This window comes from Bactrocera tryoni, chromosome 2, assembly GCF_016617805.1.
Source record: "Bactrocera tryoni isolate S06 chromosome 2, CSIRO_BtryS06_freeze2, whole genome shotgun sequence".
Lineage (NCBI taxonomy): Eukaryota > Metazoa > Arthropoda > Insecta > Diptera > Tephritidae > Bactrocera > Bactrocera tryoni.
In genome coordinates this window covers 21,665,296-21,809,474 of record NC_052500.1, presented here as the reverse complement: position 1 = coordinate 21,809,474, position 144,179 = coordinate 21,665,296, and the positions used below count along the sequence as shown (strand labels likewise).

Genomic DNA, 144,179 nt, shown 5'->3' with positions numbered 1-144,179 from the left:
TCCAAAGTAATTAACCTGACACACAACAGATGCGCGCCTGCGCACACCAAACACTTATACACAAATTCATGAGTGTGTATGTGTGTGCCAGGCTTTGCATAGGGATGGCGGGGCTACCTTGCGTGTGAGTGATGCTACTAAATTTTATTAGAGGATATTTAGTTGACTTCGTACTTAATTTATCTCTCAGAAACATGCGCTAGCAACAACAACAACAACTACAAAAATTAATTTGTATTTCTGTTTGTTGAGAAACCAAATGATGACAGCTCAAATTAGCCGCCCGACCGACGGCGTACAAACAAAGTGACGGCTGTGCGCTCCACACACGGACTCCGTGGACCTCACACAGCTGACATCAAAATTGACCGTCGGCATGTTAGACTTGCATTTGTACCATACATGTATGTACATGGCAACGGCATAAGAGTAATAACAATTACAACAATAAAATCGAGGTTGCACATTAGCAACGGTGAGTGCCACACAACGGCAGCGCCGACAATAACACCGATAATAAAAAATAATTTAAGGGACGCCGCCAACGATTGAGCTAAATGGCCATGGAGGAGGAGGAGGACACAACGCTCAGCAGCGGAAGGGTGTTGTTTTATCGTTTTTTTTTTAATTTTTTCGTTGAGAGATCTTAAGTGTTGCTTCTGCCGCTGTCCGCACTTCCTCTTCCTTGTTCGCTGCATTTGGATTTTATTGCTTATCTTCAGCTTGAGCATTTGAAGAAGTCTACTTTTAGTCCATAGCCATAGCTGCTGGATTTAGAGCGTTGATGCACCAATTTGTAGCTCAGTATTTGATTATCCTCGAGACAGGAGTACAAGAGGCCGGCGCTTAGATCTGCCGTCGCACGCGAATCCTATATTAAATTCACTGCTTGAGTGTTGTTATAATTTTTGATGTTGTCGTTGTTGTTGTTGTTACACACACATTTTCTGTTGTTGTTGTTATGCATACATGTGGCTGCAATTGTTGTTGGGCTAGTGTTGTTGTTGTTGTAATTATTTTTGCTGTTAAAATGTGTTGTTGTTGTTGCTTTTACGGTTGTACTTCTTATTATTGTTGTAAAAGTTGTTGTTGTTGCTGCTCTCATATTAGTTGCTACCGCCAGCACCGTGATAATTATGCCCTCCATTGAAAGGTACCGCAGCGGCGGCACTTTAACTTCACACACACACGCACATACTTTAACCTCACACACACACGCACATACATGCAAGCAAAGTGCTGGGCTTTCTTCCTGCGCTACTTGCTTCACATTCATCGCTTTGCCTACCTGCCGCCTTGCCTGCCTCTCTGTCCGCACTTGCTGCGTCCCCACCTTCTCTTTCGTGTATCCTGTGTGGCGCTAGCTTGTTTTTAATTTATTAATTTGAGGTCGGCATTTTGTTTGTTGTTGTTAATTGCCTTTCGACATGCGTTATCCTTATCATGTTCATGTCACATGCTTGTGTGTGTGGCTGTGCGTTTAGTTGCAGGGCTACCACAGTAAAAAAGCATACAACCATGTTTACTCTCCACTGCCCCTGCTGTTGCGTAACACGCTTTGTCTAATGCTCGCACTCATGTACACACATATACACTAATGCACATGTGTATCTCCTTTTTTAATTTTTGTATTAGTTATTCCTGCCTTCCTTTTTTTGATGAGTAAATTAAACGTTTCATTTGTTGATGGCAGCAAATTAGAATATCAATTTATTACCCTATTCACTAATAGAAATTTTATTATCCAATTTTTGTACGGCATGTGTCTGTGTATGTCTCTGTATCCTTTTCTCAAACATTTACGGTTTAATTGTTGCGCAACATTGCGTCTGTCATTTGAAATTATTATGAGTGGCAGCTCTTCTTCAAAATTTTATTATAATGGCAAGAAGGAAGTGAAGCCTGGAGCAGGTGGAACAGATGTAGGAGAGTTATGCAAGAATGTTGTCAGAAATGGTTTTTATTGCTGCAAATATAAAAATATTATAAAAGGTGATCCATTTTTAAGTTTTCCATTTCTTTTTTTTTTTTTCTTCAGAAAAAACACAGAAATTTCAAATTTAATAGAAAATACTTATTCTCATTCGAAAGAAGATTCTTTGGCATTCATTTTTTGAAGATTATCTCTTTCAAATGTTGGCCGCGACTGCGCCTCAGATTGTCTATCCGTTGAGTCCATTTTTCAATGCCCCGTTCGGCCATTTGGACTGGTAACTGACAAATGACACGCGTGATGTTTTGCTCCAAGGCCTGAATCGATGCAGGATTGTCCGCACAGACTTTAGACTTAGCAAAAAGGCTAACAGCGGCCAATCTAACGTCCCAAAACGTAAAATATATTCATAAGTGTTCTCTAAAAAAATTCATTGATTGATGCGATGTGTGGGAAGTGGCGCCGTCTTGTAGAAACTAAATGTCGCCGAGATCTTTCAGTTTCAGGCAACAAATAGTCGGTTATCATGGCACTATAACGGTTGGTCCAGAAACCATATCAAACCGTCCTTTTTCTGGATGAAAACGCAGCATTTGAATTTTTTCAGGTTGCTCTTTGTCCCAAATGCTTACATATGTAAATGTTAATCATCATTATAATAGTATTAAGGTGTTTTTTTGAACTATTAATTTTTTCCAATTCCATCATGAAATTTCTTAGGAAATAGCCTAAAAAAATCCCTGAAAATATGAGCTCTTAATATTAACTTTAAGGACTGGACCAAGGCATGTAAAAATTTTTCATAGAAAATACAGGACAATCGTGATTTTTTATCCTTAAATTTCTATAGCTCAGATACATTTTATGGCATGCTTTGACTTTAGACACATATTTCTCAGAATTAGACACTCTACAAAAGTGCCCATTGCGATAAAGTCGAAACTCACACCGGCGAGGTAGTACGGGGCTCTAAACCTAACTTTTTCACGAAATTCGCATTTTTTTGTATATATTTCGTAAATGATCAGAGCTATAGAAAAAATGTACATGACAACACTTGTAGGAAATTTTATTTGCTACAAAAAAGATCCGAGGTCAAAATTGCCATCATTAATACTTCTCGAGATATTCGGCTTTTTAATTAAGGCTTTATAGAATTTTCATAGATTTGAGAATCCGGAAGGTCTGCAAAATACGCTTCAACAGCTGTTATGAACTCTTCATTTGATGAAAAACGCTTGCCAAGCATACATTTTTTGAGTTCTGGAAACAAATGGAAGTCGCTGGGGGCCAAATCTGGTGAATACGGTGGATGATACAACAATTCGAACTGTAATTCATGGATTTTAGCCATTGTCAAAATGCTCTTGTGACACAGTGCATTGTCCAGATGAAAAGGATTTTTTCTTCTGCAAACCTGGTTTTTTTCACGAATTTTTTCCTTCAACTGGTCCAAAAGGTTACAATAATATTCAGAATTAATTGTTTTACCAGTTTGCAAGTAATCCACAAACAAAATTCCTAACGCATCCCAAAAAACTGATGCCATAACCTTCTTGGTCGATTTCCGGACACGAACTCGTTTCGAAGCCGAATAAGCAGGTTCACACCACTCTTTCGCCAGATGCTTTGATTCAGGATTATGGTGATAGACCCAAGTCTCATCCACAGTGATGAATCGGCGCACAAAATCCACTTTATTCTTTTTAAAACGCTCTAAATATTGTTGAGAAAGTCGCATTCAAATATGTTTTTGTTCCATTGTTAGCGAATGTGACACCCATTGTGCGCACAGCTTCTTAAACCCAACATTTCACTTAAAATATGGCTCACACTGCCTAATGTGATGTGTACAGCCTCTACTAAATCTCTCTCAGTTAATCGACGATCTTACAAAACCATATCCCCGCCATGTATTTTGGCTATGATTTCTGGTGTTGATGCGCTGTTTGGACGTCCTTCTCGTGGATCGTCTTCAAGGCCTGTACGACCACATTTAAATTCAGCAATCCATATTTCTACTGTTCCAATTGTAGGTGAACAATCATTATACACTTTTAACATTCGTTTGTGATTTTTTGTTTGGTAGTACACCTTCCAAAAATAAGAATTTTATCACTGCACGACATTCAAATTTTTTCATTGTAAAAATATACTGTGACACGGCGACACTAAATGGCTTGTAAACAAATGAATTGACAGATTGAAAGAAAACTTCAACTCCGTCCATATGAAGATTGTTCCAACAAAACAAGAAAATTGTGGGCTAGTAGCAACGCCCTCTCTTATCGAACGACAAAACTTATTGAACGAAATTATTGAAAATAGAAAAATGCGCCACTGACTGAACCAAAAAAAAATTAATTTTCTAAAATCGTACTAAATGTGCGAAGAAGTCTTCAGAAATCATTACTCACAATTAATTTCTTTAAACATTATACAATTTTTAAATAATTGTCTACAAATATTTTAGTTAATGTTAATCAGTTCCGTGCTTGCAAAAACTGCAGAGACCCTGTACATACTTAATTAAGGGGGGAGCCTGATTTAAAAGCTTCAAAAATCGATCTTTTTTTGCTTAAATCTCTTCAAAAATAATCTAAGAATATTACCCCAAAGTTTTAGATGGGAATTTGAAATATTTTCGAAGCTCTAGCAGATGCAGATATACGAGCAATTGGACAGAAAGCGAAAACTTTCACGCGCGATTTCGCGGTTTTTCATTTTTAAGATTTTTCTTAATTGGCGGGCAGTATAGAAAAAAGCTAAACGTCGTATGGAATTGGGGCAAAGTTTATTGCCTTTGGCATTAAATTATCTTCTATTTAAACTGGTCTAGGTATTCTGGTCGAGAAGCATGAATTTCAATTTTTAAAGTGTCGTAAAAAAATGGCAATTATTATTTTTACTATCCATTTTTTATTAGTTATTTGTTAATTTTAGAAGAGTACAGAAAAAAATTAAAAACAAAAAAAAAGAAAAAATTTCAAAAATTATGAGCTGACGAAGTGGGGGGTCTCTAAAAAGTTCCACGTGACCATATCCATGATTTCAACCCTCCTAGTTATCTGAAACCAAAAAATAAAAAAAAATTATTAATCTAAAATAATGTCGCAATGGTCGGAACTACGGAAAAGTGGGAAAAAATTTTTTTACAAAATGGCGACTGCCTGAAAAAAAGTTTTTTTGGATCACTTTTTCGGACTATTTCGATTTTTTTAAAAATAATACAATTAAAAATTTGGGGATGGGGCTAGTTGCACCCATAGACAAGCCTATAAAGAAGGCTCTATAAAAATTTCAAGTAAATCGGTCCAGTAGAACCTGAGAAATCGTGGGTATCGTTCCGAAAAAGTCAATTTTGAGAAAAACGCGTTTAAAGTTTAGGAAACAATTCTAGTGAACACGCCGTCACAAAATCGGCGGTATCTCCGAAAATAAGTCGAATTTTGAAAAATCCTTCCAAGGTCATATTTTTGAAAGTCTAAACTTTCAAGATATGCAAAATAAATAAAACGATTTTTTCAAAATCCTAGACAAGAATACCCCCTTAAACTAAAGAAAACTAAATAAAGTCAAGTTTGAACATATTTTTAAAAAACATAAAGTAAAATTTTTTTGGTTAAAACCCCCTTTTTTCAGTTTTTAAAAAAATTCTAAAATTTTACACTTGTTTCGAAATTTTTTAGTTTAACTAGAAGATAAATTATTAAAAAATATTAATCTCTTTGAATTTTTTTGTTTCCGATAGAAATTGCGACCTGCATACTGCCCGCCGTCCGACAAATGCACATGCGAGATGCATCGGGGAAAATGCTTCTCAAAGGTAGAATATCAAAGATTTCGTATCCAAAAAATTTGTGAATGATGTTTAAATATATAACTATGAACACTAGAAATTTTGCTTTAATCACTTATTTCTTTCTTTCCCAAAAAAAATTCTCAAAAAAATCGATTTTTAATTAATTAATAATAGGTTGTCAAAAAAGTCTTGCAGTATTTTCGCTAGTTGGCGCTGAAAGCGCGTAGTTCTAGTTTTATTCGTCGCATCGGTTCATGCTATACCTTTTTGGAAAGCTCATTTCGCGCGCTAACAAGTGTTTCATTGATTGTCGTTTCTTTTAAGTCGTTCGTGAGTTATAGCGTCGCAAACATGGAGCAAAATAAAGAGAAAATACGGCATATTTTACAGTACTACTACTTTAAAGGCAAAAATGCATCTCAAGCCGCCAATAAAATTTGTGCAGTTTATGGACCCGATACAGTTTCCATTTCCACCGCACAACGATGGTTTCAACGTTTTCATTCTGGTGTAGAGGTGGTCGAAGATGCGCCACGCTCCGGAAGGCCTGTCGTCGAAAATTGCGATAAAATCGCTGAATTGGTCGAAAGAGACCGGCATAGTAGCAGCCGTAGCATCGGTCAAGAGCTGGGCATGATTCATCAAAAATTCATTTCAATTTCAATAAAAAAACAAATTCAATAAAAATACCGCAAGACTTTTTTGACAACCTAATATCTGTCTGTGATCCTATATCGTTCACAAATCTATGTACGTCAAAAATTATATGGAATTGCCAATAAGAAATTTTAACTTTTCGAAAATATGTCACCCTGTCACTAACCTCAAAAATTTAGGTTAAAGCAAATATTTTGATGCTATTTTGTCCCCCAGTAACAATTATCATTAAGCGATGTTTATTACAGCAAATAAACTCCATTGATTTATTAAATTTGGAGCCTAATTCAATTTCATATGATTTATTTCAATTATTGTGTGCACATTAAATTTAATTGTGGCAAACTGACTTTAATGTATTGCAATTAACCTGTAATTACCACCGGTGGGTTGCAGTGGATTTTTTTTTCAAATGCGCTCTGTGAGACTATACGCTCATGCACTGCTGAATATACTATTATAAATAAAAGTTGAGTTTAAGCTAATATATTTATAAAGTATATCAAGCATTATATGTATGTATGTAATATATATGTATATAAATTTGTTTTCTAAGCCGTAGTACATACATACATACATATAATATTCGTTTATCTTCCTCTTCCTTCCTCCGACTTTCTTTCTTTAGTAGTTAATTCATTTCCAAGGTATCAAGGGTGTACCTAGATACATATTTGCATATTTATGTATGTATGTATACTCCTAGCTATGTAAATTTACTCCCACATTTTGTTTGACATTTTATAGGCAGAAAAAAAACAAGCAATTATTACACAATGCTAACGAAAATTACAATTATTTGATTAATGTGCTTGTAGTATGTTTCGCCTTGCTTTTTAATTGTCGGAAATTTTCAGCTCATAACTTTCGCCATCCCTTTTCCACATTTTCATTTGCTGCGCTTCTATTTTATTACTGCTGTTTTGGGGGGCGGCCTATCGCTGCCGCCATCTCGATTTGTTGCATAAACCAGTTAATAACATTCTTCCGTTTAGGCCAATTTACCAGCACAAACAACGCACAGCGGAAAAGCTAAAAGAAAAAAATATGTCAACATTTGCAAGTAGATGAAAATCGTATCACATTACCAAATGTTATGTAAATTATGAGTAGCGAAGTTCAGGTTAGTGATAGCTTTAAGGTGAGAGCACACGTACGTTAATGTCTGCCAACTGAACTGACTGACTGTTGGCAGGGTCAAAGTAGCTACAGCAATATTATGATCACAGAATTGTATAAAACTTTTGTAAAATACGAGTCGAAAACCTCCTTAAATTTTTGCGATCCTCAAGAGCCGAGATGTTGTGGTTGTGAAATAACCGTTTCCTTATTTAGTATTATTATTATTTTCAGTTGATATTTTTTTAAGACTTTGGATTTTCTATAATCTCTGAGAAATCCTGAAATAATGATCTTTACCGAAACGATAATTTTTAAATGGATACAAATGAACTCGATTGTCGAGAATTATCGATCACTTTGATGATTTTATGAACTTTTGGAACACAGCTTTAAATGCTGCATTCGTCATATAATCAACCAATCACTTTGAAGAGCAATATTATACTATCGAACTGATAGAAATTATTATTTATTATTAACAATATTGTGTACTACAAATTAATTGACTACAAACACTCAAGATCTATTGACCCGAACCGGTCCACATAGACTGAGCGCCCAAACCAAATCGATAATTTTTTTTCCTACATCGCTACAATATATTTTTATGTGTGAAGTTTGGTATGTCGAGAGTTGCCCAAAACGTTTTTTCCCCTTCGAAACCAGAAAAGAGTCACAGGGAGTCAAATCTGGCAATTACTGTAGTTGAGCGATGACTCCTTTTTCGTGGTGGACCAAAAATCATGTGAGAATTGAACGGCGCGTTCAATGTTTATTATGTATGTGAACCAGTCCGGGTAAAATTTTACATTTATTTCACAATGGTAACATATGATAGCTCTTGAAGTGCTAGAGAGAAGTTTCTTCAAAGGAACCTTCAATAACTAATTTTTAAATCTTTTGAAGAGAAATTGTTCCTAACCTGCGGTACTGATTGTTTCCTGGTTGTTGTTGTTAAAATAATTCCGAATAACTTTAGAAAATGTAGTAAACTAGGCAGCCTTTTTCCAATTAATAATTCGGGTTATGTAGAAACGACTTCCATTAGTTTACCAAACTTTGAGATTTTAGCTTCTAACAGCAATGCACTATGAATTACTGGTACTATGCAGTACAAATTTTCGGTTATCATTGCTGTAACCTCATCGTTCAAATGAAGCCATTTTCAATATTCTATAAGTTTCTTACAATCAGATTTCATGACCAACCCTTGCCAAATAAAAAAGTTTTACCTACAAGGGCTTGAGATCGATCAGCCAGTTTATATGACAGTAGTCCGATCTGAACCATTTCTAAAGGGAAGCAACACCTTGGATAATACTCTGCCAAATTTTGCGAAGACACCCAAATTGCAAATACTTGAATTGAATTGGTCAGTTTGTATGGCAGCTATATGTTTTGGTTGTCCGATATTCTCAGTTCTGACCTGAATGAATGCTTCTTGTGTTGAGTAAGGCACGTTTGCAAAATCTTAGCTTGATATCTCAAAAACTGAGGAACTTCTTCTTCTTTATTGACGTAGACACCGCTTTCGCTGTTATAGCCAAGTTTACAACAGCGCGCCAGTCGTTCTTCCTTTTCACTGCTTGGCACCAATTGGAGATTTCAAGTGTAGCCTGGTTCTTCTCTACCTGGTCTTTCCATCCTCTGCTTCCCCCGGCGGGCACTGCGCCGAATACTCTTAGAGCTAGAGTACTTTCATCCATCATTAGTCAGCGTAGCTTTTTTTAATTCACCGAACTATGCTAATGTCGTATGTCTCGCACAGCTCATCGTTCCACTGACTGCGGTATTCATAATGGACCATACATCTTCCGCAGAATCTTTCTCTCGAAAACTCGTAACGTCGACTCATCAGATGTCATCGTCCATGCCTCTGCACCATATAGAAAGGCGGGAATAATAAGTGACTTATAGAGTTTGTCCTTTGAGAATACTTTACTTCTCAATTGCCTACTCAGTCCGATTATTTCGATATCCTCGGCGTATGCCAGCAATTGTATCCTCTTGGAAAATATTGTACCTTCTCTATTTAGCTCTGGAGCTCGAATTATTTTCCCCAGCAGTACACTGAACAAGTCGTACGATGGGGAGTCAACTTGTCTGAAGCCTCGTTTGTTATCGAACGACTCGGAGACCAAACGATCCTGACGGTACTTTTGGTATTGCTCAACGTCAGTTCACACAGCCGTATTAGTTCTGCGGTAATACCAAATTTAGACATAGCAGCATAGAAGAGGCAGCTATAGAGAGAGGACGAAGTGATGTGCAGAAGTTCACGCAAGTGAGGAAAGTTTTCTGAGCCATTCACTTGGGAGAGGCAAGAAACGATTCTTTTACATATGGCTCAAGCAGCTCATGAATTCCGGTCTTAGACCAAGTATTTTCTGTGTTTTTCATTTTGCCACTTTTTTGCTCAAAAGATTTTCAGGTCCAAAAACATTATTCATTCGATTCGTTACTCTCCAAGGTTCGCGAATAGCAAACTGTTACTATCTTTTATGCATTCACTAGTGATTACTGACTGACTCTGTACAACCTTTGTTAGCATTCGTGTTGTGCAGTGTCTAGCCAGCCTTAGCTTAGCGTTGATATCTTGACAGCAGCGTCGATAACCTCAGTATTTTTTTTCTTTTTTTTGTATTCTTTGTTACGACCGCTTTCTACTAACTACTTACTGCCACTATTAGTTTTTATCATTTCTCATTTTGTTTCGCTTTTGTTTGCAATTACGCGCACCGTTTGGGCACATTAGGTACCTCATTCCAACCGCTGTGCTCCCTCATCCGAACTACGTCAATGCGTGTGACACTGGTGACACCTTGCAGCGCCCTCCCACTATTTGTCAACCACATTAGTTTTATTTACTTGCCTACTGCTTCAACGTGTTTTATTTTTTCCATTTCATTCTTCTATTTTTGCTGCCGGAGAGCGCGCTGCCTACGCAAATGTGCACGCACCCGAATTAGAAATTTTCTCTAATCTCGTCCATTTCATCGCGCATTTGCAGTAACCTTAACTAATTGCGGGTAATTTAACAGTCAGATTACACAGATATCCATATCAAGCACATATGTATATGCATATAAATATATATGTATGTAGCTGTGTGTAATATATACCTACTCCCCGCCCTCCACTGAATTATGTACCGACATTTACACAACATAAATTATAAGCCTAAATAAGAAGGTACAAATTTAATTTACCCCTCGATTTGTGATTATTCCTATATTGTAGCTGGTATTGTATGTTAGTCAATTGCTTTGAGTCAAGGCGGCTCATAAATGTCACACGCATTTATTTTGTGACTGGTCGAAAGGTTACGGCTGAGGTGTGTGGCACTGTCAGTTATGAAGTCGCGCATAATTGATCTAATTAGAGATTTTTTTCGCGTTTGAATTATTTATGTGTGAATGGGCGAGAGTAATAAATTCTATAAGCTGCATACATATATATTTATTAATAAATATTAGAAAGCTTAAGATAATATGTAGCCTTCTTTGGAAGAGATTTTTAACCAGCAGAATTCGTCGCAATAAAGTTGGCCTTTGTTACTATCAATATTAGCTATCTTCTATTCGTCATTTATCTGTCCGCTTCTGCTCTTTGGTCAAAAGTACATGTTAAAAGCAACAACAAAGCTGTCGAGTAAAATTCGAGCCACAGAGTGTGTATAGTAGATATCTCATTAAGGGGTATAGGCACATTTTATATCAATCTAACTATTGTGAATGGCTCAAATGACAAATTAAAATATAAGTTTTTTATTTTCGTGTAATTAGAAAACGAAAGCATTAAAAGCAAGTAAAGTAATTTATAGAAAAAAAATATAAAGGGTTACAGCAACGTTTTTAACGTGAAAAATATCCTTCCTCTTCCTTCGCGTAGACAACGCTTATAGCATTGACAGACGGCAGCGTTAAACCAGATTAATTGCATTTTTCGGGATTAATTCAGGAGTTACCACAGCTAACTCCGTTGCTGAATCCAAAAATAACTCTCAAAATTTTAGGGAGTTTGTGAGATTTTCGTTGGCAACATTGTTAAAAATGGCCAATTTTCATCTATTGTGAATGAAATACAAGCAACCCTGACAGCTGTTTATCAAATTCTCAATATAATATCAAAAAAACTTCTATGTTATGATGCTGTTTTAAAAAAATTGTGTTGATATGTTTTTGTAATAAAAAATGGTTTGGTAAAAATTGGTCGGCTAACAACCGTAATGTTTATCTTCTATCAATTTTCATTGAAAATATTTTAAAAAGGACAATGAGCTGTTTATGAGAGTTTCAAACTCGCATAGCTGCCGTCTGTCACCTACAAATTTGGATCTGATTAAGTGCGCAGTAAACCGGATTAACGCTGCCTTCTGTCAAGGCTATTACGCGGATATAGTCAAGTTTACAACAGCACGCCATTCTTCCTTTTCACTGTTTGACGTCAACTGGAGATACCCAGTTTAGTCAGGTCCGTCTCTACCTAGTCTTTCCAACGGAATGGAGGTCTTTTCCTTCGCTTCTCTCGGCGGGTACTGCGTCGAATACTCTCAGAGTGGAGTGTTTTCAGCTATTCGGACGACATGACCTAGCCAGAGTGGCTGCTGTCTTCATGGTCGGGCAATGGAATGCCTGCTCCATCGTCATCGCTTAGGGAATCAGGTTCACCATTTCTTAGTGTTATGCTTCCTCTGCGATTCAGCAGGCTGGTGATGTGTTCCTTTCATAATTTCAGTAAGCACTGGACATCAGCCACTAGTCGGTGCGCTCCAAGCGCTCATAAAATACATTTTTGTTCATATCGTCCTTCTCTTCTTATCGGTGCAAATCAGCGATATTTTTAGAAACTTCGTTTTGATTCTGATTGTGGCTAGACGTTCATCCACCGGCGTGCGTGCCAAGACTTGGCTACGGAGTCTTTCTCTAATCACGAGTCCACACCGAATTTCGCGCTTCTTTATATGGTAGTAAATGCCACAAGAACCTACTCGTCTCAGTCTTTATACCATCCAGCGCTTTTCTTGGCCGGCGGTGATGTCAGCATTTACTCTTACGAGGAAAGCAACCAGCTGGACAGCGGCACCTTACCAATAAAGAACATATCAGGTGCGTGCGCTTAAGTCGTAATCCTGAATACATTTGCAGTGGTCGTCATCAAAAGGAATATCTGGTTACTTCTTTAAGTGGTCATTCTGTTATGAATCTCTATGTTTTTATGCCATGTGGTTTTCACGAAGAAATGAAAGGCTTACAATTTAATATTATGGACAAGAAATACTCTGTTCTAAAGATAAGGTTTGACATTATGTTTTAAAACTGATTACGGGAAAGTGAGCGCAGAGGCTGGTGTAAGCCAGCATCGTACCGCAAAATCTTCCATTAAGTGGATGGGCACTCCAATTGTCGCGCAAGATAGTGGATAGATTCTTTCGCATCTTTCTTGATAATCTGCTCCATAGCAGCAATGGCGTCTTGAGTGCGCTCTGTGCGGCATCTCCAAGAATGCGCTTTATCCACTAGAGTAAACGCAACGCGAAACCGTTCCATTGGTTCTCGAATTACCGACGACATAATTGACCGACCGAATATTAGACGCAGCTCGCGCTTCATTCCAATTGGTGGTTAGTAACATGCGAGGACTTCCTTGCATGTAGGTCAAAGGTCAGGATGTATTCTCGATAAGTTCGAATAGTATTAGTTGATATGTGTTCTTGTTAACAAAGAAATTCTGAAATTTTTGAAAAAAAATAAATTAAACTCGGCCATTTCCGGTGACACCTCGGAAAACAGATACGCCCGCGTTGGCAGGATAACTCCTTAGAGAATCATCTAAAATGAAAAATACGTCTTTTAGTTAAAACCTTAACTTAGACGAAGGGAAAAACTTGAAAATTTAATTTTTGGCAGACTTTTTTTTTACAAAAAATTGCGATTTCAGTGAAAATTTCGCGACATTTTTGTTTTTAAATAATTGTAAACAAAAAAATCCTTCCTTTAAGAATTGCATCACAAAACCCAGTGTAAAATTTAATGAAGATCGGTTGAATAGTTCTCGAGAAATTTACCCAACCGACTTCAGAAAGACAGCTACGAGAAAAACGCGTTTAAAGGCGGCGCCTAGCTGTAAGGCTGTATCTCCGAAACTTTTACTCGAATCAACTTGAAAACTTAGGACAATATTCTAGAGTCGTTTTAGAATATATTAAGACAATAAACAATAAAGATTTTTTAAAACCCGTAAACCCATGTAACCACTTAAGTTTCAGATTAGCCTTAGTACTTTCTTTTCGAAATAGAGGCTCAATGTCTACAACTACTCTAATACTAAGGGAATTCGAAAATAACTTGGCGGACGAAACAATAAGGATTTTCTTTGGTTTTCTTTCTCAATACCTAAAGTGTTCACTATTTGATCAACCTATTATACAGCATGACCTTCAGTTCCTCTAATTCACTTATTTCTAGAAGTTCTGCTTATCACTGAAAGCAGCACCATTTCAATGCAAGCTACAGTCATAATAAAATGTTCACCGACACCAACAAAAATAACTTTCCTTGAACATTTTACTCCGCACAACTCTAAGTAATAAATGAAAAGTAAAATTTTCTCTTAAAAAACAAAAGTGGATACTAAAAAATCGTTAAATTTTAATCGTTTTATTCGTAATTGCGCAATTAAATGTGTGCACTTTGTAACAATTTCCGCGACATCTGTCCATTTCCGTACCGGAAATTCAATTGTGAAGCGATAATATTGGTAATTATTACAAAAGGACGCGCGCGCATGCGCATGCCCCGTATAGATACATATGAAGATAATTTATAAAAATAACCACGTGTGTGTGTATGACTGCTTGTGTGTGGGGACTGTTGCGCGGCGTGTAAGGTGCTGCGAAATTGGCTTGTGCGCTTACGTAAAGGGCGATTTTGTTGACGTCCTCGTCGCCGGGACGCATGGCTTCATTGCACAATCGATCAGTTGGTGTGGCAGCAAATAGTGTTGGCATATGTGCACCACTCCACCGCTGTTGTGCACCTTGCGCGCTCAATGACCGATTGACTGACAGCACACAAGCTACGCGGCTGGACGCCTGCGCCAATGGATAACCTATTTATTACCTTTATTAAAGTTCATTGCTATTTTAGAGTTCAATGAAACCATTTTATTTGAATAGAACGTTTGTATGTGTGTCAAGAAATGAAAAATGTATTAAAAAATATAAACTTTATTTCTGAAAATTTTGTGACTCAGAGTATATTCGTTGAGTCGGATGACTCAGTTGAACAACTTGGCTTAAAAATTAATATAAATTTGAGTTCGGCACTACTCCTGGGTCCTATTGACAGCTAAGCCCCAGGGAGCATCTAAAATTTTTAGAGTTTTCATCACTCGCAGGCCACTCGTTTCAGAATCGACTTAAAGGTTGTACCGAAAATGTTATATAAAGTCACCTAGACAAAGTTAGGTAGCCTAAGAGTCGACCGATATTTACTAGTAAAATGTGAAATTTTGTACCGGTATGGTTATTGTTGTCCTGTTCCTGAAGTAATTTCGAAGCATGCTGCCGGGCTGACAGTCCTTGGCCGGTTAAAAATCCGGGTCCGTTTCGTTTACTTAGACCCAACTGACCTGGGAACTGGGTCCGATCTGGTCTTATATACCTGGGTAACCAATTGGTAACCGGATACTCAATCGTTAATTTATTCTTCTTCGCCGGATATACGCAGATTGCTTTTATATAAGAAGTATAAGAAATTTGAATCAATTTCCTTACAACTAAATCACTAAAGAAACTTTTAGAATACCTTTACTTTCTCCTTATTCTCCGCTGAACCAAAAAAGATCCACTAAGGTTATAAGAGAAAGATATAAATTATAATAAATATTATATTTGATGCAATTTATACCAGTTATTTTGTTCGTTTCACTATTCGCCAAGGAGCGGCAGTATCTTCAATCTCTAAATTGGTTATGACGAAATTTATTGGAATTTATGAAATTGCGGGTCAATATTTCATTATTTTCAATCTCATATCAAATATTGTAAATTTTGTGAAATTAATATTTACCATAAAGATCCCGAAAGTTTTCAGGATCCCGTAAAATTATTTAGCAGTCGCGAAATTTCGGGACTTAGAGCATGATTATGGTGTAATGTTTAATAAATATGTCAAATTTAATTTAAACTTTCATATAAAAAAATCCAGAAATTTTCGGGATCCCGTAAAATTATTTCTTAATCCCGAAATTCCATATCATATGTTGTAAATTTTACTAAGTTAATATTTCCTGAAAATATCGAAAGTTTTCATGATAAAATTATTTTCTTATTTATTATTATTCGCGAAATTTCGGGACTCAGAGTATGATTAGGATATAATGTTTAATGAAAGTTTTGATACTATGTCTAGCTAAATTTAAACTTGGATATAAAAAAAAATTCCGAAAAAGTTCGGGATCCCGTAAAATTACTTTTAATCCCGCAATTTCGGGATTTAGAGTCTGATGTTTAATACAAGTTTTTCCGTATAGTAAAATCTGAAAAGAAATACGGATTTAGTAGGCTTCAATAGGCATTTGGTAGTGAAGGAAAGTTTTCGGTATCCCGTAAAATAACTTTTTAATCATACAATTTCGGTATTTAAATTCTGATTAGTATGTAATTTTTAATAAAAGTTTTGCGTATATGTAGCATTCTGACAAGCGTCTACAGATTTAGTAGGCTTCAAGAGGCATTTGGTAATGAAGGAAAATAAAAAATAAAGAATTTTCCTGTATATACATATGTACATACATACATACATACATATGTATCTTATTTGGTAGAATTATAATTTTATGTAAATTTTAAGCTAAATGTATAAAATCCAATGCCGAAAACTTTCGGGATCCCGTAAACTATTTTCTAATTCTGAAAAATCGAGATTCAGAGTATGAAACTTTGATTCGATGTCAAAATTAATTTAAACTTAAAACTTAAATCCCGAAAAAATTTCGGGATCCCGTAAAATCATTTTTCAATCCCGAAATTTCGGTATTCAGTGTGCAATTAGAGTATAAAGCATAATAAGCGTTTTGGTGTTCGTATAGTAACAGCTGACAAGCAAAAACAAAATTCAAAAAAATATAGTGTTAAACTTTTGTATATAATATTTATGTACATACATATGTATGTATATGTATACACATATGTATGTCAAACCAGTCGTTGGGTGTAAAATATTTCAAAATTTATTTATTTTATTTTTTATTATTATTATCACTACTTTATTATTGTACTTTTTTGTCGTTCCCATGTTGATGAAGCGTGAAATTGCCTCACTTTAGCGCGGGGGTACAAGCGCATGTCGTTGAAGAAAAAAAGCGAAATGTAAAAATTAACAATTTTCTATTCGTAAGTCAACTGTTAGTGTAAATACTTTTATTTGAGCGCACTTGTTTATTTAAAATTGCATATTAACACCCCATTTATTAGGGCACAAAGCAGTCAGCCACACAACTTATTGTCAATAGACACACATATCTATGTACATACATATGTATATGTTTTGTATGCACTCGTAGGTATATATGTATATATGTATATATACAATATATATACTATATACATACATATATTGTGCTTAGGTTAGTGCTAATGCACACCACTTGCAATTGTTTGTTGTTGCTAGGCAAGGTTAAACTTCCGGTGCAAGGCGCCCTCCACCGCCAGTGAAGCATTAAAGCGTTGCACAACATTTTTAAAGAGTAAAAGTGATGAACGAAAATTATCGATTGACCAAATTTCAGTTTTTTCTAAAGGTTTTCAACCAGTTCGCACATTTCCTTCTTCTATCCCATTTTCATTTTAGTTACACTTCCTACCAAAATGCCTGTTGTCTGCTGCGCCAAATTGAATATTTTGTTGGTCATTCCAATTATAGTTACTCAAATGCTGTCATTCGTTAAATTGAGATTTAATTGAAATAAAGCGCAAATAAAGCGCCATCTTTAGCTGAAGTGAAGCGCCAACAGCTGGCGCTGCATATCCTTTGGCGCTTGGCATTTTGGCGTTGATCAATGGCTGCAAATGTTTCATTTAATCTGTGAGCGCGCCAAGGGGAGTCGTTCGATGTGCTCATATGCGCAAATGCGCTTGTACTCCTCCACATGTATGCACTAGTTCATACCCTGTAGGAAAAATTGCATTTAAAGTATTTTTTTATGGACTACCAAGTACCATATCAGAAATCGTCAAACGATTGTGTTATTATACTCACATTTTGTATATACTTAGTTATGAAGTAGTATAAAGCGTAAGAAATTCGTCATTAAGAATAGAATTCGTCGTTGAAGAATAGAAAAGATAAAATAACCCGTCTTCGCTTCATTGCTTCTCTGCTCTCTTGTTGGAGCTTTGCTCTCTCATAAAAAGTCTCACATCTTAAGCCAGCGACCAAATTAAGCTGATTTCTCGTGGATAGCTGATCATAAATCTATATATGCGGCGATTCTTCTTGTTTTGCTCCTTTATTCCAGACTGTTTGATTTATACCAGTTTCTTGTTTGAGTCGCCAATTTTCAAATCATATTAAATTGTCTCATTTGGCCAGCAATTTGTTGATAGAACAGAATACATTTGTTATTCTAAATTTATGTCACTTTTTCAGGTCATTTTATTTATACCAGTTGCTTGTTTGTGTCGCCTTTTTTCCAGTAAATTATTTCGTGGTGCGAGGAAAATTGTTTACAGGGCAGTTTATATATATTATTCTAAATCTCTTTTCTTATTGTAGCCTATTTGAATTATACCAGTTTATTATTCGATTTGCCATTTTCCAAAGTTTAGTAAATTCCCTCATATTGCTAGTAAATTGTTGATATATCAGAATGCATGTATTGTTCTATATCTCGCTATTTCAGTTAATTTCTATTTATACCAGTTACTTGTTTGATTCGCCATATTCCATTTCTCAAAGTTTAGTAAATTCGCTCATATTGCCAGTAAATTTTTGGTAGGTCAGAATACATTTCTTCTAAATATTTCTCGCTATTCAGTTCATTTTATTTATACCAGTTGCTTATTTGTTTCGCCTTTTTCCAATAAATTATCTTGTGGTGCTTTCAAAGTTGCTGACAGGCCAGATTTTATTTATTATTCTTAATTTATTTCCTTATTGTAGCATATTTGACTTTTACCCGTTTATTGTTCGATTTGCCAATTTATAATATTTTTAAAAAGCTCCCGGAACTAACAAAGGTGCTAATATTATTCCAAATCTTTTGCTTTTTTCTGGCATATCTGGTTTATACCAGTTGTTTGTTAAATTCGCCGCTTTCCAATATTTAGTAAAATTACTCGAAGAGCTATAAGCGTGACTTCTAAGACATTATATAAGAATTATACTAGTTGAATTTTCGACTTGCCACTATCTAATGTTTAGTAAATTAGCTCGTGGAGGTGGTAAACTCGTTGATATGTATGTCAAATATTGCATAATTAAAGTTTATTTGATTTATACCAGTTGTTTGTTCTATTCGCCACTGTATAATATTTTGAAAAATATCTTGTGAAGCTGGCAAGACGACATATCATATATACAATTGTTATATATTGCATTATCTAGTGTATTTGACTTATACCAGTTGCTTTTTCGTTTCACCACTTTCTAATATTTGATAAAATAGCTCGTACAATTGCTGATACGAACAATTATGTTTAAAGTTTCCAATTTATTGCAGCATTCTAGTCGATATTATTTATACCAGTTGATTGTTCGATTCGCTACTTTCTAATATTTCACAAAATAGCTTGTAGAGCTGGCTAGGTTGCTGTTACGACAGGTTATATACATATACAATTGTTATATATTGCATTATTCCAGTGTATTTGACTTATACCAGTTGCTGGTTCGATTCACCACTTTCTAATATTTCATAAAATAGCACGTAAAATTACTGATACGACCGACTATATTTATATATTCTAATATATTGCAGCATTCTATTCGATATGATTTATACCATTTGCTTGTTCGATTCCAATATTTTGTAAATTATCTCGTGAAAGAAAGGTTAGCAGGGTAAGAAATGTTTCGTAGTTAGTGACCGCTTTGTAGTACTTGTACTAAATACAGGCTACAAATTGCCGACATCGTACCACTCCTTAACTAGTCCGCCTTGTTTATCTTTCGTCGCCGGGTACGTCTACACATAATTATGTTTGTGTGTGTTGCACCACTTATGGCATCCTGTCGAATTTTCGGAATTTAAATTGGATTTGTATCTTTTCACTTTGCTCGCCGCTTTGCATTTCTCCTCACTTCGGCAACGCAATTCAATTGCAATTCAGCAAGCTCATTGGCTGCTGCACGTCTCATCACCTCTCGTATTGCGTCGCGCCGCATCTTCGCCATGGCGTTGATTATCAAAACGTTTCAGGCATTCGATTCGAATTGAATTTATTTATTTATTGGCGCTGTGTGCGCCTGCGCTGCGCTCCTTGATTTGCTCCGTAAGTTGTTTTTGTACATGCTTCGGCAGCAGCGTTGCATAATTTATGGCTGGCAAATGCCCGCCAGATGTTGGTTTATACAATTAGGATTATCGGCCATAAAGGCAATGGATTGTTTTTGTTTTTTGATTTGAAGTGAATCCATTTCTTGCTCGCAACTTGTTACCTCGTGTGACTGTTACTTTGCGGTCAGCTGAACTATATGAAAACAAGTAGGTGAGAAATGAATATTGAGGTGCCCAAATATATTTTCAAATGCAACTGGCGCATTATGCTTTTTAATCAAAATGTACTTATATACATATATCTATTCTAACAAGAAATTGCCTGGCCTCTAGAAGATAATTATTTCTACCTCCGAAGTAGTTTTTAACAGAAAAAAATATATTTTAATGAATATTTTCACCCTTTAACTCCTACTTAGATATGTATTTAGGACTGATCCGTACTTAAAAAATATCACTAAAATGAAGCTGATAGTAGAATCCAAGCTTTCTCTCTCTATCTCTCTCTCTCGCAAGAGAGTCGCAACGCTTATTAAAAATCCACGAAAAAAATTTGATTTTGTCAACTTTTTGCTTACTCCAACTCACACCAAATTCGCAATTATTTTATTTTAATCAATTTAGTTTGACAAAGATTAATGCTTTGAATTTTTAATAAATTTATAGTGATTCGTTAACACTTAAATCTTAATGAAGCGACATAACTTAAACATAATTTTAACAAGGCGACAGCGTAAACTAAGTAAATGCCAAACTTCACGCTCCAAAAATGGCAAATTGCTTAAGCATAAATCAAAATTTGCTGTTGTAGTCTAACGGTAACAACGAAGCTTTGCTTCATGTTGCTGAAATGTGCCAATGACAAATTAATTATTTTTTTCGCCACTAACAACCAGTGATTGTTTCTATTTATATGTATGTACATATGCACATATGTACATTAGATCGGGTCGATTAAAAATGAAAAAAATGCATATGGGAAATGATCTACAGATTATTCTGAACAATTTTGCCCAAGAGACAATGGGCCTAAACATATTTTCGAGTGGTACAAGCACGTACATATGTATATTAGATCGGGTCAATCAACAGGAAGTCAAAAAAATGAGTAAATCGTATATGGGTGAGATGATCCATTGTCCCTATTAGCAATAAACTGGGCGAGTCGGTTTTCATTAGCTTCTTTTGAGTTATATTTTTCACCATCAAAATCATTTGCCATAGATAGCATTAGGTAGTAATCATTTGATACCAGATCCAAACTACATATAAAGTCGATGCCTAAGACTATACCAATGATGTGTGTTGCCTTTCGTTGTCCTGGTGGAACACAATTCCTTTCCTATAGGCCGAAGCTGGCTACTTCCGTGCGTTTACCTAATTCAGACGGTCCAATTGTAACGAGTTTGGCCATAGGGCAGCAGCTCATAGTAGACAACTCCCTGCCAATGCCACCAAACCCATAGCAGAACTTGGATTTTTTTTGTTTAGTTCCTCAGCAACAGTCCTGACTCTTTGACGATCGAACTCCATTATATTTTCATCAACTGGCCTTCCAGAACGTGGCACATTTTTGTACAGTATCAGGATCATAAACACTATTTACATTTTCAGCCGCCTGGCCTTTTTTTCATCATTCAGAAATTATTTGAAATATGGCGCATCTTCTTTTTGCTGGTGTCGATCAAACACAAAATTGTCTGACAAGTTTTTTTAATAAGAAGTCTAAGCCTTCTGAAACCACATAGCGTAACTCGATTGCACTAGGCCCACTTTTGGATTTCTTTTTTCTAAACTTAATATAATATGTCAACATACATACATAGAACCATGAGATATTTACAATCCAACATAAGCTCAATTCGCCCAATCTAGTAACTGCAGGAGCTTTAAATTATTAATACTCTGATATCGCTGCATTCAACAATTCAGTACCAGAAAACGACATTTGCTGAAAGTCAGTTCTTAATTTTTCTTCTTTATTGGCGTAGACACTGCTTACGCGGCTATAGCCGTACTTTCGACAGAGCGCCTGTCGTTCTTCCTTTTTTCTGGCACCAATTAGAGATTTCAGATGTAGCCAGTTCCTGCTCCAACTGGTCTTTCCAACGGAGTGGAGGTCTTCCTCTTCATCTGCTTCCCCCGGCGGCTACTGCGTCGATTACTCTCAGAGCTTAGAGTGCTTTCATCCAATTGCCTGCTCAGTCGAAAGTAGCACCTGTTGGCAAGAGTTATTCTGTGCTAGATTTCAAGGCTGGCGTTGTTGTTGGTGTTAATGCTGATTCCAAGATAAACGAAATTATCTTCTACTTCGAAGTTATGACTGTCGACAGTGATGTAAGAGCCAAGTCGCAAGTGCGATAACTGTTTGTTTGGCAGGAGACATTTCTTCTTGCCCTCGTTCACTGCCAGATCCATTTGCCTCGCTTCCTTATCCAGCCTGGAGAAAGCAAAACTAACGGCGCAGTTGCTGAGGCCAATTATATCAATATCATCGGCGTACGCCAGCAGTTGTTCACTCTTGTAGAAGATTGTACCTTCTCTATTCAGTTTTGCAACTCGAATATTTTCGCCAAGAATAGATTGAAGAAGTCGCATGTTAGAGAGTCGCCCTGTCTGTAACCTCGTTTGGTATCAAACAGTTCGGAGAGGTCCTTCCCGAACCTGACGAAGTTTTTCGTATTGTTTTTGTTATTAATTACTAAAACTAAAAATTATTTATAATTAATCTGTCTATTGATTTGTCAGTTATTGCATTTTGTTATTGAGACAAAAATATGGAAAAAGGGATTTACACTATAATGAGTTATCGAACCATACTATAAATCTGATATCGAAAAGTTGGAAATTTGCCATTTGAAGGCAGTAATCTAGAATAATAAAATCAAGTTTTGTGAAAATTTTCTTTTTTTACTTACTTATCCTTCTTTCTTATTGAATGACGTCTTATATAATATATAGTGTTGTGAGCAAAAATTAGTAAGACTTTTTTAATATAAATTTCGCGCGAAAATCCATTCCTCGAATTATTTTCTATATTGGTATGACTGTCAGTGATATCTGTGCCAAATGTCACTTCAAAATAATCATATATCTTTAGTATACTCATACCACGTCAAAGCAGATTAAAAATAAAGGTTATGTTGACAGTTTTCTTCGATTATCGAGGTGTGAACCGGCCAAACTGTCAACAGGGAAAACTATTTGAGTGTTATGCGCCATTTGCACGAAGCTATTCGTAAAAAATTCCGGAATTATGTACCGACAACTCTTGGTTTTTGCACCACGTTAATGCACCGTCCCATATTGCATTGATTCTCCGTGAGTTTTTCGTCAAACTTTCGACCAATGTCGTGTCGCAAGCACCGTATTCGTCAGATTTAGCTCTGTGTGATTTTTGGTTATTCAGCCAACTCAAACAACCGCTCCGGGGAAACCGTTTTGTGTCAATTGAAGACATTAAACCAGAATCACTGCGCGGATATTCCGGAAGTTGATTTTAACAACTGTTTCGATTATTGGAAAAAAACTTTGGCACAAGTGTAACGTGGCCAAAGGCGTTTACTTTGAGGGGGACATCATAGATTTTGAAGAATAAAGTAAGAATTTTAAAATTATGGAAAATTTCTGCCATGCACATAGTAGTATTTATGTATATATCTTTCTTTCATACATCTATCTTATAAATATGTATGTATATGCATACATCTTTGCCTAAATTTTCTATTTATTTTTAATCACTGCGCCATTAGCCCCAATTGGTGGCACATTAATTTATGTACGTGCGAACCTCCACTTAGCCGCTAATCAAATTTATTGTTTCGCCCTCTGTGCGCGAAAACTTTATTCAATTAACCGCCATTCACTTGACGTGCCATTCAAGTGTTGGCGGAGCCATGCGACAGTAGAGCACGCAATAAGCAATAACAACAAAACCCAACAGACAGTTGCTATGTACAACAACCACAAGGTGAAGCGTTGCTTTCCTGCAAGCTTCGCGTGCAAAATAATTTAAAACAATCAAAAGTTAACACTAACACGACCTCAGCAGCAGCAGCGGCAGCACTCAACAAAACGCTCGAAGAGTTCAAATTAACGATTTTACATACATACACAGACACACTGTGAATGCAAGTGTGTGTGTTTGACGACATGCGCGCTCGCAGTCTGGCAAACGCCATCTTTTTGTAGCCGATTGCAAGTAAAATAAAGTCCCCAGAGCTTAGATTCACTCATTCATACATTCGCCAGACGACATATACTACAGCAACAACAACACATGCATACATACGCGCATATAAATTTATTTACACGCTGACAAGCCAACAATGTAAACAAAAACAATTTTACAACATAAGCGGCTTTTGTTGCTTTGTACTACATTCGGTAATTATCGTCGTAAAAAAGCGTGCCGGTTAAATAACCAACAATAACAACACAACTACACACAGTTAACAGTGCAGCAACGGCGCGCTCTCGCACTCACTCGCCTCTCGCTACTCATACTGTCGATAATATTTCACGCTTTATTGTTTCTTGCTGTTGACGGCCGTCAGCCGCCATTTCTCTCGTCGCCTGAGTGGACTTGGCTGTTGCTGTGCGCCAATTGGTGGTGTCTGCCATGTTGTCTCGCCACCACACAGAGCTAGTGAAGCGCTGCAGTTGAGTGCAGTAGGCGGAGTCAAGCGGTTGAGCAAAAATAGAGCATGAATTACAATGCTAGAAGAAAGTTGCTGATTGTGTGAAGCATACTTTATGAGTGCAACAACAATGCGTTGAACCTGTTCGTGACATGCACTGAACAGTGTTGCCAGAAGGTTGGATGGAGAAGCAATCGAAAATGCTTTTAACTCAACATCAAAAAGTGTTAAAATTACTAGGTATATATTTCTGCGGTAAATTTTCTCAACATATTCGAAAAACAGAGCAGTGAGAGAGATTGAGCCCTAAAGGATTAGATAGGTTTCTTCGCGTGAAAAACATCCTTTTTCAACAATTTTTTTCTCATTTAAAAAATGAAAGATTATATTACAACTTTTATTGTTGCATACACTGTTAGCAAAGAAATTCTGAAATTTTTTGAAAAAACTATTTTAAATTCGGCCATTGCGACGCCATTACGGTGACCCCTCGGAAAAAATATGCGCCCGTGTTGGCAGGATAACTACATACTTACAGGATCATCTAAAGTGTGTTTTAGTAAAAACCTTAACTTATAACTTGGACGAAGGAAAAAAAACTGAAAATTGTATTGTTGGCAGACATTTTTACAAAAAAAATGTAAATTTCAGTGAAAATTTCGCGACATTTTTTTTCAAATAGTTGTAACCGAAAAAAGCCTTCGTCCCACTCTTTAAGAATTGCATTTCTGTAAAATTTCACGAAAATCGGTTGAGTAGTTCTCGAGAAATCCTGCCAACTGACTTCAAAAATACAGTTTCGAGAAAAACGTGTTTAATTGTGTCTCCGAAATTATTACTCGGATCAACTTGAGAATGTAAGACAATATTCTAGAGATGTTTTAGAATTTCTTAAGACGACAGAAAAATCGATTATTGAAACCCGTAAACCCATGTAACCTCTTAACATAACAACGTTAGAAAATCTTATCTGTTGAACCTGTTTTATAAGGAAAGAGTCTTACTTATTTTAAACTCCTGAATTCCTCTTCGTTGATATATCGGATTGAAAAGAAATAAACCCAGTATTGTGAAAATGAATCTCACTTCTTAGTTCTTCACTTTCCTATAGAGATAAGACGGGACCCTGTGTCCATTATAATGATGATTGTGACTGGTGGAAGTCTTTCGATTTTACTAGTGATTCATGATCATTTTTTCTTCACAAGAATACCTTCAGGCGTCCAGACAAATACAATTTATTCTTGTATTCACTTTGAGTCCACAGTTCGCCAAAATAAGAAGTGTGTTCTAAATAAAAAAGGCCTTACATTCTGGTTTATATTAAAAGTCAGAAAGGTCGAAAAGTAAAAAAACTTAATGCCGATCTATCAATTGTTCTGATGAGATCTGTCATAAGTGATGACAATTTTACAGTTGAAAAACTTTTCCCTGATGGCTTTACTGGGTAGTGTCCAGCATAGAAAAACTAGTGCTGAGGTTGAATATGTCTCCCAAATATGTACTGTAACTATGTATGTATGTATGTGCGCTACTTCGGGAACTTTTAATATAAGCTTTCTTAAAGTAGGTATATAAGAAAGCTAATAATAAATAATTAAGAAATAATAATTTTTTAATCTATAAATTTTTGTGTCAAAAACAACAAAAAATCTACTAACAGAAAAATTTAAATTTGGCAACATCAGCCCATCGTCACAATCGGCGAGCATAGCCAATAATAACGAGTGCACACATTAACACATACAAACACCGAACGGCATTGCACACCTGTTCGCTATCAGCACATAAAATCAACAGATCGTTGACTATTCGTTAGCTCGTAACAGCAGCAAGATCGATTGGATCGTCGAATCAATGTATTGATCGCATGAGCGCTGCTCTCCAGCAACAAATAACACACATTTCAGAACAATAACAAACACACAACGCACTCGCTCCAACAACAGCAAGCCGACCAAGCATGACGAACAGTTTGTGTGAGTGGGAAGTCTAGACGCAAGCACCACCCACTTGACGCTGAAAATAAGAATATATAAATGAAAGACAATAAAACCGGTTTACCCGTGGTTTATTTTGTTATTGTTTTCCTCAAACACATACACACGCAGCAAACTCAACTGACAGCAAACGGCAGCACTGTGCAGACGCCTACTCACCTACTCGACTCACCTGGCCGGCTGTCGGCGCTGGACGCTGCCGCTAATTTGTGCTCGAGAGCAGTCGCTCGTGTTGGCGCTAAGTCGAGTAGTTCACTTGCGACATTGGCGCGGTGCGGTAGTGCATAAAGGAGCGTGTATTGTTTATTGAACGCGTGTGCTGATTTTTGCGTGAATTTGAAATTGATTTTCGAAAACAAAAACACATGTGGAAATACATTGAAATACTGTACGCGCTAGATCTTTCGAAGAGCCGGCATATACGTAGACTGTTCGTGTAGGCAAGTTGCCAATTTGCATTTGTGTTGATGCTGCCAGCTTTGCGCAGATCTCACGAAAGAATTTTGTGAAACCTTTTATTGAAACTGACAAGGTGAAAAGTGTTATGTTTTTCAAATTGTGACAAGCTATAAATCAATACACAAGAGAATTGCAAACAGCATATAAATTAAAAAAATATACATATTTACAGATATGAAAAATTTTAAAAAGTGCCTGAGTAACTAATTTAAATATTATGCAAAGTGTTGCGTGAGCCGTCGGTGTTTTTTCTAAAAAACTAAAATTTTCTTATAAACAGAAATACAAAATATAAATACATATACTTGTATGTACATATGTATATAAAGATAACGATTTTAACGGCAGTTATATAATTTAAGGTATGTTCGTAAAAAGTATAAAACGATTGTGTGTTTAAAAAATTAATTTATTAAAAAAAATATTTGCTTGAGAATTATGGCGAAAATTACGTTTGTTAAACATTGTGACAAAAATAACCTAATTCTAAAAAAAAACGCAAAATATTTAATATTTCAACAATATATATTTTGTTGCCTACAATGTAATCCCCAACAGATGTAATACACTTAAGCCAGTTTTTCCAGTCCTCGAAACACTTTTCATAACAAATTTTTGGAATGGCCTTTAGCTCCTTCAGCGAATTTTGTTTTATCTTTTCGATCTACCGAAAACGGTTTCCACATAAAAGCAGTTTCAGTTTGGGCAACAAGAAAAATATCACACGGAGTCCAATCTGGTGATACAGTGGTCGATCGAGGATATTCATTCCGTTTTTGGCTTTAAATTCGGTGAAAATCGTGCCTAAATGCTATGGCGCATTATCATTTTGTAAAATCCGTGAATTATTCTACCACAATTCTGGCCGTTTACGACGGATGTTCTGACGCAAACGCCTCAATGCCGTCAAATAGAACTTCCTGTTGATCGTCTGTCTCGCCGAAATAAAATCACGATACACAAAACCGGGGTTGTCGAAAAAACAGTTAGCATCAACTTGATTTTTGTGTGGTCTTGGTATGGGTTTTTTAGTTTCGGCTCGCTTTTTCCCTTCATTCCGATTATTTTTGACTTGTCTGTATGTCAAATTCATAACCCCATGTCTCCTCGGCAGTTATAATGCTACTCTTTTTGACAAAACATTCAGCTTTGTCGGGACGAGTCGATCAAGAACGCGTTTCATGCCCTAAATATCCACCAAAATCATTCGAACGGATTCGCGCGAGATGTCGAGCTCTCTTGCTATCTCTCTAACACTTGCCTGACGATTTTCAAGCACCATATCCTTTATCTTTTTAATATTTTCATCATTTGAAGAGGTCGAAGTACGTCCAGAAGGAGACATGTCTTCAACGATCTCTCGACCGCCTTTGAAGGCTTTGTACCACTCGTTTGCTTGCTTTTTTGTTAGAACTTGTTCAGTGTAAGCATTTTCCATCATTCGCAACGATTCCGCACACGAAATTTGGTTAGAAATACAAAATTTGAAGCTTTGCACATGTCCTTTTCTCCCGAAAATGTTGCTCATTTGTCGGAAGTGAAGAAGTCCCATTAAATTTTGTATGTGGAATCAGATTTCTGTTGCCGAAACGTTCAGAATGTTTCAAGTGGCCTTCGGTTATAATTATTTGTCGCGAGCAAGTATTTTTGATTGGTAAAAATTATTCAAAAAGGATCGAAAACGCGTTGAAGACGAACCACTTCCAGGACAACTTTCAACATCAACTGTTGATCAAACTGTCAATAAAATAAAGGAATTGGTGCTTGAGAATCGGCGATTAACAGCTAGAGATCTTACTGACATCGCTGGAATATCGGAAGGATCAGTGAAAAGCAACTCGTAAGATCATTTGGGCATAAGAAAAGTAAAAGCACGATCGGTTCCAAAATCATTAAATTTTTTTGAAAAACAACGTGGCGTTAATCTCTGTGTTTAATGCTTTCCGACTACCAGGATGTCATGAATCGTATTATTACTAGCGATGAGTATTGGATCTATGCTTACGTCCCGGATAAAGACGAGCAATCGGCCGAATATCGTGCTTAAGATGATCCGAAGCCGAAAAACCATATAAAAGCTCGTCAAAAATTAAGATTATTTTGTCAGTTTTCTTAAATTATCGAGGTGTGGCGCATTTCGAATTCTATACTTATACACTTGAGGGTCATTTGCGCGAAGCTATTCGTAAAAAGAGGCCGGAATTATGGGCCGTGAATCGTTTTGAGCATTGAAGGCTATTCCGCGAATTGACCTTTAACAACTGCTTCGAGGATTGGAAAAAACGTTGGTACAAGTGTATTGGTGCCAAGAGGATTACTTTAAGGGGGACGGCATAGATTTTGAAGACAGAATTTTAAAGTTATGAAGAAAGTCTCACTATTTTTTGCATATACAGTAGAGGCCCGCTAATCCGGATCAATTAAAACCGGGCCCCTGTCCGGAATATAAGGGAATCCGGATTATCAAAGACATATCAGAACTATGTATTATGAAAAAATATTTATAAATTTCTGTTTGTTTATTATAACAAATAATACACATGTTCCAAACTAAACAAAAAAAACTTAAACCAATAAAGCATAAAAGCATAAAGGCGAATGTAGTGAATAATAAACATATGATCCGGATTAGAGAATACGGATAGAAAATGTCGGTCCGGATTACAAGGGACATAATAGAAATTTTGAGTTTTTAACCCTGTCCGGATTACAGTGGAATCCGGATTAAGCCATGTCCGGATTAGCGGGCCTCTACTGTAGTAGTATGTCTGCAGTCCTGCTAAGGGACAACTCGGTCTCAATCTGAAAGATCATTGACTCATATTTAGAAGCATAAGTATTATATTAAAGTTTTAAGTCTTGCCAGAAACATCTAATTTTTACATACTATTTAACTTTACGTTTGAACATTCTAAAGTTAGCGGCATCGAAATTGATCGTCCATTTCATTATGCTCAGTAATAAATCGCTTTTAACCAACACCTACGGACTGAAGGTGAAACCGAGAATAAATAAATGTAAATTTGATTTAAAAAATATATACACTTATACATATACATATGTATATGCATATATGTATATACTAACACTCATGTGTATGTTGTTCATTAATTCCTTGGCTCCATTGTTGGATCAGCAAAACCAAAAATTTATTTGTTTAACTCAAAGTTAATTTCACTTTTATTGCTATTCACAGCTCGCATTTGCATCCAACAAAATGTGCTTGTTAAAATTTATTAGTATTTCTTGTTAATTTTCGCCGATCGCTTTTAATTTAAAATGCATTAAAACGAGTTCCCCTCCAAACGGACTGAAAATTTACTGTCGTTTTGTTGAAATTATGGCGGAATTCTTGAATGTGGCAAATAATTAAATTTATTACCTTAAGCAGGTAGCCGTCAATGTGCGAATGTTTTATGATTATTAAACAAAAATACAATTAATAATGTGAGCGTCTGTTTTTTCATATTTTATTGAAGAATATTATGGCATTTGTACATAATACTAATTGCTTTAATAGCACCACATTTTAAGTTATTCTAAAATCTTTCTTTTTTTATTGAAAAATTACTTCAGAGAAAGATCATACTCAATTCGCTCATACTCAATGCTCTCAATCTTGTGCAAAGCATCGCTCAGCCGTAAAATAAGTAGTTAACGAGTCATGATAAATGACTTTGAGCAAAAACTGGGTCAGCTAAGACAATTTCCAATAATCCATTTTCATTGTTTTGTCAACAACCCCATTCAGCATCCCTATTGGCTATTTAGTTTCCATTAACTTTTGCTATATAATGACTTAAGAAAACTGGATCGCCCGTAATATGTAGTAAGCTTCGCTCCTCTATATCAGATCTAAATTTAAAGGTCACATCTTTCATAAATTTTCTGGCACAACCAGTGATATCTTCAATCAAAGTAGATTTTATAATATTATATCCCTTCAAGGTTCGAGGTTCCCTACTTTTTTTTAAAGAAAAAACACAGAAGCTTCAAAAATAATGGGGAATGTTTATTATGATTCGAAAGAACGTTCTTTGAAATTTATTTTTTAAAGACTATCTCTTATGTTGGCCATGCCTACGTCTCAGATGCTTCATCCGTTGAGTGCAATTTTCGATGACACGTTGTATTCCGACCAGTAACTGGCGAATGACATGCGTAATATTGTGCTTCAAGGTCTGAATCAAAGCGGGATTGTCCGCATAGACTTCAGACTTTACATATCCCAACAGGAAAAAGTCTAGCGGTGTGATAACACACGATCTTGGTGGCCAATTGACCGGCCCAAAACGTGAAGTTATCTGCTCACCGAACTGTTCTCTCAAAAAGTTCATTGATTGATGCGATGTGTGGGAAGTGGCGCCAACTTGTTGAAACCAAATGTCGCCGAGATCACGAGCTTCAATTTCAGGCATCAAATAATCGGTTATCAAGGCACGATAACGGTCGCTATTGACGGTTAGGTTCTCACCGGCATCATTTTTTAAGAAATATAAACCGATGCTTCCACTGTTCCAAAAACCAGACCAAACCGTTGTTTTTTCTTTATGAAATTTCAGCTTTTGAATCTCTTCAGGCTGCTCCTCGTCCCAAATGCGGCAATTTTGCTTTTATACATACTCATTAAACCGTAAATGGCTCTCATCGTTCAACAAAATTTGGCTCGAAACGTCGGATATTCTTGGAACTTTTCAAGAGCCCTTAGAGTATAATCGCTTGAGAAGGTCGGTCGGCTTTAGTTCTTGTACAAACTGTTTTTTTTACGCTTTTAATTTAAGATCTCGACGTAAAAAGTGCCAAGTTGTTCCATACGTCAGTCCGAGTTGCTGCGAACGGCACTGAATCGACTCTCCACGGTCTTCGTGTACACGCTCACTCTCAGTGCGTACTGGACGTGTTCTATTCGGTGAAATGTTATTCAATAATTAATGCTGGGTCTCAAGATGGGTGATGGTTTTGCGAATAGTACACTCAGTAGGCCGATTATGTTGACCATAAGTTGAGCGAAGCGCGAATTTCTTTATAAAAGTCACATGCTATTGAAAAAGTATCTCTACTTGAGTCACCCATTAGTTACAATTTTGAACTTTACGAATTTAATTTACTTCACACACCCACCAACACATTTGAACATGATTTTAAATTAAAAAACAAAATCTCATAATATGTCAGATATTTATAACGAACGCTTATTGAATCGAAAAATTTATGTACAATAAATTAAGCAGCAAACTTTAATGCCGACGGCATTTGCGTTTTATACTTTGTGTCTACTTTAGGTGTCGCCTCTGCGCTTATTTATGAGTTTTTGTTGTTGTTTTTCTAAGCCACAACAGATAATACTTATATGTATGTGTGTTTCCTGTTACTTTCGGCCGTTATTGCCACCAAAACGTTCTAATTCTTATTAAGCTCACTTCATTTGCCACTTCCCTACGAAAACCTAAACTCTTTTCGGCTGGCACTTAATACGGTTTTAACTGATTCACATTAAATATTCAATTTAATTATGTCGTATTCAACTAATTTATGTTTGTATGCATAATTAATGGTGCGAGTGGCGACGACGGTAACGGCGGTGTTGGCGGTGATAGCAGCAGTACTGAAGGTGGTGTTTTCTTCAAGTCTGTTGAGGAGACTATTTTTTATCTTTATACCCTAAACAGTGTATATAATGTTTGCCACGAGGTTTTTAATATACAGAAAGAAAGGAAATTCTATGATGTGCATTTACCAATGATCGGCGAGACAAGCTGGATCGATTTAGCCATGTCTGACTGAATATACGCGAAATAGTCCCTTAGGTCTTGAGGCATCGATCTTAAATTTCCCACACGTCATTTTCTCCTTAAAAAGTTGCTCATTTGTCAAAACTGCCGATATCGGACCACTACAGCATATAGCTCTCATGCAAATTGACTGGTCAAATTCAAGTCCTTGTATGGCAAAATTTTTTATTTGATAAGATATCTTCACAAAATTTGGCAAGAATTATTATATAAGACAAGGCTACAATGTCCGTAGAAATTCTTTAGATCGGAACACTATAGCTTATAGCTGCCACAAAAATCGACCGGTCAAATACAAGTCCTTGTATGGAAAAAACTTTATTTGTTAAGATATCGTCATGAAATTCGGCACGAATAATTGTTCAAAGCAAAGCTACAATGTCTGTCAAAAATTCTTCAGATCGCACCATTATAGAATATAGCTGCCATACAAACCGAACGATCAAAATCCAGGCCTTGTATGGAAACATTTTTTATTTGATAAGATATCTTTCCGAAATATGGCACGGATGATTGTCTACTTTAACAGTATAATCTGCGCAGAAATTCTTCAGATCGCACCACTATAGCATATAGCTGCCATACAAACCGAACGATCAAAATCCAGGCCTTGTATGGAAAACTTGTTTATTTGATAAGATATCTTTCCGAAATTTGGCACAAATTATTATCTAATATAACGGAACAATTTCCGCGGAAATCATTCTGATCGGACCACTATAGCATATAGCTGCCATACAAACTAACCGAACAAAATACAAGCTCTTGTATAGAAACTGTTTTTTTGTAAAGGGTATCATAGCTACCGAAGTTAGCTTTGTTCTATTTTTTTTTTTAAATTTTTCCATTTTTTTAATTTTAGTATTTTTCTTTTATTTTTTGGTTCTTCTATCGCCACCAACAGAAACAGATCTAATCGAAATTGAGTTGTTAATTGCAAAAAAATTCTACATTTACGATTTATCAAATAGTTTGCTCCATGCTTGGCATAGAACAACCGCAATTAATTGCAAACTTCATTAATTTCATCGTTAATAGCTACAATACAACACTGTTGGCAGCATCTGCAATCGCGCAGTCGCACATCTGCAGAATTTCACATACTTACATACATGCATACATACATATGTGTGTGACTGCTAGCGGTTTTTGTAACATATGTCATAAGCTTCAAAAGGTAGCGAAAACACGAAAAAATTAATTAAGAAATGTCAAACATTCCGCGGTTGCCAAAGACAAGCATAATTTAATATGCATACATATGCACATAAACTTATATGTGTGTATATAATTGCTCAGGTGACAATTATAGCCATTAGGCTGCCTTAACTGTACACACTTGCGCCTACTTTGCTTACTCTCCGCTATTAACCGCACGCTTTAGACCCTCTCACATTCTTTCACTTTCTTTGTGCGTCTCTGCTTTCTCTATGTTCACCCAAATTTTAACAACATGCTCTACAATTCATAATTGATTGTTTCAGTAATTGAATTGAAGTCAATGTAAACTTGTTTCTTCATCGCTGCACATTATCTAGCGACAACGAGCAGCTCTTCGTTCATTGCCGTCTGCTAGGTCTTCCACCCGTGGGTTCTTATCAATCAGAAATACTGCTTGCACGATTTGTTCACCTTTCCATTTCGGCATGTAAAACGTTGTCTGCACAAATCTGATAATAAGTTTGTAACATTTTTTAATTTTCGGCGATTTTGATTTGCGCGCTTTCGGCAATCAAGCGTGAGAGAGATAAAGAGATATTTTTAAATTTTTTGTTCTAATTATGACAACAAAAAATCAGTTTTTAAAATTTAAATATTAAAAAAATAAAATTTTTAAATATTTCTCTAAACTAAATTTTAGTCAGCCACCCAAAAACAACAACAACTTGCTTCCCCACATACTCTCTCTCTTTAAGCATAAATCCAATTAATTATCAAAACTTGTCGACAGCCCAAAAATTATTAGCTGCCTTGTTGCTTACATGAACTACCTAACAACAACAACAATACGCACACCGACCCATACAAAAATTTAGACATTTTTCGGCAAAATTCTTTGATAGTTCTCAGCCTCGATCACAAGCGGTATTGCGCTCTATTAATATTGTGCTTGTTTGTTTGTATTTTGTTGTTTTTTGTTACAGTTTCCTTACAGTTGATAAAACGGAAATGTCGCGCAGACAACACAAATTATATTTGGCCTCTGTAAATAGTTTTTTTGTGGTCTCTAGACGTTTTTGATTTGATTATTTTTCAGATAAGTACCTACTGCAATCAAATGAAAGATGAAATCTACAAATTGGAGCAGAGAAATTCAAATTCAAATTGACATGGTTGCAAATTAAGCGGAAATTATGTTTCGACAACAGATCTTTGTTGTTGTTATACTTGTAAGAAATTGAAATAGTTACATGTATTATATATGGACGATTACAGTCCATATAGTGAGTGACGGAACTTCACCTCACAGTTTGATCCCACCATATGAATATGTTGAAACTTCACCTCACAATTTGGTCCCAAAAAATGAAAAATCGCTCGACAGAGAGGCCAACTTGAGAACCTATTGAAAATATGATACCAGTTTAGCACTTAGTTTGTGGACTTATCCAAAAAAAAGGTTGATAAGATAACAGTTTTTAAATCATTGAAGGACTTGATGTGTTCCACAGGGTCTCCCAAAGCATTAGTAAGGGAGTCATATAAAGAATTAACATTTATGCAATTCGTCATTATTTTTCCTTTATCTCAACACGTCCTTTTTGTGAGTGATATTCTGCCTTGATCGGCTAAAAACATTCAATCGCTGGGGTAATGCTCCAAAGCTTCCTTAGAATTATAATGTTGCTGCCATCTTGAGCATTTGAAGTCAATTTCAAGAGACCTTTATGGGATTTTACACAGTCGTGGTATATTTATAGTTCAAGCCAGTTGTCTGATATTGCTGCAGAATAGCTATAGGAAAAAGGTGTGGACTCTTGCCAAAGGTGTTGTTTAAGCTTTACAAAACCGTACTCAAGCCAATAATTTTTAATGATGAACTCGTCTGGTGGAGGGCGCTCGAAAAGGTACACTTGCTAAGAAGCTTGAACGTGTCCAAAGAGGGGATCTCATATGCACTGTGAACTAAACCAACAGTACCACTTACACATAGCATTTCGCGCAGGTTAGGTTAGGTTAGATGGTTTCCACCTCATCTTTTTCCATACAGCTTCTGCAAATGGCATCTGTTGGGACTCCCAGTCGTACTGGTGGACACTAATAAGGCAAAGGCTTGTTAAAAACCCCAAAACTGGGAAGAGGCTAGCCTTACTGAGATCAAAGAGATTACTAGATCTCTTGCGATGGATTTTGGGCCAAGAGACTTTTGTGATAGCTCATGCATCTATGGCGGAACCGCGCTGGCCAAGCTTCCGCTAAACTCAGCTATCTAGTAATAGAATACAGGAAGAAATGGGAGTTCTATAGCGCCTTTTCTTGCTAGCTTATCAGCTCTACAGTTTTCTGAATTACGTTGTGGCCTGAACATTGCTGCGAAGTTCGCTCTAAGGCTCCAGAAAGCCGGGCATATAGAGCGAAAGTTTTCTCTAAAGAGCTCTCCGTCAAGCTAAGCTTTAGGCTAGCGCACCATTGTTAAGTTTTACTGCACCTCGTACTGCTAGGAGGTGCAGCCTCCTTCAGGGAGATGAGCATTCACTCTGACAGCAGAGCGGCAATACTAGCGCTGACCTCGCTAACTGTGCGATCAAAACTAGTCAAGGACTGTTTGCCCTCAGTGGAAATATCATCAAGTTACTTCATCATCAAACTCGTTTGGGTGCCTGGTCATAGGGGAATCGCTGGGAACTGAAAAGTCGATGAAATAATCAGAGGGGGGCAACCTTCCCCTGCTCACTTTGGAATGAAAGCGAGTTAGATCTCCACTAACGTCTTGCAAGCTAGCAATGGACACTCTGTGTGCTTAGCAGCCGATTGTCAACGACCCGTTTTTGTACGTCCGAAGATCCTTTTAACCTAGAGTAGTCCAAATGAGTTCTCTGTTTTCAACGTCCTCATAACTTAATCTATTTTTCAAGACACGAAAACTATATCAGAATCCTGGTTCGCCATAAGTAGTAAACATATGGTCCCTCTGTGAAAGTTCCTCCTCTTATGTCTATCAAAAGTTTATTAGTAGCTTGAATTGACATATTTGGCATTAGTATTGATCTACTTACTTGGGTTTTTGGTTTTTATGTGATAGAAAGCTTAAAGAAAAAACTTGAAAATAGACATCCAGTAATTACTTGATGCATACCGGTTCCAAGTTTAGTTTTTCTGGACAATGTTCAATAGGCTTTTATGCGTTGAGATAAATAATCTCCACGGACGTTCATTGTGAAAGTTTTTTGTGAGAAGGCGAGCTGAAAATATCTTGACACTTTACCTTCGATTGCGCAGCTTACGGTACACTGACGTTTAAACATCGTGAATGTCGGGAATGAACTGGCTGATGAGCTCGCTCGCTCTGCAGTATTCACTTACATAAACGCATCAGAACATCCATACCATAAAAAAGCTGCTCCGCAAAGAGGAAGGAAGAAGAGAGAGGTATATGACGTCAGCAGGTTTAAATATGTAATCAACCTCCCTAGGGACAAATTGAGGCTAATTGTCGCATTCTACACTCGCCAATGTAAACTCAAGAATCAGTTACAGAACAGGGGTCTAGCTTCTTGCGCAAATTGCCGGTTCTGCAACAGGAAGCCTGAAACTCCATAACATTGACTGCATAGCAGTCTGAAGACATAGGATAAAGGCTCTTGGGTTCATGTTTCCAAATAGGGATCACATCGCCTCACTAACACCTAGCAGTATATTGGACTTTATCCATATGCTGGGGCTAGGTGAGTTTTTGTAATTTAGGAGGGGGCACAATAGACCTAAATTCGTGATGCAATCCTCGTCTATCTAATCTAATCGTATAAACGCTCAGTCGGTTGAATTGGCTGAAATTGAAACTAACCGCTGCAACGATTTTCTAATAGACTCCAAATGCAATGTCGATGCATGAGTATATCTCCCTCCATTTTAAACCGCCTGGGTGAGATCTCCACGATTGTTATTTCGAGAATTAGATCCAACCACAATTATGGTCAATTACAACCACTGCAGGACAGTCAAGTTCTACCTCTAGTGAAATATCCAGATTGAACTAGAAGTTAGTAACGTTACTTTAATAATGTAGTTACGAATCTAATCACTTAACGCTGAAACCTTCAAGCCATATCAATACGGCACTTAGTCACCACTTGTGTGTTTCCTGGCACTATCACCTAAGATCTTATCCCTTAAATTAATATTAGCACGAGCTAAGACACTTAACAAATATTATTACATTTATAACAAAAAGTAAATTTAATTAATTAAATAACGTGATCAATGGCAATAGATCGATATCGCATGCGACAAAAGGGTTACACAATTCGACTGTCAACGCTTATCGTTTATCAACTAAAACAATAACTACGACAATAGCAAGAGTTGAAGCACTAGCTTGGAAATATGAGGCAAATCAGTTTATTTTTCTGATATTTATTTTCGTTTATTTTTGTTATTTGAATTGGAGTTTCCCGCTGACATACTAAAAAAAGCTCCACGAGACTTCTAAATTAAAGAAGTGTTCTATAAAAACTACAACAAAGCAACATGCGTAGGAGCTTGTCACTGCGCTCGTCATATTTGACTGTCCAAATTGATTATGCGATTAATGAGAACGTTAAACAAAAATAAAAAGTGCACCAGTTGCTGATTATCGCATGCGATAAGCGACATTTAATTTTCCGTTTCAAAATAATTAATAAACAATTGAAAACATCACTTTGACAATGCATGATTTGCTGCAGTGCGGACATATGTACATACATATGTTTTCATACATACATATATATGTATCTCATGTATGTTCTGTGTGTGCACTTGCTCTTCAATGTGGAGTCACGTTCTAGTTATTTGCTTTAGTCATGAGATTAGTCAATTGATAACGTTTCTCAACTTTAATTTTAATCATTAGACTCCCTACTAATTATGCCACGAGTCTGTCATTAATCAGGTGATTCCTATATACGAATATGATGATCATACTCGAAACATGTCGGTTATAAAATCATTTAATTGGATAGAATTTAAAGAACTTCAATTATGATTTCTATGTATTGGTGCAAGTATATTGCCTGAGTTTCGCATTATGTCGAAATAGAAAAAGGTTATGTGTGTTGGTTGTCATGCCAATCTATTTTGCTTTAAATATTATATAAACTGATATCAAAGTTACTTATACAAATTTTTAGGTTTTTTACCATGTGTATGCTTGTGCGTGATGAGATTGCAAGACGTCATACACCCACACTTTTTCTCCACTAAAAGTAGTTTATAAAAGAAAATACTATATCGGTTAGGTTAATAAGGTAGGCCAATTAGCCACGCATAGACCAGCTTAGTGCTTTGCGATACCAGATGGAGTTCAGTCGCTAGGTACAAGAGGAATAGCCAACATGTGGGCCAATCAAAATCCGCGATCACCGGAAATTCCATCGAAACTGTGCGTGAATTCATTAAAAATCAGCCGAAATCATCATTGAAAATCATGAAAATGGAATTGAACATCTCCAAAACATCAATATATCACATTTTGACCGATAATTTGGGTTTACGAAAGGTGTGTGCACGATTTGTTCCACGCACAAATTGACTGACGACCAAAAATTGCTCAGAATCCAACATTCAAAGAACGAAGGACGACCGATCATTTGACCAAAAATCACATTTTAACTATTAACCACTCCCCGTATTCACCTCATATGGCACATTGGGACTTCTTCCTTTTCGAAAAAATGCATTTGACCATGAAAGAAAGCGTTATGCAGACGTAGAGGTCATTCAAAAGGCTTGTACCGGCATACTGGCGGCCATACCGGCCAACGAGCTAAAACACTCCTTCGACATGCTTTTGGACCGTGCAAAAAGCTGTATTGAAGCAAAAGAAGACCATTTTTTATTCAAAATTTATTTTGCCGCAAAACCCATTTGTTCTGTTTTTTTTAAAGACCTGTTTACTTTGGATCGCTCCTTGTAGTTTGCTTCTGTCAACACTTTCCACTGCCGCCTAGCTTCCCAAGACACTTCTGACCGATATGCGCTACGAAGTTACTGCCTTGATGGCTGCTTGGCTGTCTACGTAGATATTGACTTTGGAATTGCCTGCAGGCGCATTAAAAGCCAGCTCCGCGGCGTTCCCAAATGCAAAGACCTCAGCTTGAAATATACTGCAGTGGTCCTGCAACTTAAAAAATTGTCTTATACCAAACTCTGAGCAGTAAATTCCCGCACCAACTTCATCGTCCATTTTCGAACCATCCGTATAGATGTTAAGTACCTAATATTCATTTACGACAGCCATCTTTTTCTATGTCGGTGTTTGCCCAGCCGCCATTACCCACCGAGCTATGACCGAGGTTCTATAAATAAATTCTCCTGCATCCAGTAGTCGTGCCGGCGATTTTGAGGCGCAGTTTTCAGCGAAGAGGTCTCTAGGTGGTGGGTTTAGTACCAGTTCAAGAGCCGCCGTTGGAGTTGTTCTTAAAGTTCTCGTTATGCACAGTGCAGCGAGCCTCTGAACCCTTTCTATTGGCTTCCGGTGGATGGATTTCCGTACACCTGTACATCATTCTACTGCACTGTAGAGCAGAATTGTTCTAACAATACCTGTGTAGCACCAGTGCATGAAGGAGAGGCACCAGGTTATGCCGAACGTCTGCATACACGCACATAAAACATTGCTGGCTTTCCTCAATCTGCTTCTACGTAGTGCTTCCACAACAGCTTGCTGTCCAAGACTACCCCAAGGAACTTGGTGCGGTCCTTGAGAGAGAAGTGTGTCCCATTTATCGAAGGGAACCTCCATAGAGGAATTTTGTTCTTTCTTGTAAACACAATCCGTTTTCTTCGGGTTCAACCCCAGACCTGCTTGGGATGCCCAATTCTGGACTGTATTGAGAGTGGTGGTCATAATACTGCTAGTGGTCTGTGGACACCGTTATTAAGATGGCAATGTCGTCCGCATATGCCGCCATCTTAGGGGCCTTGCCTTTCAAGTTCCTTTGCAGCTTATTTACCAACAATATCCATAGAAGCTGCACTTCACCTTTCGAAGTACCTCTACAGACTTTCTTAGTCATTTAAGCGTCGTTCTATTCTGCTCTTATCGGTCTGTAGGTCAAAAGGCTTCTTTCTGATTCTTGTAGAGAAAGATCAACGCTTATTGACTCTATACTGTTCAGAATAGATTCCGTAGTAATGTTGTTGAACGCTCCAGAAATGTTCAGGAATGTTCCAAGAACGTATTCCTTATATTCAAGAGCCCTTTCGATATTAAATAGCAGTGTATGGAATGCAGTCTCTACTGATCTGCGCTTCGTATAAGCGTGCTGCGCTTGGACAAGCTTCTAGAAAGCACTGCGGCCTTACTGTGTGCGTCCAAGATTTTCTCTAGCGTTTACAGCAGGAAGGAGGTTAACCTTATAGGCATAAACTCTTTTGAGTAAGATGGGTTGTTTCTACATGCCTTCGGTATGAAAACCACCCTAACCTTTCTCCATGAGTGTGGCAATAGCTGAACTTCAAGCATCCCCTAAAAATCGCCTTTAGACATGGCACGAATAGACAGAGCGCATTCTATAGCATTGCTGGATTCAAGATAATGGTGTTGTAAATAGTACGCTCAATAGGCCGAAAAATCTCTTCTTGAAGTGAAAGTTATGTTTTAAGTTCAAATCCTTCCCAAATATTCTAGATCACCTTAGCTATCATTAACCCAGTAAAAAAATAAATTTCAGTTGCATTATATAATATCTTTCTGACTACTTATGTGCCCTGCCGTAGTCATACCATCCGCTAAGCCATTGTATAAGTATGTTTGCATGCCAACCATGACATCATCGAAAGTGCTATCAACAATCCAAAATAGAATATAATTTCCGAAAGTTACGGCTGTATGCTGATATCGAAGTTATTGTTGTATTAATTTGTTAGCTGACAGGTGAATTGCTGGTTTGGTTTTTTGATAATTTGAACGCGAGCTACTTCAACATTTAATTAAATAAACAAATTTATGTGATAAACTCAAATTACTATTCTCGTTTGATTGACATAATTTACTATTGTTATTATAGTTATGCTTTACAGTTATTTGTGTACATTTGTATTCGTGTTCTGATTTGTCATGAGGCACTTAAAAAAGTTCTATTTGTTTCAATTGCTTTCAATTTTGTTTAAGTTGGTCATAATTAGTTTTTATTAATTTCTGTGTAGATAAGTGGCACGATTGACGAAAGTGGCAAGTGACGAATTTCGTAATCCCTATTGATTTAATTGATAATTATTTAATTAAATGAACTGCGAAGTTTCCTGTTCCGTCATCACCTTACGCATGCCATTATTTAATATAGAACTGTGATATTGTGAAATTAGACTTATGACTGTTATACAACAGAACAGAATATGCATAATGGAATGCCCCATGAACGATGATAGCGATAGATAATATATAATAATAATTTATTGCTTAAACGCCTTCCCTTTTTTCTCCACTTATTCTTCCTTTTTATGGAAATACTTGCTCTCCTCCGTGGAAATAACACTATTCCAAAATTCTTGAGGTTTTAAAACATGTTATTTTTTTAAATACTTCCGAACTATATGTTTTCTTACAGACTGCTGGACTATCGTGTCCTGCTTTTTTCAACATTCTACGAACTTTCAATGCAGAACATACAACTCTTGAATACATTTACTCCACTACTAGTTTCAATTGAGCGAGCAAGTGGTTTTGATAAGATGGATCTACTTAAAATATTTATTTACCAATCTATGTGTCGATGAATAAGTTCATCCTATTGCCCTCAACAATTTACTTTCGATTCGCAACATCCCAATCTAGAAAGACCAGCTCTTATCAATTCTCTACCTGCCGAATAGGTTTCATTAGTGTTTTGGCTAGATTTAGTTCTAGTACTGCCTTTTTTTATTAGGTAGACCTCTATTTATCTGATTCAGAACATTTCTTAAATTGTTGATTGTTGTTGACTTTGTGAGGATGTAACGGTGACTAAAGAATGAATTATAAATCACCATCACTCGAAATGCGGTATTTTGCTTATTAACGTACCCAATCAACCTAAAGTGGCTTCATTGCTGAACAAAATTCATCTCATTTTGGACCTGTTCATCAAACCCCTTACGCCTTTGATGGTCGTTCGGCTTCACTTCTTGCCCGAGTTGGATCTTGTCAGCTCGTATACCAAGATCCTTCCGCATAGTATTCCATAAAGTAGATGGGCACAGCTCCCGTTGTTGACAAATTTGACGAATGGCGAATGTACCCATTTGGGTCTTCCAGAATAGTTTGCTTTACAGCGGAAATAGCGTCTTCGTTGCTCACGGTACGGCGTCTCTGAGCAAGCGCATTATCCACTAGAATAATTACAGTGCGAAACCGATCAGTGGTTACTCGAATTACTCATTCTGCTGGGTGATTATTTCGACGGAATCAAGTAGCAGTAGTCAAAAAGGTTAAAATTAAAAGTATTGCCTCATTGAAAACAAAACTAAAAACCGTTACACAAGTTTTAACAAAATTATACTATCCTAAAATGAATATTTTGATGGAACTTTTTGATGGAAATCAACAGACAGGAATGGAATTAAAAAAAATTAGATGTTCCCACTTTAGTCGACCAAAACATTTTCGTCCAATGACTATTCAAGATCTCATTGATTTTCCATTATCTGATGAAAATCAAGATGAGGCACATGAAATTGACGATCTTGACTTCTAATTTTTTTAATTCCATCCCTGTTCGTTGAATTTCAACAACCTTGCCCGGATACACTGTTTAATGTCCATAAGCAAAGATAACCAAATACTGATGGAAATGTTTTGGACTCCGAAGTTTTGAACTCCATTTTCAACCAACGATTTCTGCATTCCGAATCGTTGATTATTATCGAGATTACCTTGCTCAACATACTCACCAATACTGTGATTGGTGGTTAAACAAGTGGTGTTCACAACAAAAACTTGTTGTATTCCATGATACTGTTTCCCACCATCAGTGTAAATACGGGTTGTATCTGGATGAATCAATGTAATGCCACAAATCTGCCTTGCCTTTTCCATTCACTCGGAAAAAGTGGCAGATTTTGTCTTCCTTTGTCCGGTTAAACGGCCCAGATTGTACTTACGTTTTGTTCGAAACGTTTCGTCAATCTGTACGGCCTTCCCTTTTGTACCAAGACAAAACTCTGAATTGGAGCTTATAACTACCGCTACTTCCTTAAGGTAACTGTAGTAATGCACTATAGTTCCATGAGCATGGACAGTCATCACATTCACCTTCGTAATAAAACAAGTTATTGCCAAGAATTACTTAAGAGCGGGCTTATACCAAGGCGTCTTTCGCGCCTTTCTCTTTTGATGGTTTTAAATTGCATCTCAAACCCATCCTAACTTGAGATGGTTGTGGTCCTCGGCCCACATAGGATTCTTAAGAACGTTGCCTGCTTTTAGGATTCTATTACAAAAGCAAATTTTATCAAGTAAGAACGAAAGGACAGACCGAAGTTCTAGTAATAAGTCGGCATTTATACGAAAATAATTCCCTTGGTGTTGACTATTTTATTTCTTCGACAAATTATTGCCAAATTCCATTCTTCGCTGGGGTCACCTGTACATGCATATAAGTTTGTGCGAATGTAGGTATATATCGACCCCTGTGACTAAATTCATCATCACACATGTATTTCCGTTAAAAAAATCAGGCACCAATAAATTGAAATCCTTCTGGCAAAGTGTTTTGGGCTTCTTTCTGTTGAACTAACAACTGCTCCACTGCGTCAGCTAACAAAGAACAAACACAGCAACAACAGCACCATTAAAACATTTACAATTCAGTGATAAGCCTTGGCGCCAAAATATCCATAAACAAGCAAAATTCTGCCAAAGCAATTGCAAGAATTCGCAGAATGAAAATAAAGCAAAAATTTGCTAAAAACGAAATAAACAAAAACGAAACCGAAATGGAAAATAAAAGTCCAAAAAGACAGCATATTATTTCATTAATTTTACCAAACGTTGCAGCGCTAGCGGTGCCAGAGGCAAAGGTAGCGCAGCACTGGTCAGAAGTCAACAACGACAGTTGGTCGGCCGTTGGCGGCAACGAACGGAAACGAATGCTGTGCGTGAGTTATCCGCGAGGCGACTTGCATGAGTCCACCACTGCTGTAGTGGCGGCTTATCAGGGGCACAAAAAATATAAATGACCAACACGATGACAAAGGGCAAGCAACGATTTTTCAACACGGCAAAGAAACGAAGTAAAGAAAAAACAACAGCAACAACGACAGTAAATGCTGTTAAAAAACGTATCAAAAGAAAATGTAAATCGAAGCAGGTTCTCGTGGTAGTAGGGGCTACTGGTAGGGTGTAAGCAAGTTCTCATATCGGAACGAGAAGAGATCGTTAAGTCGGCGATATTTTGATACTTCTTTTACGGGCAACATATGACTCTTATGTATTCTTACAATAAAGGGAAGACGCTTTTTGCACAAAAATGTGGTTTCAGCCTTGTGTTCCGATCGGTTTTCTAGTTCCGTCGAAAAAGTTGTCTTTTAAAATTTTAAGATAAGCCGTTGAGTCTAGTTTCTGAAAGCACTCTTTTTTACCCTTGCACCATGTGCTTTGCTGTTTAATGAGGATTTCTTGATTCACACCTAAGAGTTTTGGCAATATAGAGAAACCAGTGCTCCAAGGAGTGTCGCTGTAATAACCCTCTTCTCTTTATCCCAATCCAAAGCTTTGAGCATTGATTTTTTTCTAGAGTTTACATTCCGGTTTTGAACAGAACTTAAGTTCTGTCTTAAACAAATGGCGTTTGGGGCCATGATATGTTCGACACAAAATCACCGGACTGTGGAAGTAAATCTTTTTTTTTGCTAAATTTGTTCACCTTTATGTTAACTCCGGGAAACTATTCATAGATCTATATTAAAATACTAGCCGTTCAAAGAAATTGTAATATCTTCGATGAAATCGCTAAGGAATGGCATAATACCCAGGGCCTGTCAGCATGCCGTGTGGTCTTCCAGGCTCTGTTTCATCATCATTTTGAGAACGAAACAGCTCGAAGGAGACCACCACTTCGCCCACTGCTTGTTGGTCATAAACTTGTCCTATGAAGAAAGCTTTGGCACTCTATTGGGATGCCAACGCCTTCGAAAACTGAACTTTAAAGCTTTATATCTCTTTGTTTGACCGTTCAACTCTCTCAGACGTGCAATACTGTGCTGCTCGGATCGCAAACTTTAAATTACTTGTGGATCTAATACTTCGAAACTGAGGTTCAGAAATTCCTTCATCTTCCGTTTTGTTCACCAAAACTTACCACTGACTTATCCATCCACTCCGTGTAGCCCCCATTCGTACCAAATTCTCACCGTGTTAACATACATAACTTTTATGAGTAATTTGTGTTTTGTTTTGAATGTGAACGCATAAGTTCTGCGCCAACACTGAGTGGTCAGCCACTGATGGAGACTTCGAAACACACTTTGTACCCGTGTACTTATACATGTGTGTTTGTATGTATGTCTGCGGCTACCCAGATGTTGCTGATGTTGGCGACAGTGTGGAACGCGCATCGAAGGCGACACAGTGTAGTCTGCTACTGATTACAAATGACGCGACACTGTGGAAGTGGCCGAATTGTATCAGAAATGAATCCATTAGGGTGGCATGTCCAATGCACTCACACACACACATAAATATTCGACATTTCAAACAAATGTGTACAATAACCAGAAAATTGTTGTACAAAAAGGTTATACGATAGTGGCCAAATTGAATTAAGATTGCAGCAAATGAGACGAATTCAAATAAAATAAGAACATAAAAAGCTCAATACGCCAAATCAATACGCGTAGAAGAGCGAAGACGCCATAAAAAGTATCTAAATGTAAATTAAGAAATGATTTATGGGTCGCAGAGTGAGAGCAAAGCAATACTTTGTTGCAAGATTATGTTGAAAAGGTGTAGAGACATGAGAAAAGTTTCATATTTTTATACAAGGTACTTATATGAAAGTAATTTGGCGAAAAACAGTCCTGCAATTGCAGCTTCCAAGTGTAGTGAGGCAGAAGCAGTAGTCTTACAATTATGGGTTAAAGGGATATAATCAGCTTAGAGCTACGGAACAAGTACTATAAAGCTTTCCAGATGCACTACTTGTTATTCGTCTGAAGAGTCGTAAAGTTAAAGAAGGGAGAGAAACTCTAATAATTAAAACTTTGAAGCTCATAGCTTACCTTGAAGTCTTTTAAGAAGCCTTCTGTTCCCTTTCCCTCACTAAATATTTTTGACTTATTTTCCGTAAAATTTTTTCTTACATTTCAGTGTCTTCAAAACTGTCAGTTTGAACCATGAATCTCAACAATAGACTTCGTCACTTTTTTAAACCCTAAAACTCGGCTTAGTATACCAACTTTTTCCTTATTGGCGTAGATATCGCTTACGCGGTTATAGCTGAGTTCACAACAGAGCGCCAGTCTTTCTTCCTTATCATTGTTTGGCTGCAATTGCAGCTTCCAAGTGTAGTGAGGTCCTTATTCACCTTATCTTTCTAACGGAGTGGAGGTCCTCCGGGTACTGCGTCGAATTCTTTCATCCATTTGGACGACATGACCCAGCTAGCATAGCCGCTGTTTCTTGATTCTCTGAACTATGTCAATTTCGTCGTATATCTCGTACAGCTCATCGTTCATCGAATGCGGTATTCGCTGTTGGCAATGCGTAAAGGACCATAAATCTTCCTCAGATCCTTTCTCGGTGTGTGTCGATCCCCTTTCATGGGTATTTTCCAAGGTTTGGCGCTTGGTAAATATCTGATCATTTGTTAATTTTCCAGGCCGAAAACCACACTGATAAGATTCACGGTGGGCTTTAATCGTTCACACAGTACGGTTGAGAGAACCTTATATGCCATGTTGAAAAGGCTTGTCATACGTAGGCGCAGATTGTGAAATCTCCCGTTTTGAGGATTGAGCAGAGGCCACTTAAATTCCAAAGCTCATAATATGTGATTTTACGGACTAATTTTATATCGTTAAATGAACCTTTTATTTATATTATATATTTAATAATTTAATTCTATCAAAGCTTCCCATCTTTGGTCCCAATTAATGGTGTTACGAAGCCTGCCTTTTACATTTCATGATTAGAGAACAAAACCTGATATTAATCATCGAAAATTGCCTTATTATTTTTCAAAATATTCTCCACTCCATTAAGATCTATACACTTTTGCATTATTCGGTTCCATGTCAGGATTATACTGCGGATGACTCGTCAAATTGATGTTTTGAGTGTTCAAAAATACAGTTGTTTCAGTCGTTATGTGAGAGCTCACTTGCCGTGATGAAGAGTGATCTGTCTTCGGTGGTTGGTGTTCTACGTTGTATTGGTAGTATGTTTGCGGCATGTCCATTTTTTCCAAAAGACTGGCAACCAATTGCTTGGTAGTGCTTCGTGAGCGAATAGCTTTTGTTAGACTCGGCTCATTTTGAAACACCTATAACACCAAACTCATCACGACTCATCACCCGTCACGTTGTCATAGACATGTTTCACAATATTAAAAATTTCTCTCGATCAATAGACATGACTCTTTTTTAAGCGATCAACAAATTGTGTAGGATCCCAGGTGAAAAATGATTGTCTACAATGAAATGTTCATGCAATATTGAATGTACTTGTATGCTGGTCCCACTAATGTCTATAGTTGTGTCAATCTTACGATAGATCACATGACTATACTGCAACATCAGTCTAGGCTTTTTTGAGCGATTGGCAAATTTTGTGAAATTCAACGTGAACAAATTTTTATTACAGTCAAATGTTCAGGAGACCTACATCCTAGTTTGAGTTCCCGATACCATCGATATACATTGGTTCTTGTTGGAGCTTCATCATCGAACATTTAATTAAGTTCATCGATGCCCTGTCGCTGAGATAATTCAGATGTAAAAAATAATCGCTCGAAAATTATTGCCTTTTCATAACATTTTTTTTGCCGAGTTGAATATTTCAAGTTACTGTTAACAGTACAAATAGCGGTCGTGTGTCAAAATGTTCTGAATATGTATAACAACAAAAGTTGTGAACTTTACGATAAAGTTGTGAGTTGCCCTATTGCAATACCAGGGTTGCCCAATCCTGAAAAATAAAGGCAATCTACCTATTATTGATGTGCAGATATTATATAGTTTTAAGGGCGAATCTCTTGAAAAAATAAGCATTGTATATTTTATTCTATACTTCGAAAACTTCTAATATTTGCTTATCAATAACAACATAATTTCATAAAACAGACAAATAAGTTTTTACTCAATCTCTCTCAATCAAATTACTTGATTCCTATACTCGTACAAGTTATACCTCTCTTTGTATACATAAAAACTCTTATGTTCGAACACTGTTATACTTATAACACCATATTTAGTTTTTTTGTTTCATTTTACGCCACCCAATAACGGTTTATGACACACCTACTTCTTTCGTCGTTTTCAAAATTAAATTCTGAAAATAAAGGTGTAAGACAATCGTATGTGTGTGCTAGTGTGAACTCATATACTCATTTATATACCAGTATTTATGTAATTTAGGCGCCACTTTGACATAACGAAAGCACGAGCACGAACGAAAGTTCGTAAATGATAACATTGAATTGAACTTTATTGCCTCACAGTGGGCTGAGTTGGTATTAATGTAGTCAAATATACAATTTAATGAAAATATAAACATAAATGAAGACATTGCATTTTAATTGTATTTTTTTCTCTTTACTTGTAGATTTCAAGTTCGTATGTACTGTAATTACAAAACAGAGTGTGTGTACTTATAAACCAGAATCACTAATTGGAAATTAAGGTAAGTGAATTGGTAATTTTTTTATAGTTAGATTGTCTTTTTAAATTGCACAGTTGATGTGAGTCCTTCGCTCGCTCATCTTTGCATAAGAAAAAAAAATTGAAAAAACTATTCGAGGCAGACTTAGGATTATACATAGTATATATCGAAATTATTAAAAGTTCAATTATTTATACACTTATTTCATTCATATTCAAGCGTTACTCAAGAGAGTGATACTTGTCATTATACATTTTTTGAAATATTTGGAGTAGGCTCGCCATCTAGTGACTTGATAATATACCCGAATATATCAGATAGGTTTTTAGCCAAATGTTCTTACAGTTTTCTTAGAATAAAGCTTAAAACGTACAAATCAAAAAATTATAATAGTAAATCGAAAGCTTGGCAAATATAGTGCTTCTTTTAAATGAAAATTTCGTCCAATAAATGAGTGACTTCGGTTTATAGATTTCACCGGTCACCAGTCGAATAAAAAATTTTATGAAATTGTGTACAGGATATATTAAGTTTGCCACAAAGTTTATGATACTCAGAAGGCACCTCGGAGATCCTACAAAATATACATATATGTAAATTATGACAAAAAAGTATCCGGAAATTGTAAATTTATTAATCAATATTTATTTTGTCGCCTTCAAAGCAATCTGCACCAGATGTTTTACGATTTTTCCAGACCTCAAAACACTTTTCATTAGCTCTTTTTTGGGATTTCCTTGAGCTCCTTCAGCGAGTTTTGTTTTCTCTCTTCGATCGACTGAAAACGGGATCCACGTAGTGGCAATTTCCGTTTGGAGAAAAAGAAAAAATCACACGGAGCCAAATCTGGTGAATACGGTAGTTGATCGATGGTATTCATTGCGTTTTGGCTTTAGATACAGTCACAATCGTGGCTCGATGCAATAGTGCATTATTATCGTGTAAAATCATGAATTGTTCTTCTACAATTCCGGCTATTTTCGATGGATGTTCTCACAAAAACGTCTCATTATGACCAAATAGAACTCGTATAGACCGTCCGTCCGTCCGGACCAATTAATGATGCACCGAACCGCGAATATCGAGAAAAGAACAATGAGTATCACCTTCATTTTTGCGCTGCTTTGCCGTGTTTTTTTTTGGTTTCGGCTAGTTTTTTTCCTTTAAATCCGATAATTGTTGACTTGTTTGCATGTCAAACGCATAAACCCATGTCTTATCGGCAGTTTTCATGCTTCATTCAAAAGCGTGGGATTCTTCATGAATGTGGAATCGGAATTCACACGATCAAATATATTCAAAGGGACCTGTTTACGGTATTCTTTTAGAAAAAAATTCAGTTTTATCGGGACGAGTCGAACAGACTAGCGAGAGATGTCGAACTCTCTTGTCATCCCTCTAGCACTTGCCTGACAATTTTCATGTACCATATCCTTTTTTAATATTTTTATCAGTTGAAGTGGTCGAAGGTCGTCCAGAACGAGGCATGTCTTCTACGATCTCTCTACCGTCTTTGAAGTCTTTGTACCACACGTAGGCTTGTGTTTTTTTATAAAACTGGCCCACCGTTGGCCTTTTCCAACATTCACAACGATTCGGCACACGAAATTCGGTTAAAAATACAAATACAAATTCTTTTTTCGATATTTTTATCCATTGTAAAAACCGCAACGTACTACCGAAGAGTACAGACTCAAGCAGCTGATGTAAACAAATTGGTTGACAGAATGCGTTCATATTTGGAATAGTAATTAAGGAAAGTCCCACCAATTCAGCAAAATACACGTTTTTGGAAAATCTATTACCTCGGGAATCTAATTACAATTTCCGGGTGATTTTTTGTCTAACATCAATGATCATCATGACGAGCTCAGCCGATTTTGCCATCTCGTCAGTCAGTCTGTGTATATATATGTATGTATGTATGTACGTCAACTAGCCCCTCTCAGATATTGATATGAAATTTCGCACCCGTTCTTTTCTCACAAAGAAGCTGCCCATTAGTTGGAACGGCCGAACTGCCATATATACTAAGTAAATGATCTGAATAAGGAGCAAGGAAAACTTCTTTCATTTGCCGAGGTAGCTTCAAGAAAATTGACTTGAGCTATTGTCTAAAGAAGTGATGCAATCTCAGAAGGAACTTTTGAAATGGTAAATTTTTTTGTAAAACAGTTTTTTTATATCCCTTATTACTGGAAAATTAAATTATATATATTTTGAACTTGAAATTTCCTTTTCGCCTTGGATTTTTACTCCACTTTATTAATTGTTATACCCTGAAGAGGGTATATTAAGTTTGTCACGAAGTTTGCGACACCCAGAAGGAAGCATCGGCGACCCTATAAAGTATATATATAAATGAATCAGTATGTTGAGGCGAGTCGATTTAGCCATGTCCGTCTGCCCGTCCGTCTGTCTGTATATATACGAACTAGTCCCTCAGTTTTTAAAATATCGTTTTGAAATTTTGCAAACGTCATTTTCTCTTCAAGAAGCTGCTCATTTGTCGGAACTGCTGATATCGGGCCACTATAATATACAGCTGCCATACAAACTGAACGATCGGAATCAAATGCTTGTATGGAAAACTTTCACATTTTATAAGATATATTCACAAAATTTGGTATATGTTATTTTCTAAGGCAACAATGTAATCTCCGAAGAAATTGATCAGATTGGTTCACTATAGCATATAGCTGCCATACAAACTGAACGATCGGAATCAAGTTCTTGTATGGACAACTTTCACATTTGACAAGATATATTCACGAAATTTGGTATATGTTATTTTCTAAGGCAACAATGTAATCTCCGAAGAAATTGATCAGATTGGTTCACTATAGCATATAGCTGCCATACAAACTGAACGATCGGAATCAAGTTCTTGTATGGACAACTTTCACATTTGACAAGATATATTCACGAAATTTGGTACATGTTATTTTCTAAGGCAACAATGTAATCTCCGAAAAAATTGTTCAGATCGGATTACTATAGCATATAGCTTCCATACAAACTGAACACATAGTTAGTAAAACAAATTCACCTGTGAAGGGTATATTAGCTTCGGTGCAGCCGAAGTTAACGTTTTTTCTTGTTTCCTTATAATTTTAAATATTTGATGGACTGCATATTTATTTAGCTTATATAATTTCATTAAAATTGTTTAACCTCTCTCACTGTGCAAACAACCAGTTAGCTCTCAAATTACGTACCCCAATACTCAAAAATGAGTCACTACCCCCATTCTAAACTAATTCTTACCGAACGCTAAAAACTTGCTCCAGAACGCAGTCAACACTCAGTATTTTGCGTATGTGTGTGTACGACCACAAGCTTGCATGTAAAATATAGTAGCAACAACAACAGCCAACTGCTAAAAGCAACAATAACAACCAAAACGGTTATAACATTAAAAGCAACAATAAGCACAACAACAATAGCAAAAGCGCATATACGCTGCGCTCATAAATTATTAATGGAGCGGCTTATCAGGCGGCTTAACTCCGGTACACCTATTAAACGTTGTGTCAAGTGAGTTAATAAAAAAATTATTATTATTAGTTGTGCGCTCAGGCGAGTGTAAAAGCTTGCCAGCATTGTTGTTGCTATATGTGGAAATTGTTTTTGTTGTTGTAAAAACATACTGTTGCAGTCGGTTGGTGAATATGGTTAATACTTTGTGCCTACGGCTGTATGCTGATGGCCGTTGTCGCCACACAAAGAAATTGTAAAACGGCAATTATTGTAATAAACAATACAACAATAGCAACAAAGCGTATGAAAATTGTTGGCGCATGTCGTTGGCGCTTGCTCGAGAACCCCCAGCGACGCTAAAGTCGTAAAATTGATAAGAATGTCTCGGCGGCGGACGTCTGTCGGCGGCGGCTGCTGCTACTGTTGTTGTTGCTGTTTTCACTTATCGCTTTATAAAAATTGGTGGAAGTGAAACAATTAAAACAAAAAAATTACCGTGACGTTTGGTGTTGCTGTCACTTGCGTTGGCCACCAATGACACGCCGGGAGAATCGCTTGAGGTCGTTCTCGCTCTCTCTCTTTCTTTGTCATTCACTCTTTCTTATTCTAATTTTTGTGATGAAAGGAGTTGTGTCGTTGATTGAATAATGTCATTTAGACGAGTTTTTTTTTTATTTTCAAGTAGATTTGTGGTGTCTTTGTTGTAGTATTTTGCATTTTTATGCTGCTATAAATTGGGGTCTTCATGGTGTTATCAATCATTTTGCTCTTCGCACTTTTATTGTACATTTTATTGCTGCTGTTTTGTTGTTATTTATGATCTGCTGTTGACTTGTAACTGCAGTTTTTGTTGTAATTTTACTATTAAGTGAGTGATTTACTAGAAGGTACACCTTGACTCACTCACTCACTGGGTGGGCAGCCGAAAAAAATTTTCTCATACCGATCTAAAGTTGTTCGGATTGACTAAATTTAAATATCGCTGAGCTAAGAAACCCGCAACTCACAGGAAATCATTCGCCTTGTGATCTTAACTCAACGCTTCAAACACAAAATCTTTGAATAAATGTGTTGGTAAGACACGACTCTAGTTTTGAGCTGTTTAGTCGATGAAATCGAAACCCATATTGTGGTATTCTTCTTTTCTTCTTCTTATTCTTCTGACTCTTTCTTCTGGCTTCTTCCTTCTTTTTGGTAGGACACAACTCTAGTTTTAAGCTGTCGTGAAGAAATCGAAATATCGTAGTATTCTTCTTCTTCTTATGACTCTTCCATTTTGACTATTTTCTTCTTTTTGGTGGGACACAATTCTAGTTTTGAACTGTTTAGTCGAAGAAATATCGTAGTCTTCTTCTTCTTATGGCTCTTCTCTTTTGGCTTTTTTCTTCTTTTTGTGCTTTTTAGTCGAAGAAATCGAAACCCATATCGTGGTCTTCTTTTACTCTTCTTCTGAGTCTCCCCTTTTGCCTTTTTTCTTCTTTTTGGCAGCAGCGCCAGCACTAGTAGCTGGATCAGAGGCAGCAGCGACAAATTTGCTAAGGTCCTCGATGGTAGCTGGCTTGATTAAACTTCACTTCGATTATCTGTTTCTCTAATTAATGCTTCAACTGCGTTTACCCGTCTGAAAATTAAGTTTTCTGGAGGTCTGCAAAATAGTTTGTGATCGTCTTCTCCAGGTATGTAGTCGGTGTAGGTGTGATCTATCATCATGAATCCCAGAAAGCGGTTGTTATTATATCAGCAGTCGATAGGTCTGTCTTAGTCTTCTTCGAGGCAGTATCTTCTCCAGGTAGTCGATATCCCAGAAAGCGGTACTCATTACCTCTCCAGTCGATGAGTTCAGATGACGCAAAAAGTTTACCGGTTTTGCACTTAAACACCGTCAAACACTGCGATTAAAAGTGGGCAAACACGGCACCCAGCGCAAAAACACCTTTTAAAGGGCCAATATTTCATAATATTTCGCGACTTTTTGAGAAGCCTACTATCATCGCTTTCTCCCGCACCGTCAGTCGATTGTCTGTCAGTACAATATGCAGAACTTTTACCACGTTATTTTCCATTGTAGCCGTTTTCCTAGCATCCAAGTACAACTCAAAAATCGAATCATTATCTAAAACGACGAGTTCGATTCGTCTGAAAGTTTGATAGTAGCCGTCTACGAGAATTTACAATACGAAAATGTCTTCTCGAATCCCTCTATATAGCTGAATTATACTTTATATCTATCTTTATATCCATTTCGAGGTACCCTAAATTTTTGAAGAAAAAACACAGTTGGGAATGGTTATTATTCTCAGATAGTCCATCCATTGAGTGCAATTTTCGATGATTCGTTCGAGCATTTCGACTAGTAACTGGCGAATGACACGTGTGATGTTTTGCTCTGAGGCCTGAATCAAAGCGGGATTGTCCGCGTAAACTTTAGACTTTACATATCCTCACAAGAAAAAGTTTAACGGCGTGATATCAGCGATCTTGGTGGCCAAACGTAAAATTACGAAATCTACTCACAGAAGTGTTCTCTCAATAAATCCATTATTTGATGCGTTGTGTGGGAAGTGGCGCCCTCTTTTTGAAACCAAATACCGTAATCGCAGGCTTCAATTTCAGGTATCAAATAGTCGGCATCATTTTTGAAGAAATATGTATCGATGATTCCTCTGGCCTATAATTCCTGGATGAATTGGTATCTCTTAAATGTCTTCAGGTTGCGGTTCGTCTCAAATACGGCAATATTTCTGATTGAGCCAGAAATGGGCCACATCGCTGAACAAAATTTGGCCCGAAAACGTCGAGTCTTCTTGGAACTTATCAAGAGCTCATATTTTAGGTACTAAAAAAAAGGTCGACATTTCTCCCTTCATTCAGTTACTATTTCTTCGACGTTTACGCTAAATTAATATTTTCTTAAAGTTGTTGATTCATATTAATTGCCAGTCATGTTTTACATTTATTTTATTACTTAATTATTTCCGCAAGTTCAAGCTGTTTTTTCATTCCTAATGTAAACAGACTGTCAGCGATTAAAGTCTAGCAATTAGTGTCTCAGCCGATGCTCTGATTGATTAGCATTTAATTAAATTAGTTCACATTTAGTTTAGAGTTGCAATTAATTCTGTGACAATTAAGAGACAATTAAGGCAATTTTCATAACTCGTTAATAAGCCATATTTCTATGATAATTCCAATATGCATATATACAAATTTGCACAGTACATACAGACCCTAAGATTATAAATACGAATTTAATTCAAATCAATCTCGATTAAAATGTTTTACCACTGTACTAAACTTATTACATTTGATTAACTCAGTAGAGTTTTCATAATAGTAGATTATTCTGAATATGAGGACACCTAATAATTTAATCACTTTTGGAATGGAAAGCTGTTCTTGTTCTATATTTTACGCCCAACTTTCAGGAAAAGATTTTGTAGAACACCCACTCCTTCTAATAACCTCGGCTATTCGTTTTAACTATTTTTCTTATAGTAAGGGGAAGCATCGAAAGTCGTAGTGCTGAACTTTAATCCGCTAAACCTAACCTACACACAACTCAAGACTCTCCCACAGAATCACCGGTTCATTATTACTTCGTGGGCGGCACATGACATTTAAGTCTCCTCTATTGTGCGGACTGGCGGACGCCCAATCTTTTGAAAAGTGTCAGTTTTGTCATTATAAAATCAGACGTTTCGCTAACGGCTTTCCATTTCTCAGTCGACTGAGAAGTTAGTTATTCCCTTGTAGTTGAAAAGCGAGGAGAAAGTTTTCTATATACTGGGTACACGTGTTGTTGTGGTAGCGGCAGAGTTTTGCCGAGTAGACAATCCTCAGCCAGATAAAATCCGGGTCTGTTCCGGTTACATACACCTGACTGTCGTGGAAACGACACTCTGTACACGTCGGACAGTTCGGACGAATGTCATTGTAGAATCTGTAAAGGTTCGTCTAGGCATGGATTCAAAAATGTGTTGAAGATAATCTTTATTAATTTCTTCATTCCACACAGTTTCTATGATTTTTCCCATTTCTTTTAGACTTTTTGGACGCTTTTCTCTTATCTTTTTGCCCATACAATGTCAGCATTTCGCAATTGGATTGAGTTCTGAACTGCTTCCTGACCACGTGAAAAGCTCAATTCCATAAAAATCTTTTGATTTGGCGTTTGCAATGAAGTATCGAAAAATTTATTTTAATATTTTTATGATTTAGTTACCGTTTTGGCTCTATGGCAGGAGTCTGAGTAATCCTGAAAACACCTTTTGAGTGTGTTCGAACAGCTGTTCAATTCTTGGCAAAACACCTTCTTACAAAATTGTAATACATTATTCGGATTCACGGATGCTTCAAAAATAATGAGCTGCCCAACACCAAACTTGGTTATAACCACCACACCATTTAATAGGTTACGGTGGGTAAAACACCTGTTTCCAAAAAACGCTATCAATTCCTACGAACTGTGGCATTTCTATTAGGTTCAAACAAATTAAATTTGCATTCGTCGGAAAAAATGTCTCCAGTCCGATACAGTCCAAGTTTTGTGTGATTTTGCCCCTTTCCAGCCGCTGTTTCTTCATTGGGCTAACGAGAAGTGTTTTTTTTTGTGGACGTCGCGCTCGTAATCCAAGATTAAATTTAAATTTATGAAAATAATATAAAATAAGAGATTGTAATTTAGAAGAATAAACCACTTAATCTCCAAAAAACAGTAGGAAAAACCTAAACAAGTTCTAAGTATGTATTCTTTACCTAACACCGAACGAGTTCGATGTCATACATATATGTATGTATGTATATACCATATAGCCCTTAGTTTAGAAGTTTGAGTCTTTCGTCTGACTTAGTAACTGATTAGAATTTGAATTACAATTTGACCCGGACTGTCAAAATAAGCTACTTGTAAGCCAATAGATTCATGCCAACGCCTAATACAATTTTCCTTACACTTGTAAGCTTTTACTGGAAAGGCACTAAGTGTATTCAGCGAATCTTAATTTTTTTAATCTGAGCGTATTTTTGGACAGCTTCGACACGAATAATACTGATGAAATGTCGTACTCTAAAAGATTCTAAAGATTCAGGACTTTTGGTGCGAGTCAAGCATTAATACGCTACATACCCAAAATATTAGCCAAAATGTGTTGAATGGATTCATAACAGATGTTGAGATCCTCTAATATCTCTCAGACTCCAACGTGAAGATTTTCGCTTTAACTTTAATTTTTGAGATATCGATCTGAAATTTAATTTCCTTTCTAGGAAGTTGCTCGTTCGTCGGAGCCATCGGTATCGAACCACTATAGCATTTAGCTGTCATAGAAACTGATCGATCAGAATCAAAAACTATACTATACTATAAAATATATTTTGGTTTTCTTGTTGTTTATTTGTTTTTTTTTTTCAAATTACGCACTTATTTGAGAACTTGGTTACGAATATTCTTCTACAGAACTTATATTTACTTAAATATAAAATCACTGTGTCGAATCGCAGTTATATTTATACCGATTGATATAAAGATATTACCAATCATTAAAAACATTCACTTAATTGCTGTGCAATCAATGAAAATATTTCCTCGAATGAGAAATGCTCAAATGTCTCTAATGACGCCAACATTCACAGCCGATCGGTGGGCTCAACGGACCAGTGTCACATTGAGCGACGCATTCTGTGAGCGCATTCGTGGAATGTACGAATGTATGAGCATTTATTTGTAGTGGTGTGTGTGTGTGCGCAGATAAATGCTGCCGTCGCCAACAAATGACAAATTGACAAATAATAAAAACAACAAATGAATCAACAGGCGTACAACAATAAATCAATAGCAAAGCAAATAAAAATCAATCGCCGCCTTCAATTGAGTGCTTAAATCCACAACAACAGAAAATCAAAGAAACAAACAAATGAACGAACGCGTGTTGGAGACACGAACTTGTCAACGCGTGGAGCAAGGTAAACAACACGAGAACACCAACAGCAGTGCAGGCAAATTTAAACGAACTATCAGCAATTACAACAACTGTCCGCTGCAACGCATGTAAAGTGTGACTAAAAAGGTTTAGCCTAATGTAAACCCATAAATACTGCGCTTGCGGCTGGACATGACGTGCGGGGAACGCACACAAGCACACGCACAGCGCGTGCGAGCGAGCCTGCGTGCTACCTCATTTGCGTTCGCGAACATTAACAAAATGCCGACGAAGTGCTTCTGTTTCGGCGCATCCATGCGCTCTAAAGTGCTGCTGACAGTGGAGCTCACTGTTTGGTTGGTGTTTGAGACCAGTGTTGTCGCTGAAAAATATGTTATTATGTAACCTATCTACATACATAAAGCCTTGGTACCTATAGATCGTGCGAAAACTAAATTGTCATTTATTCCCAAAAAATAGTTTAGATTTTTTCCTGAAACCGAAGATATCAATAGGTTTGAGCCTTATATCATCCTTCTTTCACGCAGTTTTCACCTAGCAAAATGATGCCACTAATACTCCTCTCGTTTTTATAAGCTTAAAATTTAAGCAGAGTTTATTTAGCACTTAATATCTGGATCTGGATTTGACATATCCATCGGATGAATATAGATTCGTGTATAATTTTTTTTACTTTCGCTGTTTGGCGCCAAATGAAAGTTTCAAGTGTAACTAGGTTCTTCTCCACCTAGTTTTTCCAACGGAATGGAGGTCTTCCCTTTTCTTTCTGAGTGGGTACTGCTTCTCCCGGTGGGTACTGCCGCGAATACTCTCAGAGCTGGAGTGTTTTCATCCATTCGGACGACATGACCTAGCCAGCGGAACCGCTGTCTCTTAATTCGCTGAACTATGTCAATGTCATCGTATACGTCGTACAGCTCGGACCATAAATCTTTCCCAGAACCTTTCTCTCGAAAACTCAAAAACTCGTAACGCCGACTCATCAGATGTTGTCGTCAGCCTCTGTACCATATAGCGAACGTAAACTTTGTGTTAGGTTAAGAGCTCGCTTCTAACAGCGATCTCATTTAGGCAGCTTGGAGCGCCGCTTTTCTGTGAATCTAAAACACTTTCTTTGATAAAGATCTTCACAAGTCGACAAAGTACTTTGAGCCTATCACAAATTTGTTGAGGCGGTCAATGTCAGCTTCTACCACAGTCGTGCAAAGGCTGGATAATGGTGTAGAAAGTGCCTAGATGTCTCTACATTATCTTGTTCCATACAATTTTGACAACTTGAATCCAACACGATTTTTAGCAGTACCACATGAATGTCTATTGGACGAAATCCAGTAAGAATTCCTACAGTTCAACAGATCTCCTGCATTTTACTCTAAGTCTTAAACTTCACAGTAGTTTAAGAACTGAGACTACTCGCTGATATTTCATTAAATCATTAGAGTATGCGGAGTGGAAAATAATTTTGTTGTTGTTATTATAACAGGTGCCTAATCCCTGTTATTATGGTAATGTTTAAATAAGTTGTCATGGTCGTAATCCAATGGTAGGCCCAGAAAACGTGTTGTTTCGACGGACTATTCTGGATAAGTAGGAGTTTAACCTGCCACAGTACCCACTACGAAGTTGCGCAAGGGTCACTCTCGTTTGACGCGCCAACTCGAGTTCTTCGTCTAGGAGATGGAGTCGGTGAAGGTGTTAATGGCTCCACTGTGAATGGCGGTAGTGCATGTCTGAAGTTTGTTGCTTCCGAAGTCTGGTCGGCGTATTGTTTTATGTTGCCCAGGTAGTTAATGCGGAACGATGCTCCTAGGAGGAGTTCATTATGCTCCTTAACTGCGAGCATACGGGCCACCCTATGTAGATGTTCGATGGGAGACATCAAGTGGCATCCTGTCGTAGTCCAGAGTGCAGTGTTCTGACATGTTTGCAGCTTACTCGTCTTCCTTTCACTGCATCCAGACCATATTGTTGCGGCGCAGTTAGGGACCGGTCGGCCGATTGCCTTATATGTTGGCAACAATGCTTATTTGTCTTTTCTGTTGCGGCTCTGTACTTTGGCAGTATTTGCGGTCGTGTGAGGAGTGAAGGAGCACAGGCTTTCAAAGGACACAGCTAAAATCTTAGAGTTATAGGGTGAGAATCTTAACGGCATTGACGGCAATATTAAGGTCAAGTCTATACTCCTATAAGTATTAAGAATCAGCACTTTGGATAACCAGAATAAAATTCAAAATTTATGGATTGAGTTGTCAATAGCTTCATAAACCAATGACTATTAGACTAATGAAAAAGGATATTAAAATAATAAGGTGTCCAAACATAAGCCCAAATAGGGACGCACGATTAGAAGTAAACTGAAAAAAAATGTGTTTAAACTTCAACAAAGTGGCAACACTTATTTAGATGCTTGAACAAGAAGCAGAATAATCTTCGTTGTTCGTAAGCCCATTACCTTACCATATTCCCCGATCCGTATTGGATCATCACTTCGCCGCTTAGTGTGCCCGCGAAGTTTAACAAATTTGCGCACTTCATATCGGCTGTCGGCCATGTATGTCCATCAACACCAATAAACAATAAACGCGAACACACACACATGCTTCGTGGCAATGTTGAGACGACGCGCGAGCAATGATCATAAAAACCGCAACAAGCAACAAATGAGCAAACACCCGAAAGCAACACGCCAAAGAAACCCGTTAAAGGAGCAGAGAAAAAAAAAAATTGTTGTGAGTCAGCGGCAAAGTAAGTGGAAGCCGCCAGTCGACGCTGCTGCAGTAAGGTTGAAAGCAAAGTGTAATGCAACAACAAGTGGATCGGAGTCAAAGGCAACGTAAACCTAACTGCGTTCGGTGCTGCTCAACACAGCAAATTAAACATTGATCCTTATCGACATGTCAGAAATGAGACTTGCGCAGCTACTCAACGACAGCAGCGTTGCAAAAGGTGTATCGACGAGCAGTGAGCTAAGAAGAAAATGCAATGATCGGTAGCTCAGCAGCCGGAACGTATGCTGGTAGCAATTGTTTGGTCGCAGGGCACAACCTGCAGCGCTGGCATAAAAACGCTTTCCTGCGTCCGCCTGATCACGGCAGTAAATGAGGCGTTGGCTTCGCTTGTTCTACGGTGTGTTTTACGGTGGCGCTGCAACATCACCTCAATTACAACGGTGCGCATCAGGCAACAGCGTTTAAAACACACACACATGCATCTGCGCATGCGCACATCACTCATCAATGAGCTAGTGCGGCAGCGCGAGGCACGTCAGCTTAGACGCATTGAGGCGAAATGCAAGTGCGCGTCAGCCATTTGGCAGGCGTTGAAGCTGTCGATGAATTAATGTGAGATGTTTAGATAAGCGGGGTTAATAAGCGCAGGATTTTGTAGGCTGGCAAGCGATAATAGCACTTAATTTGTTTGAGGTTACGTAGCTGATGCGGCGGGCCGTCAATAGCAAAGAGAGAAAAACTGAAACTGTAACAAAAAGCATTAGAGTTGTCTAAGCGCAGAACTTCCCTAGCATACAGCTTCATACTTTTACCTTTATTCCCGAGTATCGTTGCTCTGCTAGACGCCATCTTACGGCATCTAAATCAGGTTTGTTGTTGGCGACAAACATTATATGGCACTGGCGTCAGATGCCGCCATAAACAAGGAATTCCGTCGCTCATCCGAAGAACAAAGCAAGCATTCATTCTTAACCGGATTAACGCAGTAAACAGTCATTACTGACGGCTAAACTGGCCCAGCTTACACACATACACATACATACACGTACGTACAGACAAACACACATGCGTGCGCGACTATTTAATAATACGAACTTATCTAAAGCCCATTAACTCAGTCACTAATGGAGCTTATCGCAAAACGAAACAAGCAACCGGACACCACGGAGACATGTCCAACAACCTGAGAGTATGTCAATGAGATGGGCAAAAGAAGGCTGCTTGAACGGATGAGTAACGGAAAAACGACGAGAATGACGACGACGGCGCGTCGGACGTGCTTGGCGTAGGATGGATGGATGGACCGCAGCGCAGACAATTTAGTGACTAGTTTATGTGTAAACAAAGCGCGATTTGTGTAGGTTATAGTTGGAGAAAGAGCTAAGGGGTCGCGCTAGTAAAACAAAGTGCTTCAATCGAAGTTTTTTTTCAAGGCAATATACTGTAGGGAAGGTCAATAGGTCAATAATTTTTGTTTATATTTTGCATGCCTAATAATTGATGAGAAAAATTTTCTAATATTGGAAGACGACGATGTACCGGAATTCCCAAATCTTAATTCATTAGGAGACCATCCCACACTAATCCAATATGTCCGACTGCATATATCTAGTAAAACCCAATTAACGTCATAACAGTGCTAACAGAATGCCGCACAATTACAGAATGCCTCTTGTTGTCTCCTGATCGAATGCAGACTTCTCTCCAAGCAGTTTCGTATTTGAGGTGGAACCTTGTCCTAGCAGGACAAATAGATCATTCTTACAACGCAAGAAACACGTATTGGGATCTGTACTGCAGGAAGCTTCGATCAACTCTTTTGGTCGCGCCAGGTTGCGATCCAGTGCGCAGTCAGCTGTTGGTTCTTAACTGGACACTGTCTCATTGGCTTTCACGCGGTGTAGGTAGAGATTTTGGAGAACGCAATTTATCAAAGTTACAATAGGGAAGACGAGGTAGAAAAATGCGGACACTTTCTCCTCTAATATTCAGCTTTCGCCAGACTAGGGACTGAAGCATCTCATTTGCAGCACTTTTTAGAAACAAGGCAAATTGGCTGGAATTGTTATTTGCCGCCTCACTAAATGGTTGGCAGGTTCTAGGCGTCTCGGTCTTTTTGATCTATATGTAGTTCTGGACATCACAATTCGTAAACGTCTTTAGCTGTCCCAGTAGCATTATTCGTTTCCTCACTAGAAATCAGCTATTACATATCTAACCTTTATCGAAATTAAACAATTTACCGACCGAACTTCGGACTGCCTTTTGTAGGCATTAAAAAGCTTTAATATTTGAGCCATGAAGAGCCTTTTCGCAACTTAATATTTGATTAAACGTCAGCAATCTTCCTAAATATTTTCTCCATGGAAGGATCCTCGCATACCTCTAACGAGCTCTGAATACTCCCAGTAAATCCGGCTCATATAACTCCCTTTTCCTATGGTCTGATCTGGGCAAGACAGTAGGGTTCTGGACTTACATATGCTCAGAAAACTTCAATGATAGTTGACTTACCTTCCCCTGACAGAATACATCTGTATTCAATCAATCACATAGATCTAATATATCCAGGTTTATAAGAGGTATAATCGCTAGCAGTTCATTTAAAGAGACCTCCGTAAACACATAGTTTATGCCCGTCATTCGACAAGACTGGCAGTACGTACAATTTTTCCTATACCTAGAAAAACCTTCTTCATATCTTAAAAGTGGTTCAATTCTCGGCTAACTGTTTCCGATCTTTTAGTTAGCTAGGAAACTTATAGTTTCTCCTTATAAAAAGGAAACTTCCATAGTCTCTGTTATTAGCAGATAGATAGAAAACAGTTGAGGGTTTGCACTGCTACCTACGGTCTATGGTTGAAGCCCCACCTTAATGCATGGTTCCAGCCCCATCATCCTGGAAGTCGCCCCATAGCAGGCTAGTTCGTTGGCCAGCTCGTTTCCGGCTAACCTTTTATGCCCCGGCACCCAAATCAGGTGTACACGGTTGCAAACAAATAGGCGGTTCAGCCTTTCTGCACACTTTTCCACTAATAGCGATTTTATCTCATAAACTGAGATCGCTTTTAGTGCCACTTGACTATCGCTGAGTATAGCGATACGCTGGTTGCGGTAATTGCAATGGAGATTGAATTCTGACCAATGACTTGTAGCAAAGACTTCTGCTTGAAAAATGCTCAGAAAACAAACCATTGGTATGAATAGTTTGGTATGTGATGTGTCTTCCTCTAAGGCCTTCATTTGTTGTGCCAAAACCCTCTGCAGCCATGTGCAGTATGGCATGTTTCGCTGCCTATTCGATCAATAGTTGCAAGCGATGTGAGCTCCAATACGACTTCAAGTTGAGTAAGTGCACATTGCACCTAAGGCGCAGACTTTATTGATACGATCTCTATCTAAAGAATAGTTTAATGGCTACTGCCTTAAATGATTGGGCGATCAGGAAGACAAAATTATTACTTGCGTCTGTTTGTTGATCCATCAGTGCAGAGGTAAATAGCAACGACTCTGTTGGTGTTGATTAAACATTTAGCCCAACCTTCTCCACCCGAGGTTTTTCCTATACTTATGGCATACATCCATATAGCATATAAACTAAAAGCAATGCCTTCGAGCGAAGCTCTGCGCTCCGGCTCTCTGTCTCAGTAGTGGGTGTATTAACGTGTTGTTAACAAACTCCGAAACTAGATTGGACTTGTTTTACCACTGACCAACATTTCTTTAAGAAACTATAAGGTTGTTTTTCTATTTTCCTAATTCCTCTTTGTAATGCAGAATTTGTATTGTGCTTGTTTCAGCCAAGACATAACTCATTATTTTGTCTCTTTTGTTGTTGTGTTTCTTTCACCATTTCACAAAGTGCTAATTTTACTGCCATTTAATGCTAATAAATTAGCGCTAGACTTCATTGCGGTTTCGGCGGTTCGAGAAAAAATTGGCTCATTGGCATTAAGCAATTTGTAGTCAATTTTGAACAATGCGCGAATAAGTTCGCAGATTACTGTGAACGCCGACGAACGACTAAAAACGACTCTACAATGTTGTGAGTTACTGGAGCAGCTTCTATTGCAATATTTGTATTTTTGTTAGCAATATACCAAAATAGTCCTTTAATTCACATTAACAATGGGAAATAGACAGAGTACGAAGCTCAACTTAAACCTTCACTGTACTGTAGGTGCCCCACCCAGTTACAAAAAACTTCACTTCGAGCTAACACAAGGTTAGCTAATTCCGTATTAGGATATTAAGTCAGAATCATCTCAAAACTCGACGAAGGTCCTTTCGGCAAGAGGAGCTTGCAGCGAACTGAGTTCCTGCTCCTTGTGGTAATAGAATTAAGGCTCTGATCCGATTTCGTAGCTCACACTACTGTCGGTTGGGCTTCCATAAATATCCAGACTGGTGACCGGGACCGTAGAGGTAACAGGAAACAAACTTGGAGAATATGGTTAGGGTAGTAGAAAATCATTCCAAAATCCTGCAAAATCCCGACACTGATACACTAATAATCCCGAACTCTGCCGAGATTTCGCACACTCCCTCTTTTATTTAGTCCGCTGACGCCACTCTGGCGTTGAACAATACCAAATTTCGTGCGAAAACATTAGCACAAAGAAAAAACCGCAAAAGCTCCGTATTGAGCGTTATTTAGCAGTCATTCAACAATTAGTAAGTGACCGAGTTTCGCAGAAGTTCAAAAGGGAGCAACCGAGTGTGTGTGGTAAACAAAACGGCAAAGCACAAAAGAACTCTGCGCTGCTGTTCAGTAGCTGCTTGACGAATTGGTTATAATTGTGCTAATTAATAGGTGACGCCGGCGGAAGTGAAATTAGTACAAAATACCGCTTTGTAGAGTGTGGGTTGAGAAAGAGTTAGAAGCAGTTGCCGAAAACTTAAAAACAGAAAAAAGAAGCTAAAGAAAGCTAAACACTAAATCGAACCAGTTTTAGCTGGAAGAATTAGCAAAAAAATATATATTTTTTTATTATTATTTCGTTTACTATTCGGAAAAGTTTATTTAAATAAAGTCTTATGTTTGTATTACACAAGCAGGCCAGAATGATTTTTTTCTTACACAAATTAATTGTCGGTTTTACTTATCAAAGATTTTCTTCAATTTTGACACTTATTGCGGCAAACATCAGCCAAGGAACTTAGACCTTTGGAAACTCATGACTTCAAGACTAATGCGTTCTTTATGTATTCTCAAGATTGATGTTGGAACGATCTTTTCTTAAGTTCAAATAAATTAGTCAGAATTGGAATGAAAAGAGTTGAAAGATATTGCTTAATAGAAAAAATAATATATCTTCTTCTTTATTGGCGTGGACACCGATTCCGCGGTTTTAACTCAATTTACAACCCGCGCCAGTTGTTCTTCCTTTCACTGTTTGGCGTTAATGGGGGTTACAAGTGTAGCCAGGTCCTTCTCCACCTGGTACTTCCAACGAAATGGAGGTCGTTCTCTTCTCCTGCGAATAATGCGTAAAATAGGCTGACTTCCTAAACGTCTGGATACAATGTTTTTATGCCGTATGTATGTATGCACACTTGATACTTTGGGTTAAACTTTGTATAAATAAACTTTGCAACACTGTTGCGTTTAGGCACATCTCTAATGCGCAAAAATGGCCAAACAAAATATTTTAGTAGAAGAAATTTTGAATTTAATTGATGGTAAAAGACTTGTTGCATTATTTGCGCAGAAAAAAATAAAAAATATTTGGAAACCATAAATGGGATGCCAAATGACGTGTTTTATAGTCACTTCCGAATGCAAATCTCAACTTTCGAGGTAAGAAATTTTATTTCGTCCTTAGAGTTATATTATTATTACTATATTTTCCAGAAATTACACTGTATGCTCGAACCTTTATGGAGTAAGCTATCTACTGGACGTCCCCGAGGTTTGTTGAAGAAGTGTTTCTATATGACAAAAAGGAAACTCTCCAATCAGAGCAGCCTTCGCGAAATTAGTGATCGTTTCAATATTGGAATGGGAGCTTGTTACAGAGGCTTTATTCAATGCATACAAATTATATCTGCGCAGAAGCTGATTATTGCATTTCCAACGACTGAGCTGACCCAAAAGAGGGTTATGGAAGCTTTTGAGTCTTGCCGATCACATTTATTCCCTTATGTTTTGGGATGTATTCTTGGAACTCATATAAAAATTTTGCAGCCGACCAAGGATGGCATTAGTTACTACAATCGGAAGGGAACACATTCTGTTATAGTACAAGCAAAAATTTAAATCTGAAATTAATACTTCTCAAATAACGCATGTAATTATTTTAGGCTGTTGCTGATAGCAATATGCGATATCTCGACGTTTTTATAGGCTATCTCGGTCGGTGTCACGACGCAGCAGTGTGGTCAGCTAGCCCATTGAAGCGAGAAATTGTAAATGGTCTCATTTCATTTCCTCCAGAATGTCATTTGCTTGGTGATGCAGCGTATCCCTTAGAAACGTATTTAATGGTACCTTTTAAGGACAATGGGTTCCTATCTGAAGCCCAAACAACATACAATAACATTTTAAGTTCGACCAGAGTCTGTGTGGAACAAGCATTTGGTGTGCTAAAAAAAAAGTTCAGAATATTAAGTTTTTTAGAAGTTCACGAAATTAAATTGGCAAAGAATATTATTATTTCTTGTTTCGTACTTCATAACTATATATTGGAAGACGAACGAACTCCTGACGGGGTGATTATTGAAAACGTGCCCTACACCGAGATCAACACACTTCCAGCTGATGGAAACCAAAGAAGCGAAGCAAGAGCGAAAAGAGAAAGGCTGACTAATTTGGTATCAGCTTAGCTAAATAAATAATTTTCATTCAATTACATTTATGTATTAAATTATTTTAATTCATTAAATGAACACAGTTATTTTATTTGGTTATATTATGTATATATAAAAACTTGACTTCTCGCATTTTAGTAGGTCATAAAATAACTCCTTCTCATATGTAGATTCGTTTTGCAAAAAGTCTAAAATATTTCGAGAGCGTTTTCTTGACGGAGCGGCACCAATGTTCTCGCTGAACGAGGAATCTGCGGACTCTGCATTTTCGTTCGTTAAAGAATTAAAAATTGAACACATTGAAGAGTCTAGATTACTTTCCGGCACAGTTATATCGCTCCAAGACCCATACAATTTATCTAGTTCTTCGAAATATCCCCACGCCGTCGCAGCTTCGCCTGAGGTGTTGTTCCTCTTTTTGATGCGCTTGTAGGTCACCATGAAGTTGAAGAATTTCCGTGAAATGTCATAACGCGAGAAGGGAAATGCTAAGTCGGTGTCCTTAATTTGTTATTGAGAGTAAACGGTTTTTGCACTCGTGCGCCCACTTTTTATTGCTTTAAAAATGAGATTTCAACTTGTAATATTGTAAAAAAGTAAATAGTTTAAAAATTTGCTTACCTCTCTTCTTCGGTCGCCATTGTATTGAACAAATGCATCAACAATGCTAGTGATGCGCCGATTGCTTTTTTCTGCGCATTTATCGGGCAGGGTTGCCATTAGAAATACGATACATTTTCAAAGTTTGGGCAACTGCGTTTGGGAATGTTCTACATTGTTCGAATACAAAGCAAAATACGTTTAGGAAGTCAGCCATACTCTCCGTGCTGAAGTGTTTTCATTCATTCGAACGACATGACCTAGCCAGCGTAGCCGTCGACTGCGTTATTCACCGTTGCCATTACGTAAAGAACCATACATCCACCATACACCCGTACACTCCAAAGATCGACTCATCAGATGTTGTTATCATGCATGCCCCATATAGCAGGACGGGAATAATGAGGGATTTATAGAATTTGGTCTGTTGGCAAAAGTTATTCTTCGTTGGATTTCGAGGCTGATATTGTTGTTGGTGTTAGTACTGGTTCCAAGATAGACGAAATTATCTAACGTCAACAGTGACGAGGGAGTTAAGTCGCGAATGCGATGACTGTAATTTGATGACAGGAGATATTTCGTCGGCCCTCGTTCACTACCAGACGCTTCGCTTTCTTATTCAGTCTGCAGCTCGAATTACTCCAGAAGTAGATTGAAGAAGTCGCACTATGGGTAGTCGTCTCGTTTGGTATCGAACGACTCGGAGAAGTCCTTGCCAGTTTACATAGCCTTATTAGTTTTGCGGGAATACCAAATTCAGACAAAGCGGCATAAAAACTTTTTCGTGATCTCAAAAGTAGTGTCGATACTCTTTTCACGGGTCTTTTCCAAGATTTAGCGCATGGTGAATATCTGGTCAGTTGTTGATTTTCCAGGCTAAAGCTACACTGATAAAATCCAATCAGTTTGTTGACGGTGGTATTAGACCATTTAATTCCAATCGTCGGATATATTTTACAAAGAATATTCGAACTTCTTCATGGTCCCCATTGATTGGGGAATTGGGTTCGCCATCTTCTCGTGCGATGCTTTCACTACCGTTAGCAGGCTGGGGAAGTGGTCTCTGCAAAATTTCAGTATGCTCTGGGTATCATTCACTAGATCATCTCTGGGGATTCAATAAAAGTATGCTCCGGTTTTGACACTTTCTTTTAGTCGCCGCATCTTTTAGTAGAATTGTTGAGAATTACGAGCTGTCGGCCAGCTTGTCAAGCTCTTCGTACTGACACTTTCCGGCCCGTCTCTTTGTTTGTCTGCAAATGCGTTTTGCTTCCCTCTTCAGCTCTCGGTATATATCCCATCAGTCTGTTTTATTTCCACTGCGATAGGACACGACACGATCGGAACAAAGTATGGATATATTTTTTATTTGATACTTTCACGAAATGAGTCCGTGGAATAAATAATTGACATATAAAAAAAAAAAAATCAAGTGTAGAGTGTTGTTCATACCAACTTTTTCTAGTTTCGTTGCAAAGAACGTGAAAGTTTTTTTTTTTGTGCTGCTGAAATTGAAAAAGTTGTAATGAACTTAATTCATTCTGATTTAATCCGGTATAATATATTTTAAGCTGATTTAATCGAGAATAACTTAACTTATCTGATCGGATCCGATACTAATGGTCTTAATCTAATTAAGTTCTCATTGAATCTGAAATTGTTAGAGTTATGCAATAGCCAGCTTTTCAAAATTTTTTTGAAGTTAATGAGCGACCGCAGTCCAGTGTCTCTACGTCCCAACACCATTTAACCACATATGGTGTGGCAGCTTTGTCATTTCGTGCAACTTCCTTCATTTGTGGCAGAATTTGGTTTTTTTTTATTTTTTTTTTTATCATTATTCAATATATTTCACTTTCTTGTGTTTCATTGCGTTTGTCATTATTGTTGTTGTTGCTTATGCTTGGACGCAACAATTTCATTAAGCGCTGATTGATGTGCTTGCTGCTGCGGCCTGCTGTCCATTAAGCGTTTACATTGAGCGACGCGTCTCATCACATAACAAAAACAAAACAAACGAGGAAGGCGAAACTCAATGCAAGAGGGTTAAACAAAAACAACTACAAAAACATCGACAACAACAACTACAAGAACATCAACAGCAACAGCAGCCACAAAGACGCAGAGCAACAAATGACAATTGTACTACAGCGTTTGCGCGGCGCACGTACGCGCTCTCTCCTGTGTTGACATACCGTTGGCTCGCCGAATATGTCAGAATTGTCCAAATACCATGTTTAAATGGCAAATTAGTGCGCATGATTGATACCCCGCTGCAGCCGCGCCGCAACTACTTCACAACAGCGTCGCACAAGTCCATTTTGTCCACTCTCTGCGCTTGTCCGCTGTGTGTGCACGAGCAGACGGTGGATGGCTACAAAACGGTCTTGACTTGATGGGACTGTTGTGATTTCGTTGCTCAATTAAGCTGCTTGTCGAAACACTTGCACAAAGCGCGTCTGGCAGCCGCCGCGGCAGCTATGGAGGCGCATACTTTTGCTGGCCGCTGCATTGCAGCACGAAAATGCCAGTTGCCGCATTAAATGTGCGCGCGGCGCGGTGCGGTGTGCTTAGTGTCGCGTCTTTGATGCTTTGCGCAGCCGCAGCTGCCACATTGACGGCATAGCGCGCTGCGTTGTGCTGGCAGTTGAATGCACAGCAGCGCAAAGCCTTTGCTTTTGGTCGCCTTACCAGCCATCCACCTGTCGTCTGTCGTTCGTACTCGTATATGTGTGTATGTGTGGATGCAGTAACTCCGAGTAGCTATGTACGAAATGGCAACAGTTAATAACTCATCGTTAATATTTTTATTATGATGTTTTATGTCAGATTTATTATGTTAACAAATTCTTCGCATGCACAAGTGACAATTTCAATTTGGAAAATATTAAATTGTTGCGTACAAAGCATTTGGCGCACAAGCTGTTGCTGCTGTTGTTGATTTTTTTATTTGCTTTGTGTTGCGTGAATTTATGCAGTGTTGCCACAATTGGTTGCAACATCGAAAGTTGGTGTGCTCTAATGAAGAGAATTAATGCGTTTTTGACGTCACGACATTCACCATTTTGGTATCGGCTGTGGTGGTGTACATGCAACGGTGGCATTTTCGGTTGACTGCTCGATTTGTGGGCTTATTATGTTCAAACATTGAACTATTGAACGGAATTTAACTGATTAAATTTATTGCTTTTTGTTACGTCTGTATGTGAGGGGTATAAAGTGCTGATTGAGAAGATTGATTGATTTCAAGAATATATTTTTCACCAGTCTTATTACAAAGACACTCGATACTATTGATAACGAGGTTAGGCACTCTTTGTTTGACCAGCGCTGAACGCGCTGTTAATGAGTTCAAGGCTAGTATGGCCGCTCCGCTATCTGAGTAGATGGTCACTCCTCTGAAGGAGGCTCCACTCCGCAGCAATAAATCTACTTCTACCTTAATAGCTGCAACCTCGGCTTAAAAGACACCGTAATAGGCCAGGAAGTCTGGCCAATAGACTTGATCGCCGGTATATCCTGATAGGAGCCCCTTCTTTCGCTTTGGCTCATCCATGATCTAAGTGATCTGGCATCTTCTCAAACGGCTTTGTTGCCCAGTGTTCAGACACGTGTTCTTTTAGGAACTCAGACTCTTTGAGTCTGATGGCAAATTTCGGAGCCATAGCGTTAAGTGCAATGGTTGGAGAGAACCTGAGTGCATGACACATGTTGACGAACGCCGCCCGTTGAACGCTCTCGAGTTTCTTTGCAAATGTGGTGTTTTTAGAGCCCTTTATGTGGTATAAAGACTCAATAGAACCTAATGAATTTGGCTACGGTGTCGCAGAGACCTCACCTTTTGCAAATGGCTCCTTTACAGCAGTGCAAGGTAATCATTGCCTTTTTTGCGCTTTCTTCGATATTCTGCTTCTATGAAGGCTTTCTATTCAGGATGAGCTCTAGATATTTCGCTGTATCCGCTGGTGGCATGCAGATGTATCCCATTTGCGGCGGTGCTGCCAGGATCTTGTATCTTCTAGTGAGTAAAACCACCTCGGTTTTATTTGAGTTAATGGCGAGAACGTTTACGACTGCCCAATTTGTTACGACCCTGAGATAACCCTGCCTCAATTCATAAACGGTACTCAGGAACTTTCCTTTGACCATAAGTGCTCCGTCGTCTGCATAGACAATCACCCTACACTCACGATCTTCAAGTTTTTTAAGCAGGTCGTTAACGACCAGGATCCATAAAAGAGGAAAATGAACTCCAATTTGTGGGGTACCACTACTCAAATTTCGTTTCAATCACTCTGTTGAAAATGATGTGTTCGAGGTTTTATTCAACCGCAAGACCGTCCAGAGCAGCTACAACTGCTTCCTGCAGGACGTTATTGAAAGCTACCTCTATATTAAGCTATGCACTTTTATGTACAAGTTCATCAGTCTCTAAATTAAATTAAATTAAGTGAAACCAAAAGAATTAAGTTGAAAAAACTAAGTCAATAAAGCTAATTAAGCCTAACCAAAAACATAATTTATGTAAATATAGAAAAAATATTATTATGTAACCTTTTTAATAAAAGTAGCCATTTAAACAAAGTAGTAAGTCGAAAGCTTAAGTTTAACTATAGCTAAAAATTTACCTGAAATGAATTAACTAATTTGACAATTTAGTTCAGTTAATTTAATGCAAATTATTTTCAAACACTTTTTAAAAATTTAGATTGAAAGTGAGCATAAGTTGCTGATAGGAAAAAAAAATTTCAATCGGTTGCTTCTTAAAAGAAGAATTGTATTAATATTATTAGACACGATTTAAAGCAATTAATTTTAATTTTAATTAAATATTTTTTACTCAATTAAAATAAATTAAAATTAATTTAATTACATTTCAAAAATATTTAATTTTCTTTAATCTTATTTAAAAAAATTACGAAATTAACTGCATTAACTACATTGAATTGCATTAAATTTAGATTACAGAATAACATTAATTAAATGAAATTACTTAATTAAAATTAATTGAATTGGATTAGAAAACTATATAATTTCCTCAATCTTTAATTGAAAAAATTAACGAATTTAATTACTCAGAAGCATAAATTGTATTGAAGACAAGTTAAAATTCTAATTTTCATTAAAATGAAATAATGTTTACTTAATTAAAATTAATTTAATTACATTTCAAAAATACTTAATTTGCTCTAACTTTTTTTAAAGAAATTTACGAAATTGATCACATTAATTATATTGATTTGCACTAAATTTAAGTTACTTAATTAAACTACTTTCAAATTAATTCCCTTAAGTTAAAAATAAATTTAATTAAAATTAAAAAATACTTAATTTCCTCAAACATAATTTAAACAAATTTACGAAATTAATGATATTAATTATATTAATTAATTTGATTTAAATTAAAATTTCGAATTTTCCTAAAATTAAATAATTAATAACATTAATCGAATAATTATTACTTAATTAAGATACATTAGAATTAATTTCATTAAATTAGAAAAAAAATTAAAAAAATTAAGCAAATTAATGACATTAACAAATGAAATTAAATAAATTCAACTACAGTTACTAGTAGAGGGCATAACTGTTTAAATTCAGTTGCCACTTTTTACTGCCTGAAGGCTTACATGCAATGCGAAGGACTCACTGGAGAAGGAAGGTAAACACGTTGTGCCCACGAAACTCGCAGATACTCGTATGACCAATTTAATAAATACCGTATATCCGACAGACATACACACACACATTTTAATATGCAGTCCACTGCAAATTAAGTTGATTCCACGTCAAAAGTGAAAAGAAATGAAATTACAGAAAGGAAATAATAAAATTAATATAAAATAACTAAAGTCAAAAAGTAAAGAAAAAAGTATTTCAAAAACGCGTTTGGCCAGCACAAATTACCTTGCGGCTTCAAATTGTTGGCCTCAGTTGGAAGGTTTTTTTCTGCAACGAAAATTGCGAACGAAATTAAATAAAGAATTCAGGGAAGGAGCATGTGCATAACGGCAGACATACATACGCACAAATTTGTATATGTAGTCAAATAATATTTATATATCCTTTTGCCTGTATATGCACATGTACATATGTATGTATGTATTTTTGTATATACAAAAAGTATATATTTCTGATATGTTTTTAAAAAAAATTATAACTAATGAAGTAAATCGCCAAATCAGAGAAACAAATTACATACAAACATACACATTCATATAGTGAGTGTGTCTGTGCGGATGTGCAAACATATAAAAAGCCAATGCAATGCAATAAATTGCTCATTGGGCTGTTCAAATGGCACGACTGCTTTTTCTTCGCATCTCCCCACCGTGTGCTGGTTCGTTTTTACGGCGGTAATCACATAATTACTGCGCCTGCGCGTATTGAGGACGAGCGCTTCTTAAGTGATGAAGACTGCTAGGGCGGCGCAGGCGCATTAAATGACTCGGTATGATTTGAAATTGGCATGGAATGACATGAAATGGGCAAATGTTTGTTGGTTAAGCATAAATGTGCAGAAAGAGTGCTGCAGTGCAGGGTAGTATTGCTCTGCAGTGGGAACACAGTGTTGAGCAAAATATTTGCAAACCAAAAATGTAGTTGTGTTTGGGTGTTTCACTTGGGTATGTTAACCGTTTTCGTTATTTAATATTGATGCTAGCTTGATTTAAGGAGATTTTATTTAATTTAGTTTATAGTCACTGTGAGTTATTTTTATTTTTCCAAAAATATACTTCGTTAACTTTGGTCATATCGCTAACTGGATGACTTAAAAATCGAATCTGCTATTATCTTAGTTCTTCTGGCAATCCAAAGACATTCATTCACCAGTAATTTGTTCTATGTTCACAACAACTCTTTTCTTACAATAATTTTTTTTTTTTTTTGGTTCTACTTAACCTAGCATTTCGAAAATCCGAAAATGTATTTTCTTAAAGGGGTTACAAGGGTTTCAAAAAATCAAATTATTTTTTATTGTCTTATTAAATTCTACAGCACAATTGCCCTAAATTTTCAAGTTGATCCGAGTTATAGTTTCGGAGAAATGGCCTTAAGAACTTGCGCGCTCGAGGCTAGTTAGGTTAAGTGCGCCGTCTTTAAACGCGTTTTTCTTGAAAATGTGTTTCTGAAGTCGGTTGGCAAGATTTCCCGGGAACTACTCAACCGATCTTCATGAAATTTTACACATTTGAAAAAAAGAAATGTCGCGAAATTTTCTCTGAAATATATGTAAAAACATGATAAAAATCTAAAATTTTAAAATTTTCTTTCAAATCATTTTGTGAATTTTTTATGTCAAGCTAAGCATAGGTACTTTACTAACAAGTTTTATATATATTATGACTCCATTCTCTATTTTGTTTTTGATATCACGAATTCTAAGATACGTCTTCCCCAGTGGAAACTCTCTCGAAAAATGTCATATCGAAAACTGGCTCAGAAGCTGTCATTTTTTTATCCAAGTGTCAATCAAAAACTGGTTTATTTACTCTAATCTAAACTGAATAAAGCGAGAAGCTAAAGTTTGACTTAAAATTAAAGCGAGAAAGAAGAAAATCCAAATCAGATTTTTTTACTCCCCGAAGAATTTGTCGATGCAAGGTCACTAGTATACTGAATACTTACACCTTATGAACTAAACCACAGTTTCCAGCGATAAATTAGAAAAAGTGAAAGACGTCGTGAAACCATGATAAATCTACTACTACCAATCTAAGCCTGAATAGCCAACAGCTGCTACTTTGGGATCGGTAAGCAATTGAAAAGCAGATCCCTCTCTCGACAAGCAAAAATTACGTTCTAAAAGTCTCTTATTATTCCCGTCATTTTATATGGCGCAGAATCGTTAACGATGATGACCGAGACCGTTCCCACGACAATGGAATATATGTACGTAACGGGAACGGACCCGGAATTCTGGCGCTACAACAACAATAACAAGGACTGATATGAGAAAACACTTGCAGCATACGAGGGAACTGTCTTCAGAAAGGTCTTTGCGTTGGCGATGAGTACCGAAGAAAATGGAAACACGATCTACGGCGACTTGGTTATAGTTAAGCGCTTAAAAATCCAACGAAGGCCTTGCCGTACGCATGGAAGATGCTCCAGCGAAAGGCTGCTCCGAAACAATGAAAGCAAGGGCGTCCGGGTATCCAATAAAACAACCATGAACGTGACTTCGCAAATGATAGAGGCAACTAGTGCTATTTTTTTTCTTAACCCAGACCATACCACGATTGCAGTAACAAAAAAAAACACAACTCTAGACAGACCTGGTCATAATGAAGCGAGGTTAAATACGAAGAACTTACCCGTTCCCACGACAGTCGACGACAATCGGGTATACGTAACTGGAACGGACCCAGACTGTCAACCCAGCAGAATTCTTCCGCTACAACTACATCACAAACAACGAGGAACTAATCATGAATTTTAGTCCGATTTCTGAATCTGGTTTAAAGTTATGAAAAACCTGATGAGTGGAGTCCTGCCGATTACTTATGAGTTTGCAGCGAATCTCAGCAAGTACACTTACCACAAAAATTCACTTCCTGACTTTTCGAATAATATTTTGATTAGTTGTAGGGCTTCAGCCGTAATTTGTGCTCAAAACCCTAGTACTTTTGGATATAATATTTTCGGTATAGGCTTAATCTCTTCTGGAAAATTAACTTGATGCTCTATACTCTCAAAAATGATATTCAACCGAATATTTAGCTCCTAAAAACTGCCTTTTTTGTGTAACTCCCTCTACCTCTCTGGACGACTGGTGTCTTACATGAACACAATGATCCAAAATAGGCTTTAAAATGAAATTCGGTATTGATAGAAAACTGTCTCAACGACTGAAATCTATATTGCGATATCTCTCGAAATACATACATATATACATGTTTTCTATATGGCCCCAAAAATATATATAATGTGAGCTTCTAAAAAAGAGACAAATTTTTTCTACCAAAAATAAATCAATAATTATTTACGAACACTAATTATTTTAAACGAATTATAAAAACAAATCGACTGGCGCTTTCATAATTATTTTCCAAATGTATTTTGAACTCATAATTATTTTGTGCACGTCCTTAACGGGCAAATAATTTTTAATTACTACAAAATTAAATTCGTAGTAATTAAATCATTATTGCAGTAAAGTGCGCCATTTTAGTGCAATCAAAGGAAAACAATTCGCCTTTTATCTGCGCCGAGAGCTTTATTTTGCTTGCATTGTGCTCCCCCCCCTTCCACCACTGCTACGTTGCGAGCACGAAGCCGCGCCTTACCTTTAATTGATGGCATTCTCTCATGCAGCGTTGATTAAATTGTACACAGAACAATAAGAGCAGTGAAACGACAGCCACTGACAGTCGTAGAAAAGCCGTACATACACAACAGCAATAAAAACAATATAAGCATTACAAAAATTGCAACTATGATATCAACAATGAGGCAAGAATGCGGCAGCCATCGGTCGCCGCAAATGGAGAGGAGAGCATTGCCATTGTATATTTGACAGCCGCGTTGCTGTCGGTAGTATAAGCGCACAATCGCGAAAATCGTTTTGACGTTTGAGCGCTTCGCTTCAAAACACTTGCCGCCGCCATATTATTTTATAATTATTATTGTCAACAGCACAGCAAAGCGGTCGTAAAGCAGTCAAAGGCAGCACGACGACAGCAGGCGGCAAATTAACACGACATTAGCAAAGTGACACGAGTACTCACTGCAGCCACTTGTGTGAGGGAAGAGCGAGTGGAAATAAAAAGAGAACAAACAGTAGCTTCGATTGCACAGAACACCCTTCATAATTAAAAAAAGTTGTTCATAAGAAGATTTAAATTTAATATTTCAGTTTGTATGGCAGCTATATGCTATAATTGTCCGACATTGGCGGTTTCGACAAATGAACAGCTTATTAAAAAGAAAAACAGCTTGCCATATATCAGAACAAGATGTCAAAAAGTCGGGACGGTTCGCGCATATACAGGCGGTCGGACAGACAAACGGATATGGCTAAATCGGCTCAGCTCATCATGCAGGTTATTTATACTATATATGTATGTATTTTAGAGGGTATTCAACGTTTCCTTCTGGGTGTTACAACTATCTTTTAATATTTTCATATATCTAATTTGTTCAGGGTATAAAAATAAAACGCCCCAGCGAACCATACTTCCCTAAAGCGACAAATGCCAATGGTTCTGCAAATAAAAGGTCTGAGTCTTTATTGAAAGGAGTTTAGTTGTATATGTACCGTACTCACATTGCAACTGCAGTCAAAATTCGCTTGTTGAAAAAGTAATTAAAACATACTTGCAATAATCGACACCAAAATGTGAAATCTATTTTGTTTTTTTTTTTTACTCGTACTGCAAATCCTGCATAAAACCTAAATTGATAACCGCGAATTGACAATTGACCGACAACCAAAATATGGCAAGACACGAAATATTTAAGCATTTCCTTTTGCCTACTTGGACATGGCGTTATTGGTGTTTAGAGTTTTTTTTAAGACGTACGGAGATCGGTCATATCTTCCTCAAAATGTTTTTTTTAAGACTTATTATTTTTTAGTTGAGGTCTTGTTTTAACGTTTACGGACAACGCTTATTGTTTACTTTTTTCAAAGGTGGATCCATGTTATACATTATTTCCAGTAAACCACAAAAATAAAAAAAAAAAATCAACAATTAATCGTTCTATAATAATATTACCGAAAATAGTTTTTATATATAAGTTACCGCTTTTCCATCATAATTGTTCCGCGAAGAAAAGATCTTTGAGTTGCCAATACAAAATTATATACATAGTTCCCCCCAAAATTCTACTCTGGATCCAGTGACAATTTGTAACTTAAAAAATCTTGTTTAGAAGCCTCTTATTCAAAATGATTCTTGTGAAGTCCGAGCGATCACAACGAAAGTGGTGAAACATGCTACTTTTCTGAAAAAAAGGCCCAGCTGTTACTAGATATTATGTGATCAAGGGTGTAATGTGCCTCAAGTTAAGCATATTTTGTTCTAGATATTTTGTGATCGAGGTTGTATTGTTAGCTAATATCAAACAATGGTATCTGTGATTTTAAGGCGAATAAATTAATTAATTAGTTTAACCTCGAACTATTACAGTTTTAGCTCTAATACTTTTGTACCCAATTATTAGAATCTAATTACTCTGTGTTGCAGAAAAATATTGCACTGGATTGCTTTCACAATATTAGTTTAATTTGGTTTCTGCTAGGCCTTTGCAGAAATAGCGATTTTTGTTTCGATTGCCACAACTCCCGAAATTGGTCTTATAACATAAGGCAGACTACTGTTCCCAGAGTTCTACTATCAGTTTCTAATGCCTGACCATATCAATGTTGTCGTTCTCTTAAACGTGAGCTTTTCAATGAGGAAATACTATTTGCAGCTTATGTATTTTTGACAACTGTGACTTGATTTATACTAAGCAGACTTAATCCGGAACAACGGTTGCAATTCGTGAAAGCTGAGTATCGGAAAAGATTCGAATGAGTCCATCCGCCATAGCGCGCAACAGTTTTAGATCTGCCCAACCATTTTATAGAACATTTTGCGAAAAGACCTTGGTTTGAGGGTTTACAAAATCCAACTCGTGCAAGAATTAAACCCGACCGACCATCAGGTATGTCGTTGAATTTGCACAAAATGAGATGACCACCGATCACGATGAAGCTTACATCTGATTGAATGGGGACGTTAATAAAAAAAATTGTCGCATTTGGAGTGGTGATAATCCACAAAACATTTTTGAGACGCCTTGACACCCTCAAAATGTCGCTGTTTGGTGCGCTCTGTTAGCAGAACAAATTTTTGGTCCATATTTCTTCAAAAATAGAGGCGGTCTTGACGCCATGATTAATAACTTTTTCGTGCCTGAATTGCTGTTGATGTGAAACAATCAATTCATTGAGCAAACCTTTGGTGAGCTAATTATCTTGATTCGTGGGTCTGTAGCGTAGCCTTTAAGATAGTACGATTTAACACTGCTGAAGGATTTTTGATGGATTATGTGAAATCGTGACGATGGACGTCTTCTTTTTTTGTTCTTTTCTGAAGGGGGAATCTTCCAAACATTCTGTCAAGGTGAACTGACAGCATGTACAATTCATATTGGTCGCTAAAGTACACCTCTTTCGAGGTCTATTCCTACTAAAACGTTAACTCCGGCTGCTGTAGCTTATATTTGGACCTGCGGTACCGTTAAGCACTACTTCGCAGTGTCACGCTGGATGATAAGTGCCTTTTCACACCCTCCCTCCAGGGTTATTCTTGTGGTCGCATACTTCTCCGCTGCCTCTTTTTTCATTCGTAGTTCACTACGCTGTCAGGCGTCATCTCTTCGTTTGTTAGTTCTTCTATGGCAGTTCTCTACACTACTTATCTCGAGCAGGAGAATAATATGCCTTCGTTTTCTGCAGTATTTCCGTAAAAGGAACATTTTGTTTCGCCATCGTGGCCAAATTTGTGTAGGTATTTTCTGAAACCACTTTAGTCCGATACGAACTACTTTAAATAGAAGTCTGTCTCACCGTTTTGTCTGTCAATCCAGGCTAATACATTCTTAATTAGCTTATATGTCGTATCTTCCTATATATGCTTGGTCTCAACATTAAATTATATGCGTTGAATTTCGTTTTGAAAACCACATGTCCAAAAATAACACCCTTTATGCTAATTAAGTTATTTGAGATTAGTTTATGTTATATTAATAAATACGGTAAATAAAATTCACGGCACCAGAGTGGAAGATCATTTTACCTATACAACAGAGTTTTACAGTCACTACCACATCTCACCTTCGCCATTATTATGTTTCATATTTACTATATTTCTAACATTCAAAGAAGCACTTCTGGTCTACCAGGAATTCGTTTGTTTATTTAGTTATGAGATTTTTGTTTAAATAAAATTAGTAATTTTATAAATATATTTTTATTAAATTGATTTCTTTATTATCTTTTCAGGTATGTACAAAAATTTTTTCATAAACTTCTGGAAAGCTTTATTAAGTCCTCGTATCTATAAACAAACTCACAGGTAAATATTTTAATATTCAAGAATTTATATACAAACAGTATTTAATAACGACTTGTTCGTGCTGTTAAATCTAAGCTACTTTACATTTGTTGGTCAAGCTTTCTACCTTTGCGTGACGAAGACTTCCGAGCGAATTGTGATCGTATCACATATGAATTTTTAAGTGAAACATTGCTTTCAAAAAGTACTCCAGAAACCTGTTTATGCAATTACATCCATCTGTAGCAACTCTATTCACAAATCATTTTTATATTTTCAAAGCCGCCACATTTCGGAATCTTCTGAATTGTTCTATATTTATATTGCGATTACCGGAAAAGGCGTTAGATACCGAAATTTTGTTTCGACAAGTATTTCTATAAATGAAGACTGCATAATTGTTGAAAAATGCAAACAATTTCCCAAAAAATGTGACACATTCGAAGTTTTCAACTTAATTTGCAATCGTTTGGTAAAAAGTAAATACACAATTTTCTGTCCCCAAAAATGCATACAGCTATATAACGGTTAGATGACTTGAGACATTTAGCTATTAGTAAAAAGCATCAACAAATTATCTACAAATATTTAATTCCCGGTGATTTTTCATTAAGTCGCCTGACATTTATAGCCATAATCAATATGTCCATTTTGGTTTGCCTTTGCCATTTCTAATTGAACACTTGTTAACGAACGCACCAACACATACACACTGTTGCATTTATTTCCCAACACACCGCAATCGTGAATATGTTCAATAAAATTGCAGAAAAAATAAAAGCTCACCGCTCAGCTCAGCTTAAATAAGCAATTTCAGTTTAATTGCCAATTTTTATGGTTTCATCGGTGGAACTCGTATTTGTCGCGGCTCCTTTCTGGTTTTACTGTTCAAAAACGATGCGTTAATTAGATATGCACACAATCACACGTACAAATTTGTGCAGTGTTGGGAAACGTTGCAAGACATAAAACTGTCCTTGTTAAGGTTTCACTTAAATTGAGTTCGGATAGTTTGAGTGTTTCGGTTTATTTATGGGTTGTAATGATAAATAATTTAGAAAAGAGTGACTATTTTTTTGCTTAAGAGTGCAAATTTAGTTTAACAAGAGATTTCTAGTAGCACTTTTACCTATAAGCGTTTGCGCAAGCGTTTTAGATTGTAGCTGAAATTTTATTACAGATGGCTTACAAATTTTTTTCTGGCAAATAAGTAATTTTCGCAGAAATATTTTAGGAGTTTTGTCATCTACTGATTTCTTTTGAATAACAAAGTTAATCAGTCGTTTGCAGTACAAGAAAGGACTCGGCTACCTCTTTACAAGCTCTCTCTATTATACTCTAACTTAAAGTGGCCAGTTATTTGATCGCTTTCTAACTATTCGAATGGAAAAATATACTTTCTTTAAAAGTTCTAAAAAGTGGCCTAAGTTTACTACTTCCTGTGACTTTTTTCCAAATTTTGATGCAAAACGGCGGCTATAAGTCCAATCTTCAAAATCACCTTTTTCCTGGAAGCCTCAATAAGACACAATGATTCAATAATATACAAATATTAAACACCTTATCTCTAAGCTTAGTCCATGACTCTTTTTCAGTCTGTATATACGCGAATTAGTCCCTTTGTTTTTTGTATATCGATCTGAAGCGGCTCATTTATCGAAACTACCATTATCGGAGCATTATAGCATATAGCTGTCATACATACTGAACAATCAAATTAATATATTTGTATGGAAAAATTTTTTATTTGAAGAGATATCTTCATGAAATTTGGCACAAAGTTTTTGTCAAAGCATCTCTGTCAGCTCCGAAAATGTTTTTCAGATCGGACTACTATATTATATCATACAAACTGTCCGATAAAAATTAAGTTCTTATATGGAAACTTCTTTATTTGTGAAGGTTATTTTTGCTTTGATGCAGCTCAAGTTTATGAATTTTCTTGTTTTTATATTGACATTTTTATACAAATTGGCGGTTACTGTAGCAATCTTCGGCATCAAAAAAGGTCTATAGGTGGCGGTGGTTATGGAAACTCATACAAGCTGATACAAAAACAGTAAAGGATGACATAAGACTTGGTAATAAAGTACGCATGTTTGTAGCTCTATATCTTAAATTAAATTCTTTACCGTAAATTTTAACTCATTAATTGGGTACGTGCAATGGTCCCCGAGTACCCCACTACGAAACTGATTGACTAACCCAAACCCTGTGGGTTGAACAGAGAAATCATTCCTTTTTAATATTCTGCCAATTTAATAATTATTTTAAGCCTGTGAAGTGTTCTCGAAGTGAAAAAATTGTAATTTATTCAAAACCTCTTGTTGACTACCAGTGATTAGTGCCAAACCTGCCACCTATAGATCTCTTCGCTGAAAACTGCACAGCAAAGTCGGCGGTGCACCTACTGGCTACAGGAGAATTCACTTATAGAACCTTTTTGGCGAGGTGTATAATGATAGTTTGGCAAGCAATCCTAATTGTAAAGTGAAGAAGAAGGTTCAAAGTAAACATAGAAATAGTTGGTTGGACTACCGCAATATAGAACAGAGGTCTTTGCTATTGCGAAAACCACGGAGCTAGTCTAATGCAACAACAGGCAACTTCAGAGTCAACAACCAATGTGGTGGTGAACGAGATTGCCAAGAGTGGTGTACCGCTGTCATTCGATAATATTACCGGTATTGGTTTTACGATGATCGAGGTTAAAATTCGATGGAATTATCTAACAGGATGCAAAGCGGTAGATCAAAAATTCACAAACTCACTCTTGCTATAAAATACTATGGGAATATGATTGGAATACTCACAGGTCACAGTTTGGTGATGGCACACGCCTGCAGAATAAAGCTGACAGATCGAGATGACTACAGTAAATGTCAAGAGCAAGAAAACAATGCAGCATATCTTTCTTCAAACATTTGGGGGCCCCACGTTAGGAATTACTGGAAGAAGTGTCGATAGTGAGGCCGCAAGCGATGACTACTTCTCATGAACTTCCTCACGTCACTCTATTTGCCAACGCTAACGACTAAAACTAGTCTAAGCGTGGCTCACATGTCTATCAGACTAACCTAACCTTACCTATTGTGGGCTAACCTATTTTCTCAACTCGATTGTCTAGTATACATATTTCCGATTTATACTTCTCTCATATGCAACGCATCCCAAGCTTAACAAAAATATTGTTTATTCGCAACGAGTTTGGAAACCACTGTACATAAACAACATAATTAATTTAATAGCACTTGAATAATTATAGAATACACACATACTTCTGAAGGTACACATGAGTAATTGAATTAAGTACTGATTGGCACGTTTTCCTTAAATGAATCAATAAATTCTAATTAAAATTAATAACTTTTTAAATGCCAAATAAAAGCCTTGCAAAGGCAAAGCAATTTATAAAAACAAAATGCAGAGAAGAGGCAGAGTATGGAGCGTCAAACCGCAAGTCATTTGCTTGGTAGCTGCGTGTTTTCAATACACGCACACACAGTTGCACATAAAAAATTGATGATTATGCAAATAGGTGAACAACTATGTAGTAAATTTATAATAATTATTTTTTAATAAGGTTGAGTTTACAATAATTAAAATTCAATGAACAAGAATCATGCATGCAAATGAGAGTCTGCACAGGGTTACATACTTAAGACAGCAACAGTGACGATTCATTGGGTTCATATGAGAGCATATAAACACTGATGTGTATCTAATTACGCTCTTGGTGATACTTGTGGTCAGTAGTGGACATAAAGTTGCTGGCGGCCAGAATTAATATAAAAAAAAGTTTCCTACACTACATATGAATAGAAGTACATACATATGTACATGTATATATATACATATCTACATAAATACGTATATTTAGTTCTAACTCCGTTTAGAAAAAGTGGCTTTGTCTCGCCATAGCGTGATCACACAACTACTCCTTTACACCTCATTTAAACTTGGCAACGCACACACATTTGACATTCAACCGGTCAATTTGCCTGCGTTCCACACATGATTTCTTCTATGTCTCGGTATAAAATGGCGTAATTGAATAAACACTAAACATGCAATTATTTTACACTTTATTAACGCAATTTATAATTTGCAAATCGCCACTCACCTCACCAACACCACGCTAGCCATTCAAGCGCGTCTCTCGGTGTACACGAGACCCGGCTGACCGAGCAATCGACCTTCTTCACTGATTGATTGTCTGCATAGATGACTTGCATATCTGAGTTAGCCGTTTGTAGCTTTACGCTCACCTGTTAGCCCATTGCGTTAGCCACTTGTCGCTTGGAAGCTGCTGCGGTTTCGCAATCACATGCGGCGCTTACGTCATGCGGCCACTCCGTGCGGGATGAGAAGTCATGTGTTTCAGGTGAAATTATGCACTGCTGTGAGTTAGAAAAACAAATTCTTGAGTTAGAAGGCGCTGAAGGTTTGACTACGAATGAGTGGTTCATGTTCGATCTTGGAACATCTCATTTTTTCATCAAAAATTTTACTTCTTCGAGTTCAATTTATCAGTTTTCGAAATCAATTTTTTTGTTACTTAAGTTAGGTTACAGTGACCTGGGAGACCAATAAGATACACATAGACCAGTTTTGGTACTTTGCGATACCAGATGGAGTTCAGTTACGAGTTCCATGAGGTCATCCTTTAGGATGACTGCGCTTGATGGGAATTTTAACAGACTCTGTGGCCTCACTTTCGATACCTCCTCCAGTGTATCATATCGTAGGTACTCCAGATAGTTACAGCGTAGTCTCCGTTATTCCCCTGCTGTCTTGTTCTAGACATTTTCTGCAATCTACTCTACTTATCTGCGGGCGTGTGTCGCCACCAGCCAGTCACGAGTTAGTCTCCCGATCATGTTCCTACAGTATCTTCTAACGAGTGCAAATAGGAATTTTGTGTACTTCCGATCTACCGTTTTACACAAGACTTTTGCAGTTTTGCACCCAGGTAGCTCGTTCCAAGGAATTTTGATATTTTTTACCATGCTTCTGGCCAGATCCATAAATTTCTGCCCACAAACCCGGTCGTTTAAAACGAATTACTTCAGGAAGACGCCCCAAAATAGCCTAGCAGTATTCATTATTAACCTGATCGTTTGGCTCGAATTCATGATGAACCAAACCATGGCAATTAAAGGAAACGATGAGCATCATCTTGATTTTGAAGCGCAGTTTGCTGAATTGTTTGATTGTTTCAATGTGATATTCATAAACCCACATCTGGTCACTGGCCACTGCAGTCAATTAGGTGTTTCAGGTTCCCTATCGCAGAACCGACAATTTGCGCAAGAACCTAGACCCATATTATGTAACTGCTTCTTGAGCTTACAGTAGAACGCGAAAAGTGGCCTGAGTTTGTCCCTAGGGAGGTTGGTTACATATTTAAGCCCGCTGAGGTTGTAATCACCCATGAGCGACTTTCATTTTTGCAAATCAGCTCTTTTATAGTATGAAGACCCACCGCGATGAAGGGTTCAGGTCCTACAATGTTAGCGGATGCTGCGGAACGAGCGAGCTCATCAACCCGTTCATTTCCAGCTATCCCTAAGTGATCGTGCAACCAGATAAGGTGCATTTGGTTACGTTCCGATAGACTGTTCAGCCGTTTTCTACACTCTTGCACCAGTAGCGATTTGATCTCGTTGACAAAAATTGTTTTGAGTGGCGCTTGACTGTCGCTAAGTATGGTTCTTTGCCATAGTTACATTGGATGTTTATCTCTAAATACGGACTTATAGCAAAGACAACTGCTTGAAATATGCTTGGAAAACTTCCCATAGGTATGGAAAGTTTGGTGCATGGTCCGCCGACTCCTACACCAATTTCCTCCGACGTTTTCGAACCGTCGGTATACAACTTGATTGTAATATCTCTAAGCAGTAGCTAGAGAGTGGAATTATTTCATTAAACCTTACTGCTAGGGATAACCTTGAACTCCTTACTGGAGTTTAAACTTTTGGTGATGCTGTCGCTTGGGAGAAGAGCCAATGGTATTACACCACCTAAGTCCTTCATACGCTGGGATAGAATACCTTACCTCTATCAAACCCTTCTGCTGTCATTTGAATTATGTTGTGTTTTGCTACCTACCCGATTACTAGGTGAAATGTTGTGAGTTCAAGCATGACTTCAAGTGCTGCAGTAGAAATAGTGGGAGCACAGCACAGTGGACAGTCGGGTCTAAGTAACCGGAACGGATCCGGATTTTTTATCTGGTCAAGGACTGTCAATCCGACAAAATTCTGCCGCTACAACAACAACATATGCTAAATGGTCACACCATCATGGTGAACAACCACCTGACAATCCTTAGCTTGACTTACCAGCTAATCGATTGCACACCATTAGTGATTTAGTAGCATTCACCATTGTCAGGTTAACGTGCTGCTTCCACCGCAGAGTGGAATCCAGCGTGAACTCCCAGCCCTAATATTATATTATAAACTAAATAAACTGACATTTGATTTCGAACAATCTAACTGGTAGATTTTCTTCCTCGATTGACCTGATCCATTTTTATAAATTTCACCAAAGATCAGAGCTTTCGGAATACCAGTTGTTTAACTATCTTAATGTATATATGATGATCTTAATTGTATATATGTATGATGATCTTAATATATACGTTTTTCAGTCGATCATCTCAACATCACTAAAGCACCGTTTCTTAGGTTGAATATGTCCTCGTGACTTCTAACTATAAGAAGCGTGATTTTACGTTCGACAAATGTGCTTTGCAGTGTTACTTAATACATACTTACACATGTTATGTACTGCTTTTATGTACACATGGTATTTGTGCTTAATATGTCTGCGTCAATTCACTTAACCATACTTGACTTAGAAAGCCCATAAAAAGTACCATGTTACATTGTACAATACTGGGCAGAGCGCTTATAAGGATCGAACTGATCAATACACAAACATACATATGTATATAGTACATAAGTATATTATTTGTGCAAACCAGCCTCACATATATTATTTGCTATCGCCCAATGCGTGTAACTATTGCACATGGATGCTGCGGACAAATCATAGATTTATGAACTAACCTCAATAGCGTGGAGTTATGGACGTGTTCCACTTACAGCTCGGAAATACATGTGTGTGCATATAAGAAGCAGGAAATATACATATGTATGTATATGTATACATATATATTTATATATGTACATATGTTAGCAATATTATTCCATATTGCTGCTCAACTCATTCCATACACCATTTAATACGTCCGTTGTTTGGTCCGTTTGTTCTTGACTCTGCCTGTCCACCTCATGACCGCTTGGTCCATATGTTTATCTATTACTTGAACTTGATTTCGTGCGAGTTAGCCATTTGCAGCCACAGTGTTTGTTATACTTTTTTACTTAATATAATAAATACTTTGTTGTTGTTGTTTTTATTCATCACCGTTGGCCATTCATGTCATGTGGCCATTGAGAATTTTAATTAAAATGGGCGTTAACTGTAGTTTCCATCACCTTTTCTACATCAAATATTTTATAATGGCTTTTAATTAAATCAACTGCAGTTGATTCTAAACTCTTTAATGTGTACGTGAGAGAAATACTTATGGTTTCTCACTGAAACTGTTATACTTATAAACGCAAAGCTGTTAAATAGATTTTTTGTATAATTTTTTGTGATAAAATCGTTTTGTTTGGTTGGTAAATAGTTACCTTACACTATATCACAAAATTTTTGCGAAATACTATAACACAATCTGCTCAATATTAGACCACGCTCAGTTTTATCGAGAGCTTGAGTCTTAAGTAAAAAGGTAGTTTCAATTTTTGTAGGTTGTTCTCTAAAATCAGTATATTGTCCTACGAATTTCGAAATTGAGATTATTGAAAACATCATTATTAATTATAGGTCAGTACAGGGTGTTCCTAAACAAGTAATAGTAAGGACATCATCTGCGTTTTCCTCTTATTTCTATAGCATAGCTCATATATGACAGAAATTATAAGGTTTGAAGGTCGGGCCAATAATTTTGAAATCTAAATTTTTTAATTTTTGTTTTCGAAAATGCGACTTTCACCTCTTATTATAGCAAATGGTCTTATACATACATATATGGTAAGCTAAAAAATACAAAATGAATTAAAATTATTTTAGGAAAAAACATATTTTGCAAAGTTGGCAACTTTAGGCTTATAACTCGTATCTTACAATTTCTAAAAAAAAATTTTATTTTTAATTTAGGTATTGGAAACAACAAATATTTACTGTAAAATGTAATTTTCAGAAGATAAAAACAATTCGTATATATTTTTTTAGAGATGGCAACCTACGTTTCGTAAGGAGTATCCCAAAGTGTTATGGCAACTCTATTACATATGTAAATAAATAATTTTGTATGAAAATTAATGCTCCTTTTTTTCTCAATCTAATACCGATTTATATTAAGTTTTTCGAATATAATTAAAAATATAATTATTTTCAGTTAGTAACTTTTTGCCAACATTGTGGCAACTCTCTTTCATAAATTTAATATTTTCTTCTTTCTTTCATGTAATTCGAATTTGATCTTAAATGTACTTAAATATAATTATTTTTAGTTTTTTCAAAAAATATGGCAACTCCATAAACATATTTTTTATCCATCTGCTAAGTTTTTGTAAAATAAAATATTTCATTTTTAAATGTTTTGTTTTAATAATCGGTTTGTTTTAATTTTTTTTTGCATGCCAGAATATTACTTTTCTTATTGGTTAATTTTGCTATTTAATATAGCAAAGCTTTTAATGTTTCTTTAATTTATTTTAATGTAAAGACTAATTCGGCAGATATTAAAGCTTTGTTACTGTCATTATTTTTATACAAATTTTACAAAAATGTGGCAACTCTATTAAAGTGTTATTATTTCTAACCATTCGCTAAAATTTGTGCGAAGTGCTTTTCTTTCCAACTCTGGCTTGAATACACTAAATGTACTAAATTTTTAAATTCTGGCAACTCTATTTCATAAATTTAATATTTTTTTCTTTTTTCCATGTAACTCCGCTTTCATCTTAAATATACTAAAATTTAATTATTTTTAATTTTTCTTAAAATGTGGCAATCCTATATCATAAATTTAATATTTTCTTCTTTTTCCATATAATTCCGCTTTCATTTTAAATATACTAAAATTTATACTAATGCAACAACTACTAAAGTTCATATACATATAATTAATTTTTTTGTTTATTTCTTATTTGTTATAATTTTTATTTATGACAACTTATTTAAAATAGTGGCAACTCTGCCAATTATATTTATTCTTACCAGCTACAAAAATTTATGTATAGTTAAATCATTTATTTATTATTTTATTTTATTTGTTTCAAACCGATTTCGAAAATGTGGCAACTCTGTTAAAATATAGTTTTTCACAACAACTACTATAGTTCTTATATAATTCACTTTTTTTTTGGTTTATTTTTTATTTGTTATGTTTACTATTTTTTGTAGCAATTTTTTAAAAAATCTAGCAACTCTGTAAAATATATATATTTCTATCAAATACTAAAGTGCACATATAATACATTTTGTTTTTTGTTTATTTTCTATTTCTTAATTTTTTATTATTTATGTCAACTTTTTCAAAAGTGTGGCAACTTTTTTCAAATTTGTTTTATTACAAATGCATTTAAAGATGCATTTATATTTTTTAAATAGCCTTGCTCTTTCTAAAATATATCTACTCATAATTTAAAACTCTTTTTTCCATTATATTTGTAAATTTCTCAAACATTTCTACTTTTAATAGATTTCGACTTAAAAATAGGGAATTCAGCTTTTACGAAATATACTCGTAAGCATACAAGATCGCTGTTGTTTGCATGCGTTGTGGCAACCCATTGACTTACCACACAACCCTCACATACATATAAACTACAACATTTTAATATCTGTTTCCCTTCTCTGTCTCTTCTGTATGCCTACCGTGCACCGTTAACATGTTGCAATTAAGAGCGTAAACTCATTTTCAATTTTAGAAATTAAATTTCGCAAAGTTCCTGAACTTATTAGCTGTTTCCTGTTAATTTTATTTGCAATATTTACCTCAATGCCGGCGCTACTGTCGTACACTTGCCTTTAATGCCATTGCCGCTTTGTTAATGCTGCATACAGCTGTTACTGCTGTTGTTGTTGTCGATGATGTTGCTGCTGCCGCTGCAGGATGTTGTTATGTTTATGTTCGCTTGTAGCATCTTGTAGCAGCTACTGTGCGCATATCAGTTGTTTCTGGCGCAGTTGTTGTTGTTTTGGGTCTTCCTTGACCGTCCGGTCGCGCTGGTAAAATTCATTTCCCCTTTAACGAGCGGGTCATCTTGCACAGTTGTGCGCATGACTCTTCCTTTTCGGCTGCGCATGCTTGAAGGTTATGTTGCTCGCATCTTGTTGCAATCTTAATGGAAATGTAATCCGCGAGATCATCACTGTGCCATCCCATGCTATAGAGGGTTTAGTTTCTCGGCTTCAGCCAGGAAAGGGTCGTTTCGTTGGCTCCTTTGGTCGTGTGAAGTTGCTATTTATCGCTTTTAGTTAGAGGGGATACTAAAATAAATATGAATAAGTGATAATAAAAAATAATGTTGCTACGTGTGTTTCCGTGTGCATATGTGCGAACTTGAGTTTAATATAGTGGAATGATGATTTTGTAACTCATTTCCGGATTTTAGCAAAACGTGCAGAAGATCGGTGCCGGAAATCAGAATAAATAGTAATAGCGTTCGCTCATATTTTTGTGCTTTAATTTAATCAGAAAGCACATTATTTTAGTGGAGTCCAAACCGATTATTAATACTACAAAAATATTGGTGTCGTGAGAGATGAATCAAACCCTTGTTTTTTCTAGATGAAATGACAGCTCTTGAATCTCTTCAGGTTGCTCTTTGTCCCAAATGCGGCAATTTTGCTCGCTTACATATCCGTTGAGCCGGAAATGGGTCTCATCCCTGAGCAAAATTTTACTCGAAAACGTCGGTTCTTTCTGGAACTTTTCAAGGGCACATAGAGCGAAGAGATGTCGCTTTGGAACTTCGAGCGGCTTCAGTCCTTGCACCAGCTGTATGACGTTTTCAATTTAAGATCTTGCTGCGAACGGCGCCGAATCGACTCTCTATGGCCTTCGTGTACACTCTAAGCTACGGCTGCTATAGTCTTTCCATTATAAAAGGCCAGAAAATACTGAACAAAAATAATGCGACACTTTGACACGACTCACGCGGCAGATGTCAACAAAAAGCTATTGACAAAGATACCTTTACTTGAATAACCCGTTACACAAAGAGCTTGTTGATAATTCTTCAACAGTGCTTCGATATTTCTATAATTTTTCTCAAATAGTTCTTAGGTTATATAGCGGTATTTATTATTAACTTATTCCGCTATTTTCACTGATGTTATCAAGCACATGCTGTACCCCTGATTTCGGTTCCAATATTTTCGATAAAAGCGAAGAAGCACGTTGCTATTCGATTATCTTATTTGAAGAGTCCCTAAACGGCTTCGGCTGTCGTTAGTTTCGTTAAAACGCCGATATATCTAGGTAATATTATATCCGTGTTATAGTTAGTAATGTTGGCTGGTTCAAATTAAACTTTAAACTCGTTAACATGTATACCTACATCAAGGGAAACATAACTGTCTGGGCTAAGGCCGAAGATTGCCGAAAAATTAGGACAAAAAACTCAAAGCCGACATTCATCTTGAATTCAAAGATGTGGCACAAATCAAAAAATCTTTTTCGAACAATAACCATTTTGAAAGGCAATAATCCTTGGCCAGATAAAATTCGGGTCAATTCCGATAACCTAGAAGCGCCTGTTGAGGCAATTGTGGAGAGTGACTCTTGCTCAGCTTCGCTCTGTTTACTACAGCAGGCCAAACTCCTATTTATCCAGATTAGATGCTGACATATCAAACATATGTTCAGTTTGCAAACCTATAAATCTGCCACCTTTCTTCTTATGGTTCGCGCTCCGCCTAAACAGCAAGTTTTCAGGGCTTACCGTTGCCAGCAGGTTGTGCCGAGCATCTGCCTACACGCATATACGATGTTCCTAATCTTTCTTACTCTTTCATTCACATTCTGCTTTCACACCAGTCTGCTGTCCAAGACTATCACAAGGTATTTCGTGCGGTCCTTGAGAGAGAGTTACGTTCCATTTATTGAACAGAGCTTCCTTCCGTTTTTTTGGATTCAGCCCCTAAACCCCCTTGCGTTGCCTACTTCTGGACTCTATTGTGAGTAGTGATCATAATACTACACCTTCCCTTATCTTGGGGCTTTGCCGTCTATGTTCCTTAACAGATTATTCACCACTAATGCGCATAAGAGCGGAGATAGCACTCAACCCTGCTGAATGCCGCTAAGAACTGTCTTGGTCATTTATCATCGTTCCATTCTGCTCTAGAAATCAAGAAATTTCTGACCCACCGTTGTGTAGCAGTTTCAAAAGCTGCTGACTCCATTCCAATAGACACGTTATTGATGCCCCGCTGATAAACTAAGTCAGAGTTTTTTGGGTTGGTCGACGGAGAGAAATTCATTAGAGCCTTAGTTAGAGAAACTAGATGGAGGTAATACTGATGTCTATTATCCGTCCTATTTCTTTATCTTCCTCCCTCTCTCTTTATCGCTTTCTCTCTATGATAAAGCAGCAGGCAGCAGGAATGTGCCATGCCAAGCTACTACTGGGAGTATACAACCTTGCAAAGTTTAAAGAACATATCAACCTCCCTCGAGACAAATTCCGCCTCCTTGTCGCGCTATATAGCGGGCACTGCAGACTCAAGAAGCACTTGTCCAACATAGGCATAGTCTCTTGCGTAAACTGCCGATTTTGCGACATGGCACAGGAAACTCCAGAACACCTGGTTCTAGATTTCGCAGTAATTTGTAGAAGTAGGCTCAAGGCCCTAGATTCCATCTACGTGGACACGGATCACATCACCACAGTCGCGCCCAGCAAGTTCCTGGAATTGTTCAGAATGTTGGACATTTGTGAACATATGTGATATAGGAGAGGGCGCAATTTCTATCTGTGTTAAAGTTTTCTGGCTCTCTCTCCTTCTTATCTTCTGTCTTTTCTTATCTTTATATTTCACGGATGCATACTGTGCTTCTTTCTGTTTGAACTAAACTAAAACATTTGTGTTTCAAACTCAATAATTTTCGAAAACAAATAATAAAGGCTTTTTCGAATGAATCTGACCCATCCCAGCTCAACAAACTTCTCTGGCCGTGGCAACACTACCACACACTATCAGCGCGCTATCCATTCGATCATGCCTGTCGTCACCAGCGCCACCACCGCTTGGCCATCGGTCAGTTACCAAGCCATAACAACCACCACCGCCGCCACCGTACCGTCGAGCACAAGCCACAATGTCGATCGCAAAGTATATCTATATATATATGTATATACATTACATATATAACCATAATATATATGTATATATATGTGTGTATGTAAATACCACAAGCTGAACAAGATATATTGCCTCTTTCGCTGCTTTGACAGTTGGCAGCTAACCATACCCGTACATAGAAATTATTGTAATTGTTTTTGTTGTTGCACTTGCATAAAGCTTCTGCTGCGACCACAAGTGCCACTGCGGTATGCCACTGCAGCTTCCGTCCTCTTCACTTCCAGCACTACTACTACCAGTACTGGTGCTGGTGCTCTTGTTGTTGCTTTGCTTTGTTTTTGCCTCGCCTTGGCAAGTTGCTCTGCAGCTGATACACTCGCTGTTGTTATTGACAGGCGTACTAGCCTTAACGTGTTCTGATTTAATGAATTACACGCTGATTGCCGCGATATGTAATCGTGTTGATGGCTTCTGTCCGTGCCGGGCCACAGCCCATATTACGGTCTGTCTGTATGTGTGTGTGCGTGTGTATGTATGAATCTTGATCGTGTATTCTTATATTGTTGTTATTGTTTGTTTTTTTTTTACACTGTGCGTTCGTCCTGCCAATTTCTGCTGTGGCATTTGAGTTCTTAAATTATGTTGCTCCGATAATTTTATGGCCAAATGGAGGGTGGCTGCATACTTCTGACCATTTTTGGCGGAGCAGGAGCTACCAAAATCGGCAAAAATGCATAATTTAAAATGCTCGAGCTCGATATGCATCTTTTGCTGTTGTTGCTGCGTGCGCACCGGCCACGGTGTGTGCAGCGTGTGTCGGTTTGCAGTAAAATTAATTAAATTGTTGTATTAATTTATTTTCTTACGGTTTTTATGCGCTTTTAAGACTTTGTGGCTGACTTTAAAAGCAAAATGAATTAAATTTTTTCATTAACAAAAACAAAAAAAACTCAATTGTTTCGGCTGATCTAATGCAGCGCTAATGAAAGCTGTCAAACTGTCAAATTGTCAAATTGATTGATCTGTGCGGAATGTGTCCAAAATGCATTATTCGCATTTCGTTTTTTCTGCCTTGCCATCAAAGTGAGGCTGTCAGAACCAAATGCGCAAAAAATACTTACTGATTCCAAAATATTAATTAAACATTCTGTTCACTTCGAAATCAATTAGTTTTTTTAGTATTGAAGTTAACAAATAAATAATTTGCAAAATATTGCTAATATAGTCATAAATGTTTACGTGTGTATTTATGGTTACTTTCATTAAATTAATAATGATATATAAACTAGAAAACCCTTCACATATAGAAAAGTTCAAAAACTTTGTTCCGATCGTTCATTTTGTACGGCAGCTATTTGCTTTAGTGGTTCGATATCGATAAGTTAGCAAAACTAACTTATAAGTTTGCACAGACGTTAATTCCATTCCTATCAGTTCGGTGGGATCTTCTTCCATACATGAGGATTTCCGAATATTCAGACGCGCGTTCTTTTCGGAGCACAGATTCTCTGAGTCTGATGGCTACTTTTGCAGCCATGCACCTCGGAAGATGTGTACGGGCCCGATGTCTATGCCGCCCGTTGAACGCTCTCGCGTTTCTTTGGAAGTGTGGTGTTTTTGGAGCCCTCCACCACTCCATTGAACATAATGAGTTTGACTTGGGTGCCGTAGAGAGATCCACTTTCGGTAAAAGACTTCACCTTTTGACTTGTAAGGGTTTGAACGCATTGATCGCCCTGCAGTACTCCGAGGTATATTTCCCCAGAGGAAGCATTGCTCGGGAAGTGAGCATCAAGGAGCATCCGAAGGTTATCTTCACTGCTTAGAGCCCACTTTCCGTTTACGTTCTTAAGATAGCTCGGGGAGTCGGGTTTCTGTACGAGAATACGCCTGAACCTAAAGGACTCATGACAGCCCTCCATTTTTTCGCAGAAGCTTTTCCATGAAGTCTTTTTTGTCTTTTTTAACTCCAATTTGTATATTGCAAGCCCCATTTTATACAACGCCCAGTCGTCAGTTGACCTACTCCTGCGGGTAAACGTCTGCAGAACACTCTGATTACCGAGAGTTCTGCAGTAGACCAAAGAGGTTTCGCTCTGCCCTTCGGTATTTTCAGTGGACAGGATCTCTCCAGTGAAGTTTTACACGCTGAGATGAATACTACAACCCACCCGTCCACCGTGTCGATGGTGAATGAGTCTGTCATGTCGGAGACTCTTGCGTATAAAATTTTCATACAATCAATTAGACGTTTAAATGTGCTTTTAGAAAGCTTTAAGGCCAATTGAAAACTATCCAAATATAAGAAAATGTATTCGTTCAAATCTCTAGGTTTTAATATCGGAATTACCAAGAGAATCGTTAGACAGTATTTAAATATGGATAACCCATAAATCCAAATAGAAACGAGCCATAAATCCAAGTCATACTGAGCTGGTTTTATTTACTTGGAGATACTCCTCCTTACTTTCTCCTCGATGTTATACTTTATCCTTCAGCCGGAAAACAGGGTCAAGTATTTGGGACTTATCCTTGATAGGAACATCGAAGAGAGCAACGAAGACATCTGTGCCCTTGTACATAGTAAAGGAGCAGTTGAAAAGAAGTGGTGTTCTGGCGCTATGAAACCGTAGTTAAAGTTAATCATGTTTATTGGGTCGTTGTCTGATGGAGGGCGCTCGCTAAACCCACACCAGCTAAGCAGTTGGAACGTGTTCAAAGAGCGTTCCTCATCGGCTATATATTGGCCTATGGACATATGTGGTAGGCGCTGGTCTACAAGGCTGCTATTATTTATTATTATATTATCTACTAATTCGCTTGCATTCCTTACAGTCTAGTTCACAGCAAAATCGCCAAAAACTATATATCCGATGACTTCGCTAAGGAATGCACCCTTTCGCTAATTCGATTTGATTGAATAGATCTTATGAACTACTGGCCCTCAGCCAATCTCGCCACAATTTTAGATTTTCTGACTAGACTTTGGCCAATAGGTACACAAGCGGTATGGCTAAATATTTTCCAGCACGCTCTTTGTCTACAGTTATATGGATGAAGGCGAGGTGGAATCATTTATCTTGTCACTTCCTTCTCTATTGCCCAGGTTATGCCTTACTAAGATCAAAATGGCACGGTATACTCCCCCCTTAATAAATGTGTAATAAGCTCAAAACGCTTCGTCGATCTATGAAGATCTGGAGATCCGTTTTTAGGAATTTATGGCTAACGTAAAAGACGAATATCTATCCAAGTGTGGTCCGCCAATTTGGGATGAACCCACTTCTGTTGGATTTGATGTATAATACAATACATATATCGTCTCAAGCGAGAAATTTTTAACAAAAGTTCGTTTCCAACAAATGCGTATATTTAAATGAGATTTCAGTTAGTTATGTCAGACCCACTTGAAACCCTCTGTGAATACATTGTTAACACACAATCAAGCACTTAGTGTAGGGCCTACGTACAAGCCAATACCAGCATATTTGCATACCTTCATAGCCAGAGCTTCAGCTGCGTTTTCATTAAAATAATTAAATACAAAACACGCCGTGAACTTTGACTGTAACCCCGAAAGCGATGATTGAGTTGTTAGGTGTCAAGAAACCAAGCACACAAATAAAAAATAAATAAAACGTAAACTATAACGATATGCATAGTACATACATACATATGCATACATTCCATAAAGTAAATACAACCAAACAGTAGAAGGAATGCCAATTCTGGAGCAAATGGAAAATTATTGCTGCCGCCAGACAGCACAGACCATCAGACAGACAAGTGCACAGCCAGAAAGTGCTGCCTGAATAACGGTGGCACATTCCGACGGTAATTAAGAGCAGAGCTACTGTCTTACATGCGAGATGCAACGCTGCGAAACTACACTTTGGCGGCAGGTCGAAACTTACAAGAGGCAAGAGTGCATGCAGACAAACTGCGCGGCGAAGGGAAGACTGCAGGCTGTGTGGAGAGCGCTGCGCCTCCGAGTTGAGTGTGGCACTAAGTGGGCTGTGCTGTTGTATAAATTTATTAAATTTATGCAACAAAATTTTCGCATTTTTTCGCTGTTTAATTGCAAGGCAAGTGTACAGAAACAACAACAAAAATAAAAATAACTGGCGCATACGCAGCTTGAATTGGTTGGCTAGGGAACATATGAGTGCGATTGTCAATTATATTTTATAAAATATATTTTATTGCAATTTAACAACTTTTTAAATTTTTTTTTTATTTTTCTAAATTTATTTTTTTGAGGTTTTTTCTTTTTTATGTTCTTGCAAGCATTACATAAGCTCGGCACGGAAAGCCTACTTAAATTGAACCCACTTTTTTAATTTACTGCGTCTGCATTAAGCAAATGTTGTCCTTACAATTACATATACAACAACAACAACAGCGTTCTCTAAAATTTTTCTTATTTAACGAGCGCGTCCACCGCCGCTTACAACAACTCGCCTTTTGCCACGTCACTCGCCGCTGGTTCGCTTCGCTGTTGACGACGATCGCAACAACAGTTGTTTTGTAGTTGTTGTACCGAAAGTGCAAATGCTGGGCAATTATCGCAACAAGTTAATTACCTTTACAGCTGCAACACTATGTCATTGCAGGCGTACAGACAGACAGACAAGCCAACAAAAACGAAACCAAAAATGAATTAAATAAATATGTTTGCTCAGTGAGTCCGACATAAAAGCCATGAATTGCATAAACATTAACCAAAAGCATCGACAGATGCCACAAGCGTTGCACGCGCGCCCACTGTCTGCTGTCAAGCGCTCTATTTGAATGTCTGCTGCTGACTCGCTTTGCTGTTCGACGAAAATAGCAACGGGCGTGTGCCCATCCACTGTTGTGGTTTCTGGAATTCGTGAATTTTTACAGTGCAGCAATAATATTTCATACTGTTTTCAGCATTGTTCTCATTTCAGTTTAAATACTCATCTCGGGAGTATACCATATAACTATGAGTGTCTTTAGGGTACTTCACTCTGCCTACTGAATACCTTAAGATCTGCCTAGTTTTAATTCTTAAGATCTCCCAAACAGGATGAAAAAAGCAAAATCGAAAAATCAAACGATTACAAAAACTTTGAAAATTTTCGCTAAGCTCCTAACCAAATGGGTTTTTTTGCTTTATATTTCTAGATTAATTTAATCTCACCACAAATGTAAGGAGTGGCGTTGTTCTTTATAAATAGAATAAATTAGTTAAGTCTGTGTCTTCTTCCTGCTTTTGATGTCAAAACTCGATTTAATTTTCTTTGACTTGGACTCATTAATTATGCAAAAAACATATTGGAAACCGCCAAGTTGGCTACGAGCCAAATCCATTGGATCGTGCATTAAATCCACATAGAGTCTACTTCTGAAGCAGTTGAAAACCATCTGTCGCTCATTGTTTGTTTGAAGCTCTTACGAACCTCCAAGGTTCGCTTAATATCAATATAATACAGTACAAACAAGAAACGGTGCTAAAAAACTAGTAAGGAAGGGCTTTGCTCGGGGGCAACCGAACATTTTATACTCTTGCACCTTGCAAAAAGTCGGGGAAATACCTTAAGGCGCAAACTATCAACCAGAGAATCGGAATTCAAGCAATTATATACACAGTTGTACTTCCCTAACTCAAATCACCATAATCAGGAAATACACCCTGCGAAATAAGTATAAAGGCACTACAAAAAGTTACGAAATGTTTTCTTTAAGAAACTTTCTAATATTTTGTGATTTTATTTATAAATTATATTAATGTATTTCAGAACGATTTAAAAACAAATGAACAAAAATTAAATTTTTAACCCTTTGAGCTCCAAGGAGGAAAAATTAAAAAAAAATTCAAGTCTAGTGCGAAATAATTATAAAGGCACAGTAGTATTTTAGTTTCTTAGGTAAATATTTATTAATTTAATAAGAAGTATGTCCTCCGTTATTGTTTAGAACACTTTGGCATTGAGTTAATGAGAGAATGAATGTACGATGGCTCAATGTTCCTCCATTCTTGTTGAATTTTTACTTTGAGCTCTTTAATGTTCTTAAATTGACGTCCATGACTGAAAACCTTACTCGCTAGCAGTGACCAGAGATTCTCAATTGGGTTTAGGTGAGGACTAATCGCAGGCCAATCGAGAATTGGAATTCCGCGGGATAATAGGAATTCTTTTGTCTTCCTTGAACGATGGATTGCTGCATTGTCCTGCTGAAAAATATATTCTGGAACAGATATATCTTCTCCAAACGATATTAAGACATCATCTAGAAGCTGGATATAATAATCGGAGTCCATCTTGGTGCTAATGAAGCAGATAGGTGTGGTTCCTCGGTAACTCGGCGTTGACGTTTTAGCTTGGGAGTGCCTTTTTTGCACCAATACTTATCTGCACAGCTAGATCTGTTTAACCGCCTCGCAATATCGCGATTCGACCGTCCCTCTTCATGATACCTTTCAATTTTCCCCTTTCCTCAAGGGTTAATGGTTTGTCGCGTGGCATTCTGAAATGTTTACATATTAAATATAAAATACTCGTGTTATTTATTAAAAATAGACTGAAATAAGAGATACCTACTTGTATTTCTTTGTACTGTCAGTATAATTTTTAAAAAATATTAATTTTCACAATGCCTTTATACTTATTTCGCGGTTTTAATCGCGTTTTATTTTTCATACACACACAAAGTTGCTACAGAATTCAATTACGCTTTTGCAAAAAAAGTTTATTTTGTGGGTTGCAAATCAAGAGAGTAATGATAAGAAAAACATCCGCCTTTATACTTATTTCGCAGGGTGTAGACTTCGAGAGGGACTTCGAATTACGGAAGGTAATTTGTATGGAATTTCACTTCTCTGGCCAATTCGAAAGTTCGAGTTACAGAAGTTATGGAATTTCAACTGTATATACATATACAAGTTTGTTTAATATGCTTAACATTCTTCTAATGTTTTGGAAGTGTTCCATCGCCAATGATTTCCATCTCTATATCTTTCATTTTATTATTATATTTATTCAAAATTGGGCAATAAAACGCAATACTTTTTTTGTCTAAAAACTATTGTGATACTCTTCTCTAAGATTTCCTTTAGCAGAGCTTGTATACGTGAGAAACAAGTACATATGTATGTTTTCCTGAAAACGGCAGTAAAAGGAAGGTTTATCCTTACATACTTTGCAATATTTAAATCCCAAAGGTAGCGCAGGATTCCACTTGGACAGCTGTAAATGCTTTTTTATTCTTTAAACTTCGATATAGGGATCTCCAAGTCCTTATAGATTGACGAAACGCTTTCAGGCTACCACAAATTTGTTAAGGTATTAGACGCCTTCAATGCCAAAAATTTCAACAGGTTCGATAAAATGACTCTACCGAGATGTTTCAATCTCAATATGACACAAGCTGGACAAGAGTTGATATGAAAGTGTCTAGATATTTTTTCCTCGCCTTCTTTTTATACGTATCCGACAAGTCCTATAACCTTCCCATATCATTGGTGTCAGAACTTCTACCATGGCAGCAAGCTAAATCTTGCTAAGAGCAAGTATATGGTTCAAGAGGACTTCTCGCGTTCCACTGTGGTTGAGAGTTTTCCAAGCTCATAGGAGATCTATAGATCCAACGCTAGAGCACAAGAGGATAACGAAGTACCTACTCGTTGCCAATCTGATGAAATCGGAATAAGCGTAACCTTTCCAGCAAGCTCATGGGCTTTGATGCCAGCAATTCCGCAGTACAGCTCTGCTATGGAATAATCTCTTGTAGCCTGATTGGAAACTCCCAATATAAGACTCCATCAGTCTTTCACCCTAAGCACTCCAGTGGTCTGTTAGCCTGATTGGTGGCTCCCAACAGCAGACTCCACTTGTCTTTTACCCAAAGCTTCGATACATTCGTGAAAAAGATCACTGCACCTGTTTTTGTAGTCATTGTAACGATTATTCTGACCATGTTTGAGAGGCAAGCAATAAGTTAACTGTAGGACCACAGGGTGGGGATAGTTAAGAACCCGGTTTCATTAGGCGTGCAAAGAAATTATTAGTATTATGTGGGGACTCATAGCATACAGCTCATAGATTTTATTTATTTATTTAAAAGAGAAACAATTATAAATAATTACCTCACTTACGAGGTAAAGCACTGGCTGCCAGGGCCTTCGGCTTTATGTATCAGGATCTGTTCTTGATAAATATGAGTTTAAGTTGCGCTGGGGTCACTCTTGTTTCACGCGGCAACTCGAGCTTTTATTCTGGTATAGGAGGTGTTTGGATTCCAAGTACGCAGTTTTAAGTTAAGAGGCAGTTAATGAAAATGTTAATAGCTCCACTGAAAATGGGATCAGTGCATGTCGGAAATTGGTCGTACCCGAAATTTGGTCGTTATATTGCTCAAGTTCGTCGACATGTTCGACGAATGTGCTCCTGATGTTCCTAGTTGGCGGCTCCGCTTCAAGCAGTTGACTACAGGGAAGGTTTTGCGGAAGCACTAGAGCAGAAACTGCATCTATAATCCAACGAAGGCTCAATAGTTAAGTGTTTTCAGCAGAAACTATACATCCTTCTTTTATGAATTCGCAAGGTTAGTGAGAGGTACAAAAACTAATATTTACTTACTGCTGTGCTGCAAATGCATCACTGTGCAGGTCCCTAGACACAATCGTAATTGCGTTAATTTAATATATGCTATGGTCAGCTACCAAATCGGCAATGATCTATGCTACCAACAACTGCAGACTGCATGCAATTGCATTCAGCATATACGCCCGCCAGTCGACTACAACAACTTCGTTGTGTTGAATTGTGAATGCTGACATTTTCCGGCTTCCAGCCATTTTAGCAGGAATTTCATTTAACGCTTTTGGTATTTTCCGCACGCATCTTTAATTTTCCCTTAAAATAGCAATGGGAGAAATGTCCTTATTTGGCGAGCGAGTGAAAGAGCGACAAAAAATGCAACAACAACACAGGCAAAGCAGCCGAGCAATTGATCACTCATCACAGCACGGCAAGTAAAGGCAGTAAACATATGCGTAAATATACAAAAGGCAAAGCAATAAAATATAAATAAAATGTAAAAAGGCGAAACTGCAGCTGCGCATGCGCAGCAACGATTGCATGCGCTTGTGGCTTGCTGTACTGCAGCGCGTCTGCACCTGTATGCATTCATGTATGCGCGTGTGTGTGTATTTGTGTTATGCGTATTTATTTGCGCACTTACGTATGCAATTGGCAAGCGTGACCGATGCCGCGAATTCGCTTGTAAAGTGCACTGCGCGCACCAAGTGCCTCGCTACAAATTAGTTGATGCCTCCTCACTTGTCATGAATTAGTGAACTAATTAAGTTGTTGGACCAATGCCATGCAACGCTGCGCGTCAGCCAATAGCCTAGACGCTGCGCGGCAGCTACGCTACGCACGCGCGCTTACTACAACCCATAGGACAAGTCCGGCGAGCATGGCTGGGCATATGTCCACTTAGACATCAATAAGGCGATTGGATTTTCAATTAAGTTGTAACTATGTTATGTCCACACGTTTCCGTTGAAATCCAACTTATTTATGGTGATGAGTTCTATTGCGCATTACGCATGCGCATAACCTCACTGCGCTATCATCATGCGCATGCCCGGCATTTCTGCACGTGCATGAAAAATTCAAGCTTAATTTTGCTACCATAAAACCGCATAGACATTTACGTACACAAGTATGCCACTAATGCACTCAAGTATTTGCTTTCATTTCTATTTGCAGGTATACGGAAAAGGAAACACTGAGGCAAAAGCTAAGAAAAAGCAAGTGATTTGTTTCACTGAAGCGAGTGCTTAACGCAAAAATATTATATTATTTTCCAAAACAGTTTTGAAAAGTCCTTCAAACAAATTTAGCGTGAGCAATTTCCTGAATTTCCTTGCCACGCCCACTAACATTATCAACATTGCGCCCATTTGGATTATGGGCATATCCGAGGACGTCAAGCTGGACGACCTACCGCAAGAAGCCAAATTAGCACATCAGGATGCCATGCCTGATCGTTCGGCCTCGTGCATTGTGACGACCGGCGCTAGCGGCGGCACGAACAGTCCCATATCGGACACGAATAGCGATGGCGACTTGGACGATTATGCGCCGAAACGTAAACAGCGTCGCTATCGCACCACATTCACCAGTTTTCAATTGGAGGAGTTGGAGAAGGCCTTCTCGCGCACACACTACCCGGATGTTTTTACCAGGTGAGTAAACAAAAACAAATTGAAATGATTTTAGAGTTACTAATTATAACAATTTTTTTTTTTGCTTCAAATATTTTTGTTGCATTCTTTTGTTTCATATGTTTTCAAATTAGTTTTTTATACATACATATATGTATATATATTTTTTATACACTGAACAGAGTATATTAAATTTCCGCGAAGTTTGTAACACCCAAAATAATATGTCCGAGACCCAATAAAATGTATATATGAATGATCAGCATAACGAGCGGAGTCGATTTTGCCATGTCCGTATGTCTGTCCGTTCGATTGTATATACGCGAACCAGTCCCTCATATTTTGGGATATCAATTTAAAAATTAGCTCACCTTGTTTCCTCCCCAAGAAGCTGTTAATTTGCCGGATCTCCCTATATACTTATGGCCACTATAGCATGTAGTTGCCATACAAACAGTCCTTGTATGGCAAGCTTTTTCATTTGAAGATACAACGGGTTTTTCAATAGGTACTCTACAAAAGTACACCGATAGCGTCAGCAAACGACGCCATATTTTTTCACGCTCTTTTGACATTTCCCTTCAGTAAGGTTTGCCGTTTCATCATGGAAAGATTAACGATCCAACAACAAATCGACATTATTAAAATTTACTACCGAAAATCGGAGTCAGTGGCCTCAGCTTTAAGAGCGCTACGTTTATGGTCGTCACAATCGTCCAGTCAGATCAACTGTGGAGCGTCTAGTGGAAAATTTTAACCCGCAGACACAGTACAAAATGTTTCGATACCAGTGCGACAAAAAAATGCCCGCAGTATCGAGAATATTGCTGCCGTTAGCGCATCAATTGAGGAAGGCCCAAAACAATCTCGCACACGTCGTTCTCAAGCGTTGGACATCTCTGTGTCGTCGTTCTGGCGAATTTTATGAAAATATCTTGGTCTACATCCTTACAAAATCAAATTGACTCAAGAACTGAAGCCGCTTGATCACCAGAATCGTGGTATGTTCATTAATTGGGCTAAGCAACAGCTTGAAAATGATCTGGATTTTCATCGAAAAATCATCTTCAGCAATGAGGCTCATTTCTAACTTGATGGCTTCGTCAATAAGGAAAATATGCGTTACTGATTAGGCAGCAATACACACGTACTCTATGAGTCATCATTGCTTTCCAAAGAAATTACGGTTTGGTCCGGTTTGTGCGCCGGCGGCGTCATTGGGTCGTATTTCTTGCGTGATGATCAAGACCTACACGTTACTGTAAATGGGAATCGCTACCGCTCAATGATAACCGAATGTTTTTGGTTCGAAGTGGATAATATTTACTAGGACAAGCTGTGGTTCCAACAGGATGACGCCACAAACCACACAGCGAATGTCACAATCAATTTATTAAAAATCGAGTTTGGTGAACGTGTTCTCTCTCGAAATGGCCTAGACAATTGGCCGCCTCGTTCGTGTGATTTGACGCCGTTAGATTTTTTCCTGTGGAGCTAAGTCTAATCTATGGTCTAAGCCAACAAGCCAGCGACGACTGATGAACTTCGTACGAATATCGAAGGTGAAATTGTAGCAATATCGGCCGATTTATGCTTGAAAACCGTTGAAAATTGGGTTCAGCGTCTGGACTTTTGAAAGCGTGCCCGTGGTGGCCATGAAAAAGAAATCGAGTTCTCTATATAACGACATCGTATATACTTTCACAGGAATAAAGTTTTTCGTTGATATCCCGAACTATTTTTGTTTTGTTTAAAAAAACTTTTGTAGCGCTCTTATTGAAAACCCCGTTAGCTACCATAGAAACTGACCGTTCAAACTAAAGTCCTTGTTTGGAAAACTTTTTCATTTGACGAGATATCTTCACTAAATTTAGCACGGATATTTGCCGAAAGCTATAGTGCAATCTCTGAAGAAATTGTTCAGATCGGCTTACTATGGCATATAGCATACAAACTGAACGTTCGGAATCAAGGGCTTGTGTGGAAAACTTTCGCATTTGACGTGGTATCTTCACGAAATTCGACATGGATTACTGCTTAAGGTAATAATATAATCTCCGAAAAATTTGTTCACATCGGATTACCGTAGGATATAGCTTCCATACAAACTGAACACATAGTTACTAAAAGAAATGCACCTGTGAAGGGTATATTCGCTTCGGTGCAGCCATCGTTAACGTTTTTTCTTGTTTTATTTTTAATATTATTTTACTTTTTTTCTGCATTAAGAATAATATTTTGTATTGTGTTCTTAATTAATTGCGTTTTGCTGTTAAGGAATAGTCTCGAGTCATTGCGAAATTTAATTGATCCAATTATGGCATCACTTAAAAATGGAAATCGTGCCAATTTTTGTTGCTTTAAATTAATTAATTCATATTTGCTTAATGGAATTGTGATCATTTAAAACCAGTTCTTGACAAATGCCTAATTGCTTAAAAATATTAACTGTTTGACCACGGCAATTAGAGAAATATTTTTATGTCAATAAAAAAAAACGATTTGAGCAAGTGAAGGTACTTAGATGTTTATGTGATTATTGAAGGAAGAATGCTAATACTAACTGCGTCAGATATTGCGAAAGAGCTAGTGAGTTTTAGCACACTGGGTGGCCGAAAGAGACCCAAACAAAGTGGCAGCTATGGCTTTGATCAGAGTGACTTATATCATCAAGCGTCGGCGGTCTTTTCCCTACCATCATAACTCATGGTGGATTTGAGAGAATGTATAGTTTCGGAAGCTATTCATCAATATCAACTTTGAACTTGCTTTATATTGCAGCATTTTTCAATCCGAGGTTTCTGCTATTGGCCAGCCTTGTTAGCCAGCTTCGCGAATATCCATTTCCATAGTAGAGCGGCAATACTAGCCTTGAACTCAATGAGCGCGTGGCTCGAGGCTGGTTAAAAAATATCTCATCTCAATAGCAAGGATATCGGGTTACTGCTGCATATAGTACTCTATATACAACTGCAAAGGTGATGAGTTGGTAAGAAAGTGTTTCTCAACCTCACTGTTATTGTAGTGGGAACGAATTGAATCACTCTTGCGGATTAGTATTGGACAGTTGCGCCTGATGTGAGCTTGGCGATCACTTTGCAACTATCGACACCTGTGACCCTGTGGCCGAAAGTAAATCGCAAGAGAATCCGCGAACTTTTCGCCTTCAGAAAGGTTAAGCTTTCTTGGATTGTAAGGATTACAACTATACAATTTCCTATTGGTGTTCACAATTAAAATTTTGAAGTTAAAAAAGTTAAGCTCACATTCTTACCTCACACCAAAATCTACTTGGAGGAATAAGAGAGTGAAGCAGCTCAATACCTTTTTTTTTTTGATTGCCTTAATATTTGAGAGATTAGAACTGAAAAATCTTGGATCACAAACATTTAGTTATCCAGCAGAGCGGGGGGAAAAAGATTTAACGTCTTGGCAGATTTGTAATGGATTGCGTCACATTTTGTCGATTCTGAGTTGTTTTTTTTACTTCAGAAAGTACTGTTCATATTCGGTCAGAGTGAGATACTCTCTTGGAATCAACTATACAATCTAATCTTAATCTAATCTACCTCCGTGAACGTGATTTTCATGAGAGACAGTTCAAATAATAAAAGTTTTGTAACTTTGAATAAAGTGGAACAAAAATTACTTTAATCTTTTGATAAAACATATTGATATTGTTTGAACATTTGAATGCAAAAAATCTGCTGATTCGGAAAATAATTTTAGACAAGTGTTATACAAGCTTCGATAAAGTAACCAATCATAAATAGTTTTCTAAAGTCAATGCAAAGTGAATAATGACCACCGAGAGTAAAAAATAAGTCGATATGGATGGAAAAAAATCTTTGGGAATGTTTTTAGATGACTATAAAATAGAGGGCTTGATGGTGACACTGCAAATATATCGAGACAACCGTGGCGTATTTGGATAAACAAATTGCCAAGATTGGTGATGCGTGAGTGTGAGCTCTTCAGACCGTTTCACCATGTCACAAATTAAATAAAACACACCAGGTGGCATAAGTATGGTTCCAAGTTGTTTAAGAATCGATCGTATTTTCAAGATTCTGACATAAACCTCAAGAAAACACACGCTGAAAAAAATTTATTGGCAATGAAGAGATAACCAGCGAGCCGAAGAACATGCTCTGGAACAGAAGACAAATCGAACTACAAAAATGGTAGCGAAAGGTTGGAAGATGACTAAAAGCAATGTGTAGACCTCGGCAGAAATGTGAGTTTTTTTTTTAAAAAAGGTATTCTTTTCAACCAAACTGGAGGTTAACGTGTCGGAGGCAGTGCTTCATGAGCCGAAGTGATGCGCGGCAAAATGGGTAGAAGAAAAATACACAAAGAGGCTGTATGGAAATATTGGTAATATATAATAATAATATTTTTGTTATTATCTATTGAAGCTTGACTACTTCTACGAAGCCTACCAGACTAACTTAACATAAAATTAGTTTTCTCTCGTGCTTCATTGAGTATTCAAAATGAGTTCATTCAAATGCAACTCGCTTTCCGTAAACAGCAATGAAAAAAACATTCACACCTCATAGACGGCGTGTATTAATAATTAAGGCAGTGTAAGTTGGAGTTAAAAATAAAATTTTATTAAAAATAAGGGAAAGCCTAACAAGAAACATGTAGTATGATGTTTCATGACGAAATTAAAAGTGAGAAGTGAAAAATTGAAAACTCGCACCGTAAACATAATCAAGTGAATTTAAATGCATTAAAATGTCACTTCTAAGTTTGCTGTTTAATTTCTTGTTTAATTTTCGTTTTTCGGTTTTAAATTGATGCTCGTTTTGACCCATTTCACGATTGCAAGCGTCCAAGTCCATGTTAACACATTAAAGTGACACTAAAAACTTTATCACCACGTAACAACCAAATGATGATAAGACAATATAAAAGAAAAAATTAAAATCAAACAATAACAAAAAGTTAAAATCAAACAAGAACAACAACAACAATAAAAACACATGATAAAACAAGCGTGTAAAAGAAAAGAAGGGAGAAAATACAAGCAGCTAAAAGCTGTAAAATCTCAGCGCTAATAAGATAATCTGAACGCGATTAGCATCAGCGATCAGTTGACTTTATCCAGCACACGGCTTCCACAAAACCAAAAAAAAATCGAGATAAATAAATGAAAACAACACCGAAATTAAAACGGTTTTAAAATATTTCAATTTCATGCCTTCCTACACATTTCATTAAGAAATCGTTCGCGTCGTTTGCGCGATAAAACCGTGTTCTCTAAATTAAGTATGAAAACGATTCAGCTGTGGCCAACAAAAAAGTCAAGTGGAAAAAGCACAACAACAACGCCATACAACAAATACAAAACAAAGCAAACAACACACAAAATGTATACGACAATGTATTTTTAATTAATAAAATCGGCTATAAAATTAAACACAAGCGAACAAGAAAGGTTCAACGGCGGCTGCGCATGCGCAGGGTGAGGTGTCGCGGTGGCAATGAAATGAGTCGAAACAGAAAACGAATTTTCGGCTATTTATGCGTTTTTATGTAAATCGACGTTATAGTAGTATTATTTGGCTCGTTAGCGCACATAGCAAAACACTTAAAGAAAAGAAAAGAAAAAAAAACAATATAGAAAAATAAAAAAATAATAAGAAAAAGAAAATAAAAAAATTTAAAAAAATACAAAAAAATAAAAAAACTGTAGAAAGGCGCTGCATTTTAGCGTCTAATAAAGCGAAAAATTTATAGCTAACAACTATATCATTAAATTTGTGAATCGCGCGGTCAGCAGCAAGTGTGTAGGCGTATCTTCGCTGATGATCTTTCAAATGAGCCAAAATTTATAGAACGACATTTTGAAGCGCGTAAACCAGCTTGCAGCTTTAATTAAAGATACACATATATTTTATTTAAGTTATGATTATTGACAATGCAATCATTGACAAAAATACAATTTGAGTGAATCGCATTTGAAAGGCATTAGGTATTTATAGAAATAAAAGCGAAAACTCGTCTGTTCGAAAGCTCACTTAAAACGAGAAAAAACATTAACTCCGGCTGCACCGGTGATATAATACCCTGCACAGGTGCATTTTTTATAGCATGAAAGGGCATAAAAATACCTTTAGCTTGATTTCGAAAGGTCAGTTTATATGGCAGCTATAAGATATAGTGGTCCGATCTGAGCAATTTCTTCGGTTATTGTAGTGATGCATTGCATAACAATGGGTGCCAAATTTCTTGAGGATATCTCATCAATTGACAAGGCTTTCCATACAAGCTCTGGACTCCGATTTTTTCCTTTGTATGGTAGCTATATGATATAGAGATCCGATCTCAACAATTTCTGCGGAGATTGCACCATATCCTTGGTTAATAATCCGCGTAAAATTTCGTGCAGATATCTCCTCACATGAATGAGTTTTCCATACAAGCACTTTATTCCGATAGTTCAGTTTGTATGGCAGCTATGTGCCATAATGATGCAAAATCAGCTGTTCGGACAAATGAGCAGCGTCTAGTTGAGAGAAGGACCTATGTAAAATTTCTGGTCGATATCTGATAAACTGAGAGACTAGTTCACATATGTATATACAAACGGACAGCCAGACATGACTAAGTCGACTCAGCTCGTCACTGCTATTCAGGGTCTAATGACTAAAATATATTTATTTTTCTACCTATAAATTTACCGAAACAAAACTGTTAATTTTAACCTGAAGTGATATTGAACGTGCTGGTTTTATCGTCTGCTGATTCATTTACAGTATTATCTTTTGGCGCAACGGCTTTTTGTAAACTTTATTCTGACCGCCAGACATCTTGGTCAAATGCGATTTTTTCCCAATTTTATATGCCAATCTTCTTCATGTCTTTCTCGTGCGCACCAGTCCATCTTGATATTCTTCTTACTTTAGTGATGATTGCTTGAACCTCGCGAATTTAGTTCTGAGCTCTCTTATTGTTGTACATTCTCTTTACATACCCGAGTCACATTAATCGTTGCGCTTTAATAAATGTATAATATTTTCAACTTGTTTATGTTGGGATCCACCTTAAAGTTGGGTTCCACCTTATACGCCACTCGTCATAATCTTTTACTACTCCAAAGGTATTCCTTGGGGTCTTTCTTTCGAAGACTTGCTGTTTGGTTTTGTCTTCTTCCATTGCCGGCTCCATAGGGAAATGAGGGGCAAATGATTGTTTTGTATATGACCAGTTCAGTTTAGTCGGATGTACATCTGGTTTCATTCCGAACTTGTTTGACTATCGGGGTCTCCCCTGGCTGAACAGAATTAATATGAAGTTCGTATCTCGACTGCGTAAGTTGGGGATATTGATTGTGTTTCTTCTTATTAGTTTTTTTCTTGCTACTCCAGATGGTGAGAAAAGGCTATGATTTTTTGCCCGATTTTTTTGTCAAATTGAATTCCTGATTCATGCTTGTAACTACTTCCATTAATTTGGACTATTAATGACGCTCTTCTGCAGCAATAGAAATCTCCTGTGAAATTTCTTTTATTTTAGTTCACAAAGCAAGTTCTCTCGTTTCTTCGGATATTTTCGCTCTTGAAAATGTCTTCTATGTCACACTCTGCTTGTATCGTTTAGCTTAGTGGAGATGTTTAATGGCATCTGGACAGTTACAGCTCATTTTTGAGATTGTTTTCTTATTCTGGATATATTTCCTTTCGTCAGCCCAGCGATTCTAGCCGGAGCTCAGCGGATTACCTGGTGATACATTGTCCTCCCTTTGCTGAAGGGACAATTTCTTTGTAAAAACTTCAAATTTTTTAAAATGATGATACAACTTGACATTAGACTTTACTCTACTTCGGAAGCTCTGGCATTTAAACTCTCAAATCAAATCTGGATCTATTTTAAGTTCTTATACTTGTAGGGTTTGACGTGAATATCTCTGAATGACTCAAGATTTACATTCCTATAATAAGCTTTGTAGTTATAGTCTTTCTACGAAATTACGTGAATATTTTAATCTTTCTAGCAAAATGTCTAGCCAATTACATCACGCTTCCTGAGAGATAAAAGAATAATAAACTTTAGATTATAGTGATGATTATATTTTTATTGTTGTCCTTTGGTTCTAATAGTTTTTGCTGGTATTGCCAAAAGATAATGAATTTCGTTTCGTTTTCTCTGATCATCTGATCTAACGCTTAGACTTTTCTTGAGTCAGCTTCTTTGAAACCGTTTTTAGTATTATATATTTAAAAACATTAGCAATTATGGCACCGCGTCTTTTAATCTGGACACATTTGTTCCAGGAGGAGTTTTAGAATTCCGAAATAACGATGTAAGGACAAGTCATTACTAAAGGGTGATCCATTTCGAGATTCCCTACTTTTTTTTTTAAGAAAAACTCAGAAACAAAATCAAATTTATTGTGGCATGTTAACTATCATTCGAAAGAACATTTTCTGGCATTTATTTTTTCAAGATTATTTCTTTCAAATGTTAGCCGCGGCTACGTCTAAGATGGACCATTCGTTAAGTCCAATTTTTGATGACTCGTTCGAGCATTTTGAGTGGTAGCTACCGAATGACAAGCGTGAGGTTTTGCTCCAAGGTCTGAATCGAAGCGGAATTGTCCGCATAGACTTTAGACTTTAAATAGCCCAACTGAAAAAAGTCGAACGGTATGATATCATATACTTGTAAGATGGCTTTGTGAAGTTGACGGTATCCAGTCTTTTTACTCAAACAAGCTATTTAAGGGTGCATTCACATACTCCATGCCTTAATTACATACTTCTGTTCTTCACTTTTGTTAGACGTCCGCGCTTCTAGAATAGAAATGTGTATGCGCTCTTCATATGCCTCAGTCCAATCACTCAGCTTGTAATGAGTAAAAATGCATAATTTTTAAAGGCGAAACATGTTAAAAATCAATTTGTTTTAATGTGTTATATAAACAGCACACATTTGGGAACACTTTACAACGCGTTGCACAACAATGTTGTATGCCACACACATGCGCCCGAACGTTGAGAGTCAAATTGATGGCGAAGTGTACGAGTAAGTACACAATAAACGATGCTATTAAAAGGTGATCGTAGGCCGTTTTGGGCCAGAAGCCAGTTTTTGCCAACGCCACGATAAAACATGTAACAACAACGACAACAACTACACACTACACCCATAATGCTGGTAATGACGATAATTTGCTTAATGGATTTCCATGTTTTCTGTAATTGAATTTATTTTAATTAAATTTCAAAATTGCACCGACTGATGGCGAACGTGGCGGCGACGACGACAACAAGTACAGCGGCGGCGGCGGCAACTTTTGTTGCGCGGCTACAAGGCACTTATGCGCTGTACCGTGCAACCGGCAAATTGACGCATTAACTGTTGTTTCAGCGCTTTAAAACGCTACAGTCAGTCGCGTAACCAAAGGATAATGGCGGCTTTCAGTGCGCCCTGTCTGTGGCCGCCAGTTCGCATGCTTGCGCTATGCAATTGTTATGTGTGTGTGGGTTTGACGGCGTTGCGTGGCGTTGCGCTGCTGTGTTGCCACCGCCGGCTAAGGCCATAAGTACATGTGGCATGAGCGTGGCAAGAAGTGTGCAATTTTATGCGCTCGCGCGAACATTAATTGATTATAATTTCGTCAGATCCGGTTGTATGGCGGCGACGGCGGCGGTGGCGGCAACGCGTAAGTGAGCGCGCATGTGGTCGCGGTGCGGTAAGCGGCGCGCGTCAGATTTGATGGCAGTTGATGAATGCAATGATTTGGCGGCGCATTGGCTTTTGCATTGCCAAGTACGAGCGGTGTTGGGGCGCAATGCTGCAGTGTGTAATTCACTTACTGGCGAGTGAACGCATACAAACGCGCACACATATGTAAATAAAGCGCTTAAGCGCGCGCTTGTGTGTGTCGCGCACCGGCTGCTGTTGTGTGTTTGTTATTGCTTGTTATTACTATGCAATTTTTCTCCATACTCGTTGAGATCATTAGCAGGTGTTTGCCAGTGTCGTTAATAAATTTTTTGACCAACACTGTCGGCGGTCACACCAGCCACCTCACAACTTGCCACACTTGCGGGCTTGCGCTTAGGCTGTGGCACACAAATGACGCGCAACAGCAGGCGCAGCAAACGCTTCTGTTACGCCCACTTTTTATTGATGCTTTCGGCAATTTGCCATTTTCACTACCTTGCACGCTTACTTTCAGTCAGGCGCGCATATTCTTTCACCGCTTTTTGTTGCTTTTTAATGGTCGTTTATTTTACTTAACCTCTTTTTTTGCTTTCGGTTTTGTCGCTAATCAATTTTGCACTGATTGCACGCAATTTGTCAATGGGTCAGCAAATTAATCATTCTGCCGTTGCTTGCCTGGACCTCAGCGCAAATTTACGCAATTTGAAAGAAGTTTGTGCGCAATTTTGCGTTAATTATGCAAATTTGCTTCGCAATTACGCGTCTTTGGGTGGGTCTGAAATATTGTGTCATTAGTCTCACTAATGGCTATTTTAAATTAGCCCAAAAGACATTTTTTAGTATGGGCCAAATATTTAAAAACCAGCTGTTATAAAAAAGTCATAATTTTGGGTTTTGGGTTTGGTAAATATGTTTTACTGATCTTAAAGATTTATTGCTAGAAATTTAATTCAGTTTCTTAGAGGACGGTAAATTTATGGTGCTATAAAATCAGCAAGGTAGGGAGCTCTCTGACGACACACCTAGCACTTTAGTAGGGATATTGCAAAACCACCGATACTAAAATCCATTCACTCTATTGTCTCGTCTCTGAACCACCCCGTGCTTCTGCTGATGTTCATCACTACGATAAGCTTTATCTTTGCAACCTCCGAGACGTCGTCAAACAACATTCGACCGATAATTGCGATTATTTTCCTATAAAGAGTTTTATATTCACATAGAAGGCAGTTACTGCCAGCCACAGTGGTCATTATATGGGAATCCTAAACCGCAGTGACCTGGTGGTGTGCAATTAGCCAGAGTCTTATAAATTCCATATTTTCCGGAGTCTAATAGTTGTTGTAACAGTTCGGGTGTTGAGGTTCAGATAAGTTGTAATAGAATCATCCAGCGCTAAGCGCAGGAAACGTGCTGTTTCGACGAGTTCGGACCATAAGGAGAGGGATATCAATTCTGTAGGGTTAGCTGGGCATGCAAAGAGGTGCTAACACTAATGCGTTGACTCTTTGCGTGCTGGACATATATATGGTATGCCGCGTTCTATTCTGTAAAAGTGGGAGTTTTAACTGCTACAGTATTCAGAACGAAGCTCTTGATTCTCGCGGCAACTTTAACACGTCATCAGCAATAGTTTGACCACAAGTACGCCATTCACTACGAGGGAGCGGGTGAAGGTGTTTATGGCTCCACTGGGAATGGCGGTCAGTGCATGTCTGAAGTTAGTTGCGTCCAAAGTCTAGTCGGCTTATTGTCTTATGGCGTCGACGTAGTTAAGGAAGAACCTCTTGATGTTCCTAGAACGCGGTTCCAATTCAAGTAGGCCTCTGCAGTGATGATTTCTACGAAAACACCCGAGTAAAAACTGCTTGCAGAAAGTTCATATAGGCGTCACTGTGTAGCTTGTCAATCGGAGACATTAAGAGCCATCCCTTTATAATCCGAGATGTTGTGTTCTAACATGTCTGAAGCTTTCTCGTCTGCGTTTCACTGCATTCAGACGTCCATATTGCGGCGTAGTTAAGAACCGACTGGCCGATTGCCTTGTATGTTGGCAAAAAGGTTGATTTTTCTATTCCCCATAAGCTACCATTGACTTTTGTTTCGGCCCTGTACTTTAGCAATAATCAATGAAGAGCAAAGAAGTGTCAATGTCACGCCTAAAATCTTAGGGCTTAGGGCCTAGGGCTTAGGGCTAGAGCAAGTCTGTACTCCTTTGTGCAGTTTGAGAATATGGTGGCTATGGATTTAGTGGGGGGAGCGTGTTAACATGATATCGATCGGGTACTGCGTCGAGCATTCTCAGAGCCACAGTATTTTCATCCATTCGGGCGACATGACCTAGCCAGTGCAGACGCTGTTTCTTAATTCGCTGAACTATGTCAATGTCCTCATATATCTCGTAGAGCTCATCATTCCATGGACTGCGGTATTCGCCGTTGCCAATGCGCAAAGAATCATAAATCTTCCTCAGAACCTTCTCACGAACTCCTAATGCCGACTCTTCAGATGTTGTCATCGTCCATGCCTCCGCACCATATAGCAGGACGGGAATGATGATTGACTTGTAGAGTTTGGTATTTGTTCATCGAGAGAAGACTTTACTTCTCAATTGCCTACTCAGTCCGAAGTAGCAGCTGTTTGCAGGAGTGTCTCTACGTTGAATTTCGAGACCGACATTGTTGTTGCTGTTAATACTGGTTTCAAGATAGACGAAATTATCTATGACTGCCAACAGTGACGTGAGAGCCTAGTCACGAGTGTGACTTTGTTGAAGACAAGATATAATTCGCCTTGCCCTCGTTCACTACCGGATCCATTTGCTTCTCTTCCTTATCCAGTTTTTTCCAGGAGTGCAGAAGTCCACGATAGGAAGTCGCCTTGTCAGAAACATCGGTTGGTATCGATCGGCTCGGAGAGGTCCTTCTCGATCCTGTCGGAGCTTTAGTATTGCTCAGCGTCAGTTTACACAGACGTAATAGTTTTAGCATTATACGGTATATGCTGATATTTCATTCAGTCCCTTGAAATGCGAAGCTCCTAGAGATCTGAGACGAGTTGTAGATAAGGCCGGACAGAAGCAAAGTGGTTGTTTCAGCTTCTCTCTCATGCTTACTTCCCACACGACTCGCATGCGGTGCCAGACCGTTCTACAGTCTTCGAAACCGTCTGAGTAAAAAGCATGATTGTTCTTCTTTAGTACGCTTGCACATGATCTCGACGATCCGTCGAAATAACGCGTATATGCCAATAAATTACAAAAAATCGGAAATATTGGAATTATTGGAATTATTGGAATTATAAAAGTTTTCATAATTACTCATTATCACTATGGTTAAAAACTCAAAGAAATACAAGCCAAGTTTATCACCCAAAGCCGCATATTGGCTTGAATTGCATTGAATTGAATTGAAATGGTGTCAGCGTAGTTTCAGCGTGTTTTTCTTTCATTTCATACAAATTTTTATAACTGCTGTTTAGCTATTTCCCGCTAACTGTTACATTTGTTTTTGTAAATGTATTTTTTTTTACTATTTCTATTTCTTTCTTACTCAACTTATACTCTATACTCTTACACTGCATACGACCAGACACACACACTTGAAAAGAACTCGCCGACTTTGAAGTTTCGCTTTGTGTGTTTATAAGTTGATTAGCGTTTACTGTTAACACTTGCATTGTATTTTTGCGCTGTACTTGCCACCATTGTTGTTGTTGCCGCCATATTAGCATTTCTCGCTGAACTTCAGCACGCCTATTTCGTTTTATGGCCCGCAATTAGTAGCTCGTTTTGCATTTTTAACCATTTTACTCAAGTTTCTGCGTTGGCAGTGCATTTTTGCAGCGTTTAGTGCAGTCATCGTTTGGCTTCTAATTAATTTCCTATCGTTTAATTGGTCTCAACAGTCGATTATTCAATTAGCTGTATAAAGTATATGATAATTAAATTAATAATGAAGTCGTTAGTTGTACTTGTTATTGCTTTCATTATTCATTTTTATTATTTTTTAATGTTTATAACAAGTAAACTAAATTAAAATTCTTTTACCATAAATTGCATTTTATGCTTTGTTATTTGCAGAGAGGAATTAGCCATGAAAATTGGCCTAACCGAGGCGCGCATACAGGTGAGTCTTATCAGTTTTCTCGTATTGCCAAAAAGTATAAATATTTTGTGCCTGCTGTGTCTTATTGACATTATATTTTTCACCATATTGGCATATTTACTATATTATAACTTCCTATCGATAACTTCCATATATTTCGCAAATTTTTAAATATTTGTTTCATATCATTTCATGCGTTCAAATCTTTATATGTAGTTTACTATAATTTTACTTAAGAGTTATTTTAGGGATTAGTTTTCGAAACAAAATATCTAAATTAAGCCAGAATGATGCTTCGGCCGAGAACTTCGCTTGAAAAAAAATTTTTTATAAATAACATAACACAGATCTTAACATCTGTTCGGTCCAGAATTAATTTTATTTCCTCGAAATATTACGATTAGAGCCTCATGGAAATATTCAAGAAAATTCCGTATACCTAATCGTACATTTACTACTATGAGCAAAAAGTAGTAAGAATTTTTTCATAATTTTAAAATTCTTAATTTATACTTCAAAATCTTTGTCGTTTCTTTCAAAGTAATCTCCCTTGGCCCCAATACACTTACACCAACGTTTTTCCCAATACTTGAAACAGTTGTTAACGTCAATTTCTGGAATAGGCTTCAATGCACGTTGCGATTCACGTTTAATGTCTTCAATTGACTCGAAACGGTTTCATTGTAGCGGTTGTTTGAGTTTGTTGAATAGCCAAAAGTAACACGAAGTTAAATCAGATGAATACGGTGTCTGCGGCACGATATTGGCTGAAAATTTGGCGAAAAGCTTGCGAAGAATCGAGCAGTATGCGGCGGTACATCGTTTTGCTGCAAAAATCAAGAGCTGTCGGCCCATAACTGCAGCCTCTGTTTACGAAGAGCTTCGCACAAGAGGGGCATAACGCTCCAATAATATTCCTTGTTGACAGTTTGACCGGTCGGAAGGAATTCGGAGTGCACTCCACCTCGACAATCTAACAAACCCTCAGCATAACCTAGGTTTTTGACTTGGATTTTTCGACTTCGCCTGACCTTTGCCACGATATTCGGCCGATTGATCGTCTGTTTTCGGATCATAAGCTTAGATCCAAACCTCATCGCCAGTAATAGTATGTTTCACAACACCCTGGTAGCCGGAAAGCATTATTTCACAAACGTTAACGCGACGCTGTCTTTCGAAAAAATGGAGTGTTTTGGAACCAATCGTTTTTTCACTTTTCTTAGGCGCAAATGTTATATCAAAATGGTTTTCTCTGATCCTTTCGATATTGCAATGATGCCAGTAAGATCTTTAACTGTTAATCATCCATTCCCAAGCACCATAACATTTATTTGATTTACGTGTTGATCATCAGTTGATGTTGATGTTGATGGCTGTCCTGGACGTAGTTCGTCGTCATCGCGTTCTCGATCGTCTTTGAATAATTTGTACCAATCAAAAACACTTGCTCGCGACAGACAATTACCACCAAGGATCTTTTTCATTTAATTCATTCATTCTGAACGTTTTTGCACCAAAACTTTGATTCCGTGGAAAAAATTAATGGAACTTCTTTCTTGAATAATTTCAATCATCGTAAAAATAGCCGAATGCATTTTATATACTTCAGAAAGACAAACGTATACTGAACACTAATGATTATTTAAGAGACATTTGACACATTCATATGTCACTGTCGGTCATATCAACTCAGAAAACAAATATTTTAACGAATGGATTCTCGTGCGAAATTTAAATAAACAAGGAAAAACGTTAACTTCGGCTGCACCGAAGCTAATATACCCTTCACAGATTACATTGTTGCCTTAGAAAATAATAAATACCAAATTTCGTGAAGATACGTTGTCAAATGTAAAAGTTTTCCATACAAGCATTCGATTCCGATCGTTCAGTTTATATGGCAGCTATATGTTATAGTGGTCCGATATCGACCGTTCCGACAAATTAGCAGCTTCTTGAAGAGAAAATGACGTTTGCAAAATTTCAAAAGGATATCTTAAGAACTGAGGGACTAGTTCGTATATATAGACAGACAGACGGACATGGCTGAATCGACTCAGTTCGACATACTGATTTATATATACATACATATATACTTTATAGGGTCTCTGACGCTTCCTTCTTGGTGTTACAAACTTCGTGACAAACTTAATATACCCTGTTCAGGGTATAAAATGTGCTCACAGCTGTGTACCACATAACTTTGAATACAAGCCTTTGGGAAAGCAAGCAAATATTACACAAATTATATAAGTCATTACTGCTTCCATATTTACATTCAAAAATTTTTGTTTACGAAACATTTCTTGTTGTGAGGCAAAATATAGGACACGTATTTTTTATTTGGAAACAATGAAAACTTTTTATTATGAAAAATTTACATTAGACAATATAGCCTGCATTCACCGTCAAGTACCTTCGTAGCCCATTCAATTCAAACAATCAAATATCTCTTCTTTATAACAGGTCAATTGAAAAGTCCCTGGCCTACAATAGTGAAACTCATTTTTTGACAAAAACCGTTTGTTTATTCAACACAGTTCCGTTCTCACTGATTATAGCAACCCTCTAATTTTTCGATACCATTTTTATCGTAAAATTTGTCCCTTGCTTCAAAGTAGGCCTCACTTTCGGCGATCACCTTTTCATTTGGCGTAAATTTCTTCCACAGCAAGCATTCTTTTGAGATCTGAGCACAGGTTATAGTCACTGGGTGCCAGATCTGAAGAAAACGGTGGATGCGGTAAGCAATTCGAAGCCTAATTTATTGATTTTTGTCATCGTTTTTACTGTTTTTCTTAACGAAACAGCATTTTCTTTTTCAAACGGTCCAATAATGCTATGATATAGTCGTTGTTCATATTCTATCCTTTTTCAAGGCAGTCAATAAAAATTATCTCATCCCAAAATAGAGACGAAATATGTTTGCAAACCGACTGTTGCAATTTTGCAACTTTAGTCCACTCGGTTGACTGTCGATTGGACTTTGAAGTGAAATAATGAAGCCATGTTTCATCCATTGTCACATATCAATGCAGAAGCTCAAGTTTAATACGCTTGAAAATCTCCAAAAATTGCTCCGAATCATGAACTCGTCGTTGTTTTTGGTCAAAAATGAGCTCGCGCGGCAACCACTTTGCACGAAGCTTTCTCATACCCTAATATTCGGAAAAAAAGATATGTTGAATACATTCAGTTTATATTTTAAGAGTGTCTGATATCTCGGCCAACTTCACTTTACGGTCATCAAAAATTATATTGTAGACTTTTCTGATGTTTTCGTTTGCTGCAAACTCTTTTACCACGTCTGAACTTAGCATACCAATCCTTGATAGTTGATTTTCCTGTGTCAGTGTCCGGAAACTTATCATGAAACCAAGTTTTTGCATCAAATGTATTTTTTCTCCTTCAAAAGCAATATTTTATCAACACACTTTATTCTTTTTTATAAATTTTTTTCGCAACAACAAAAGTTGCTTCACTCAAAATAATATAATTCACAAACTCATGATTGGAATAAGAGGAAGTTTGATTAGAAATACTAAAAGACTTTTTGGACTACCCAATATATGCGCCTTTTGAAGGTTAGGAGTCTTAACTTAGGACTAAGTTATGTAGTAGTAAAGCAAATATTGTGTCAGTAATAGTGAAAGCGCTTGAAGCAGTGTATTAACACTAATGTATGTAGGTTTATTTAAGTGCAGGAATGTGTGAAAAAATGCCGCATTGGGAGTAGCTGGGAGTCGAGGGGGTTGGAAATAATTTTTTTAATTTAATATGTTTTACACAGATCCAATCTTGCTGATTTTTCAATGATACTCCGGCACGAATAGGCCATTTTCGCTTTGTGAAGAAGCAGCCCTTAGGCTTCGTAGAGTAATTTGTGTTAAAATTTGATGGAAAATAGCTCACAGTCAATTAATAAACATAAAAGCAGTTAGCTGGCTAACAAGATTCTTGTTCTGAAATTAATAAATCAACACATTAGCGATACACACACACTTGCATACGAACATTTGCATACGTGAGCGTGGATTACAAGCAATTTATATGCAAAAATGTAATGGATTAAAAGATTGTAATAAGCAAATGTGTAAATCATTACCTTTATCACACTTGGCAGCATGCAAGCGAGTACACACATACATTACATATAGCCATGTACATACATACATACATACATGCACATTCAACATATATTTTGAGACTTAGTGCAACAAAACACCGCCTCAATGCCACAACTGGCAGCGTGAATGGCAATCAAAGTGTTCAAACAACAACAACACTCAGTAGCAAAAGCAATTTAAATAGAAAAATGCAAATTAAAATGTTCATCTGGTTTCAATTACGGTAATTGACTGCTTGATAACCACGTGGAGGGCAGCGCCGCCAGCAGCGCAGCAGCTGTTAGCTTGGCGGTGGCCGCCTGTTGATAATTACATTTCAATGCAGTCAATGCAAATTGCAAATTGCTAAATAATAGAGCATGTCAAATTTAATTAACTATGCTTTTTGCTGTTGTTGTTTTTGTAATTGTTTTTGCATTTTTTTTGTAATTTTTTTTTACATTTTTTTTGTAATTTTTTTCACATTTGTTTGTAATTTTTTGTTGGCCCGCGGCATGTAATTTAATTTTACCGCTATTTTGTAGCGTTAAATGAAAATAATTGTGCAATAAAAAGTGTTTGCAATATTATTTTTTACTGCTTCCAAACAAAGCATAAACATATGCTTGCCATTTATAGTTTAAGCAAAATTACAACAAAAATTCTAATTAATTTTTCTACTTTAAATTGCGGCTTGCGTCGGTAGCGGCGATTTAGCTTAACTGCTGAAGTAGATTAGTTTTCCAATTAAACACTTTTGAAGCTTTTCAGCGCACACTTAATCCCCCAAACCCTTACCGGCGCACAAAAGACTTAAGACACAAACTTGCTATTGAAAATTTTCGCCGCTTTGCGCGGTTTTTGTAGGTTTTTGTAATCCTATTACTCACAATGCAATTTAATGCCAGTCATAATTGCCACCATTAGTGGCAACTCAATCAATCTGCACATGCAATGCGCCAGCAACAACTCAATGCTAATGCAAACATTGCCAACAACACGCACACACATACACACATATGCTGATGTGTGGCGTTTTTTATGAGTTCGTGTGTGTGTTTGCATGCCGTCTCCTTCAACTTGATATTCACATATTCGTGCTGGAACGTAATTCGCTGCGCTAATAAACTCACTACCGCAATAATGACAGCTGCAATGGCAACCAAAAACAACAGCAACACCAACAAGTAGCTAGCAATAAATGTAATAAGAAGCAGACAATAGCCTTTGCAATTACAATCAACCAAATAGTTGCTTGAAAATTTAATACAGTGAAATATGTTGAGAACGTCACTGTTTGCGGTTGCTACCGGAGTTGGTTATCCTGTTTTGGCGTTTACAAGGGCATAAGTGTCTTATATTTAATTTAATTTAATTTTTTTAATTTTAAGTATTTCTGAACCGATATTTATGATGTTGAAATGCATAAAAAAATTTCACGAATAGACCAAGGTAGATATTTTTTGAAAGCAAAAAAAAATATAATACAAATATTAAAGGAAACACTTTACATATATCGATAACTTTTTTTTGGCTTAAATGGTTGAACTCCATTTCCAGAAAACCTGAAAATCATAGAGGAAAGAGTTATAGTATGGTAAAGTTGTTAGTAAAAAAAAAGATTTACATCTTTTGATTTACACCTTTTCCATATAACGTCAAATTTTTTTAAAATTCTTTCAAATATTTTTGTTGTCAAATCTGTAAGTGCTTAGGTGTTTTATCTTGTACCAAAAAATTGCTTTCTCAAATTGTAATGTAAACTTACCTTCTTATATCCCAAACACGCTGTATTTTTTATATAAAATATTAAGGCGTTACGTGGGCTTACTCGGTAAAAAAAGAGGCTTTTTTCAACAGTTTTTTGTCACTTAAAAAATTAAAAATTTTATTAGAATTTTTTAATGTCACAAACAAACACTATTAATAAAGAAATTCTGAAGTTTTTGGAAAAAAATATTTTAAACTCGGCCATTGCGACGCCATTTCCGGTGGCCCCTCGGAAAAAAGATGCACCCGCGTTGGCAAGATAACTCCTTACAAGATCATTTAAGGTGAAAATAATACGTGCTTTAGTTAAACTTTTAGCTTACACTTTTTGTCCAACAAAGGAAAAAAAAACTGAAAATTGGATTTTCGGCAGCCATTTTTACAAAAAAAATTTAAATTTCAGTGAAATTTTTTTTTAAATAGTTAAAATGGGAAAAAATTCTTCGTCCAAGTCTTAAAGTAGTGTATCCCGAAGACTTGTGTAAAATTTCATAAATATCGGTTGAGTCGTTCTCGAGAAAACTTGCCAACCGACTTCAAAAACACAGTTTCGAGAAAAACGCGTTTAAAGACGGCGCACCTAGTCTATCTAGCCTCGAGCGCACAAGTTCCAAAACTATTATTCGGATCAGCTTGAAAATTTAGGGCAATATTCTAGAGGTGCTGTAGAACAGGATAATAAAACATAATTCGATGTTTTGAAACCCGTACACCCATGGAACCCCTTAAGGCTTAAAAACGTTTTATCACCATTTGCACAAAAACTACAAAACCTATAAAAAAGTTATAATATGGCAAAGTTGTTATTTAAAAAATCTACAACTTCTGATTTACACCTTTTTCTCTTAACCTCAAAATTTTTATGAAAATTCCGATGTCCAAGTTTTTAGGTTTTTTATCTTGTACCTAACTTCTTACTTACTTATGTCCGAAACACGCTGCATTTTCTATTTAAAATATTAAGCAGGAAACTTTTCTTCGACTTAGAATTGAAAAAGACCCAAAATTTCAATCAATAATTCTCATGTCAACATACCACGTTTTCATAAATTCAGAAAGTTTTATGTTTTCTATAATTCCTACTTTCTGATTTGGAAAAACACATGTGTATATAACATATATTATACATTACATTCTTTCAGCATATGCAAAACTAGACTCTATTTTCAAATCCTTCTGCACTGATCTTGAAGCTTCACTCTTTTTTTGGAAGAAAAGTTTACTAGCTTCTCTATTAAATATGAGATATATACTGAAAGTAACAAGAAAACTGATGCATCTCCTTCGGTATATCTTTAAAGGCAGTTATTAAATGCTTAGTGACTATGATCAAATAGAACTTGCACTAAATAACACCGCTTCTACTATTCAGATTAATTTTTCAGTGTTTTTTCGCTTTGACCTTAAGGTTTTAAGGCGCACAACTATTGTGACAACCTAACTATCAGATTTTTGGAAATTTCAAAAAAAACACTACTGTATCAATAATTTACAAATTTTAAGAATAAATTAATGCAGTGATCAAAAGCTAAAGTGAGTTTGTTCATAAAATGTACATTCTTTATTTATGCATCCACTTCAAAGTAATCCTCGTTCGATAAAATGCACTTTTACCAATGCTACTTCCATTACTCGAAACAGTGGGATAGCCTTCAAGACCTTATTCGATTCGATTTTTATCTTCTCAATCGTGTCAAAACGGCATCTCCGCATTGGCCGTTTAAGTTGCCTATTCAGCCAGAACTTCCAAGTAGCCTAATCAAGTGCTTACGGTAGTTGCAGAACGAAATGAGTCAAATGACACCAATAGACACTTGACGCACCTAAAACATAAAATATTCTTCAAGATCACTTGGGCTGAGCCAAATCATATAACACTATCAGCTAGGTTTCTAATTGTCAATCTACGACTGGGCTTAATTTTTTGCGCATAGCCCTTGTCTATGGTCATCAAGAATGTAGTTCATCTTTAACTCATTCTTAGCCTACTTTTAACTCGTTTTAGCACTTATGAACGTTTTTTGTGCTTTAGTTTCATCAGCAAAAGCCTTTCGCAAGTTTTTCAACACGTCAGCAAGCGAATTTTTGTTTCGCACAACACACAACGATACGTACAAAATTTTATTCATGTCCCTTTCTCAATCAAAATCAAACTTTGTAAAAATCGAAATAACTACTTTTAGTTGCTTACAAAGAGTCCTGCAAATCGAAGATAATCAAACCATTTGACAAACAGACGTATGCCAAATGCTACACACAGTCCTACCAACATAAAAATAATTACCTGCCTTCCTGATGTCCTGAAGTTTAAAATGGCAATTTCACCTTACTTTTTGAGCACAGTTCCACAAAATTTAAGAATAAACAGTAAAATAAAAATCGACGGCGCCAACAAAGCTCCTCCACTACGTATACGTACGTCTTCTGCTGTGTTTCTGGCCTCCTACTTCGACGACCCCTAAAAAAAATTCTCTAGTAGCAAAAATCAGTTGACAAAAGGAATTTTTCCCAAAATCTTGGGCGCTCCTGTAGCAGACAAAAACTATTTAAAATATCGACAAAATTTAAGTACATCCTGTCCAGAAAGTATCGGGAATTCTTCATTTAAATCTTCCGCTTATACGAAAGACAGGTAAATTGTTTTCCTACATTCGTACAACTGTCCTTAATTATGATGCCAAAAATTAGCGCGATCTATCAACCAGTGTGTTTACAGCAGCTGTTATGCCTGCATCGAAGCGGAGTTGTCCGCATAGACTTTACAAATCCTTATAAGAAAAGTCTAACGGTGTGACATCACATGATCTTGATGGCCAATCGACCGGCTCAAAACATATCCTTTCACTGAAGTGTTCTCCAAAATCACATGATCTTGATGGCCAATCGACCGGCTCTAAACATATCCTTTCACTGAACTGTTCTCCCAATAAATAAAATGGTTAATGCGGTGTGTGGGAAGTGGTGATATCTTGTTGAAATCAAACGTCGCCGAAATTACGTACTTTAATTTCAGGCATCAAATATTCCGTTATCATGGCGCGATAATGGTTGCCATTTTCACCGGCATTATTTTTGAGCAAATATGGACCGATAATTCGACCGGCCCACAAACCACACCAAACCGTTGTTTTTACTGGATGAAATGACAGTTCTAGAATCCTCTCAGGTTACTCTTCATCCCAAATACCACAATTTTGCCTATTTATATACCCGTTGAGCCAGAATTGAGTCTCATCGCTGAACAAATTTTGGATCGAAAACTTCGGATCGTCGTTTTCATGAGCCCATAGAGTGAAGCGATATCGCTGGGGAAGGTCGAGCGACTTCAGTTCTTGAACAAACTGTATTTTGTTGTAATTTAGTCGGTTTATAACCTAACTAATTTACCCATCCAATGATCTTGGTGTATTCTATGATCTCCATTATGAGAATCAATCCATTTTTAGAAATTGAATATCAACTAGTTTGAAATTATTTTATTTCTTATACTACATTCATAAATATTTTAGACAAAATATTTGTGTTTAAATAATGCAATTCTAATAAATTTTTCAACCTACTTAGTTTTATAAAAATTCAAATTCTCAATTTTTTTTCTACACTTTAGATTACAGAGATTCAGCCACCACTGTCATTTCTGTTATAATTGTGGATGTTGTAGTTTTCTTCGTCGTTTCAAATGCATTGCGGGTATTTCATTATTTTTCTACACACATATCAAGAGCTTATACTTACTACATGGGTTTTCAATACGCTTTTGGCATATCACTCACATAGCGTGAACATTTTTTTTTTGCTAAAAAAAATGTGTGCATGTATGTATGTGTCGGTTTTATGCTTGCGGCTGTCAGTTTTATTATAGCCCGCAACTAATCGTAAATTAGCATTAATTAGTTAAGACGCTGGATAATTGCAAATTGAGCGCATAAAGATAATACCAAGCGCAATATAAATATACTGACTAATACGTACACAGGCAAGCATATTTATATATGCAGTTTTATTAATGCATACATGCATACCAAAATTGATATGTTTACACTATTTGCCGCCCCTGTAGCGAGCCGCAAGCGTGTCTCCTACTCGCCGTCGAGTAATCAAGTCAGCCGAGTGCATTAATTGATTCTGTGAAAAGTAATCACATCAACACATCACATCACACTCAGTGTAAACAATACATATGTAATCGCATGGCCCGACATGCTTGCATTTTAACTGTATGTTGTTGCACTTATAGCATACTTAAAAGATTTGTGGTAATGTGATACCATGTGGCAATTATGCTACACATGCGATTTAACTTGCAGCTGAATTTCATTTTGTATTGAAAGTATAACGGTTTAATTTCAAAAAATCAATATTATATATATGTGTATTAGGGTGATTCAAAATTTTATTTTTTTTTTCAATTGGTACTCGCAAAAATAGGTTCCTAGACACCTCTAAAAAAGCCTCTCCAAATATGAGTTTTGGATTGTAACGGGAAGGTCCTCCGCCTAACGGTTTTCTATTTTTTCTTATTATCAAAAAATTTATATCTCGCTTCCAACTATTTGAAAAAATATCTTGTTAATTAGGTTTTGTAGGAAATTGAATGCTCTAAAATATGGTCTCTAATGATTTTTTCGTAAACCCAAACGTTTAAAAGATATGAACAGTTAAAATTTGATTATTTTTGGAAAAATTCTTTATTTCTTATTAATTTTATAACTCAATGAAAAAAAAATATTGTGAAATTGAAAAAAAAAAAAAAAAATTTTGGAATCACCCTAATGTATGTACATATATACATATATTAGGGTGTTTTTTTTCTTTGAACAATTATTTTTTTTCAGTCCCGTCACGAAATTTCCTTGGAAATACCATAAAAAAAATTCCCTGAAAACTTAAGCCCTTAATATTAACATTAAGAACTGGACCAAGGCCTGTAAAAATTTTCCATAAAAAATACACTACAACCGTGAGTTTTTATCTTTAAATTCCTACAGATCAGAGGTATTTTATGGCATCGCTTTGACTTTAGACGCATATTTCTCAGAATTGTTCACTCTACAAAAGTGCTCAGTGCAACAAAGTCGTGACTCACACCGGCGAGGTAGTACGGGGCTCTAAACCCGATTTTTCGAAGAATTTCGCATTTTTTTGTATATATCTCGTAAATGACAAGAGCGAGAAAAAATTTAAATGAAAAATTTGTAGGAAATTTTATTTGCTATAAAAAAAGTTCGAGGTCAAAATCGCTATCGTTAATGCTTCTCGAGATATTCAGCTTTTTAAGTAAGGCTGTATGCAATTTTCATAGATTTCTTAATACATACCATTGTCCTGATAATAATTTTTGAAAAGAGACATACTCAAATAAGTACTTAAATACACATTTAAAGCGTGAAAAATATAGAAATAGGGTCTAAATTAATTTATATCCAGTGATCCATTTCGCATTTCCCTACTTAAAAAAAAACACGGAAACTTTAAATTTAATGGCGTTTGTTTATTATCCTTCGAATTAAAATTTTTGGCATTTATGTTTTGAAGATTATCTCTTTCAAATATTAACCGCGGCTACGTCTCAGATAGGCCATCCATTGAGTCCAATTTTCTATGACTCTTTCGAGCATTTCGACTGGTAGCTGGCGAATGACTCGCGTCTTTGCTCAACCCTAATCGAAGCGCGATTGTCCGCATAGGACTTTAGACATATCCTCAAATGATAAATCTAACGGTGTAATATCACACGATTTTAATGGTCAATCGATCAGAAAAAACCGTGAAATTATCTGCTCACCGAAGTGTCCTTTCAATAAATCCATTGATGGAAACGATATGTCGGAAGTGACGCCGTCATGTTTAAACCAAATGTCTTCGAGATCACTAGCTTCAATTTTAAGCATCAAATAGTCGGTTATCATGACGCCATAACGGTCGCCATTCACGGTTACATTCTGACCAGCATCATTTTGGAAGAAATATGAACCGATGATTCCATCGGCCTGCAAACCACACCAAACCGTTGTTTTTTCTAGATGAAATGGCAGCTCTAGAATCTTTTCGGGTTATTCTTCGTCCTAAATGCGGCAATTTTGCCCATTTCATCTTCTCCAAAGTCGTTGCACTCGTACTACTGTGTTCAAATTAAAGGTGAATTTTGCCCATTTCATCTTCTCCATTTACATTTAATTGCCAACGAGTTTTCTAGTCACAATAGCACTTGGCAAAAACCTCCGTCATGATAGCTATCAGAGCCTTCTCCGATTCAGCTTTTATATCCTCAATTGAGTCAAAACGGTGGTAGCGGCACAATATTAGTCGAAAATGTGTTAAAATGATCACGAATAACCAATGCAGTATGAGATGGGGCATTATCGCACTTCTTTGTTCAATAAATTCAGACATACTTGGAGTAAAAATCGAAGAATTCATTTTTAGAGCCTCACAAAACGACGCGTGTCTCGAATACTAATGAATATTTTAACGTGAAATTTAGCATAGATGTCACTAACAGTACTACCAACTTACAGAAAATTTACCGATTTGAAAAACACGCGAAGCACAGTATTTTTCAACACAACTATAATCTCCGAACAAAATTTTAAGCCCCGGACACTATAGCACGTAGCTGACGAACCGTATATATGGATGTACTAGTATATTGTTGCAACAAGAGAAACACATGTAAAGAGTATTATAGCAACTGAAATTAAAATAGTTTCCATATTACAAGTCCTAAACTTCATTGCTTAGACTTACTTTTTTATAATCTTACTTTAAAAATATTTCGTTTTCCTGGAATTGACAATTATCAATAGTATTCAGAATCAAACTAAAAGCAAAACTCACCACTGATAATCGCACACTGCATAAAGGCATAAATAAATTGTGGCTAAGTAACGGTGATGCCTTGTTGCAAGCCATGCCAATAAGCATGTGCCGCCATAAATCAGCTAATAATCCAGTTGAAGTACACACACATGCATACAGAGCACAAACCATTTGCACTCAGCACTGTCATTTAGCGTTTTATACGTTCGCAACACCTTGCCTTGCCACTGCTTGCAGCCATTACCGGTGCGCGCATTTCCAGGTGTCAATTGTGCGGCACTCTCGTTGTTGGCCGGTTCAGGGGTGCCTGGCTTTTTATTTAATTGACCAACGAGCTCATCTTTTTAAAAGCACTTAAAACGTTAATAACGCGCCCATTTACACACAGCAGCAAGCAAGCAAGCGCACACGCATACAGACACAGCAACGCAATGACACTTATACAAACGAACATATGTATGTGTATAGCCAACGGCATTTGTCGCTTAATCAGCGCGAATTTACATACATCGGCAAGCGAGGGATTTAACTAGATCCAACGGCGATTCGCTACGCGCGTGCGCACGCAATAAAACGAGGCAGCCAACCGACCGTCGAACAGGCCGAGCCATAAATGAATTTACACATGACACATACACACACAAATATATATATATATGCGTGGCAGACGTTCGCCATTAGGCGGTACCCCGTTAACTGTCGCCACCATCCCCTTTGCCGTGCGGTAGGCGTTGTGCGCGTAGAAAGCAGGTTTCCGCCGGCTTGCAATTGGCAGTTGTCGCCGTCGGCTATTGGCAGCGCGTAATTACAACGAGAATTAATGACGCAGACAAAAACAAAAGCAAACAAGCAAATTGATATTCACACATGTCTAAGTGTGTATGTGTACATATACATAGTTATATGTATATTTGTATGTATAAATGCGCTTGTCAGTGTATGCAACGCAGATATTTGAATATGCTTGGCACCATTTGCGCCAATAATGGAGGAAATGCTTAAGTGTGGCATGTTTCACTGGCCAAATGTGCGTTGTTTGGTTCAATTCAATAAATATAAATTTTATTTTAATTTTCAGCTTTCTTTTTCAAACTATTACTTGTGAAATTTGTCAAAAAATGCGCTTAATTGATTCAGCATAAATTGCTGAATATCATTTGTATGTGGCACAGCACTTATACCATGTTCAAATAGGTCAATTAGCTGAGACAATTAGCAAATAAATTAAATCAACGTATTCAAAGCTAACTTACTTAACACTAAAGTTCACTTATAGTAAAACTTAGCGAAAAACTCTCAAGGAAATGGTATAGTATGTGACGGTGCAAGAATTTTTGGCCATTAATTCCAGCGTATTTTTACGAATAGCTTCGCGCAAACGACGTATAACACTCAAATAGTATTCTTTGTTGACAGTTTGGCCGGTCGGGAGGAATTCGGAGTGCATCACACCTCAATAATCGAGGATAACTGTCAACATAACGTTGATTTTTGACCTGCTTTGGCGTAGTTTTTCCGAAAAAATTTCGTGATTTTGAAATCAATCGTGCTTATACTTTTTTCAATCTTATGATCTTTCAAAATGGTTTTCACTGATCCTTTTGATATTTCAACGTTCCCACGACTGTTAGTTGTAGATCTCTGACTATTAATCGTTCAATTCGTTTGTTTTATTGGCGTGTTGATCGTCAGTTGCTGTTGATGGCCGTCAATGCATTCTCGACCCTCTTTGAACAATTTTTACGAAGCAAAAATACTTATTCTTGGCAAACTATTATCACCGTAGTCCTCTTCCAACATTCTGAACGTTTCGATACCAAAAATTTAATTCCGCACACAAAATGTAAATGAACTCATCGTAAAAATTGCCGAATGCATTTTAAGTATATCAGAAAGACAAGCGTGTACTAAGCACTAATGATTATTTTCACATGACATTAGGCACTGATGTCACTGACGATCATGCCAATATAAAAAAAAATATTACGACGAAAGAGTTTCCGCGCGAAATTAAATTAAAAAGTCCTACTCATTTTTGCTCACAGTAGTACAGAAGTGCAGAAGCTTTAGCAAATGGTAAAAAGAATTTAAGAAATTCATAGTACTTAGGTTGAAACACATCGTGAAGGAAAGAAAGAATAACAAAAATAAAAGTTAATAATTTACAGAAGATCTGAGTTTCGAAAGGATAACTCGAAGGGCTTCGTTGAATTTTAAGTGTAGAAAACGGTTTATCGCAAATCTCCGTCAAAAATACGAGTTCAATAGAAGGAAGTTATATGACAAAGTTATAGATAGTGAAAAGATCTACAACTTTTGTATCAACACCTTTTTCAGGTAACCTCAAAAATTGTATGAGAACTTCAAATATGCAAGTAAACATTATTAACAACGAAATTCTGAAATTTTTGGAAAAAATGTTTTAAACTCGGCCAACGATTTACATATGTTTACTGAATGATCTACTTTCTGGTGGAAAATATATATATGTTTGTATGTACATTACTATAGTAAATTTTCTCACAAAACGATAGACAAGCACAATATATTTAGTGAAATTTGATACGTACTTATAAAATAACAATTAATTCTCTAGTCCCAGAGACCGATCTTATACGCCTTGTTTAAAGCTAAAATTTACATTATACAAGGTCTGTCGCAAAAGAAACAGAACTTTTTAAATATCGGGTGATTTTTTAAGAGCTTGATAACTTTTTTTAAATGAAATTATCTTCAAAAAGTAAATGTCATGAACCAATCTAACGTCTCAAATAAAGAACCGATGAGATTTTGCAAATTTTATGCGTTTTTTTTTAAAAAAAAGTTATCAAGCTCTTAAAAAATCACCCGATATAACTGTTTCTGGTGGCGCCACCTATTGGTGGGTATATGAAATAAAAAGTTTGATCTCTTGTTGACATTTCGTAAAAATTTTAAGACAATTGGATAACTACAATCGATCTTATCGATCAAAAAGTGACAGCAGCTTTTGGTCATCGGTCGTAAAATGCAAAGAGCCAATATTAAATTTTGTTTTAAACATGGGAAAACGTTTACTGGAACATTTCAAATGATGAAAAAAGTTTATGGTGATCAGTGCCTATCCCGTAGTAATGTGCATGAGTGGTTTAAGCGGTTCCAAGAAGGTCGTGAGGACCTCTGTGACGATCAGAAGTCGGTCGTCTTCAGAAGTCAAAAATAAAGACAATGCTGATTTGTTTTTACGATTCCGAGGGTATTGTACACCGAGAGTTCGTCCCACCTGGTCAAACGATTAATGCTGTGTTTTACCTTGGTGTTATGAAGCGTCTTTTGACACGCATTCGTCGTGCACGACCACAATGCCGTGAGGCAGGGTCCTGGCGCCTGTTGCACGGTAATGCGCCGTGTCATCGGTCGACGCTTGTCACTGATTTTTTGACAAAAAACTTCATATTAACCATTAATCACTCACCCTACTCACCTGTTCTGGCACCTGTGATTTTTCCCTATTTGGAAAACTTCATTTGCCCATGAAAGGACACTGGTTTCAGGACATTTCAGCTATCCAAAAGGCGACGACCGATATTCTCAAGAGCATTCCGAAAGATGACCTTAAACACCCATTTGAAATGCTCATTGACCGGGCTAAACGCTGTCTCGAAGCATAAGGAAACTACTTTGAATAAAAAAATATAACTTTTGAAAAATATTAATTTTTTGTTATTTTTTTTTAACAGTCCTGTTTCTTTTGCGACAGACCTTGTATATAGCAACTGGCTGCTAACTATAGGCAACTGGCACCAACAGGAAATAATTTTCCAACATGACAACGCCCAATCTCATGTTGCAAGACCGTTTATAAACTACATATTTGAAAAACAGCGGCTGGGACGTTTTGTCACATCCGCCTTATAGCTAAGGCCTTGCCTTTTTACTTGTAGATTACTTTTTGTACTGGTGTACAGAACGCCTACGCTGGAATACGGTTCTCATCAGAACAGAGTAATAAAAATGGGGTTGATTTCTTCCTGGCCGCTGAAACAAATTCTTTTGGCTTTCCTGTCTTTCCCAAGATTCTGGCAAATACATATGCTGTCAAACAAGGCAGTTTTGAGACTATATTTAGCTTGAAGTAACGGAAAAACTTTGTACTTGAAAGCTAATCGAGGTATTGCCGGGCAAAAGCTCAAAATAATCGTTCCTTTTAAAATCCCATCAAACAGACAATATAACCTTTTTTTGGTGACTATCGAACAACGAAATGGTTTGAGCTGGTTGATCCTATTAGGCCATGATCTCTGTGCTTTATATTATTATAAGCAACACACTTTTCGTCAGCAGTAACAAAGCGCTTCAAAAATGGATAATTTCTTTGACTTTTAATAACCAAATCAAAGTCGTTAATGCGACGAAGCAAATTTTGTTCTGTAAGAGCATGGGGATCAAGCTTCGACATTAATTCTAGAAGCTTAATGTGCTTGTGAGTGGTCACGTTAGACCAATTTAATGGGATTTTTATTCGACAATTGGCATGGACCGACTTCATTTTATCTACATCGGTTTCAAGAGATCAGGACACGGTGCAGCCTCAGAATCGAAATTCTCGGAACCTAATTTTGCAAACCACTTTTGGCATTAGTGTCAGTCTATCTGCTCCGCACAGTAAAAATATGTCGAAAATGTTGTTCCTTCTCCGCTAAAAACCCAACAAAAAATATTCCAAAAAAACTTACCTCATAAGCCTGACTATATCAGCTGTTCAAATATACTGCAAGGGGCGTTCCAAAGTAAACAGGACTTAAAGTAAAAGAAAACAAATGGTTTTTTCGGAAAAATCAATTTATTTTATTCAAAATACAGCTTTTTGCACCGTCCAGAAGCATGTCGAATGAGTGTTTTAGCTCGTTGGCCGGTATGACCGCCAGTATGCCGGGGCAAGCCTTTTGAATGGCTTCTACGTCTGCATAACGCTTTCCTTTAATGGGCAAATGCGTTTTTCCGAAAAGGATAACTCGCACGGTACCTTATATATAACAAGAAATTTGTTAAGTATGAAGTTGGCTGCGAAAAAGTTCAATAAGAACAGCTGTTGCCTTCAAACTAAATTACTTAATTTCTCAGAAAATACAAAACTGTGAATACTTTGATTTATTTTGTGAAATTTTTGATATAAAGAAGTTGTATAATAACTTTTTCGTTCAATAATCTTGTAATACAATCTGGCTTTTCAATCACAAAACACATAGCTTTCTTCTTCCCAAGGCCAGTCTTATATGGTCTAATTTAAGCAAAGATTAGCGTTATGTATGGCAACTAGCTTAAGATAACTGACCCATTTTAGGTGCATATATTTTAGGCTTGAATATCATTTAGGAAAATATATATGTATATCTTGGGTCTATAACTGTATTCGTGCTGTTTGCTAAGAATAGCTTGATTAATATTCCATTGTTCCCATATTCCGAACATGCGTTGGTATGCTACTGTCTTTGTGTGTCTCTCTCAGTAAAAAAAATGGTGATTCTTACATGGAAGACGAAGAACGTCTTGGACAACTAAACAGTTTGAGAACGAGGAACTGGAAGCATTATCCGATGAAGAATGTTGCCAAACACAAGAAAATCTCGCATATTTTTTAGCAGTCGATCGAGCCGCCATTTCAAAACAGAGAAAAGCAGGAAAGAAATTGAGCGCCATTCGAATTAAAACCAAGAAACGTTGAAAGATGATTTGCATGTTAGAATGCTGCTTCTATGCTTCTAAAAGTAGTATTCTTTGCATCGGATCGTGACAAAATCAGCAGCTAAACCTAATACTCGTATCCATTACGTGATGGTATAAGTCTATGAACAATCGTATATTGTCTCAGGAGATTTTTAATCAAGTACCTTGAAGTTCCAACATCAATCAACTTTCACGCAGTTACAACTTTTATTAGAAAATCACCAAATAGTGATCCCATTACAAAGCCTCTGACTTCACAATTTACTAAGCCACAATCTAGTGCTGCCACCACAACAACCCTGCCACTAATTCATTTCACCAATGCACACAATCGATGGCTGAAATTGTTTCGTTCAAAACTAATTAATTGGGCGTGTATTGAGGTACACAGACACCACGCCCACATGTTTGTTTAACTTGGCTACCGCCTGGATGCATTTCTTACACGCTGCCACTGTGCGCGCATGCGCCACAACACTGTTCGCTCGCTCGCTTTGCTTGCTTGCTTGCTCAGCACAGGAGCGCTCCAATAATAAATGTTGGAAAAGATGTTGAATTAATTAAAACGATTCCGGGCAAATTGCAACACCAGCCAACTGACGTACATACATATGTATATAAAGCACCCCCTCTGTCGCCTCTCGGGCGATATCTCGTTACACAGCGCCGCCGCTGTCATAGCTCAATGCCGCTGGCACAACGCCCACTCTCGCAACGCGCTGCCACTGACCGCGTAGCTACCAGCGAGCATTGCAGGAAGTGGGCGTCTTATTTCCCTATTGCTCTTTAATTTTTTAAATCAACTTTAGATTTCATTAATTAAAAGTATGCATTTTTTCAGTGCGACTTTTTTCTCCCGCTTACATATCAACCACTTTTCAATTATGCTCATTTGTTAACCGCTTGTTGCCATTTCAGGTTTGGTTTCAGAATCGTCGCGCCAAGTGGCGCAAACAAGAGAAGGTGGGGCCGCAATCACATCCGTACAACCCGTATTTGCCCAGTGGGCCGGGCGCCATGCAAGCCGTCGTCGGTCCAACATTGCCGCCGAACCCGTTCACGCATCTGGGCTTCAATTTGCGCAAACCATTTGATGCGCCGGCTAATTTGGCCGCCTTTCGTTATCCACACCTGTCGGCGGCGCCAATGTTGCCATCCGGATTTTACAATCAATTTCAAAGGTAAGTTGGAAGTCTTAAGATAGAACTAAGATCATAAATATGTGTTGGAATATTCTAAAATGCTTAATTCTATGGTACTTTGAATATCCGATGTTTGTCTGAAATTCTACTTTTATAAACTATACCCCGTATGTATAGCTACTAACGTGAATATAACTCATCAGTCAATCTACTAACAGCTGAGTAGCCATCCAGTTATATGCAGAAGTGTCAAACTGAAATAACTAGTCTAGTGAAGTGATTTATTTCGAGGTTTCCTACTTTTTTTTAAGAAGAAAGAAAAAACACAGAAACTTCAAATTTAATGTGAAATGTTTTTTATCATTCGAAAGAACATTCTTTGGCATTTATTTTTTGAACAATGTCTCTTTCAAACATTGACCACGGCTACGTCTCAGATGGCCCTTCCGTTGAGTCTAATTTTCGATGACTCCTTCGAGCATTTCGACTGGCAACTGGCGCATGACACGCGTGATATTTTGTTTCAAAGCCAGAATCGAAGCGGGTTTGTCCGCATAGACTTTAAACTTTACATATCCCCACACAAAAAAGTCTAGCGGTGTGATATCACACTATCTTGAAGGTCCATCGACTGGCTCAAAACATGAAATTATCTGCTCACCGAAGTGTTCTCTCAATAAATCCATTGATTGATGCGATGTAAGAGAAGTGGCGCCGTCTTCTTGAAACCAAATGTCACCGAGATCACGAGCTTCAGTTTTAGGCACCAAATAGTCGGTTAACATGGCGTGATAATGGCCGCCGCTTTCACCGGCATCATTTTTGAAGAAATATGGACCGAAGACTCCAACGGACCACAAACCACAGCAACCCGTTGCTTATTTTTTTGAACGAAATGACAGCTCTTGAATCTCTTCACGTTGCTCTTCGTCCCAAATGCGGTAATTTTGCTTGTTTACGTACCCACCGAGCCAGAAATGGGCCTCTTCGCTGAACAAAATTTGGCTCGAAATCGTAGGATCTTCTTGGTCTTTTTAAGATCTTATAGAGCGTAGCGATGTCGAGCGGATTGAGCTGCTGCACAAGCTGTATTTTGTACGCTTTCAATTTGAGATCTCGATATAAAGTGCGCCAAGTCGTTCCATACGTCAGTCCCAGCTGTAGCTAAAAATGAAAATGCTAATAGCCAGCTGAAATAACACCTCATTTGTGGGGTTTGTCTTTAATTTAGTACAGCATCAGAGTACTTTTTTATGTTGGAGCAATGGGAGGCGTGGAAAATATCCCGACTCAACCAGTTGCAGGTAAGGTATTCGCATAGGCAATGTTCCACCGTCTCATCATCTTCCGCGCATGCCCTGCATGCCGCCTCTTTATCAATATTCTGAATATGAGAACTTAGATGTAGATGCCAGGTGATGATCTCCACAATGCCATCATGTTCCCTCTTGCCTGAAAGTAACTTAACCTTTCTATTCACTCTTATAATTTTGTGCTATACCCAATGTTGCAAGGGTTCCAAGACCTGAAATAAACATTTATTGCTTCAAACCACCCTTGAAGGAGCTGAACGGCCTAAGACAGCTTAAGGGAATTGTGTTTCTGGCCGCCTAAAGCGGCTGCCTTTTCGTTTGCTTTTATTTTTATATGACATAGAAATAGTATGGTTTTTACCGGGTTACCAAGTGAGAGAGACTTCTTATTAGCACTGCGGATAGTCTTAATTTCCAATTTTTACTAAAAAGTTTATAAACTTGTCTTTTAGAGCTGAAGCTTACCCACCTTCTGTCATGCCAACAATTTCGACCTGAAAAACTAAATTTAAGTCTTTTTGTTTAAAACTAACTTCTTCATATGGATTACTACAGAAGAAGTCCGGTTCTATTTTACTCTTTGATCCGTTGGTGAATATATAGATTTCGCCGTTTGAACTATCAATCACAGAACCACGGTCTTCAATCTTCATCGAAGTCGTTCCTGCAAAAATAGCCGTTGAGGCCACTTGAATGCTGTTATATCCGAACTTAATTGCCAATTTTAGATTCCAAGTGTAGCCAGATCCTTCTACGCCTTTCCAACGGAGTAGACGTCTTCCTCTGCTTCTCCTGGCAAGTACTGTGCCGAATACTCTCAGAGCTGGAGTGTTTTTATCTATTCGGACGACATGACGTAGCCGCTGTCTCTTAAATCGCTGTACTATGTCATGCCGTCGTATATCTCGTAAAGCTCATCGTTCCATCGACTACGGTATTCGCCGTTTCTAACATGCAAAGTACAATAAATCTTTCGCGTGTTTCTCTCCACAACGTGTAACGCCGGCTCATTAGATGTTGTCATCGTCCATGCCTCTGCACCATACAGCAGGACGGGGATGATGTGTGACTTGTAGAATTTGGCCTTTGTCCGTCGAGAGAGGACTTTACTTCTTAATTTTCTTCTCAGTCCGAAATAAGTCCTGAAACTTACGGGCTTTAAATATGTCATACTTATCTATATTTTACGGTCTATATACATACATAATTAGAGTAGAAGTTTGCATCCATAGTTGCTCGAGAATCACCTCACCATCTTACTTCTAATAATTTGTGAAAAAAAATCTAATCCTACCTCTACTTTACAGAACTCCACCACATCTACTACCCGGCATGGCCAGCATGTACTCACCGACCACATCCTTCCAAACGCTGTTGGCCAATATGACTGCTGTGCCGCGTCCACCACCAGCACCGGCACAACTCAGCATCGCCGCCGTCAAGCCACCAATGATGATTTCATCCCCCGAATTGCATTCGCCCAATCACCTCATCGCTTCACCGCCCATCTCACCCACCGCCATGACAATGCAATCAATGGCACCACCAGCAGTGGCACACTCACACACACAACACCAACAGCAAGGACAATCATCGCCGGGGCTCAACATGTCAATGCTGCATCAAGCGCCACCAGCACCGCCGCCACAGCAAACGGCAGCGCCAAGTCACACACAGTCACCGCTACAGTTGGCACACTCACCAACACAACATCAGTCATCAGCGTCCACTTCGGCCGTGGCCGCAGCGCTGGTACAAGTGCCACGCACCGGTACGCCACCCGAAGATCGGCGCACCTCATCCATTGCGGCGTTGCGTCTGAAGGCGCGCGAGCATGAGCTCAAGCTGGAGCTGTTGCGCCAAAATGGGCACGGCGATGTGCTCAGCTAGTTAAAGCTGCAGTTGTGGCTGGCAATGTTGGTGAAGTATGGGAGCGGATTGGCAGGTGGAATGAAGGGAAGCAGGGAAATGGTGGAGAATTTCAGCTCAAATCAGCGCGTATGCGGGAAGAATGTCCACAACTTCCTTGGTATTAAAATGTATTAAAATTATATTTTATTTTTAGTTTAATTTTTATTTGGATTGTGGTTTGTCGGCCGTTTGTATGTAGTCGTTTTAAATTATTATTTTCTCCAGTATAATAACTATATATATAAATATATCCAAATAAATATGTAAAATTAGTACCAGTGCGCTCAATAAAGCAGTTTTGACATAGTCGCATATAGCAAATAGTATTTATATGCAACAATATATACACCTGTAGTTAGTTACTTACGTATTCCATTAGAAATTTATGCAATTTGTCTAGTTTTTGAAAATTAAATTTTATTGAAAATATGTAAAAAGTTATGCTAGCGTAATAAAATGGGTTTGTGATATTCACAAACTGTTTAAATATGTGAGTATTTAAATAAAAATTATAAAATTGTTTTATTTACTTTATGGCATATTCAATATTGATGCGTGACCCTGTAAAATCATTCACCTCAAGTGACGTTGTTGTTTTTTAAAAGTCAACACCAAATTGTCACAAACTCTCCGAAACTCTAGGCGCTCATAAACACACCGTAAGCCAACAAGCAAGAACAAATATCACAATTAAATGAGTTGTTGCATTGCTTAGCTTTGCGAATTGTATTTGTTTTGTGCTCTGCATTCTTGTTGTCACTCTGAGTACTGTGCGCAATGACACTGCAAATATAACTGCGCTTGCATGCTTGCAGTGGAACAAATGGCAATTGAAACGCATGTGTTTGGCATTTCACTGGAAATTATATGCATTTAGTATTTATTGACTGCTACTGCATGACCTCACTATGATTTCTCGTCGCCTGGGCGTTTGTCAATATGCGATTATTGCTGTCTGGGATATTTTTTTTCGCCTAATCCGATGATCATCATCGCTGCTGCTCTCAAGCAAGCAGGAAAATTTTGTAATACTGTTTGGTTAACCAGGAGAACAGAAAAGCTCATAAAGATTTCTTCTTCAAAAGACTTCTTCTGCAAAGGACTTCTATTTAAAGTACGACTTACATACACTTTATGTTCGCCTATTAATAAAGCCAAGAAACGACCGATTTTGCTGAGGCATATGAAAATGAAGTCAGTATGTTATACATACATACATATGTTATAAGTATACATATGTATGTATGTAGATTGATAAAAGTAAGGTAACTCTTGAATCATGGTTAATATATAAATTTTCAGACATATGATAAGCAGGCGCTTAGAAAAAGAAATAAGCTCTCAGCCGCATATCCTTTGTTATTGTTAATAGCAATTTATCACTACTTATTGCATTATAACAACAAGGATCTTCATAACACTTGGCACGTATTTTGTTTTTGCTATAAAACTAAACAAGCTGAACTGATCTCGTTTGAGTTGCAATTCTATGCTTTATGATCGCCTAGTTCAAAGCT

General features: G+C 37.3%; 1 protein-coding gene across 1 annotated transcript; it reads left to right on the top strand.

Moving 5' to 3' along the window:
* Window positions 1–27,392: 27,392 nt before the first annotated feature.
* LOC120769622 (homeobox protein aristaless) lies at window positions 27,393–143,105 on the top strand. Its single transcript, XM_040096727.1, has 6 exons — window positions 27,393–27,476; window positions 49,846–49,923; window positions 105,651–106,129; window positions 119,871–119,916; window positions 139,215–139,477; window positions 142,059–143,105. Exons 3-6 carry the CDS (start codon window positions 105,852–105,854, stop codon window positions 142,639–142,641), a joined length of 1,170 nt encoding a protein of 389 aa, XP_039952661.1. The 5' UTR covers window positions 27,393–27,476; window positions 49,846–49,923; window positions 105,651–105,851; the 3' UTR covers window positions 142,642–143,105.
* Window positions 143,106–144,179: the final 1,074 nt, after the last annotated feature.

Coding starts and splice junctions, on each gene's coding strand:
- LOC120769622 (XM_040096727.1), top strand. CDS start 105,852: ATGGGCATATCCGAGGACGTCAAGCTGGACGACCTACCGCAAGAAGCC. Junction 106,130..119,870: donor TACCCGGATGTTTTTACCAG/GTGAGTAAACAA, acceptor TGTTATTTGCAG/AGAGGAATTAGCCATGAAAA. Junction 139,478..142,058: donor TTTTACAATCAATTTCAAAG/GTAAGTTGGAAG, acceptor TCTACTTTACAG/AACTCCACCACATCTACTAC.